Here is a 132970-nt window from a genome sequence, read left to right on the forward strand (position 1 = left end):
ATTTGAACCCAGAGCCCAAATTTTAGCCATGACATCACCTCCCCAATAATGTGCTGTAACGTCATAATGTGATATATTACATGAAATAATTTTAGGCCCTGAAAAGTTTGTGAAGCAAATCAGGACGGGAAATGAGGTAGCGCTTTTGTGGGAGGGTGTCATTTAGAAGGGGCCATCAAGGAAGGCCTCCCGGAGGAAGCAGCCTTTGAGAAGAGACCAGACAAATGGTCAAATGTTTGAGAAGGTCCATGCTGGAGGCACAACCAAGGCAAAGGCCCAGCGGCTGAAACTGCAAGAAGGCCATGGGTCTGGGACCCAAAGTTTCCAAGTTCTTAAGGTTCTAGCTCGCGAGGCCCCCGTTTCCAGGCCTCGCGCACGCCGGACGTGCACGCCGGACTCACCCTCAGATGGACGGGCCCTGGAGCTCCGGGCCCCGCTCCCGACTCAACTTCCCCCGGGCGGGGGGCGGGGCCGGCCTCACCTGCGGGGGCGGAGCGCCCGGCTGCCCCGCCCCTCGGAGGACCCGCCCACGGCCCGAGCCGCGGGGCACAGCTGGGAGCCGCGGGGTGTGCGCGGCTTTCGGGACGCGGCCGGGTGCAGCGCGCAGAGTGGGTCCCGGAGCCGGCCGCGCTCAGGTGGGCGCCGGGAGTGCAGGGCGAGGGTCCCCGGGGCCGCGAGGATGGAGGCGGGGGCGGTGGGTGAGGGCTGGGCCTGGCGCACCCCTGGGCCCGCTGGCCTGGCCACGGGGACCGGCCTGCGGGCCCCTGGACGCCCCCTGCCCCGCCCTGGGGCTCCGCGAGCTCCGGAGGCCCAGCTGGGACCGCGCCCCCTCCCCCGTGCGCAGGTAAACAGGAGCGAGGGCGGGGCTTAGGAGGAGCGAGGGGGGGGCCTTAGTGACCGCTGCTGGGAAGCTGGGGTGCACGGGGCTGGGCTGGCTGGCCGGCCAGGGTTAAGTTGTGTGGCCACACGACAGGGACCTCTTGCCTGCGAGCATAGGGAGATAGCGTGTGCGTGTGTATGAGAGATGGTGTAGGAAGCTCAGGTGTGTGTGATGGTGTAGGAAGCTCAGGTGTGCGTGATGGTGTAGGAAGCTCAGGTGTGTGCAGAGATGGTGTCAGGCTGTAGCTGTGGGTGTAAAGGGGAGATGAGTTGTGCGTGTGGCCTTGCCAGGGCGTGGAAATCAATTCAGTGATGTGGAAATGTGGGCTACCTCTGATTGTGTGTTTGTAATGCCGTGCATGTGTGTTGCTGTGTGTATGGGAGGGAGTTGAACTGTTCATAGAATTAAGTGTGAGTGTGATCAAGAGGCTGCACGGCTGTAACACGGGGGAGTGGCAGGGAGGTGTGCAACAGGATGGCTTGTGCGGTGTGATTACCATTGTCAGCTGTGTGGTGACGCACACGGGCTGAGCACGTGAAGGGGAGTTTGCCGCTTGGGGGACTGTGTGAGTGTGGGAGCTGGTGTGCGTTGTGGGAACAGCCCCAGAGCTGTGTGGCTGTGCGCTCGCTGTGGCTGTTACTGTGGTCGTCAGTCGGATGGTGGGTGATGCAGGCGAGGCTGTGCGTGGAGCATCGGGCTTAGCTGCCCGAGATTGTGCGTGATGTTGTATAAATCAGCAAAATTTTGTGAGTACTGGTTGTGGTTGTCAAATGGCTCTCAAACTTGTGTGATTGTGTTTGACTCTGTATGGGGCTTGTGTGTGAGGTGTGAGGCTAAGGATGGTGTGACACACACACACACACACATATACATGTAGAAAGGGACTGACAAATGCACAGACGTATACGTTGAGGGTGATGAGAGTCTGTGGGCTATAAGACCCACAGGGCTACAAGCTGCCCTTACTGCGGGTCTCGGTGTATATGCAGGAACGGCCGGGCTGCTCGTGGTGGGTGGACAGCGGTTGAGTGAAGTGTGTTCGGAAACTGTGGCACCGCCTCTGATGGTCTCCACAGCCGTCCGTGGCCTGGGCACCCACTTGTGACAGCCTGAGTCTGAGTTCAGGGGCCATTTGCACACCCATGTTTGGAGCTCTGGATGTGCAGCTGTGTGTGCCACGTGCAGGAGCACAAATCCCTGGCCGGCCCGGCAAGGGGGTGGGGGTGTTGGAGGAAGTGGGGAAGATGGTGAAGGTCGGTCACCTGGGAGCGTGTGCGCAGGGAGGAGGCGCTGGGCATGCAGTGGAGACCGGCTGCTGGCGGGACTGAGTGTGGGCGAGGGCCTGTGTCATGAGCATGAGGGCAAGGAAACAGCCTGAATGTGAGACGTGGGATTTGGTTATATTTTTGCGGGTGAGAGAGTTCGTTTCTGTGTATGTTGTGTGTTGGCTTTTATATCTGAGGAAAATACACCAGTGCTTTGGGTTGTATTTCTGAGGGGAGTACGTGTGTGTGTTTGCCTGATTTAGTCTGTTGTATTTTGAAAGGAAAGAGTGGATGTGTGTGAGTGTGTTTATTGAGTTTTATTTTTCAGAGGAGGAAAGTGTGTCCAGAATGTGTTATATTTCTGAGAGGAGAATGTGTCGTACTTTGTATTTCTTTTTGTTTATTTATTTTTATTTGTATTGATTTCAGCGAGGAAGAGAGAGAGAGCGAGAGAGAGAAACATCAATGATGAGAGAGAATCATTGATCAGCTGCTTCCTGCACATTCCCCACCAGGGATCGAGCCTGCAACGTGGGCATGTGCCCTTGACCAGAATCGAACCGTGACCTCCTGGTTCATAGGTCGACGCTCAACCACTGAGCCACGCCGGCCGGGCTGTATTTCTAAGAATCCCTGCGGAGGGTGTGTGAGAGTTGTATTTCTCAGAGGAGCGTGTGTTTGTGTGTGAGTGTGTATGTGAGGGCTCCAGAGGCACCACCAGCTGTGCATTGGCTTCGTCACCCACATACAACCACACGAAGTCCCACGTGTTATGATCTGGGCCTCAGACACTCAGCTGTCACATGGCCAGTGACATCCATGGGCCACGCCTGTCACATGTGTGTCCCAACATGCCTTGGGCTGGCTGGGCCTGTCTGCAGTGGAGGGCGGACGCCTGTTCTCTCAGGGTCTGTCAGCTCCTCAGGGCCCGCGAGCCCACACATGGGGTCCCCCTCGCCGACCCCCATCTAGAGGCACCTTTGCTTCCAGCACCCCAGCCCCTCGGCCCTCGCCTCCTGCCCTACCTCCCAGCCCCAGCGGTCCGACTGGTTCGCAACAAAAACACCCTAAGAATGAGCTCACCGTGAGGCTGCCGCCTCCACACACCCCGCCCCACACGCCCAGCGGAGGAGGGCGCCTCCCGTTCCCGGTCACACAGCCAGGAGGTCGGGGCCAGGGGACCCGGGGCCCTTGGGGTGCTGAGGGCTGGCCAGGTGAGCCGGGGCAGGTGGGAGGCCACAAACGGGCATTGCCCTCTTTGGGTTAGTCAGACGTGGGGTTTTGGAGTTGTTCTCGGCCCTGAGAACAGGCAAAGGGAGACTAGAATGTTCCCAGTTGCGGGCTGGCCGGGATGGGTGTGGGCCAGGGTGCTGGCGGGAAGCAGGAGGGCACGGGCTGGCGCCCAGATGGCGTCGAGGCTGAGGGCCCGGCTGGCCTGGCCTTGGCTGTGACTCCCCAATCCTGGCTGCCCCCCCCCCCCAGGAGCAGCAATGTCCGTGCAGGTGGCGGCCCCCGGAGGCGTGGGGCTGGGCCCAGAGCGCCTGAGCCCCGAGGAGCTGGTGCGGCAGACGCGACACGTGGTGCAGGGGCTGGAGGCGCTCCGTGCGGAGCACCGGGGCCTGGCCGGCCACCTGGCAGAGGCGCTGGCCGGCCCGGGCCCGGGGGCGGGCCTGGAGCTGCTGGAAGAGAAGCAGCAGGTGGTCAGCCACTCGCTGGAAGCCATCGAGCTGGGGCTGGGCGAAGCCCAGGTACGAGGGGTCCAGCTCTGGGGGGAGACTCGGACCTGGGGGGAGGTCCGGGCAGGAGGGTCCACATTTGCAGGGGGTGAAGCCTGGGGTAGGTGAGACCTAGGGGAGCCAGGTTGGGGAAAGGGGGCTCTAGGCCAGAGATGGGGTACCTTGAGTGTGACAAGTACCCCTGAACCTGCCATAGCCCTGTGCTCCTGGGGGACATGGGGGGGACGTGCAGCCCTGGGCATCTTGTGTGCCTGGGTGAAATCAGAGGGGTCCCTGGCGGCCTCTGTGCCCCCTTGGAGTCACCTGGAGGGCTCTCTGCAGAATCTGGGGGATCCTGGTCTGGGGCAGGGGTGTCTGGCAGGGTAGGGACCGGGCCCCTGACTCTCGACCCCCCACCCCCTCAGGTGCTGTTGGCCCTGTCGGCCCATGTGGGCGCCCTGGAGGCCGAGAAGCAGCGGCTGCGAGCGCAGGCCCGGCGGCTGGCCCAGGAGAACACGTGGCTGCGGGAGGAGCTGGAGGAGACGCAGCGGCGGCTGCGGGCCAGCGAGGAGGCCGTGGCGCAGCTGGAGGAGGAGAAGGGCCACCTGGAGTTCCTGGGGCAGCTGCGCCAGTACGACCCGCCTGCGGAGAGCCAGGTGCGCGGCGGCCACGACGTGCTGGGGGCCCGGCCCTCCTTAGACACCCCATGGCTCCCCATTCTCCATGGAGCCCCGTGTTCTAGGCCCTCAAAGACCCCCCAACCCACTGGGCTTCCTCAGAAGCCCTCAGCTGTTCCTGCAGACCCTCACCAAGCCCTCAGGACACCCTGAGGCTCCTGACCACCACCTCCCTCACACCTGGGGTTCAGGACCCCCATCTCTAAAACTGAATCCCAGCGCTGTGACTCCCCACTTTCCTGTCCTCTCCACAGCAGCCTGAGTCCCCCCACCGCCGAGACAGCCTGGCCTCCCTGTTCCCCAGTGAGGAGGAGGAAAGGAAAGGTGGGTGTGGGGTCCGTGTGACTGGCTCAGCCATGGAGGACGAAAGGCTGAGCGGGAGGGACTGCTGGACCCCGAGGCCTCTGAGCAGGGCGGGGGTCAGGCAGGGTGTCGGGAGGACGGAGCAGGTGGCTATGGGGTGACTGCGTGGGTGAGGCTGGGTGCTGAGACCAGGCAGGCAGGTAGGTGCCTGTGTTCACATCCCAGCGGCCTGGGATCCCAACCTCAGAAGGCAGTGCGGGCCCCATGGTCCCGGGGTGAGGCTGTGAGGGGACAGGAGGCCTGCAGTGACGAGGTCCCTGCCACCCCCAGGTCCTGAGGCGGTGGGGGCCGCAGCGGCGCAACAGGGGGGTTACGAGATCCCAGCCCGCCTTCGGACCCTGCACAACCTCGTGATCCAGTACGCGGGGCAGGGCCGCTATGAGGTGGCCGTGCCGCTGTGCCGCCAGGCCTTGGAGGACCTGGAGCGGAGCTCCGGCCACTGCCACCCTGACGTGGCCACCATGCTCAACATCCTGGCGCTGGTGTACCGGTGAGCCCGCGCTGGCTGTGCCGGAGGGGCAGCCGGGTGGGAGAGGGGACCCTGGGGCCGGCGTGGGGCACTGGAGTGGGGGTGGGGAGGGGGGGCAGAGATCTGGGAGGCCACGTGGACCCAGGCAGAGAGGAGTCAGTGAGTGTGGGTGACAGAGACCCCAACAGAGTGGGGGCGATTCCTGGGGTGGCCAGAGGCTGGGCAGTGCTAGACTCAGTTGGTGTGGGGAGACCTGGAAGGGACCCCCAAAGGGTGCCACTGTGCCTGGTTCAGCCGGGCCCTGCGACCCCACCCTGGCTGACCCCCGCTCCTTGCGCTGCCCCACAGGGACCAGAACAAGTACAAGGAAGCCACAGACCTTCTCCACGACGCCCTGCAGATCCGGGAGCAGACACTGGGCCCCGAGCACCCCGCGGTGAGTGGGGCCCGGGAGGAAGGAAGGGCCGGGCTGTGCCTTCCGACTCCTGACCTGCCTCCCGGACCCCACAGGTGGCTGCCACCCTGAACAACCTGGCTGTCCTGTACGGGAAGCGCGGGCGGTACCGGGAGGCGGAGCCCCTGTGCCAGCGCGCCCTGGAGATCCGCGAGAAGGTCCTGCCCTGCCCAGTCCCGAGGCCCCTCCCATTTGACCCTGAAATGTTCAGTTCTGTGGCTCTGTGACCCCTGACCTTTTAGGCCCTTCTCCCTGACCTCCGTTTGACCTTGACTCCTGACTCTGACCTCTCCTAACTCACCTCATACGCCCCAACCTGGTACAACCCCCTCCTCGATATAGTCATTTGAACTTGCATCCCAAGGTCAAGGTGGTTTCTGGACCACCATGACCTCTGACCTGATGAAGCTCCAGTTTGGTGTAACTTCTGCCCAACCCCATGCAATTCTCCACTTTGATCCGGTAACCCCCAACTCGTGACCGGTTATGGCCGCTGGCGTCATGCGGCCTGCCAATCCCGGATGACCCCTAGGTCCTGGGCGCCGACCACCCGGACGTGGCCAAGCAGCTCAACAACCTGGCGCTGCTGTGCCAGAACCAGGGCAAGTTCGAGGAGGTGGAGCGGCACTACGCCCGAGCCCTGAGCATTTACGAGGCCCTGGGCGGGCCCCACGACCCTAACGTGGCCAAGACCAAGAACAACCTGGTGAGGCCACGTGCAGGGGAGGCACCCTGGCCTTGGGGGTGGGATGTGGAGGCCAGGAGCCCCCTCTGCCAGGCCCATGGAGAAGGGGCTCCCTGAGACTCCCAGCTGGGCCCTGACTGGAGACCGCGGAAGAGGCAGGAAACGCAGGTGCTGGTAGCCAGGGCACGGCCCCGGGGAAAGAAGCCGGAGACTGGCCGGGAGCGGATGGCAGCATCAGGCGTTTATTGAGCTCTAGATCCCCTTAGTGCCTTCCCTGTACCGTCCATTTGTTGCTTTTTGTTACTCCTCACCTGAGGATATTTTTTCCATTGATTTTTTATTTAGAGAGAGTGGAAAGGAGGGAGGGAGGGGGGAAGAGAGAAAGATCAGTGTGAGAGACACTTGGACTGGTTGCCTCCCGGGGCTAGGGATCAAATCTGCCGCACAAGCACGTGCCCTTCACCGGGAACTGAACCCGGGACCCTTTGGTGCACGGGCCGGCGTTCTAACCACTGAGCTCACCAGCCAGGGCCAGACCACCCATTTCTCAAAGGACCCTGGGAGGTAGGTGTTGTTGTGGCCCCCATTTTGCAGATGAGGAAGCAGAGGCACAAAGTAGAGCAGGGACCAGGCGGAGCCAGGAAGCCCCCTGCCCTGACCACCGAGGCAGGAAGTGGTGGGGCTGCGAGCTCTGCTGTAGGCGAGGCCTGGGTGGGAGCTCCCGGAGCCGAGCTCACCGGCCACGCCTCCCACAGGCCACAGCCTACCTGAAACAGAACAAGTACCAGCAGGCGGAAGAGCTGTACAAAGAAATCCTCAGCACGGAGGACCTGCCCGCCCCTCTCGGTGAGCCCCCGTCCCTCCTGCCCCCCTCAGGGGCTTCTTGGTGTCCCCACCACAATGCCCCCATCTGTCCCCCAGGAGCCCCCAGCACAGGCAGAGCGGGTGACGCAGAACAACAGGTGAGGCCGGGCTTTGCTTCGGCTCCCGGGTGGGAGTGGGACTGATGGGATGTGGGGACTGATGTCCCAACGCCCTCCCAGACCCTTCGCCGGAGCAGCTCCTTCTCCAAGCTCCGGGAGTCGATCCGGCGTGGAAGCGAGAAGCTGGTCTCCCGTCTCAGAGGCGAGGGGGCGGTGGGAGCAGCCGGGTGAGTGTTGGATCAGGTCAGTGAAGAGCCCCCTGTCCTGCTCAAGAACCTTCCATGGCTCCCATCTCCCCTGTGACAGTCAAACCCGGTGGGTGCTGGAGAGGTCTTCCCAGGGCGGGAGCCAGGCCCCCCGGACTCACTCGCTCCCTCTGCAGGATGAAGAGAGCTGTGTCCCTCAGCACGCTGCACGTGGGTGGTGCAAGGGCTACTGGGGCCCAGGTGAGGGGGAGACGGGCGCACCTGGTCAAGGATGGAATGGGGGGCCATGCTGACAGGCCAGGGGCCAAGGGAGGGGACAGGCTGGCACTGGGAGCCGGGGTGGTAGTTGGAATGGACCAGAGGACGGACAGAATGGATGGATGGCTTTACTTGGGGTCAGGGGTGGACATGAGGTGCAGCCGCTGCAGTGGACAGCTGGCAGGCAGGGTGGGGGCTCTAGTGCAGCTGGAGCAGGTGTCCGGCCCTCGCCCACCCTCAGCACCCCTTGTGCCTTCCCCAGTTCCCCCACCAGCACCTGAGCGAGGCCTCTCGGACCCTCAGCGCCAGCACCCAGGACCTGGGCCCCCGCTAAAGTCCACAGGACACGTGCCTGCAGCTTCCGCGAGAGGGGAGTCCTTTCATCCCCCTGCCGGGCGCCCCGCCCCCTGGGACACCCTGTGTATTGGGCTGCCCTCTCCTCTGCTATTAAAGGCTGTCGATCTGGCCGCCAGGAATGTCTGCTTGAGGTCTCCTTCCTGCACAGACCTTCCCGCGCCTCCCAGAGGCCCCTCCAAGCCCCTGGGCCCAGGGCCAGGTAACACGCGCAGTCGCCAGGAACTCCTTTATGGCCCTGCCCCACCTCGCGCTACAGCTGCTGTGCAATCTGCTCGATCCTCCGCAGCGTCTCCTCGGACTCCAGCTGCTCCAGGCTAAGCAGGGACAGGCCCAGCTGATCCTCCTGGCGGGCAAGGACGGGAGGGTGAGGCCAGGGGCTGGGGGACAGTGCTGCACTTCCCCACACGCCCCCACGAGGAGACGGGAGGGCCCGCGGAGGCTACGGGACAGCATGCTTGAATTTGGAAACACCCGTGGGATGCAGAGCCTACTATCCCGGCAAACAACACAGACCGGGAGGAGGTGGCGGCCAGACAGCGGTGCCCAGGCTGGGGCTCAGGCTTCCCGGGGCTCCGCCTGCTGCTCACCCCAGCTCTCTCGCCCTTCCTCCTTGGGGCTCACGCACCTGCTCGTCTACCGTGGCGTCTGTAGCCCTTGACTCCCACCAGTTCCCAGGCCGGGCGTGTGGGTGCACACAAACCTCCCTTTGCCACGGGCAGGCTGGGTGAGGGCGTGGGGAGGAGCGAGACCTTCCCGAAGCAGCTTCGCGTGGGAGGCTAAAGGGAAGCAGGGCGGGCCCCTCCAGCTCACCCTGTGGAAAGGCTGTGCCATCTGCCTCAGGAAGTACTTGGCCACCTGGACCCCCTCGTCCACGGTCAGGTTGAGGTTGGCGTCCGTGAGGTGCTCCTGGATCCAGCGAGGCAGCTTCCCCCGCTTGTCCGCCCGGGCAAACCGCTTTGAGCAGGAGGCGGGAGAGAGGGGAGGTGTCAGGATTCTGGGGTGGGGGCTTGGGCTACCCGGCCCGCCCCCCCCACCCCCCATCAGGACGATGATGAGGGGAACAGCCAGGTTGGGCGGGCCCCTGACCCCCACCTTGTCAGCGAAGACCATGAGGCCGTAGTCCGTCTTGCCCCTGATGGCCCGACCCACACACTGGGCCGCGTGGCGCATGGCGTCGAAGGTGAGGAAGTCGTTCTCTCGGATCTGGAACTGGTCCCGCAGGTATTCTAGCCGCGCCTGTGGTGAGATGGGGCCGAGCCCTAATGCCTGTCCCTCTGCATCAGCCCCTTCCCCGTGCAAATCCTGGGGGAGCACCCGAGAGAGGCCCTAACGTCCTGTGACCCCAGCGCTGCTCACCTTGAGGATGCGGCTCTGCGTGTAGACGTAGGGGACGCCAAACATGATGACGGCCCGCCCGAAGTGGTGCACTGGGTGGGGCGGCAGCGAGAGAGGGGTTACCCCCAGACCAGCGGGAGAGAGCCACCCTCATGCAGCCCAGGAGTGGGAGGAGTGGGGGTGCTCTGAGGGCCCCACCGGCACCCGGGGACGGAGGGAAGGGAGGCCCGGGCGTGCCCAGGCTGTGGGCGTCCCCTGGGGAGCAGAAATGGCCAGAGCTCCAGGAAGGCTCGGGGAAGGGGAGAGCCCAGTCCACTCACCAAAGTCGATTCCCTCGGACACTTTGCCTCGAGCCACTGAGAGCAGGATGGCCCCACGGCCGTTCTCGCAGGCCTGCGCAGGGGAGGCCAAGACAGGTGCGGCCCTCAGAGCTGTCCCCCGGCTCCAGCCGCTTTCAGCTCCCCCTCCCCCAGTCCCATCCCCACCTCCTGGTACTTCTCCAGGGCCACGCTGGTCTCAGCCCCGTCTTGGGTCTCAATGAAGAGCAGCTTGTTCCTCTGGATGTTCTCGAGGATGCCCTGGAGGACACGGCGGGTCAGTGTGGCGGCAGGAGGGTTCCGCTCTCGGGTGTCCTTGCTAAGCTCAGCTCTGCCCGGCTTTCCGGGCTACAGACCACTTCTCTCCCCCGCGGAGACCCCCAGGGAGGGCGGCGGCACCGCAGCCTCCTTCTCGCAGGAAACCTGTGATCCCGGCAGGGAACCGGTCCCCACACCCACCTCTGAACCAGTGGGGCAGGCACGTGGCCCAAGACGGCCAGTCGGGACCCTCCCCGCCCAGCCACTGACTGGAGACAAGATTTCCTATGTGACGCTGTAATAGAGACGTGTGGCCAGGACAGACACAGAGACAATGGGACAGGACAGCGGGTATAGAAACATCCCCCTCACAGATGGTCACCTGTAACCCTCAGCGGGGAGGAGCAGGAGCAGCCGGATTTCCATATGGGAAAAACGGAACCTTGACCTGGCCTCACACCACACACCCAGAGGAACCTGAGGTGCTCACAGACTAGATGTGAAAGCTAAAGCTACAGGGCTTTCTTAGGGAACACAGGATACCTGCTCCTGGGCAGGCAAAGATTTCTCCAATAGGACACAGCGGGCACTCGGGATGTGGGGCATGGGGGCCAGTAGCCCCTCCCCCTGGGTGGAAAGAGCCCGAGGACAAAACCAAGGTCTTGGCCATGAGTGGGTGAGCTCCCCACCCCAACTCCCTGGTGTTCGGATTAAAGTTCACTATCTCACCTCCCGCTGAGAGCTGGGCCAGGGGCGCTCGGAAGCAGAGGACAGAGCAGCCCCTGCCCTCCTGCGTCCTGCCGCCCCAGTCCCGGCTCCCCATTCCAGAATGCCCGTGACCTCGCCCACACACGCCCAGTGCACTCCCTGCCCGAGTTTCTGTCCAGTCTTAGTTCTCCAGAACCTTCCTCTTACAGCACAGCACCCAGCGAGAGTCTTGCCTGCTACCCAGGTCAAGCCATATGCGCTGGGGGGCACAGGCATGGTGGTCACCCCAAAAAGAACAGCAAGGAAATCAGGAACAGGGAGGCAGGGGTGGTTCCTTCTCCTGAGGGGCAGGCCTTTGAGGGCCCAGAGGCTGTGATGCTGGTTCTTAGCTGGAGGTGGGGGAAGGGCCTAGGGCACACACTATCTGTTCTTTAAACCGTTCCTGTGCGTCCTATACTCTCCCTGCACCTGTGACACAGCCGGGCAGAGCCAAGACTGAGAAGCCGGGGCGGCGGGCGTACCTGCTCGTACCAGGAGGCCACGGTGCTCTCCATGTACTGGTAGCTGGTGAAGAAGGCCACGATGCCGTCGGGGACCACGGCCGACATCTCCAGCAGGAGGTTCCCATAGTTCCGGATCACCGCTGTGAGGGGTCAGAGGTTGCCCCCTCCGCTGGCCTGGGTCCTCTTTCCCACTCCCTACCAGCATTCCTGTCTAAAGCCTGGTCTTGAACTTGGGGCTCACAGAAGCCCCAGTGAGCCATCTGTAGGGCTGTTCACACACACACTCCACTTCTCCTTGCAGGCCAGTGGGAGCAAAGCACCCCTGTCCCCCGAAGTTAGGCCTGGCCTGTGACTGGCCATGGCCAATGAAAGGAGGGAAGAGGCTGTGTGCCACTCCCAGGTGGGCACCTCTGTAGCCATTCACCACGATCACCACGATCCCTCCTGTCACGTCTCACCACAGCCGTGACGTGCCCAGAGGTGGAGGTTCCCAGAGGCGACAATGGGCAGGCCCCCCGCAATCCCCAATGCACGGGCCAGGGGCAAGAAGCAACCTCTATGTGACGCCACTTGGACTTGGGAGTGTTTGTTACCACAGCAAGACAGGCCATACTGACTGCTAAACCTCCCCTCGGAACGAAACCAACCCCCGCCACGAGCTCCACGGCAGCATACCAATATCTTCCCGGGTCTCGAATTTGGAGCTGATGGCCACCTGGTCGTTGCCACGGCCGATGATCTGAGGGGAGCGGGAGACGTCATAATAAGCGAAGCAGCAGCAACCACCCTGACGTGTGGTTCTGGTTGCCAGCTAGTGCTGTGCTAAGCTTTTTATAGACACGGTGTCATTGAAGGAGCGCTCGGCTACCCCGTTATCAGTGCTGCACAGAAAAGTCGCCGAAGGCGCAGGAAAGGTGAGTCGCCTGCCCAAGGCCACACGGCAAACAAACAGCAGAGACGGAGCTGAACCCACGTCTGCCCGTGTTCCCAGCCAGCACGCACGCGCCAGCCAGCCCAGCCTCCAGCCAGGCGGTTCCAGGAGAACGCTTCTCACCGTGACCTTGACAGCCACTGGTGCACCCCCACCGGCCCCTCACAGAACCATGCTGCCGTGCATGGCCGGCACGGGAAAAACAATCCCCACCGCCGCAGCACTCTGGGAAGTCCAGACACTTAAGTCCGCACAAACTAATGGAGGACGAAACCTGCCCAGCCCTGAGTCCAAAGTCCTGACTGATCTCCCTTTTTGACTCTTTAAAATGTTTCACTGCTGCCCAGCTGGTATGGCTCAGTAGATTAAGCATCATCCCATGCACCAAGAGGTCACAGGTTCGATTCCCGATCAGGGCACATGCACCGGTTGTGGGCTTTGTCCCCAGTAGGGGGCATTTGGGAGGCAGCTGATAGATGTTTCTCTCTCATCAATGTTTCTCTCTCTCTCCTCCTCTCTCTCTAAAAAAATAAAATAAAATAAAAATCAATAAAAACATTTAAAAAAATAAAATAAAATATTTCATTGCTGAAATAATCACATGACTTTGACCAGAGGATGCTACTCAGACCCTGTGGGTCTGACACGGCACACAGCACACGCCTTGTTTCTGAAGTCGGGGAAATTCTCAAACACCCCTGGCCCAAGAGCTTCAGACGAAGGACCCAGGGTTCGTGTTGTGATGCCCAGTTTACAGAGGGGACGACTCAAAGCAGAGGGTCACTTGCCAAGGTCACAGCCAGACAACGAACCAGCAAAACCATGTTAACCAAGAGCCTGGCCCTGGGCCACATTTTACACCCACAGCTCACTCTCCCCTCCACCGCCTGGGAGATCACAGAGGAGGCATTCCCATTTTACAGATGAGAAAGCTGAGACTGGGAGAGCATGCCGCAGGGAGTGCCCAGGTCTGTCTGAACCCAGAATCTGTGCCCTGAGCTGCAAAGTCCTCCTCCTGCCTGATCAGTGGAGGGAGCAGACCGAGGAAAGACAGCCACTCGCTTCCATCTTCCCACCCGTCACCCACCCCTCGCCCACGTACCATGGGGCACAGGCAGACGCGGGCCAGTGTCATGGTGAAGGTTGCCATGGTGACAGGGTGGAAGTCCAGGATCTTGGGGTAGATGTCCAGTGGGGACAGCGTCTGCAGTGGGGACGACAGGAGGGATGTTAGCAGGACTGGGCAGAACCAGGAGCCCCCGAGGGGAGGGCGGGGACAGAGAAGGTCCTCACCCCAGATGTGATGATGACAGACTGGAAGCGCTCGAAGACGGGTTTGATGGCCAGCGAGGCGTCCATGCAGCTGTGGGAAGCAGACGAGGGTGGTGAAGGCCAGGCCAGGGGGGCGGAGGCCCCACAGTCCATCCATACCCCCGGGGCTGAGGGCTCACCTGAAGTGCAGGATGGGGTTGGCAATGGTTGGGGTCCTGTCGTCAAAGGGCTCGATGATGATGGTGAAACCTACAGGAGGCCGGTGAGAATGCTGGGGTGTCAGTGATGGCCATGCCCACTCACCAGTCCCCAATAGTGAACGGGACCAGCCACCTGTAGCCCAAGCCTAAGCCCAGGCTCCTGAGTCCAAAATACACCCCAGCCTGCCCGCTTGTGCTCAGAACCAACACCCGCACACAGTCAGGGAGGTCCATCCCCTCGGGCTCTTCCAGGCCACGAGGGCCCGCCCTGCCACTCAAGCCTTCCCCTCGCCTCCGTCTAACCAGCAGGAGGCCGTCGGCTCGGCTCTGCTCCGAAGCCGATCTGCAATCTGCCCCCGCCCACCCCCAGTCCTCCCTGAACCACAGTGGTCGCCTCCCTCACTGGGCTCACAGCTCCCACCCGTTGTGCTGGGGACACAGCAGAGACCAAGACAGCTCTGGCCCTGCCCTCTCAGGGCTCACAGTTCAGTGATGGGGACACAGACCTGTCCCCAGACAATGACCACCCGAGTGGCAGGGCTGGGACGGGAGAGACCAGAAGAGGAGGCCAGGCCGAGCCTGGAAGTCAGAGAGGGCTTCATGGAGAAAGGACATTCTACTAAGCCGGAATCGAAAGGAGGAGGAGGTGGTTGGGGGCTGAGGAGGATGGGGAGGGTATTCCAGGTAAAAGTAAGTGAGGTGGTGCCTGGTCGGTGTGGCTCAGTGGTTGAGCATTGACCCACGAACCAGAAGGACATGGTTCAATTCCCAGTCAGGGTTTTGCCCCAGTAGGGGGTGTGCAGAGGCAGCTAATAAATGACTCTCTCTCATCATTGATGTTTCCATCCCTTTCTCCCTCTTCCTTCCTCTCTCTGAAATCAGTAAAGAACAAACAAAAGTAGCACATACTAAGAAAGTGAGGTGTTGGCAGATGGGGAAGTGGGGAGGAGAGGAGGAAGGCAGCGGAGGGAAGACAGCATGGGACAGAGAAATGGACGCAGAAGGAATCTTCCAGGGGGACTTGCTTCCGATGGGCCCTGGGGTGGGGGAACGGGTTTCTGTCCTCCCCGAGGCCGGGCGCAGCCGCAGGCCACTCGGCAGGCCTGACCTGGTTTCCTGGATAGAGGAGTAATCCCCGGGGATCGGACTGAGCTCTGGGCCAGTTTAACGCTGAGGAAGGGAAGGGGATGCTGACCGATAAAGGCGAGAGCCTCCGGAGCGCTTCCCCTCTCGCGGCAAGCTGGAAATCTGAGCATCACCCTCAGCTCCTCCCCCCATGCTGCCCACACCAGACACCAAGTCAGTCCTGGCCTCCTTACCTCCCACCTCCCCCAACCCTTCCCCTCCCTTCCCTTCCCCTCGTCCAGCCCTGGCCAGGCCCCATCTATCCTGCCCCCAGTCTCTCGGGAAGAACATTTCTAAAGTGCAAATCTGCCCCTGCCCCTCCCTTGCTCAGAACCTGCCATGGCCCCCAGTGCCAACAGGAACAGAACAAGCAGGTCCTGCCCTGGCTGGTGTGGCTCAGTGGATAGAGCATCAGTCTGTGGACTGACGGGTCCCGGGTTCAATTCCAGTCAGGGGCACATGCCCAGATTGTGGGCTCGATCCCCAGTAGGGGGCGTGCAGGAGGCAGCCAATCAATGATTCTCATACCATCGTCACTCTCCCTCCCCCTCCCCCCTTCTCCAGTCTGCAGCCGGAGGGAGCCTCTGAAAGCACAGATCTGAGCATGAGGCTCGCTCACTCAGAACTGTCGGTGCCTCCCCAGTGCCCTCAAAGCCAAACTCCTGAGCCCAGATCTACAAGGTCCCAAGGGTCCAAGTCCCACAGACAACCCTCCAGACTCCACTGGGATCCTGATTCCAGCTGCCAGGGGGCCGGCCGAGGCAGGAAGAGGCGCACTTACCCTTGGCGTAGGTGCTGACTAGGGTGGCAAAGTTAGCCAGGAGCGTGAGCGGGGAGAAGTCCGCGAGGTCTGCGATCTCCAAGGTGTGCAGGAGGGAGCGGAGGCGTTCAGCGCAGAACCTGGCGGGGCGGCCAGACAGGGTGAGGGGGAGGAGAAGGACGGACAGGACCAGCAGCCCCTCCTCCGCTGTCAGAGCTCCCATGTCCACAGCGAGGGCAGGGACTGGGCTGTGCGGGTCGCCTCTGTGCCCGCACATTTACCGTGCACATCGGCACAGAGAAATAAGCACACACCCGAGTCATGTGGTCCCACGTCACACGTGGTCACAAAATCTCCCCACTAAGACTGGGAGCCCGGAGGGCAGGGGCAGGGCCAACGCTGTCTCGGTCACCACGGTGTCCCCAGCACAAAGCAGGTCCTCGGGAACATGTAGGAGATCCACAGCCACACCCAGAATCCCAGCCACGTGAGTCCTGCTCGGCCACATGTCACACACTTATACCCAGAACCTCACGCCATCTCAGTCACACTCGGCCACCCTGCTGACACACACAGCATCAGAGTCCCAATGCTCACACACGCTCGCAGTCTCACACACGCCGTCACACTCATGCACACAAACACTGACGACCGGGCCTCAGGCTCTCACCCTTGGGGACAGGCAGGTCACGGAGCAGGACCGCCTGGCTCCAGAGTTTGAAACCTGCTCCTGAATGTCATTTCTTCAAGTCTGCCGTCTGCATCCCCTCCCACCCCAACTCCCGGCTGGATCGGGGGTGCCCCTGGGCTCTCCATCCCAGCCCCAGCTGCTCAGGTTGGTCTCTGTCTGGAGATGGGTCTATCTCCCCACTAAGACTGGGAGCCCGGAGGGCAGGGGCAGGGCCAGCGCTGTCTCGGTCACCACGGTGTCCCCAGCACAAAGCAGGTCCTCGGGAACATGTGGTGGGTGCTAGGACCCCATCTCTGCCCTCACAAGCCTCCCCTCTGGGGGGAGGCAGGCAAGGCCACACCGAGGGCTGCCCCACCCCTCAGAGGCAGAGCAGCCCGGGGCCCCGGCGCCCCCAGGCCTGGCTTTGCACAATACCCCACGCAGTGCGGGGTGACGGGCATGGCTTCCCCCGGGCCACAGTGTCCTCATCGGCAGTAGGGACACCACAGGGCCGCCATGAGGCAGGAGCACTAAGTGCTTAGCTCATCATCAGCCTAAGACAGGGCCGGCACTGCCATCGCTGCTTTCTCATGAGCCACCAGCCGCCGGCGTGAAAGGGGACCCCCTCCCCATTTTACAGAGGAGGAGCCTGAAGTCCAGAGAGGACTGGTGACTTATCCAGAACAGCGAGCCCCGCCCTCCCGCCAGATCCGTTCTCCGGTCCTCAGGCTGGGGGTGGGGGGAGCAGTGAGAGGCCCTGGAGGGGCCCAAGCGCCCACCCGCTGGGTCGTGTCAGGAGCCCCTCCTCAGGGCCTGGGGTGGAACTGCCTCCGAGCTCTCCCAGGTGCCCTGCTGGCTCTCCGCCCTGCCCACCCCTCTGCAAACAGTGTCTCCATCCAACGCTCCAGGTAAATCCTCTGATCAGGCCACGTGCAGCCTGCCAGGCCCCTGCCCAACACAGGATCCCGGGACCAGCTCCGACCCGGCCCTGGGACCCACCTGCTCTGGCCGACAGGTGCCAGGCATGCTCTCGCCCCCACTCCTCACTTACACGCCTGACATGGGCTACAGGGAGACCCCAGGCCACAGGTGCAGAGGACAAGGCTGTCGGCAGGGACCCGACCCCCCCGCCGGCGGGTGGGCGCACCTGAGGGGCTTGCGCTGGATGCACACGCGCTGGGCCAGGCCGCTCAGGAAGGCGGGGGGGCTCTCCTGCACCACGTGCTGCACGCGCAGCCGCCACTTGACGTACTCCAGCAGCCGCCGCAGGAAGCCCAGGAAGTGCTCGGCCGTGCGGATGGAGCCCGGCACCGCCTCTGCGGGGACAAGGGGTCAGCCGCCACCCCACGGGGAGGGGACAGGGAGCGGCCAGGCGGGCGGCAGCTCACCCTGCAGCACCTCGTCGGGCAGCACGGGGTTGGCCAGGTGGGCGTCGGTTTCCCGGGCGACACTGGCCTCCCGCAGCCCCTCCACGAGGCGCCGGTACTCCTCACGCAGGCGCTGCTCATCCGTCTCCTTGATCCTGCAGGGAGACGGGGTGTAGGAAGAGGGGTGACACCTGAGGGGACATCGGGACAGGCCTGGTGTTCTGGAGGCCGGTCAGGCAGGGGCCGGATGGCAGGGGCAAGGCGGGCACAGGGTCTCCTGCTGCCCGCACCCCCACCTGAGCACTGTCTTCTGCAGGGTCTCCAGGTTGCCCTGGCATCTGTCCAGGGTCCGGCGGGTGAGGTTGACGCTCATGGAGTCGATGCAGACATTGTCTGGAGAGGGGGAGAGGGGAAGGCCCGGCTCAGGCAGGCAGAGACTGGGCAGCACTGAGGGGCTGGCATCACCTCCCTGGCGCCCTCCTCACCGATGTTGTGGGCCTCGTCGAAGACCACAACGGCCTTGCGGGCCAGCTCCTTGGACACCAGGTCTGCAATCTTGGGGTCCAGGAGGTAGTGGTAGCTGTAAACCACCACGTTGGCGTGTAGGATCTGGCGGCAGGGGCGGGGGGGGGGGGGGGGATAGGGTTACACCAAGCCTGCCTGCCACCCCTAATCCCTGAACCATGCTACCTCCCACCCACCCACACTACCACGTCACTTCCTCACAGGCCCACAGAGGCGAGGCGAGGACAGACAAACACAGGCCAGGCACAAAAATAAGCAAGTTGACAAGAGACAGACAGAGGCACAGACCCATAGGGAGATGCAGGCAGGCAGGCAGACACAGGCAGTCAAATGGGCAGGCAGCCTGCGATCCTCACACATGCCCTCTGCCCACCCGCTGCCAGTCTCCTCACCGAGTACCGGGCAAGGAAGTACGGGCACCAGCCCTGGCGCCGCCCCACGGCCTTCAGGTCATCCAGGTTGTAGATGCCAGCAGGGAGGGGCACCTGGCGCCCATGAATGTCAAATTCCTGGGGCAGGGCGAGAGGGAGCCTGGGGGTCAGAGAGGTGGGCCGTCACAGGCTGCTGCCCGCCCTCCCTTCGCCCCGTCCCGGCGGGCACCTCGTAAAAGCGGCAGTGGGGCAGGCTGGCGTCCCGCTGGTACTGCGCCCGCACGTAGGAGGCTGTGAGGCTGTGGCATTTCCCATCCACATCCTTCCCAAAGCGCAGGGGTGTGACCTGGGGAGCAGGGCGGGGTGTGCGGCTCAGCACCGACACAGGCTGAAAAGCCCGGCCGCTCCTGGACCCCGGGGCTCTCCGCCCCAGCCCTGGGTGGGATGGGAAGCTGCTCTCTCGGGGTGGAGCTGGGGGATTTTTGGAAAACTCAAACCTCAACCTGTTTCAATAATAAACAGTTAAGACACTTGGGAACTTACGGCGGGGGTGAAAGCATGGCAAAACTGTTACCCTTAAGTTATTCCTTTTGAAACATTAAGCCCTATATATACAATGGACAAGGAAACATTGTGACAATGTGGGTGGACCTTCAGGGCATTATGCTAAGTGAAATAAGTCACTCAGAGAAAGACAAGTTACATATGACCTCACTTATGCAGAGAATCTAAAAAAAAAGAGAGAGAGAGAGAGAGAGAGAGAAGAAACAACCAAGCTCATAGACAGAGAAGAGATTGGTGGTTGCCAGAGGTGGGGTTGGGATGGGTGACATGGGTGGAAGTGGTCAAAAGGTACAAACTCCCAGTTAAATAAAAAAAGTCCTGAGGGCGCACAGCATGTGACTATAGTTAATACTATATTGCATACTTGAAGGTTGCTAAGAGAATAGATCTTAAAAGTTCACATCACACACACAAAAAAAATTATAAATATGTAAGGTGACAGATATTAACTGGACTTATTGCAGTAATCATTTCGAGATGTATACAAATATCAAATCATTATGTTGTACACCCAAAACGAGTATGTCAATTAAACCTAAAAAACAAACACACACACCACTAAGCCTTGAAGATTCTTTACTGCAGGGGTCCTCAAACTTTTTAAACAGGGGGCCAGTTCACTGTCCCTCAGACCGTTGGAGGGCCGGACTATAGTTTAAAAAAAACTATGAACAAATTTCTATGCACACTGCACATACCTTATTTTGAAGTAAAAAAACAACGGCAAAAACACCCGCCTGTGGCCCGCGGGCCGTAGTTTGAGGACGCCTGCAGTGTGTAGATTAAGGGTAACTGCTCCATACCCTAACCCTAACCCTAACCCTAACCCTAACCCTAACCCTAACATGAGAAGAGGGTCTGGTCACACAGCCTGACAAACTGCCTTGCCCCTGCCCGGTGTGCCCTCCGAGGCTCTGCTGGTGGCAGCGTCACAGCCCAGGGCTGCCTTTGCCCCACACAAAGCCTTTTCCTTCACCAACAGGAAGGCTCTGCGGCTGCCGACCCTTCCCTCCCGCTTTCCCATTTCGTCAGCCGCCAAGGCCTGTGCTGCTATCTCATTAGCCTCCATCATCTATGTTATTTCTGACATATTCTTACAAATAATTTTACAGAATATCTATTCCACGAGTTACACGTAAAGTGCTGAGAACAATTTCTGGTGCAGTGAGCCCTGTGCCTTTATAACATAATTAAATAAAAACGAATATTCTATGTGTCATATATCTATTAATATCATGAAAATTTCTCATATTCTTCTAGCTCTTTGTACATGCTAAGGACTATACATACATCATCTCACCTAATCTTATCAACTGTATGAAGCAGGTACTTAGTTATACTTATTTAACAGAAAGGAAAACTGAGGCCCAGACTCCAGAAATCACCTACGCAAAAGTACACAACTGCCCAGCCAGTGTGGCTCAGTGGTTGCACATCAACCCATGAACCAGGAGGTCACGGTTCAATTCCCTGTTAGGGCATATGCCCAGGTTGTGGGCTCAATCCCCAGTGTGGGCATGCAGGAGGCAGCTGATCAATGATTCTCATCTTGATGTATCTCTCTCTCTTTCCCTTCCTCTCTGAAATCAATAAAAATATATTTTTAAAAAACTTACACAACTAATGCTTCAGAGCCAGGAACCCAGGCCTGCTGGACTCTAGGAAGTGCCTTTGTAACCTCTCCTAGCCTGGGGGGAAAGTGGGAAGGCTCCCCGAAAGAAGTGTGCTTGCCTTGGCCACGAGCAATGAGTCGACTTTGAAAAGTGAGAAGAGAATTCTGTGTGTGGCCCCTGCTGATCTCCCCGAGAAAACACCTGGTGGATGAAGGGTTTCCTCACCCCAGGGCTTAGGGCGAGGGGAGGCGTGGGCACTCACCTCCGGATGAATGCACAGGTTCTTCCGAGAGCTCAGCGCCAGCCCCAAGAACGGCAGCTTCTCACCCTCCTGCTTCTCGTAGAAGTTGAGCAACTTCCGAAGCTCTTCAATCACCTGTGCCAGCCCAGGAGGCAGGGGACTTGGCCTCCCTGAAAGCACAAGCCCCCTCCCTGCCAGGCCCCAGCCCCTTCCCCAACTTCCCAAACACCCCCCCCAGCAGTGATGGCAACCACCGGGGAGGGGGGGGGGAACCAATGAGGCCCAGGAAACCTGGGGGAGCTCGAAGATTGGCCCCAGCTCACCTTCTCAATCTCGGGCACTGTCCTTGAGCAATAGATGAGTTTAGTCACCTCCAGCGGATACGCCTGCCAACGACAGTGAGCTCAGCCCTGGCCCCTTCCCCCTTTCCCCCTCCACAGGCCCAAAGGGTCACTTACCCGCTGATATGCCATGATCAGGGCCAGCAGGGACACTGTCTTCCCAGTTCCCGAGGGCATCTCCAGAACGCCATGACCCTGCGTGTTGGGAGTGAGAGGAACAAGACAGAGATGCTCAGAACTTCAGGGGCACAAACTCTGGGAACACCCCCTCCCCACTAATACCACCATCTTGGAACAGCAGGACGACACAGCAATGGAAAGTCTGGGCCCCAGGAGCAGTGGATTTGAACCCCACTTCTGCCACCTCTTTGTTGAGGGGTCTTTGGCAAGTGCCTTCACCTCTCTGGCCTCAGTAGCCTCATCTCTAAAATGGGCCTAATGAGCTCTAATGAGAAACTGTGGGTTAAACATTTAGCATAGTATCTGAATATAGTGAGCCCCTTTTTCTTTTATTTTTTTAAATACGTTTTTATTGATTTTAGAGAGAGAGGAAAGTACAGGGAGAAACATCAGTGAGAGAAACATGGATGGGCTGCTTCCTGCACGCCCCCTACTGGGGACCCAGCCACAACCAGGATGTGCCCTGACCGGGAATCGAACCAGGGCAGGAGAGGGGGCTCGTCCAGCTGGGCCACAGGGCTAGGAGGGCCCTTTTTCTTTTAAGTTAGCAAACCCTCCCAGCACTTACTCTGCGCCTGGCAGTTTCTTTTCTTTTCTTTCTTTCTTTTTTTTTTTTTTTTTCTGGCAGTATGTCTAAGTGTCTTACATCAGGGTTTGCCATCTTGGGCTCTATTGACATTTGGGGACGGGATAATACGTGGTGGTGGAGGGCTGCCCTGCGCACTGTAAGATGTTTATCAGCATCGATGGGCTCTACCTACCATAGATGCCAGCAGCACCCCCACTCCACCCATCTGCCACCCAGAAATGTCTCCAGACATGGCCGCATGTCCTCTGGGGGGTCAAAACCCTCCCCAGTTGAGAACCGCTCCCTGACTTAGCGAATGCACCCATGTAACCCTCCCACGGGCCTCTGAGGCGGGCGGTGTTGCTACGCCCATTTCGCGGAGGTGAAAACGACGGAACAGGGAGGTTAAGTGATTGACCCCAAGGCACACAGCTGTGCGTCCAGGATCCCAACTCAGGGAGCCGACCCCAACGTCTACATGTTCCTAACCACGGAGCAGCTCCTGCGGCTGCTGCTGTAACTAGTGTTGCTTTAGGTGAGGGTTTGGCTCTCTATCGAGGACCTCGGGTTTCCGTCTAGACCTCCTGCGTCCCCGGGGGCAGCCCCTCCGTCGGGCGGGCGGCGGCGGGCCCCACGCACCTTGGCGTCGAGCGTGCGCTTGAGCTCCAGCATGTAGGAGAACTGCTCCGGGTAGATGTAATCGTACGGGAAGTAGACCAGCAGCCCGTCCACGTTGAGCCTGGCGGCGGGGCTGTCCGGTCAGTTCCGCGTCCCCTCAGCCCCCCTCCGGCCCCTCTACTCCCCAGTCGTCGGGCCGTGAGAGGTTACCTGCCGGGCGCGGCCCGTCGGGCCCCCCCGGACGTACCCCAGTCCCCAGGAGCCTCCGGGTCTCCCCCTCGGCATCGCCTCGCTGCCCATCCCCGTTACCGCACCGCAGGTCCCCGAGTCTATCCCCACCTCACCCCCTCCGTCACCCCTCGCCCCGCAGCGGCCCCGAGAGCGCCCACCAGTCCCCCCATCTTCCAGGGCCCCGCTCCCGCAAGGGAGCCGCAAACCCCGGCCCCCTCTCACTTCATGGCGCCGGTCGCGGCTGGAAGCGGCGTCAACCCGCCTCCCTCATGAATATTCAGTGAGGCAGGACCCGTGGGGCGTCCTCGAGGCGCCGCTCCACCTTCCTCACAACGCCATTGGTAGATCCCGCCCGTCACTCCGCTGGGGTGGAGCCAATCGGGATAATGCGCGTGCGCACGGCAATGCGAGGGCGGGCTCCCGAGAGAGGCCCGCGTCGCTGAGGATCGCCGAGGACCGAGAACAAAACAGGAAAGGAAGAGAACCGAGAGAATCGATCCCATTCATTAGGATTTGGTCTTCCCGCTTCTGCCCAGATTATCTGAGGAGCGAAGAGAGTCTAGGGGGAATTGGGGACGCCTTCGGGGTCCACGAGTTAGGAATGGCTTCACCGTACCAGACAAACATGCACTTATAAAATACCTGCTGTGTCCTAAACTTCTCTGGGATAAATAACTCCCTTCATTTATTGAGCTCCTACTATTTGCCACATACTGTCTTAATCAGGCAGTAATACAAAGGCACTGTGGTTTGGTGGTTAAGTTGTGGACTTTGGAACCAGAATGCTTGGGTCCAAACCCTGACTCCACTCTACTACCTGCGTGACCCTGACCTAATTACTTAACTTCTCTGGTGTTGCATTTTCTTATATTCGAAGCATGTAAAATTAGGTTATCTACAGTGTAGGTGACACTTTAACCCACATAAAGCTGCTAAAACTGGGTTTAGCACATATTAAGATTTCAATAAATGCTCGCTTTTATGTGTTTGCTTCAGAAATAGCTGTGGGGCGCCCTAGCCGGTTTGGCTCAGTGGATAGAGTGTGGGCCGGTGGACTGATTCCGGTCAAGGGCACGTTCTCCAGCCATGGTCCGGGTGCGTGCTGGAGGCAACCAATTGATGTGTCTTTCTCACATTGATGTTTCTCTCTGTCTCTTCCTCTCCTTTCCACTTTCTCTAAAAATCAATGGGAAAATATCCTCAAATGAGGATTAATAAAAAACAAGACCAGCCAAAACCGATTTGGCTCAGTGGATAGAGCGTCGGCCTGTGGACTGAAGGGTCCCAGGTTCGATTCCGGTCAAGGGCATGTACCTTGGTTGCGGGCACATCCCCGGTGGGGGGTGTGCAGGAGGCAGCTGATCGATGTTTCTCTCTCATTGATGTTTCTGGCTCTCTGTCCCTCTCCCTTCCTCTCTGTAAAAAATCAACAAAATATATTTAAAAAAACAAGACCAAAAAAACAAACAAACAAAAAAAAACAGCCTGGCCGAATGGCTCAGCGATTGAGCATCAACCTATGAACCAGGAAGTCATGGTTCGATTCCTGGTCAGGGCACATGCCAGGTTTGCAGGCTTGATCCTCAGTAGGGGTGGGCAGGAGGCAGTCGGTCAATGATTCTCTCTTATCATTGATGTTTCTATGTCTCCCTCTCCCTTCCTCTCTGAAATCAATAAAAATACCCTATATAATAAAAGCCTAATATGCAAATAGATCAAATGGTGGAACAACTAGTCACTATGACGTGTACTGACCACCAGGGGGCAGACGCTCAATGCAAGAGCTTCCCCCAGCCTGCAGGCCCCAGGTCAGCCAGGGCAGGCCTTCAGCTCAACTTAGAAACAATCTACCACTAAGCCCACAGGTTGCTGGCAGGATTCATTTCCTTGCTGGATGTCAGCAGGGAACTCCCTGAGGTCCCTGGCACGTAGGCATCTCTGAGGCCAGCTGGCTTTATCAAAGCAAGAAAGCAAGCAGAGCCAGAGAGAGGGGCACAGATGGAAGTCACTGTCTTTCATAACCTAATGTCAGAAGGGACAGTCCATCGCTTTTGCTGTATTCCATTCCTTAGGATACGTCCCTACCTCCAGCCCGTGCGCAGGGCAGGGTTACTCCAGGGCGTGAACGCCAGGAGGCCGGAGGGTTGGGAGCCATCTTAGAATGACTGCCTCCTGCCTCCTCCTGGCCTTTGTAGTTGCTCCTCCGTCTGTCTGGAAGCTTCTTTCCCAGATCTCTGCATGGCTTCCTCCCTCAAAAGTCCTTTCCTCTCTGAGGCCTTTCCTGACCACCTTATTTGAATTGTCATATTCTCCGGGTAGGCTGAATAATGGTCCCCAGAGACCTGCAGGCACTGATCCCTGGACCCCATGAATGTCCCCTTACATGGCAAAAGGGACTTTGCAGGTGTGATGAAGCTAAGGATCTGGAGATATCCAGGTGCTCCGTAACTGTACAGTGTGACCCTGAAGCAAGACGCTACCCTGCAGGCTTTGAAGATGGAGGAGGCGGGGGGGGGGGGGGGGGCAGAGGCAATGAATGCAAGGAATGTAGCTCTAGAAGCTGGAAAAGGCCAGGGCACAAACGGATTCTTCCCAGAGACCTGGAGGGCTCGCGCCCCGCCAACACCTTGATGTCAGCCCAGTGCGACTGAGTTCAGATTCCTGACCTTCAGAAGTGAAAATAAAAATGAGTGCTTTCTTATTATTGTTGATTTTTAGAGAGGAAGGAAGAGGGACAGAGAGAAACATCAATGTGAGAACCAAAGATCAGCCACCTCCTGCACGCCCCCGACTGGGGATCGAGGCTGGCAACCTGGGTATGTGCCCCGACCGGGAATCCAACCGGTTATCTCTCACTGCAAAGCTGAAACATTTCTATGGCCTAGTGACATCATAGCCACCTTAGCATTGTAGCTCATGCATTACTCACGTGTTTGTGGTGATGCTGGTGTCAACACACCTGCTGTGCTGCCAGTCATATAAAAGTATAGCACAGTACATAATACTTGATAATGACAGTAAATGACTCTGGTACTGGTTTGTGTATTTATTAGGCCATATATATATTTTTTATTTTATTGATTTTTTACAGAGAAGAAGAGAGAGGGATAGAGAGTTAGAAACATCGATGAGAGAGAAACATCGATCAGCTGCCTCCTGCACACTCCCTACTAGGTACGTGCCCGCAACCAAGGTACATACCCTTGACCAGAATCGAACCTGGGACCCTTCAGTCCTCAGGCTGACGCTCTATCCACTGAGCCAAACCGATTAGGGCATATTATGCCATATTTTTTTATTTTAGAGTGTACTCTTTCTACTTATAAAAAAAAAAGGTTTGCTGTAATACAGTATGCTGTGTTACACCAACAGCAGCCTCACACATCTCCTTTACCTTGCCTCTCTTTCAAAAAAAATATGTTTTTATTGATTTTGAGAGAGAGAGATGGGAAGGGAGAGGGACAGAAAGAAAGAAACATTGATGAGAGAGAAACACCATTCATCAAATGGCTGCCTCCCCAAGCGACCCTGGGTCTGGGAGAGGCCACGAGCCCCTGGGTCCGGGTGAAGCTGGATCCCGGGTCCGGGTGAGGCCGTGTGCCCCTGGTTCCGGGTGAGGCTGGGTCCCGGGTCCGGGTGAAGCCACGCGCACCTGGGTCCAGGTGAGGCCACGCACCCCCTGGGTCCGGGTGAGGCCACGTGCCCCTGGGTCCGGGTGAGGCTGGGTCCCAGGTCCGGGAGAGGCCGCGCGCACCTGAGTCCAGGTGAAGCCGTGCCCCTGGGTCCGGCCAAGACCAAACCAGAGGGAGTCGGACCTGCATTACCACCATTTGTCCACCATCCAGAGCTGAGGGGTCAGTGCCGACATGTACACATAAGGAACTGGTGGACATTGAAATTGGGTCTCAAAAGAACTGTTGGTCCAGAAAGAAACTCACTACAGACTGATTCATTTGCCTGTCAGCATAACTACTATTGCTCGTCTCACATTCGGTTCTTATAAGTATATCTCTAGTGACACATGATCTCGCTCATCTAGGGGAAATGATGAATAACATAGACTGATGAACAAGAACAGAACCAGAAACAAGGAGGCATCGATCGGACTATCGGGCCTCAGAGGGAGGATAGGGGAGGGTGGGGGGAGGGGGGAGAGATCAACCAAAGGACTTGTGTGCATGCATATGAGCCTAACCAATGGTTAAGTTCAACAGGGGGTTGGGGCATCCGTGGGGAGGGGTGTGGGATGGGAATGGGGGGATGAGGACAAATATGTGACACCTTAATCAATAAAGAAATTAAAAAAAAAAGGCTGCCTCCTGCATGCCCTACCCTGGGAATCAAATCTGCAACCTGGGCATGTGCCCTGACCGGGAATTGAACCAGTGACCTCTTGATTCATGGGTCAACACTCAACCACTGAGCCACACTGGCCGGTATACCTTGTCTCTTGATAGCATCATTTTCTTTTGTGCTTGATTTAATCTCATGTTGTTTTGTACAGTCACAAGCTGTAGAGGCTTGTAGCATAGCTGCATTAGGCTAGATCAAATAGCCTAGGTATGTAGTAGGCTAGACCATCTAGGTTTGTGCTGTGATGTTTGCACAACAATGACATTGCCTAATGTTGCATTTCTCAGAAGGCATCCCAGTCCTTAACTGGTACAGAGAAAATGATGGGCTCTCAGGAATCCACTGCAAGTCCATTCAGTTGGAATAGAAACCAAATCATTTATAGGTTGATAATTTTTTTAATGTAAGATGATGGATACATGGGTGATATTTTTTCATTAGTCTCTGCTTTCGTAGAATTTTGAAAAATTCCAGAAATGTTTAATATAAACAGTACACTAGTTCACTGTTCACATCTCAATGCTTAAAAAATTAAAGACCATACATACACATAACTCCCTCTGAGCAAGTTTTTCTGATCTCTTTCACTCTCAATGCCTGTAGAGAGGACCTCTATCCAGAATTTAGCGATTTTTATTCTCTTCTTTAAGCTGGCTCCTACTATTAAAATAATCACCTCATTCCACATTCTTTGTGATTTTTAAAAATTCAATTAATTTAAACTAAAATAAAACCAATTTACTCATTTCTGTTTATTAAGGACAATTTCACGCAGACACCCAAGTGGAGAGAATAATATAAGAATGCTCCACATACACTAAGCGTCATCCGTTTTTAACACTGGGCCAATCTCATTTGTCTACATCCCAGCCACTTCCCCTTCCACTGTAACCAGAACCCAAGTTTGGCAGCCTGCCACCACAAAAACCAGACTCCTGAGACAAATGCTGGTGAAAAAGGAGAGGTTTATTCAAGTGCCGGTCACCTCAGGTGATGGGGGACCCTCATCATAAAGCCCATCTCCCTATCTCAGTGCAGGCAGAGGTTTTTATAAGGAGGGAGAGGCAAAGGAGAACAAAGGAACCAAGGGGAGGCCATTGAAAACTCTCTGCGTACAGGCCAGCACCATCCATTCCTATAAGGAACCTCAAAACCAGTCAAGTGACGGTCTGGTATGTGTTATCCTGCTCTCTGTCATCCTGGTTCTATGGTTGAAGGTCAGCAAATTTCCCAGAACTGGGATGACTAAAGGTCAGAGTCCGTATCTTCTGTAATTAATTCCTAAGATTCCTATACAAACATGCTGTATTTCTACAAGCTACATATTAAGAGTCATCATTTACAGAAACAATGTCAAAAGAATGGTGGTGTGGGTTACAATCCCCACTGTTACACCACCAGTCAATTATTATTATTTTTAAATGTCTTTATTGAAGAGAGAAGGGAGAGGGAGAAGAAGTTGGTGGAGATCATATTGCACAGCAAATACAATGACAAGGATGTAGATTTATGATTTACCAAAAACTATTCAGAAGAGATAGAAGCTCATGCTTTGTCAAAAGTTTTTAAAATTTTTATTGATTTCAGACAGAGGAAGAGAGAGGGAGAGAGAGATAGAAAGATCAATGATGAGAATCATTGACTGGCTGCCTTCTGCCTGCCTCCCAATGGCGATAGCGCCTACAACCTGGGCATGTGCCCTGACTGGGAATCGAACCGTAACCTCCTGGTTCATAGGTCGATGCTCAACCACTGAGCCACGCCAGTTGGGTCAAAAAGTCTTTAAGGAAAAAAATAATCTTTCAGGAGCACCTTATGAAATAAAGAAGTGGGACAGGTCTTGGCCTGATAACTTAGTTAGAACGTCATCTGAAATGTGAAGGTTTCAGGTTCGATCCCTGGTCAGGGCACATACAAGAATCAACCAATGAATACATAAGTAAGTGAAACAACAAACCAAACCCCCCCCCCCCCCTTCCTCTTTCTCCAAAATCAATAATACACTCAAAAAGTGAGGCAGAGCCCTAACCGGTTTGGCTCAGTGGATAGAGCGTCGGCCTGCGGACTGAAAGGTCCCAGGTTCGATTCCGGTCAAGGGCATGTACCTTGGTTGCGGGCACATCCCCAGTAGGGGGTGTGCAGAAGGTAGCTAATCGGTGTTTCTCTCTCATCGATGTTTCTAACTCTCTATTCCTCTCCCTTCCCCTCTGTAAAAAAAAACACAATAAAAATTTAAAAAAAGTGAGGCAGAAGCAAAGGAAAATTCACTCTTCAAGGTCGTACTCTCAACAAGGCCACACGGATTTCTGGTAGATGAAGCCTGTTGGAAAGGATCTCACAATTCATGCCAACACACAGGAGGAAAACAACCCGGAGGCAGAACCAGCAGACACAACAAGTGACAGGAGCGATGGCCCCAACACCAGATGACTGGATTACCAGACCTACTACTACACTGTGCCTAAAATGCTTACAGATGTTCAAGAAGAACCAAAAGCATGAAAAAAGATCAAGGCACTACCAAAAATAAAAAAAGCAGAGGTATCTGATAGAGGAAGAATTGGATCCACACGAGGGACATCCCTTCGGAGGAGGCGACTTTAAGACTGCTTTGCCAAAAACAGTAACAGTGACAATCGTTTATTAAGTCGGAATGGAATCCAAAGAGAAGGAAGCCAATTTCTGTGCAAACTACCTTTATTTATAAAGAAGAACGTCCCCATTTTGTTACAAAACCAGCACTGTGTGAAGGCACTTGGTCGGTTGGAGGGGGCGGGGGGCGGGGGGGGGGGGAGGAGGGTGCAGAGATCCCGGTAGAGAGACCAGTGTGCCTCACCTGGTCCCCCCCCAAGGCTGCTGGGAGAAATGGGGGCAGAGGTGACTCCCAGGTAAAGCCACTGGAGGTGACCCATCCCACTGGGATGATGGGTTGGCTTGCTTTGAGGGGCTTGGGGAGGGGCTGACAGTGAGGGGTGGAGGGCACTTTGGACAGAATCTGATTTGGCAAATGGGGGGCTCTCTTGTGCCCCACAATGACCCCCCACAGTTAAGGCAGGTTTCTGAACTTAAGGCTGAGGTTCTCCTTCTCCCCTGGGCTTCCAGGAAAGCAGAGCGCTGGTGGCGAGGAGCCCACCCCGGCCCGGCTTGGGGTGCAGGGAGGTGCAGCGGTAATGGATCGGGAGGTCTGGAGCCAAGGCCAAGCTGCTTCCTCCTGTCTCCCCTGAAAACGTCCTTCTCTCCGGCTAGACCTTATTCCTCTGAGCCTTCACCCTGGGGAAGAGCTAAGGGAAGACAAGAGTTTCAGAGGCCAGGAGCGCCCACCGCTCTTTCCTCCCCCAAACTGATTGGAGTCTCCTATCCACCCCAAACACGAGACAGTCTCCATCATCCCATTTCTTTCTAAGGATTGTCTCAGCATCTCCCAGACCGCTCTGGAACCCTCAGAGCCCCTGTCACCTTCAGGCACCACATGGAGCCTGCCCGTCAGCAGCCTGCTTGATGAGCTGGAAGGTTCTGAGTCCCCCACATCGCCTCTCCCCACCCCCTGGCTGTCTGGCTGGGACCCACCTCCACCCATCCCCAAATCAAAAGAATCTCCTCTCCTAGACATCATGGGATCTTCCTGGTCTCCTTCACGAACCTTATAGAATCTCTCCCTCAATTCTTCCATCATTTTGTTAATGGATTCTTTCTCATCCCGCCCAATTCAGTGCAATAAAAGTTTCCTCATCTGTAATAGAACTCGTTACCTCTGCCCCCGGCATTACAATGTCATTGTTCATCTCTTCCCTTGGCTAAAACACACTCTTTACCTCCCATGAGTAGAATAAGGGGCGATAATAAAACTGTCTGAGCACGAACCAATCACATAGCCGGTAAGGCAGTACTGGTGCACACCCCGCACAGCACCAGCAGGAGGAGGCTGTTCCTCATCCCGTTACTGACTGGACTTCCTCACCTTCCCGGGCCCAGATGGACTTTTCGGAACCTCTCCCCTCCCCTGTAATGGCCTATCCCTCTCGCCCCCCTTTTTCCTGTGGGGTCTCCCCGTTCCCCCAACAGCCATCAGGAGGCCCCACAACATCTCCCCCGGGCTCACCCCGAAGTAGTTGCGGGGCACGTAGCCCTCCTGGCCGTGCAGCGAGGCCCACCACCAGTCCGTCTCCTCCGGCCCGTCCCTGCGCAGCACGGTGACCGACTCGCCCTCGCGGAACGACAGCTCGTCCCCGAACTCGGCGCTGTAGTCCCAGAGGGCGTACACCATCCCGTTGTGCATCAGCCCCATGCTCTGCTCCACGTCTGAAACCCGGAAGGGCAGGGCGCGTGAGGGCCGGGGACACTCAGGGACACGAGGCGGGCTGGGGACCCGGGACAGGCCTGGGGGCTGGTCCTGCCCCCGCTGGGGGCGGGGGAGCCACCTGAGCTGCAGTCAGCTGCCAGGACTGGCAGTCTCTAAAACTGGAGGACGTTGGGGTGCATCAAGCTGGGCCAACCCCCAAGACAGGGCCAGAGGTCTCCATGCCCTCTTGTACATTGAGTCCCCATTCCATGTTACATTCCCTCGTGTACAGTAAGAGATATAGTCGTCTGCACCCCCCACGTAAGGGGTACAGTCCCCACAGAGGACTCGCTGCTCCTTCACATGGTACAGCCCGACTCCGCCTTCCCCTCCGTGGTCCCCTCTCCCCCTCTCCACATGGTGCAGTCCACACTGCTCCACCTCCCTAAGTGATGAAGGTTCCAAAAAGGATGTAGTAAGTTCTCTGGATGGCACAGCCCACTCACACCTTCGCCCTGTAGCCCACCACCACCCGCCTCTTTCGTGCTGCAGCCCACGGTGTTCCAATTTCTCCTCCCCTCCCTGCCCGGGTGCTGTCCAATCTCCGCCCTCACAGAACTCTCCATGCTCGGGACAGGCAGGACAGGACACTGCCTGTGACAAAGGCTTAATGGCCCAACCCCCTCCCCAGAGGCTACAGCCCTTCCTCTCTCTGGTGAACAGTCTACTCCCCCACAACTGGTCAAATCCCAGTCTGCCCCTGGTCACCTGTAGGGCCGATGTCACAGCCCATGGCTCCCACCCACCTTCTGCCATAGCAGGCACAGCAGGCTTGCCTCGCCCCTCTAGGGTCCTCTCCTAAAGCCCCAGTCCCAGCCCCGTCCTCCAGCCTGCCTTACCCCATCTGTTAAGTTCCTAACCCTGCCCTATGCCCCGCTCCCCCCCAGGTGCGCAGTACAGAGCCCATGCACACCCCGTGGTGCAGCCTGCCCAGTTCCTCCCGTTACCTGGTGAGGTGATGTGGCCCCCCTCCTGGAGGGATAGGGTACAGTCTCATAGCTCCCTACAAGTGGAGGAGTCCCCAAGCCCCTCTGCAGAAGCCCTGGCCTGCTCGCCTGCCAGCTGTGTGTACTGAATCTCCCACAGGTAGTACAGTCCACCTGCCCAGCCCCATCTATGCCAGGTAGATGGTAGAGTTGGAAAGTCCAGCGCCCCCCGCCCCCCCAGGTGAGAAAGCAGATGAACTGCGCAATTTCTACGACCACTTTTCTCCCCACTGCAGTCCAACTTGCAAGGCACAGCCCCCAAGGTACCCCTCTCCCTCTAAGGTAGCACCCTCTGCTCTCCCACCCCCTGCTTGCACCTGTGTGTGGGGGGGTCCATCCTGCGGCCCCCTCTTAAGCTACCTGAGCTACATGGTTGGAACAGACCCCAAGTCCTCTCTCTGACGGGTGCGTGGCATCTGCGGCCCTCCCGCCCCCACCGCCTCCGAGGTGGCCCCGCCCATCAGCCCGCCGGCAGGCCCCAGCCCCGCCTCGCACCTGCCAGGTAAGTGGCGCAGTCGGCGTAACCCTCCCGGTAGGGGTCGCACTTCTCGATGGCGGTGGCGCCGTCGCTGAGCGTGGTGGCGAAGATGGCCGCGCCGTGCTGCACCAGCGCCGTGCAGATGGCCGTGTCGTTGCACGAGGCCGCGCAGTGCAGCGGTGTCCTAGGCGCGGAGGCAGGCGTGAGCGGCCGCCCGCTGGGGGCCCGGTCCGCAGCCGTCCCCGCCCCACACCCGCCCCGCGCGGGTCGCGGCTCACCAGCCGTGGCTGTCGGGGGAGTTGACGTTGGCGCCGGCCGCAATGAGGAAGTCCACGATGGGGTAGTTGGCGCCGCAGATGGCGTTGTGCAGGGCGGTGATGCCCTCCTCGTTGGGCTGACTCGGGTCGTTCATCTGGGCGGCCCAGAGACCCGAGGCTCAGTACGCGCCCTCCGGTGTGCCCGCCCGCCCCGCCCGCCCCGCCCGCCCCGCGGTCCCGCCCGCTCACCTCCTTCACCGCCTGCTGCACCACGTCCAGCTCCCCGGTCAGCGCCGCGTCCAGCAGCAGCACCAGTGGGTTGAGACGCGCGCGGCGGGCCTTGCGCGGGGAGCCTGCCTTCCGCAGCACCGAGCGCATCTCCTGGGCGACAGGGTGGGGGGCGTCAGTGACTCCAAAAGATTGGGAAGGAAATGCTCAAAATGTTAAGTCAGAGTTCTCTCTGAGTGCTGTGATTTTGGCCTCTTTTTTTAAAAAAATATATATTTTTTATTGATTTCAGAGAGGAAAGGAGAGGGAGAGAGAGAGATAGAAACACCAATGATGAGAATCATCGATCAGCTGCCTCCTGCACGGCCCCATTGAGGATTGAGCCCACAATGTAGGCATGTGCCCTGACCGGAATCGAACGGTTCATAAGTTGATGCTCAACTACTGAGCCACGCGGGCCTGATTTTGGCCTCTTTAGTCTTACCTATTTCCTTAAGTTTCAGTGGTGTTTGGGTATTCCTTTCTAGTGGAAATATTAATTTAAAATATAAATCTGTATAACAACATATAGTGCCCTAATCTGTGACTTTATGATTCAAATGACAAGTCTTTAATTTTCAGTTCTAGGGACTTTAAGAATCAGAAATTAGCCCTGGCCCAAATGGCTCAGTTGGTTGGAGCAGCCATTCAATACACCTCAGGTTTGATTCTGGGTCAGGGCACATATCCAGGTTGTAGGTTTGATCCCCCATGGGGGCGCCTTACAGGAGGCAACCTACCAATGTTCCTCTTTCACGTTAATGTTTTCTCTCTTTCTCTCTCCCTCTCTTTCTCTTTCCTTTCCTCCCTCCCTTTCTCCCTCTGAAATCAATTTTTAAAAAAATCAGTAACTGTGCACCTGAAAACTGTGTAATTTTGTTAACCTGTGTCACCCCAATACATTTAATAAAAGGGGAAAAATCAGTAATGAACGGGGTCTGTGTTACTTTTTAATTCTAAAATCCTATTCTTCAAACTTTCCGTGCTCTAGGATTCTGGAATTATGATTGTGATTCCAGGATTGAATTACTGAATTCTGTGAATCTTCAAGTTTCTCTGTGGCCAGGATTTTGTGATTCTACAACGAGGCAACTGGGCCATCTTCCATTCATGATGTCAAGATCCTAAGCCTCAACAGTTCTTAGCTCCACCCTCAGGAGGGCCTGGGGGTAGGCATTTTGAGGTGCCCCCACTTCTCTGGGAATTGTTCCCCTCCATCTCCCCACACTGAGCGATCAGGACTGTTTTACGTGACCACACCCCCCAACCCCAGCCAAGATGCAAAGACTAGACAAGATCAGCAGGAGGTCATCCCCTGGCCAAATAATAGCAGTAATAGCAGTTAACAGGCAAGTGCCAGGCACTGTTCTAAGCAATATGTTAATATAGTTCATCTTCATAGCAGCCCTACCATTATTCTCATCCCCATTTTACAGAAGAGGAGACAAGCCCAGAGAGGCTAAGTGTCTTCCCTAAGGTTGCACAGCGGGTTAGTGCTGTGGAGCTGGTATTTGAACCAGGCAAGCCTAGCTTGACACTTAACCACAACAGCCACAGCCTCAGAAACCAGTAGAGTTAGGGGACTCCATGGGCTTGAACTAAGAAGTCATTTTGAGTCAGGGCTGGCTGGGCCATTTCCAGCCATGGGCTTGTTGAGATTTGAGAGGAGAGAAGGCAGACACAAGAGCCTGGGTGGCAACCAGGGAGTTAATAAAGTGCCTTGCTTCAGACAGGCTTTTCAAGTCCCAGAATAAAACCTCTGTCTGCCAAGACACGGTCATTTCCAGGGGAGAAGACTCCACAATGGTTAGCCCTGGCCAGGTAGAGGAGTGTCATCCTGATATGCCAAGGTTTCAGGTTCAATCGATGATCAGGGAACATATAAGAATCAACCAAGGGCCATAGCCGGTTTGGCTCAGTGGGTAGATCATCAGCCTGTGGACTGAAGGGTCCCTGGTTCGATTCCATTCAAGGGGCATATGCCTGGGTTGTGGGCTCAATCCCCAGTATGGGGCATGCAGGAGACAGCCTATCAATGATCCTCTCTCATCATTGATGTTTCTATTTCTCTCTCCCTCTCCCTTCCTCTCTGAAATTAATAAAAATATCTTAAAGGTAAATAAACAAACAAACTTGACAAGCTTCTTAAAAAAAAAAAAAAAGAATCAACCAAGGAATGCATAAATAGGTGGAACAACAAATCAATGTTTCTCTCTAAAATCAATAAAAAAATAAAAAACACACAAACAAAACTCCAGGATTCCTGAAAGGATGCTCTGGCGTGGGTGGGGATGTATTGGAGAGGAACAGGGAAAGTCTGGGTGGCCAAGACATTTGGTTGTCGCTCCATGTGTTCTTCCTTTCTTTTGAACATGGGCACACTAGATTAAAAACTACATTTCCCAGCCTCCCTTGCACCTGGGTTCCTAGCCAATGGGATGCGGCAGACGTGATGGGCGCAATTCCCAAGTTCTGTTCTAAAAGGGAAGGGGCACCTCCCAGGTGCAAATATACCTCACTTTCCTCCTATATTACTTACCATGCTCTGCAGCTGCTCTGGTGGGCTGCTCTGGGGCGGGGCCGGAGGTGGTATGGGAGCTGGTGGGGCAGGAGCAGGGGGTCCTGCCCTGGCCTCAGATCCCTCGGAGATGGAGGACAGCTCAGGCTCAGGCCCCCCAGGCCCCCCATGACGATGGAAGAGGCGGCTGATGATCTGCTGGTACTGCTTCTTGTGGGTGGGGGGCAGGGCTACAGCAGGGCTCTGTTCCATGGAACCCCTTCGTTTGAGGGGACGAGGAATCTCCGCCAGCACCCGTGCCACCTCCTCCAGCTCGGGCACCGACTGTGCCTCGGGTGGCAGTGCGGGCTGCAGCCGCGTGGGGCTGAGGGGCCGAGTTACAGTGCCTTCATCTGCATCGCCAGCCTCCAGCACTGGGGCCAGCAGCCCCTCCAGCTCTGGTTCAGGCTCCAGCTCAGCAGGGGCTTTGGGGGTGCCTAGAAGGAACAGAGGCAAATCAGAGGGGTTCTCAGGAGACCCCCAAGACTCCCGCCCCACAACCTCCAAAACCTGCAAGCAGCACCCGATTTGCTGTGTGGCCTCAGGGCAGTTCCTCGCTCTCTGGACGACTTTCCCTGGGCTGTGGTGCCATTTTCCCTCCGTCAAGCACTTAGCATGTAGCTGGTGCTGCACATGCCTGTCTTGTTGAACTCTCACCTCACTATCCTGTGAGGTAGGTATGCCTATCACCTCCTTATTACAGAAAGGGAAACTCAGCCTCAGAGACAGCAAACCAGTTGCCCAGTGACAAAAAACTGGGTTGCGACCTCAGTTCTGACTCTGTACTCCTACCATCATGATAGACTTGAAGTTCCAAGAATCTGAGTGTTTCTTCTCCCAGCATGTCAGGAGAAAACTCCTGCTGGGACTAGAATCCTGGCCTTGCCGGTCTCTTCTGACTGCCTTATTCCTCTCTATCAGAGCGTTAAAAGCAGGTAGAAATAATAATGATCACTTTAGACACATTATTATTATACACTGAATTCCCAACAGAACGTGGGCAACAGATATTATTCATCTCTCTTCACAGATGAGAAAAGAGAAGCTCAGATAGGTTAACTAATTTATCCTGCATCTCACAGCATCAGTGGTGGAGAGAGGCTCAAAACCCAATCTACCCAACCCCAGGCCCTGCACTGGTCTCACACCAGAAAACATTCATAATTATTATAACGAATATGATAGCTGTGAGATTACTACACATCAGGCCCTATTTTAAGGACTTTATATAAGGTAGGTTCTATCATCACCTTTTACGCTCAAGGACATCGAGGTTCAGAGAGGTGGAGTGATTGCCCAGGTCACTCAGCATGGAGCCAGGCAGTCTGACTCCAGAGTCCATGCTTAACCATCCTGCTGTCTGTCCCTAGCTCCCGGGCAAATCCCCAGCTTATCTGGCCTTGCTCTCTGCAGGGACGGGGTCTGAACACAGGTGTTGGGCCGTGATGGCTCCCTCTGCTGGTCTGGTCCCCAGCCATTTCACCAAGCCCTCTGGAACCCCCATCGCTGACTCACCTTCACTCCAAGTCTGTGGGGGGAACTGGGGCATGGGGGCAGGGTGTTGAAGCTGGTGCGGAGGCTGGGACTGTGGTTGTGACTGGGGCTGTGGGGGCACCTGGGACTGTGGTTGGGTCTGGGGCTGGGGTAGTAGCTGGGGCTGGGGAGGTGCTTGGGGCTGGGGAGGCAGCTTGGGCGGCGGAGCTCGGGAGAAGATGGGGGAGCCAGGGAACATGGCTCTGCTGGCCCCGTGCTCCCAGAAGGCGTTCTGCAGCTTAAATATCATGCTGAGGGGGATGGGGCGCTGGCGGGGGGCGCCCCGGGGCTGGGGGTTGGAAGGAGGCATGGGGATGCGGCTGACGGGCTGCCAGCTTCGCGGCAAAGTGCCTGATGGCCCCGTGGAGCCCAGCGATCGGCGGTAGCTGCCCACGTCAGAACGCCTGTCATTGGCCAGAGGGGAGACCTTGTAATTGCGGGGCAAGGTGGCGCTGGTGAGGTTGTCCTGGGGAGAAAGGGGGAAGGAGGGAAGGAAGAGGGGCTCAGGTGGGAGGAAGATGAGGTAAGGGAAGGGTTGGGGGGGGGGGCAGCAAAGGATGAGAAGGGAGAGAAGGAGGTGAGGGAAGCCGGAGAACGCGAGGGACAGAGGACAGGGAAGGACTGGAAATGCAGGATAAAGAAGGAAGAGCTTGAGGGGAGGGCACAGGAAAGTGGGGCACAGCCTGGAGGGGAGCCTAGCCCTGACCCCGCTCCCGGCCCTTGCCCGACAGCCCCCTCCCCAAGCTTCTCCGGCCCCTCACCTTGCCGGTGGCCCCCAGCCCGTCCAGGCTGCTCTCTCTCCAGGGTAACAGCTGCAGGCCCGGGGAGGAGGGCCTCCCGAAGGCGTCCAGGCCTGCGAGGGGGGGGAGTCGTTAGGATCTGGGGACCGCCCCTCCGGCTCCCCCACGCCCCCGGCTTCCCATCACTGACGTTCGTAGCTAACTGCGTGCGAAGACTTCTTCTCGTACGCCACGTCCAGATCCGACTCGTTCCAGGCTTTGGGGGGCCGCCGGCGCAGCATTAGGTCGTCTGAGGGGAGGCGGCGAATGAGGATGCGAGAGGAGGTTAGTCCCAGCTCCCGCACCCCTCCCACCCTCCACGTCCGGCCCGCGTTCACCTTGAGCTCGCAGAGGCGGGGCGAAGGCGCTGCTGCCCGCGCCCAGCAGGGGGACACCGAAGGCGGCCGGTGTATCGTAGGCGGCGGCGGGGCGCGGCGAGGGCCCGCGCTCCGGGAAGAAAACCTGGGGCCCCTCGGCCAGGGGGCTGCCCCGCGGGGAGCTGGCGCGGGCCAGCAGGTCGAAGGGCGTCGGGGTACCCTGCTGGCGGTGGGGGCCCGAGCCGGGCCGTGGGGAAGGCGCACGACCCAGGGAGCCGCCAGCGCCATCGTAGGCACGGGGCCGGGGCGAGGGCGCGCGGTCCAGGCTGCTGTAGGCGTCCGGCTGCAGGTAGATGGAGGTGCGCGGGGACGACGGCCGGCCCTTCGGGGACAGCGAGCTGTAGGGGAGCAGAGCCGGGGCGCTCTCAGAGCGGCCAAACGGGGCGTCCGCGCCGTCGCCGGGCGCCTTCCGGGAGGCCCCGCGGCTGCCGAAGGGCTCTGGGACCGGGCTGGAGCTGTACCGGGGCAGCTGGGGAGAGACCGGGACATCGAGGGGTCAAAGGAGACATTACTAGAGGGCTGGGAGGAGGGCAAAGGAGAGCATCGAAAATCAACCCACGGAGGTTGGGCCAGGGCCGGAGATTCAGGCACAGAGCCCAGGAGAGCGCGTGGGGAGAGGGCTGGAAACCAGGGCGAAGGCTGGTCCACGCAGCGCTTCTGAGCCCCTGAGAAAGGCCCCTTTCCTTCCGCGGGTCCTGGCGGGGTCCGCTCCCACTGGCCCCCCTAAAGCGGCCTTTAGGAGCCCACCACCCCCACAGCCGTGCCAGGCAGCCTTGCCTGAACTCCCGGCGGAAAGAAGCTGGCTTGGGGGGGGGGTGCTAAGGTGGGGACCAGGCGAGCGGGCTCACCCTAGAAGGGGCTCCAGCCTGAGAGCCAGGTGGCGTCGGCGAGTCTGACCACAGCGACTCCAGCTGCTTGGTCAGTTCGTCCACCTTGGCCGCCGCCGTGTCCAGCTCCATCTGCTTCAGGTCCATGTGCTTCATGGCCAGAGCTGGGCGGGCGGGAGTGGCGGTGAGGACCTGGACCCCCGAGCAGGGGCCCGGCCCCGCCCCCAGGCCCCGCCCCCTGCCCCAGCTCACACTGGAAGTTCAGGTCCAGAAGGTCCCCCGAGCTCTGGAAGGCCTCGCTGTCCATGGTGCCGGCCGGAGCGGGGCGCCTGCGTCGGGGGAGCGGGGAGGTTCTCAGACGCCGCCCGTCGGAAGGAACCCCGCCCGCGGGGAAGCCGGGGCCTTGAGAAGCAGAGCGCTTTGGCTCTGCTAGCTCCTTCCCCGGGAAGCACTGCGCCCCTCCGCTCCCCCGGCTGGGAAATGCCAACTCCTTCAAAACCTCCTGGGAGGCGCAGGACAAGGAACTCTATGTGACTCTGTCCATCTCTCTATTTCAGCCCTAATAAGATTTGAATACCCTAGTTTGGCTCAGTGGATAGAGCGTCGGCCTGCGGACTCAAGGGTCCCGGGTTCCATTCCCGTCAAGGGCATGTACCTTGGTTGCGGGCACATCCCCAGTAGGGGGTGTGCAGGAGGCAGCTGATCGATGTTTCTAACTCTATCCCTCTCCCTTCCTCTCTGTAAAAAAATCAATAAAATATATTTTTAAAAAAGATTTGAATAATTCCTTCAACAACTGATCCGTCCATCACCTGCTATGTGCCAGGCATTATAGTGAACAGAGGATGCAATAACATAGCTAGCAAGCCCTGGCTGCGTGTCTGAGTTAGAGCATCGTCCTGACCTGCCCAGGTTGTGAGTTCCATCCCTGGTCAGGGCACAATACGAGAGTCAGCTGCTGAACACATGAATGAGTGAAACAACAAACGGATGTTTCTCTCTCTCTCTCTAAAAGTCAATATAATAATAATAAAGAACAACAACAAAAGAATAACGATTAATTACTGAATGCCTACTAGGGACCAGGAGACAGTATGCTAGATGCTGAGGACATTTTTAAAATTTTTAATGTATTGATTTTGAGGGAGGGAGAGAAACATCTACCCGTTGCTCCACCCATCCACTGGTTGATTCTTGTATGTGCCCTGTCTGGGGAGCAAACCCTCAACCTTGGGGTACGCTGGCCCCCGACCAGGTAGCTCAGTTGGTTAGGGCATTGTTCCCATATGCCAAGGTTGAGGGTTCGCTCCTCAGTCAGGGCACATACAAGAATCAACCAGTGAGCCCTGGCTGGTTTGGCTCAGTGGATAGAGCGTTGGCCTGGGGACTGAAGGGTCCCGGGTTCGATTCCGGTCGGGGGCACATGCCTGGGTTGCGGGCTCGGTGCAGCCGATCAGCGATTCTCTCTCACCGTTGATGTTTCTATCTCTCTCTCTCCCCCCCTTCCTCTCTGAAATCAATAAAAATATATTTAAAAAAAGAATCAACCAGTGAATGATTAAATAAGTGGAACAACAAATCAGTGCTTCTCTCTCTCTCTTCCTCTCTCAGTTTAAAACCAAACAATCATGATAATTGTGCTGCCTACTGTGTGCCAGGACTTGTGCTAGTTGCGTGGTATAATAAAACGAAACCATCATGTATTGATGAGCTGCTGCCTCCTAGAATTTTGCCAAATGCTCTGCACCCAATAGCTCATGTGATTGTCAAATCAGCACAGCAGGCAAGAAAGAGGGGCTCAGCAACATTTGTTCAAGGTCACCCTGCAAGAAGCCCAAAGTACGAGGTTTCACACCTGATCTACCTCGTTATCTTGGGTCCCAGAGGGCAGAGACCACTCACCTTCACCTCCTCAAGAGTCCCCACCCAGAGGAAACCTAGTTCACAGGGACCCAGTGTCAACAGGAAGACCAGGGAAGTGGCGGGGGGGTGGGGGGGGTGGCTGGGCTGCTGTGGTCATTAGCCCAGTGGATGGGAGCCAGGCCACCAGGAACCGGTCAGGCCAGCACTATCTCCATCCCACAGCGGCTGCCACGCCCACCAGCTCTGCCACTTCCTCAGGCTTCACCAACAGCTTAGCTCAGCGTGGGCAGCAGGCGGGCTGGGGCATGCCATCCCGGGCCTCCGTCTGAAAAGCCTCAGGACAGAACCTGCTGGAGCTGGTGGCTCGTTTGGGTGTGTTGGGAGCGCATAACCTTGGGCAACGAGTCCCCTCCACTGTTTGGGCCTCAGTTTCCCCAATAATGAAGGGAGGAGGTAAGTCAGCTGGGCTGAGGGGCCTCTTCAGTCTCTCAGAGGCCTAGATTCTGAACCTGTAAGGACCTGGAGGTTGTCCGCAGAGCCCCAAACCCTCAGCTTGAGAGTCTATTGTTCCAAAGTTCTAAGTCCAAGATGCTATCTTTAGAACATCCCAGAATTCTCCAATATGGCTATCCCAGGACCCCCCGTCCTGAAAGCCTACGTGACTGTGTGGTACAGTGCAGTGGGTAAAGGAACAAGGAAGGAGCCAGACTTCCAGGGTCCGAATCTGGTGGCTCCCCTGTGCCACCCTGACAAGTGCCTGGGTTTCCTTGTCTGTAAAATGAGGAGGAACAGCAGTCGCCCTCAGAGGACTGTTGTGGGGATGCGACTGGCCAGAAGGTGCAAGAGGAGCTAAGGCTCTGCGAATTGAGGCCTCAGGCAGTAGAGACTACAGGGGTCAAAACTGGTCTTTTCGAATCTTAGATACACAGGAAACACCCTGTGTCTGTTAAAAGATAAAAAATTGAACAATTCTATGCAGCCTCCTGTGCCAGCATTTTGGCAGCGAGCGGTTCTTTTAGGGATTTCATGATTTCCAAATTTCTAAGACGCTCAGATCCCAGGCTGACATCCTCTGGCTCAGAGGAAATGCCGACGCTGGGCGTGGGGGGCCCGACCCGGGGCTGGTGCGGGCGGAGGGAGCGTCGGGACCGCCAGGGGGCGCTCCGAGTCACGCCCGACCCCAGCCCAGCAGGCGGACAGCACCTGAGCTCAGACCCGGGGAATGCGCCGCGCGCGGGTCTGGGCAGGTGCAGAACCTCCCCGGGCAGAGGAGCGGGGCCGGGCGGGGCGTGAGGGCGGCGCCTCTGCTCCCAGGCCCTAGCCCTTCACCCCCAGGTACTCTCCAACCCAAGCTCCCGCTTCTCACCCTAGCTCTCTTTTCTAGGCCTCCTCTGCACTCCAACCAACTTCTCTGGGTTAAGAATCCAGGCAGGAGGTGGGGGTGGGGTCTTCCAGAGGAATCATCCTCAGTAGGAACCATGTCAGAGCGTCAGAGCGCTAGGCTGGCCTGGGAAAACCCAGGTTGTAATCCTACAGTTCTGGGTGGACAGACTGACGCTAGGAGAAGTCCCATCCTCTCTGGGACGGGGTACCCCCCTCCAGGGACAGCTGTGGTATGGGCTAGGACCTTCCCCTCTCTAAGCCTCTTCCTTGGACTAGTTATTTAGCTTCTCTGTGTCTCAGTTTTCTCGTGTGTATAATGGGGCGATGAAAACCTCCACATTACAGGGGTGTGAGGTTTGAATGACATAATTTATGTGTTTAGAACAGTGCAGGGCACCAAATAAAGTTCACACATACAGGATTCTTAATTACGGTCTTCCTTTGCTTATCATTAAGATATCACAGGGTCAAAAAAAAAAAAAAAAGATATCACAGGGTCTGGCACCGAGTGAGGGCTCAAAACCCAAAGTCATTTCCCCCAAAAAAGAGCCCTTTCAGCTCTTTCTGAGATTCTAAAAGCCCGGCATTTGGGCCTCTGGCGTCTTCACTTCCTGAGCCCTGAACTCTCCATGTACATTCCTGAGTTCTGGCCAGGGGTCATCCACAATAATTTAAGCCCAGGGGCCTGAGGAGCCCTGGAAGGTTCCAGAAGCCCAGGGTGCAGGCTGTGCCTGCTCTCAGGCCTGTTTCCCCACGGGAGCCAGGGAGAAGTCCTTCCCTGGGGTGGGGTCAGCAAACCTCATTGGAAGTGACACCTCGGAACAGTTGCCGGAGACAATGGGAGCCGTCTGGTCTACCTGCCAACCCCGAGCCTGGCATGCTGTGAGCTCTGTCTTGGCAGCCACGCTTATTATTTTTAATGTCATCGCAGGCTATTACCAAATGCCCTTCAAGCCGAAACTTTTAGGCAGTTCTTCCCTCTCTCCCCAGAGCCCCTTGCCTCCCCACCCCCTTGTTTAATCCTTTCCCATGACACTTGTGGGTGAAGAGAAGGGGGAGACAGACAGAGGGACGTGCGGGGGCCCTGCCCGCCCCCCTTTCAAGGACAGACACACACCTCCAGAATTAGCCTCTATCCCTCCCTTATCTCCCACGCTACCTCAGGTCAGGCAGATGGGGGTGGAGTGACATTTCTCACCTCAGGGTCAGGGCCAGTAGCCCTAGGAGGGGAAAGGTTAGTCAGAAAATCCGGTGGGAGTGCAAGGAATTCTGTACCCCAGAGAGCTGCAGAGGGAGGGGGGGGATGCCAAATCTTGGTTTCCCCTCCCACTCTGACCTCTGAGCTTGGTTTCCCCCCATCCTCTCTGTGTAACGACTGAGCTCTGCAAGCTTCCCAGAATCCAACCGCACCTTCTGGAATTCTGCCCTGGGTTCTCCCTAGAACGCCCGCCCTCTGCAAACCCCAGTTGTTTCCCACCTCCATGGGGCAATCGGAGGCACCACACCCGCGCCAGGGGGCGCCCTTGGGCGGAGGTCCCGCTCTGGTTAGGCAGGTCTGACGCCTCGGTTAATGACATGTTGGGGATCGCGCAGCGGCACAGGGGAGTTTGGAGAGCTGCCCCAGTCCTCCCGCCCCAGCCCCCACCCCAGAGCCGGAAAGTTTGGGGAGCGCCACACAGCCTCCAGAGGGACCCCCGGGTATTTGTCTCGCTCCATTTCAGGAACCCGGGTTCCACTATCCCCTCCCCACCCTCATTCTTCTCGGAGACCTACAGGCTCGGCGGAGAAGGCAGCAGGAGAGTGGTAGGATGGCCTCCCATTCCAGAGCCCCAGCCGTACGAGCCTCCCATTTCTGCCCCAGATTCAGGCATCCCTTTCCCCAATTCTACTCAAGGACTCAGGGTTCCGAGAGCCCCCCAATTCGAGGGACTCAGGAGTCCCAGCTCCAACGTATCCCCCGGACCAAGGCGTCCGAGTCCTCCATTCCAAGAACTCAGGCACCTCGGCCCCCTTCCCTTCTGCCCAGTAAACCAAGTATCCAAGTTCTCTCCTTCCAAGGACCCTGCGTCAGCGCACCCCCAATTCCGCGCTGGGACCCGGCGTCCGGTTCCCCTCCCAGTCCTCCCAGGGACGCGGTGTCGGCTCCTCCAGAGCCGCTGGACCCGGGGGAGGCGGAACTCACGGATCAGGGGCCGATCCCGGCACCAGGGGTCTTCCTCCGGCTTCGGCTCCGGCAGCGGGGAGCGGAGGACGGGGCGGGGCAGACTGCGGGAACAGGTTGGACAACGTGACTTCGGCCGGAGGGAGGCGGGTCCCTGAGGGGAGGGGGAGCCGGGGTCGCCTCGAGCACCTTGGGACTTGTAGTCCCGGAGGAGCAGGGCGCAGACGGAGCCCTTCCCATTCGGAGTCATCCGAAGTCCATTTCACAGACAGGAAGGGCGAGGCCCAGAAGCCCAGAGAGACCTGGCCACGGAAATGGAGTCCAGACTTCTACGTCCCCGTGGCTGCGGAAGACGGACTCCCAAACCCCTGCCCCACCCCTCCAGGCTCAGTTTCCCCCTTCTTGAATGATTAGGACACTGCCAAAGGGGGAGAAGGTTACAGACTGGGGGAGACTCATGCCCTAGCCCTAGAGCGAGAGGAGGTCTCCCTAAATAGTATCCCCTCGAGTTTCTGAGCCTCAGTCTCCCCGTCGGTAAAAAGGGCGGATTGGATCTTACAAGATGTGTCCCAGCAACGGCGCCCAGGCTGGGACTACGGTCCCTAGCGGCGTCCACAGCCTAGCTGGGCGCTTCCCCGCCTGGGGTCCTCTGGGAATTGTAGTCCCGGAGCCCGCAGGGGCGACGCCCCGGTGTCTCGCCCCCGCGCGGGAACTGTCTGGGGATCCCCGGCGGAGGGAACGCGTCCGCTGACCCTCCCTCCGCTCAGGGAAGCCGCTCGCTCCCTGAAAAGAGGGGCACCCCAATTCGGGAGTAGGATCCGAAATCGCGGCGGAGGGGGCGGGAAGCGGCGCTGACACACCGGCCAGGAATGCAGTTGGGTCACCCTGTCTGGCCGCTGTCTCGCTGCTCTGCCCGCCGCCCCACGGGAAGCCGTCGCTGTCAGGGGGGCGTGGACGCGTCCCCCAAATGTGGGCCCACGTGTTGCTGTTTACAAGCGCCCCGGGTCTGGGAAGGAGCTCTGGTCTTCTCCCTCTCCCTTCTCCAACGCCTTCGGGAATGTGCTCCACACGAGATTAAATCCTCCAGGACAGCTACCTGTCTCGTTGGACCCACAGGCCCTATCCCTCAGCTCACACGGCCCCACGCGAGTCTGGAGGCTCCGCCCCCCATGTTTCCCGCTCCCCTGAAGTCCAGAAGCTCCGCCCCTGGCTGCAACTTCACGCCCTCGAGAGGAATTACCCCCTTTCCTTCACTTCCCCACCCCTCCCACTCAAGTTCTGAACTCCCGAGACATCTGGGCCTCCCTAGAGGGGATTGTAACACTGAAAGCACAGCCATGCCAACCAAGACTCTTACCTATCTCTTTAAGGATTTCAGACCAATCGATCTTCCTGTCTCTTTAAGAGTTAGGTCCCATCAATGTGGCTGCCCCTTTAAGGCGACGTTGGAGCAAATAATGTCTGAGAGACTAAGGGGGATGCCCGCCGGGGCCTGGTGGGGCTCTACCTCCCGCCAGACATCGAATCAGCTGCATCTGGGAGCAGATTTACAGGAAAAGAGATCTTCCTTGTTGTCTGCTCCGCACAAGTGGAAATTTCCCGCAGTTCTGCTCAGAAAGCCAGCGGGCTCCCAGCGATACCTCCGCGCCCCTGCACCCTTTGGGCGCTCCCGAGCCAGGCTCCGCCCCTTCGGTTCCACGTGGTCGGCGGCGGGGCTGGGGCGGCTTAGCTGCCGATCTGCGTGAGCGGTGGGTACCGGGATGGCGGGAGGCCCGTCCGGAGGTGAGTTGCTTCAGGGCGGGCCGACGGGGTGCAGAAGGCTGGCTGGCGGGAGGAGAAAGGGGCGCCGGGAGCGTCTGGACGGGAAAAGGGACATCCCCGGGAACAGGACCTGCGAAAAGCATGCCCCGTGGAAGGCGGGGGTGGGGGCACTGGAGGGAGTTCGGCCGGAGAGAAGATATCTTGGGAGGGCTACCAGTGTAGAAAAGAGCTCCCCAGAATTTGGATCAGTGGAGATAAGGGGTTTCCGTGGAACCGACCGTTGGAGAGACCGGGTGAGGGCCTTTGGGGTGCTCAAGAGGTTGGGACCAGTGCGATAGACGCCCTGGAGGATTGGACTGGCAGGAAAGTGTCAACAGACCCCTGTTTTCCCTTCTGCAGGTGCTGCTCGGTTCTCTTGTCCCCCCAACTTTACCGCGACGTCCCCATCCTCAGAGTCCACTCGTTTCTCCTTGGAGGCGCTGACGGGCCCAGATACGGAACTGTGGTTTATCCAGGCCCCTGTAGACTTCGCCCCAGACTGGTGAGTGGTCCCAACCACCTCCCTGGAATACTTGCCACCCTAGTGGGTGGACTTGGGGGGAATTTAGAGGGCCTTGTCCTAAGGAACCTAGAAATGCAGCTTCTCAGCTCCTTTCCCCTGTGCCACCAGAAGAATCTGACCAGGCTTCTGCCCTCCCCTTTCTCCTTTCAGCCTCAATGGGCGGCTGGTGCCTCTCTCTGGCTCCCAGATGGTGAAGGGCAAGGTGGCAGGCAAGCGGCACCGCTACCAGGTCCTCAGCAGCGGCAGCCCCCAAGCTGGAGAAGCAACCCTGCTGGCCCCCTCAGCAGAGGCAGAAGGCGGACTCACCTGTGCCCCAGCCCCCAAGGGCAGCCTAAGGATCTTAGAAGGTCCCCAAGAATCCTTATCGGGAATCCCGCTGCATCCCATTCCCACAAGCCCCCCACCACAGATCCCCCCCGGCCTGAGGCCTCGGTTCTGTGCCTTTGGAGGCAGCCCACCAGTCACAGGGCCTGGGTCAGCCTTGGCACTGAGGTCGCCGGCGTCAGGGAAGAGGAAAAAGAAGAGGCATGTGCCCGAGGCCTCCATTCCTCAGGAGGCAGTGAATGGGCACGGGACCCTGGAGGTGGACACAGCTTTGGGGTCCTCAGAGGTGGATGTGGAGACGAAGAAGAAAAAGCAGCATCCCAATGATCTGGAGGCGATGAAGCCGGAGCCCATGGCTGAGGTGTTGGAACCCCTGGGAGTGCTGTTCCCATCCACCAGCAAGAAGAAGAAGAAAAGGAAGCTTAAAGAGACAGAAATGGGGGTGCTGGAGCCAGAAGAAAAGACTGTGGAGCTGGAACTCATGGTTAAAACTGAGCCTCTGCAAGAGCCAGTCCTGTCCCCCAGTAAGAAGAGGAAGAGACACCAGGGGACAGAGGGGATGGAGGCTGTGGAGGGGATGAGAGTGGAGCCCCAGCTACAGGTGAAGGAGGAGCCACAGGAGGAAGCCATCCCACTGCCATCCTCGAAGAAGAAGAAGAAAGGAAAGGGGTGCAGAGTGCTGGTGGAGCCGGGGACTGAGGCTGTGGAGCCAGAGAGGAGAACTCTGGAGCTCTCAGGGGAGACGATGGAGCCTGAGCTGCCATGCAGTGAGGTTGAGCCACAGGCCGAGGCAGCTCTGGCATCCACCAAAAAGAGGAAGAAAAAGGAAAACTGGCAAAACCTGATGATGGAGCCAAAGACAGAGGTGGTGGAGCCCCAGGAAGAGGTGATGCCAGGCGACCTTGAGCCTCAGGCAGCTCTAGCATCCCCTAAGAAGAAGAAGAAAGAAAGAGGGCACAGAGTGACAGAGCCAGGGACTGAGGCAGCTGACCCACAAGGTGAGATGACGGAGCCTGAGGCCAGGGCGGATCCAGCGTCCGCCAAGAAGAGGAAGAAGTGGGGCCAGGAAAGTGGGGTGCCAGAGACGGCATCCCAGGAGGAGTTGCCAGAGCCGCCACTGAATCCAGAGTCTGGGGAGGTGGCTCCCACGAGACGGGAGAAGAAGAGAAAGAAGAAGCTGCAGCAGGATCCTGCATAGTCTCCTCCAGGGAAACAGACAACTGCTAAGAAAAGCTGAGGGGGCCGCCTGGGCCGGCAGAGCCGAGAGCAGAGAAGAACCCCTCCCGGTGGTTGCAGCAGCACACAGCGGAGCCTGGCCGGGAAGATGCTTTATTGTTACACAGAGGGCCTCCTTGGCAGCTGAGGTCACCGGGGCACTTTCAAGAAGGGCTCATGGAGGACATCAAACAGCCTGCGGGCCTGGGGAGGGGGTGGGGGGAGAAAGAAAGGAGCCAGTCATTAAATGAGCCATTTGTTCGGTGCATCCAGAGTGGGCTGTGGTTCTTCTTCTCCCAGGCTGGCTGTGTGAGGTTGGGCTGGTCCCCGCCCTCTCTGGGCCTCAGTTTTCCCCATCTATAGGAGAGGCACTGTGGGACTTCTGAAACCTTAGAACTTTAGGATCTGGGTCCTGTCTGTTTGGGGCCCCCTCCTGCCCCTGACCCGTGAGCCCATTCCCAGATCTCTTACCTTCTGGGGCCCCAGGCCCGGGCACAAGGCCAGATCTTCCCTCGATGCGGCTATGAGCTGTTCCAGAGACTGAGGAAGGTGGAAGAGAAGGGTCAGGGGAGGTGAGCGTAAAACTCTGCCCTGCCCCAGCTGATCAGGGATCTAAGATATTCCTGGAAGGAGGTGAGGGCCTGTGGGAGGGCAGGGAAGGCGGGGTGGGGGTGGGGGCTTAGGGGGGGTCAGGGAAACAGTAGGGGGCTTCCTCGAAAAGGCACAGGTAGAAATGCCTGAACGGACACAGGAATCCTTCCTTACCCCAAAAGTGGTCAGGAGGGTCTGGCTGTCCGTCTTGTTGACTGACTTCACCGTGGTCAGACATTCAGTCACCTGGAAGGGAGGAGGAGGCAGAAGTGTGTCAGGAGAAGAAAGAGCAGGACTGAGCCCATGAGGGCAGTGCTGTTACTACTGTGTCCACAGACTGCCTTGCATGCAGGAGGTGCTCAATAAATGCCTTTTTTTTTTTTACTGATAAAGAGGTCATCTTAGAGTGATCCCCAAATAGCTGAAAGGGTGTCGGTCATGCGATGAGAAGATAAATGTCACTTGTTTATCTCGAGTTGGTTCTGCCCAGGGGAAGACTAGCTCTGAAATAGAGCTAGTGGTGGTGAACTAGCTGTGTTCAAACCAGGCCCCACTGCTTACTCCCTGTGAGGTCCTGGCACAGGAATTCATCTCTAGGCCTCCATTTCCAGGCAAAAGGGAGTCCTAGCAGTACCTACCTCAGGGGTGGCTGCAGGCATCCACCATTACTCTATCACTAGAGGCCCAGTGCACGACATTCGTGCACTGGGCGGGGGGGGGGGGGGGCCTCAGCCCATCCTGTGCCCTTTTGCAGCCCGGAGCCCTCCTGGAGGCGGCCACCCCCCAGCTTCTGGCTGAGCGGCACTCCCCCGTGGGGGCGCACCGACCACCAGGGGGCAGCTCCTGCATTGAGCGTCTGCCCCCTGGTGGTCAGTGCGCATCTTAGCGACCGGTAGTTCCACTGTTCAATTGATTTGCATATTACCCTTTTATTATATAGGATTGGAGCCCAGATTCAATCATTCGTTCAGTGGATAGTCCCTGAGTACCCACTGAAGGCTGGGTGGTGCTGGGGACACAGCAGGGACCATGACAGCCCTGCTCTGCCCTCCTGGGGCTCCCAGTACGGTGTGGGAGACAAATTAGTTCCAGACAGTGGTGACTCGGATGGGCTGGGATGGGGGGTCCAGTGGAGGCACCTGGCCTGGCCTGGGGATCAGGGAGGGCTTCCTGGAGAAGGGAGCAACAGAGCTCATATGTGAAAGATGGGATGCTTAGAGAAGCTGGTAGGCGTGGGAGAAGGGACAGGAAATGCCAGGGACTGGTAGAGCATGGCAAGAAAGCCAGGCTTTCCTGAGGGCACTGGGGAGCCACAGGACGGTGTTGAGCTGCGGAGGGTAGGGTCAGGTTTGTGCTTAGAAAGACCCCGTTAGCTGCTGTTCGGGTGGGAGCGGGGAGGAGAGGCATGACTGGCGATCGGAAATGAAGCTCAAACGCCCGGCAAGGTGCTGGGGGAGGGTGGGGGAGGGCCGGGCAGGGGGGTGACGCGGCCTCACCCGGGAGACGAAGTCCTGCTCCAGCTTCTCCATCAGGAGGTCTGCTGGCTTCTGCTCGTAGGCCTTGTAGGTCTCCAGGTACCGGCCGGCCTCCTCGGGGCTAGGGGGAGAGGACATTCGGGTCAGCCAGGGTGAGGAGGGGTCATGTTTTAGATTCATTTCGTTACGGTAGTAGTAACTGCTGATGCTAAAAATTTCAAACTCTAATATATAGAAAAATTGAACAGCTCTAGCCAGTTTGGCTCAGTGGATAGAGTGTTGGCCTGCGGACTGAAGGGTCCAGGTTCCATTCTGGTCAAGGGCACATGCCTGGGTTGCGGGCTCCATCACCAGTAGGGGGCGTGCAGGAGGCAGCCAATCAATGATTCTCATCACTGATGTTTCCCTCCCCCTTCCTCTCTGAAACCAATAACAGTAAAGAAAAAAAAAAAAAAAAAGACAAATGAACATTCTCAGCCTCCTCGAAATGCCCCTGGGTATTTCACACACGTTTTCTGGCTAAAGACCAGAGCTTGGTACACTGACCAGTTGGGTTCAGGGCTCATTTCCCACATGAGTGACCCTGAGCAGTGATTTTAACCTCTCTGGGCCTCAGTTTCCTCATCTGTCAAGTGGGCTGCTGGCAGAACGGTGACAGTTAAATGAGTCACCGCTCTGTCAGGGCCTGGCATGGAAGCCTGTTTAGGAACTGTCGGCTACTCTGGAAGGGACGCCAGCCCGGACCCTCTGCTCCGGGTTTGAGAGCAGAACCAGAACTACTGTTTATTTTCCCAGCCACAGGGAGACAACCTCATGAGCATTCAGCTTTCCACCACCAAGGAAAGCAGCTTCTGAAAGTTCCTATGAAGCCCACTTTCTCCTCGGCTGGGCAGTTAGTTGGTTAGAGTATCTTCCTGATGCCAAGGTTGTGGGTTCGATCCCCAATCAGGGCACATATAAGAAGTAACCAATGCATGCATAAGTAAGTGAAACAACAAATCTATGTTTCTTTCTCCCCCGCCCTTCCTCTTTCTCTCTAAAATCAATCAATCAATCAATACATTAAAAAAAAAAAAAAGCCCACCTTCAAAAGAAAAGCTCAGCCCGGCTGGCATGGCTCAGTGGTTGAGTCGTCTATCTACGAACCAGGAGGTCACGGTTCAATTCCCGGTCAGGGCACATGCCCAGGCTGCGGGCTCCATCCCCGGTGCAGGAGGCAGCTGATCAATGAATGATTCTCTCATCATTGATGCTTCTCTTTCTCTCTCTCCCTTCCTCTCTCATCTCAATATATATATATATATATATATATATATATATATATATATATATATATATATATATAAAAGCTCAGAGTGCTGACTGCTGAATCCTTTATAGCAATAAACATGATTTAAAAATCACCATTAATTTTGACATTAGGCCCAGTTTTTTTGTTGTTTTTTTTAAATATATATTTTATTGATTTTTTTACTGAGAGAGAAACATTGATCAGCTGCCTCCTGCACACCCCCTACTAAGGATGTGTCCGCAACCAAGGTACATGCCCTTGACCAGAATAGAACCTGGGACCATTCAGTCCGCAGGCTGACTCTCTATCCACTGAGCCAAACCAGTTAGGGCTAGGCCCAGTTTTTTTGACATGTAATTAACTGTTTCAAACAGAGGAAACAGCTAAATCATAAAAAGGGTCTATATGTGCTGGCCTTTTTCCTCTGGAAATGGAGACTAATGAACTGAGTCGAAGTAAATAAAGTATTTGTCTTGCATTTTCTTAGCCTTCAAAATCCAGCTAGCAAAAAATGTTTGTTGATTGTATTTTTTATTACATTCTTTAAAGAAACATTCGTTTTTCTAACTCTATTGTTTTCCATAAAACGGGCTTGCAGCTTTTCTCTCTATGCAGCAGGTACTATTATTATTGTAATGACATTTGTTCAGGACACACAGGCTAGCACACTGGATCCAGCTGTATAACTTGCTTTCATTTTTGCATTCTACAATATAACCAGGACATCCTTCCACGTCAGAAGACAGAGCTCAATCTCATTTATTAAATGGCTGCAAAATATCCCATGAGGGGCCTAGCTGTGTGCCAGTCACTGGCCTCAGCCCATTACAGTGAGAAGCTTCTGGACTGCCCTGAGAGATCCTGTCGGCGCTGAGTCCCTTGCCCAGGTTACACGGCTGGCGAGGAGGAGACGGCTCCCTCAGTGGGCGGGTCTCACCCGCCAGGCTCTACACTCTGCTACTTCCCAATAGAGTGATTTTTATACTTGCTTTTGTTTTAATATACAACTAATACATAAATACATTTTTTTCCAAATACTCAAACAGTATAGAGGTACATACCCGGAGGGAAGGCACAGAGTTACAAATATCCTTTGGCCTAAAAAACCCATTCCCGGGATTCAGGACAGAAGTAGGAGTGTTGGTGGTAACAGCGAAAGACAGAGACCACCCCAGTGTCTACCAATAGGGGGTTGACCTGTTCCATCTACACCAGGGAGTAGTTTAACAGCTGGAAAAGAATGTGGATCCAGACTAGGAGCTATTATTCAGTGATTAAAAACAAGTTACCGCCCTAACCGGTTGCTCAGTGGTTAGAGTGTCAACCTGCAGACTGAAGGATCCCGGGTCAATTCCAGTCAAAGGCACGTACCTCGGCTGCAGGCTTGGTCCCTGGCACCAATCAGGGAGCGTGCGGGAGGCAACCAATCATTGTGTCTCTTTCACACTGATGTTTCTCTCACTGTGCTTCTCCCCCTCCCTTCCATTCTCTCTAAAAAAATCAATGGAAAAAATATCCTCGGGTGAGGATTAGCAACAAAAACAAAGAAAAGACATGGAGGAACCTTCCAAGCTCAGGGGAAGGGGCCAACCTGAAGAGGCGCTGTGAGATAATACAAAACCTAGGCAGGTGGCTGCCCTGGGTCCCTGGCACAGCTGCCGAGACCCTGTAAGTTCGTAAGTGCTAAGAGCACCGGGGCATCTTCTGTTCTGATGAGGGGGCTCTCGGTGGGCTCCTGGATGGGGCCGGTCACCGGAAAGTGCAAGCCGTGATTAGAAACTTGGAAGTGTCTGCCCCACCCCAACCCCACCCTCCAGGGACCAGAGGGGCTGGAAGGGAGTTAATCATTGATGGTGCCGATGGGAGGGAGCTGCCGTCCTCTCTCGGAAGTACGGGGTTCACAGAGCGTCCAGGCTGGTGAACACAGCCACCGCAGCATGACTCACTCCCTCTCCACGGGGACAGACCGTCCTGCACGGGGATCCTCCCAGACCTCGCCCTCAGTGTCTCCTCCCCTGGCGGTTCAGCTATACCCTTTAGTCACTGGTAAACAGCCCCGGCTGGTGTCTCAGCTGCTGGAGCGTCACCCTGTGCACCATAGGCTGCGGGCTCCATTCCTAGTCAGGCCTTGTGTTTTATAGAAACATTGAAAGGGAACCAAGAAACCAACAACAGTGGGAGGGGAAGTGGAATAGGAGGGAAGGGGTAGAGGAGACACTTCTCTGTATATATTGCTGATTGTGTGTGTGTGTGTGTGTGTGTGTGTGTGTACACATACACTGAGTGGCCAGATTATTATGATCTCTGAACACATAATAATCTGGCCACTCAGTGTATATCCTATATAATAAAAGGCTAATATGCAAATTGTCTCCTCGACCAGGAGTTCGACCAGCAGGCAGGCCGGCCAACCACCCATGTCCCCTCCCCCTGGCCAGGCTGGCTGGACCCCACCCATGCACAAATTCATGCACCGGGCCTCTAACACACACACACACACATACACACACTGAATGGCCAGATTATTATGTGTTCAGAGATCATAATAATCTGGCCACTCAGTGTGTGTATATATATATATAGTACTAGAGGCCCAGTGCATGATTGAATCATGCACGTGTAGGGTCCCCTACATGAATCGCGGTGGAGCTGGGTGCCTGTCCGCTGGTGCACCAGGCCTTTCAGAAGCCTCCGGCTACGCGGAGGCTTCTGAAAGGCCTAGTGCCGGAGCAGACAGGCACCCAGCTCCCACGCTTTTGATGGTCCGCGGCCGCTGAGGGTGACTACCCTGCTGTTGAGAGGCGCAGGGGGCGGCCCCTGCGGGGGGCTGTTGCGGACACCTGGCTACCCTGCCGTTGAGAGGCGCAGCTGGGTGTCCGCGGCAGGCCCCCTCAGCGGCCGCGGATCTGGCCGTTGAGAGGCACAGGGGGTGGGAGTCCCGCCCCCTGCGCCTCTCAACAGCAGGGTAGCCCCCCTCAGTGGCAGCAGATCCGTGCCTCTCAATGGCCGGATAGGCCACCCCGAGTCCCGCCCCCCAGCCTCCCGCCGCCCAATTGTGGGCGTAGCGGAGTGATGGTAATTTACATGTTACTCTATTATTAGATAGGATATGCAATCTATACATATACCCTTTTTATATCACTTCTGAATTTTGAACTACATGTTACAGCCTGTGTCATTGTGGATTTGCACACACAAGCAGGGATCATCAGCAAGTAGAAATTCCAAGTGCAGAAATTTGTGTGTCTATTTTCTGGTTTTTAAAAATTATTATTACTATTAAATTTACTGGGGTGACATTGGTTAATAAAATTATATAGGTTTCAAGTGCACAATTATGTCATACATCATCTGTATATTGCATTGTATATTCACCACCCAAAGTCTAATCTCCTTCTGTCACCATATTTGACCTCCTTTACCCATTACTACTTCCATGTTTTGATAGCCAATCACGTCTCCTGTCAACCGAACATGCAGATGCCCATTTCATACTATCCGTCTTGATGTTTTCACCAAATTAATGGGTGAAAAATGGCACCTCATTTTTCATATTTTACTTTTTTCCTGATAAACTATAATATGGTTGATTAATTTTCTAGGTGTTTTTGGCTACCTGTATTAGACTTTTTAAACATTGGGCCACCTTTTTCTTATTGACTTGTAGGAGGTACTTTATAAAAATATAATGAATATGTTTAAATATATTAATATGATATAAACATTTAGCCCTGGCTGGTGTGGCTCAGTTGATTGTAGTTTCATCCCATACACCAGAAGGTGGCAGGTTGAATTCCAGGTCAGGGCACATACCCAAGTTTTGGGTTTGATCCCCAATTGGGGAATGTGCAGGAGGCAACCGATCGATGTTTCTCTCTCACATCAATATTTCTCTCTCTCTCCCTCCCTTCCTCTCTCTAAGATTAATTTATTATTCTTTTTTAAATCCTCACCCAATGATTTTTTTTTTTTTAAAGACAGTGGAAAGGAGAGGGAGAGACAGAGAGAAACACTAATGTGAGAGAAATACATCAATTGGTTGCTTCCCACATGCCCCCTAACCAAGGTCGGGAGCCTGCAACCGAGAAACATGCCCTTGACCGGAATCGAATCCAGGGCCCTTCAGTCCACAGGCTGATGCTCTATCCACTGAGCCAAACTGGCTAGGGCTCTAAGATTAATTTTTAAAATAATGAAAATATAAAGTGGGCTGTGGCTTTGAAGTATTAAAACAACATTTAGGATTTAAAAAAAACAACAACATAAAAATCAATGGAAGAAATGTCCTCAGATAAGGATTAACAACAACAAAAATTTAAATATATTTTACCATCCTATCCTATATTATAAAAGGGTAATAGGCAAATTGACCCTAACGGTGGAATGACCAGAACGACCGCTCGACCAGTCACTATGAGACGCACTGACCACCTCTCGGTCCCCTCCCCTGGCCAGCAGGCTCCCATTGCCCGACGGCGAATGGGGAACCGGGGTGGTTGGCAGCAGGGGATGGAGCTGGCTGCCGGCAGCCAAGGAAGATGGCCCTCATCACAGGCCAGGCCTAGGGACCGTACCCGTGCACGAATTTCGTGCACAGGGCCTCTAGTATAAATGTAATTTGCATGACCATGTATAAATTAGGGTTCTTAAATCTGTTATAGACACAACAAGTCTTTTTTCTTAGTTTGTCATTTGTCTTTTGTTGTTGTTGTTAATCTTCACCCGAGGGTATTTCTTCCACTGGTTTTTTTAGAAAGAGTGGAAGGAAGGGAGAGAGAGAAACATCAATGTGAGAGAGACACATTGATTGGTTGCCTTCTGCACGCCCCTGACTGGGGCCAGGAATCAAGCATGTAACCGAGGTATATGCCTTTGACCATAATTGAACCTAAGACCCTTCAGTCCTCTGGCAGACGCTCTAACCACTGAGCAAACAGGCTATGGTTGTCATTTGCCTTTTAACTTTGTTTACAGTATCTCTTAACATTCGAAAGTTTCAAATTATAATTTTCTCAAATCAGCCAATCTTTTCCTTTATGGATTTAGGGGTTTATGTCTTGCTTTGGAAGACTTTTCATACCCCAAGATTATAAAAAATATTCTCCCATTAAATTTCTTGTAACACTTTTATTTTATTTATTTATTTTTTCTTGTAACACTTTTATTGTAAAAATATTATTTTTGGTTAATCCTCACCCAAGGATATTTTTTCCATTGACTTTACTCCCATTGAGTTTTAGAGAGAGTAGAAGGGAGGGAGGGAAAGGGGCAGAGAGGGAGAGGGAGAGGGAGAGAGAGAGAAACATGGATCAGTTGCCTTCCTTATGTGCCCCAACCGAGGATTAAAACCACAACCCAGGTATGTGCCCTGACCAGGAATGGAACCAGCAGTCTTTTGGTGCACAGGACAATGTTCAACCAACTGACCACTCTAGCCGGGCTATTGTACTTTCCTTTTTTTCCGAAATATATTTTTATTGATTTCAGAGAGCCCTCAACTTGGGCATGTGCCCTTGACCGGAATTGAACCCGGGACCCTTCAGTCTGCAGGCCAACGCTCTAGCCACTAACTAAACCAACTAGGGCTATTGTACTTTTTAAAAAATCACTTGTCACTGCCCTGGCCAGTTTGGCTCAGTGAATAGAGTGTCAGCCTTTGGACTGAAGTGTCCTGGGTTCGATTCTGGTCAAGGGCACATGCCCAAGTTGAGGGCTCGATCCTCAGTGTGGGGCGTGCAGGAGGCAGCCAATCCATGATTCTCTCTATTTTTCTCTCTCTCCCTTCCTCTCTGAAATCAATAAAAACATATTTTTAAAAAAATCCTATATAATAAAGAGGTGATATGCAAATTAACCCTCACACCCTTACAAGATGGCTGCCTACGACCAGGCCAGCAGGGGGGTTAGTGAGGGACGACCAAACGACTGAACAGCAGGCTGAGTGGGGCGACCAGGCTGGTGGGGGGGCTGTGAGGGGCGACCAGGCCAGCGGGGGGGGGGGGGAATTAGGGGCGACCAGGCCGGCGGGGGTGGGGGGCAGTTAGGAGCGACCAGGCCAGCAGGGAGGGGGCAGTTAGGGGCGACCAGGCAGGCAGGCAGGTGAGCAATTAGGAGCCAGAGGTCCAGGATTGTGAGAGGGATGTCTGACTGCTGGTTTAGGCCTGATCCCTGGGATTGGGCCTAAACCAGCAGTCGGACATCCTCCGAGGGGTCCCAGATTGGAGAGGATGCAGGCTGGGCTGAGGGGACCCCCTGCCCATGCACGAATTTCATACACTGGGCCTCTAGTAATAAAATAAAAATAAAAATCACTTGTCAGGCCCTAACCCATTTGGCTCAGTGGATAGAGCGTCAGCCTGCGGACTCAAGGGTCCCAGGTTCGATTCCAGTCAAGGGCATGTACCTTGGTTGCGGGCACATACCCAGTAGGGAGTGTGCAGAAGGCAGCTGATTGATGTTTCTCTCTCATCGATGTTTCTAACCCTCTATCCCTCTCTTCCTCTCTGTAAAAAAATCAATAAAATATATTTTTTTAAAAAATCACTTGTCAGGATTTACATTTTGTTTATGGTGTGAGAGAGGGGTTCTTTTTTTTTTTTCCCAGTTGGAGAACCAATCTATGGTCTTTAGAGTGCCAGAGTGCAATTAATTGTTCAGCTAGATTTTATGTCTAATTCCTAAGTGACTAGTATGGTCCTGGGAATTTGATCCATGTTACCTGCCTTTGTGCCTACATCCCTACAAGGAAGACATTAGGACCCTATTTTACAGATGAAGACATTGAGGCTAGAGAGAGGCAGTGCCTGGACCAGGCTCACAGAGAGTTCATGGAGGAGAAGGGAAGGGCTGAGGAGGTTGGGGAAGAGGAATGACTCTCGGGATAGAGCCTGACCTGGGCGGGAGCCTCGATCTCACCTCCAGGCAAGGACCAGGGTGCAGTCTGCCAGGATGCACATCTTAGCCAGCTCCTTGAGGGCCTGCTGAGGATCTTTCTGGGTAGAGAAGAACATCAGAATGAGAGATCTGGGAGAAAGCAAGGCATTATCGTCTTGAAAACACAGTGGCTTAGGATGCCAGGAACCTTCCATTCAATTGACACTCCCTAAGCTCCTACTGGGTGCCTGGCCTGTGCTGGGCAGTGCCAGGACCCAGCAGTGACCGAGACGGCCTGGTTCTATCATCCTGGAGCTCACAGTCTGAAGAAGGGACACACCCATCCTCAGACAGTGAGGACCCAGAGTGGCCAGAGCTGAAGGGGCTGGGGGCGGAGAATCCAGAGGAGCCTATGACCTGGTGAGTGTTCAGGGAGAGCTTCCGAGAGGAGAAGACATCGGAGCTGAGACCTTACGGAGGATGAAGAGGAGTAAAGGCAGCTCAGAAGAGCAGAAAAGGGAATCTTAAACATAGGGAAGAGCATGTGCAAGGATGGGAGAAAAGAGAGGGCTTGAGCAATGGCAATCACTCAATATGGGATGGAGGATGGGAAAGAAAGGTGTGTTTTTTTTAAATTGATTTTAGAGAGAGAGAGGAAGGAGGAAAGACTGATGTGAGAGAGACACATTGATTGGTTGCCTGACTGGGGCCACAGATCGAACCTTCAACCCAGGTACGTACCCTTGACCAGAAATCAAACCTGAGACCCTTCAGTGCTTGGGCTGACGATCCAACCACTGAGCAACAATGGCCAGGGCCCATTTAGGGGTTTTAACCTGTGCATTAGGAAGACCCCTCTGGCAGCTTTAAGGAGGAGAGGGGTCAAGGCTGGAGGCCATGAGACAAAGGGAGAGGCTGGGGCAGGGACCCAGGCATGAGGGGGGCCTACATTGGGCCAGGCTGTGAGGACAGAGAAGATAAAACAGATTTAGGTAAGATTTAGGGGGCAGAGTGCTGGGACTAGTTAAAGCCGGTTGGGGAAGGAGGAGATGGGTCATTTTACCCTCCCACCTCCTTGCCAACACAGGTGTCACTGTCAGATGTGAAAGACGGGTCCTCCCTGAGGCTTCACCTGGCATTTCTCCCGGAAGGGGTTCAACAGTCCCCTTGGCGACCAGGAGGCCCGAGGCTCCCCGCTGCACAGGCGGGGACGGAGGCTGGAGGGGAGGACCCTGCTTACCACATCCACCTGCAGGAGCAGCACCCGCAGGGCGAAGCTCTTCCCCAGGCTCTGCAGCCGCTCGTGGATGTAGTCTGGGTGGAGGTTGTGGTAGCGGAGGCTGGGAAGGAGAGAGGAAGGAGTGAGAGGTCTCGTGGCCCCGAGTTCCAAGGAGCCCTCTTCATTCTAACACGCAGGGAGCGTGGGCAGCCTGGCCAGGCGCTGAGGCTCGGGGGGTCAGTGGCCCCCCCTGGCAGGAGGGGCACAGAGGGGTTGGCAGCAGGGGCTGCCTGGCTCGGGCTCCCTGCAAGGTCGGCCCTGGGTCTTCACTGAGGCGGGGAGACCGGCTTCAGGCAGCGGAGACCAGTGCCCCAAAGAGCAAGACCGGGACACCGCGCAGCTGGTCTCGGGAAGCAGGGGCCAGCCCAGGACTCTGGCTGGTAGGGGTGGGGGGGTTTCTCCACCTGGGAGCCAGGGAACATCTCTGCCCAGGAGCCGCCCGCTCTCACGCCTGCAGGGAGCCGGGAACTTAGACATTTCACGTCCCCTCTGCCTCTGACTGGAGAGGGGCTCCGGGTGTAACGGGTGGAGGTCAGGGAAATCCTGGCTCTGGTCAACTTCAGTCCTGGATGCTGGAGCCACTCGGTCTGGGGCGTGAGTGACCCGGCCCCCAAGCTGCTCAGGCACAGGAGTCTGGGCCCACAGCTCTTGTCACTCCGGGCACCCCCAGGCCCGGCCTCTTCCTCGCACCCTAGGCCCAGAGCCCACAGGGCCATGCCTGGCGGTCTCCTGGGGAAGAGCCTAGAACACCAGCGCACACCCTCCCGTGCCCTCCTGGGGTGGGACAGCCCCAAGAGCTCACCTGAGGAAGAGGGCGCAGGTGCTCTGACCCAGCACGTAGTCAGGAACCACATCGCCAAATTCCCAGGGCACGTTGCGCACAAACTTCAGCACGGGGTTGCCCCTCTGCGGGGGGAGGAAGAGCAGAAGCCATTAACAGGGATGACCATGGAGCCACGGCCACCCCAGGGCCCCTACCCCCCACCTCTCTCAGCACCTCTCCACCCTTCTCCTGCCCTGTGCCTGGGTCTTGCAACTTCTCTCTCCTCCTCTGCCCGGCCAGTTCTGCTCAGTGGTTAAGCACTGAACCATGAACCAGGAGGCCACGGTTAGATTCCCTGATGCCCATGAGGAAGGGAGAGGGAGAGGGAGATAGAAACATCAATGATGAGAGAGAACCACTGATCAACTGCCTCCTGCACGCCCCACACTGGGGATCCTGGGCAGGTGCCCTGACCGGAACTGAACTGTGACCTCCTGGTTCATAGGTCGATGCTCAACCACTGAGCCATGCTGGCCATGCAGGCTCTCCTCCCCCTGAGCCCAACATGTCCTTGGCATTCTAGCTCTGACCTAGGCCCCTCTCCCCGAGCCCCAGACTTGAATTGAAGGGTCCCTGGGTCTGTCTCTAACTCCCCCAGCCCAATCTGGGTGTCCTGTGGCCCAACAGACACTTCCCCTGGACGCCCACCTCCCTGTGTCCAAACGGCCCTCAGCATCTGCCCTCACACCTCCTCCTCCTCCCTGCTCTAAAGCCCACTGTGGCTCCCCAGGGCCTCCAGGAGGAGTCTCATGTGGCTCCACACAGCAGGTTCCTCTCACGTTCTAGCCTGAACTTACCCTGTAGCCTAACACTGCAATTCTCTGAGGAAGTCAAGCTCTAATCCATCCAGTAAGTATTTAATGAGCACCAACCATGTGCCTAAGTGCTGGGGATATAGCAGTGACCCAGATACACAAAATCCCTCCTCTCCTGCGGGACACAGACATTAAACAAAATGATCTCGGGGATGAACGTGTAATTGCCAATGAGGTGGGATTGGGTTCTAAGAGGGTGGGACCTGCTCTCGTAGTGGGTGTGGGTTGACCAGAGCAGCTGGGGTGGGAAGGGTCTGCAGGGGTCCACAGTCACGCAGGCCCTGGGCCCTCTGACTGGAGGCACCTGGGAGCCATGGAAAGGTTCGGAGCAAGGGAGGGGCGGGATCGTATTTTAATTTTTAAAGGATACTAGAGGCCCGGTGCAAGAATTCATGCACCAGTGGGGCCCCTCGGCCTGGCCCGTGGGATCAGGCCAAAACCAGCTCTCTGGCATCCCTCGAGGGGTCCCAGATTCTGAGAGGGTGCAGGTCAGACCGAGAGACCTCACCTGTGCACTATCGGGGCCGGGAAGAGATGCAGAAGGTTGGCCAGCCGGGGAGGGACTGCGGGAGGGCTCCAGGGTATGTCTGGCCTGTCTTGCTCAGTCCGGATCAGCGGACCCCAGCAGTAAGCTAACCTACCTGTCAGAGCATCTGCCCCCTGGTGATCAGTGCATATCATAGCAACTGGTTGACTGTCTGCCCCCTGGTGATCAGTGCTCATCATAGCAGCAGTTGAGCAGCCTTAGCGTATCATTAGCATATTATGCTTTGATTGGTTGAACAGCCGACCAGTCGACTGGACACTTAGCATATTAGGCTTTTAGTATATAGGATGACCAAAAGCAAAAGGACAGACAATGACAGGTGGGGAGAAAATGGTGAAATTGGGACATTCACACATTACTGGTGGGAATGTAAAACAATGCAACTTTTTAGAAAATAGTCTGGGAGTTCCTGAAAAAGTTAACCATGGAGTGGCCATGTGACCCAGCAAATCCACTCCAAGATAAATACCCAAGAGAACGGAAAACATTCATCTGCACAAAACTTCACAGCATTTTTATAATAACAAAAACGTACACATAACCCAGTGGATTGTCCACCAATGGATGAATGGAGAAACAAGATGTGGCAAATCCACAGAATGGAATACTACTCAGCAATGAAAAGGGATGGATGAACCTTCAACAAGCTCAGGGAAAGAAGCCAGTCATCAGTTGATGGGCGTCTGAGTTCTACCCACTTTTTGGCTATTGTGAATAATGCCGCTATGAACATTTGTGTACAAGATTTTGTGTGGACGTACATTTTCATTACCCTCGGATATGTACCTAGAAGTGGACTTGCTGGGTCATATGCTAACTCTATTATTAAATATTTAAGGAACTGCCAGACCATTCTCCATGGCTGCACCATTTTACATTCCTACCAGCAGCGTCTGAGCGTTCCAGTTCCTTCGCAGCCTCACAGCACTTGTTACTGTCTGTGCTTTTCAGTCTAGCCATTCTAGTAGGTGTGGGTGAAATCTCATTGTGTTTATTTTTTAAAAATATATGTTTATTGATTTCAAAGAGGAAGGGAGGAGAGAGAGATAGAAACATCAATAATGAGAGAGAATCATGGATTGGCTGCCTCCTGCACACCTGGGCATATGCCCTGACCAGGAATCAAACCACTGAGCCACGCCAGCCGGGCACTCATTGTAGTTTTGATATGCACTTCCCTGATGGCTAATGATATTGAGCATCTTTTCACATCTTTTTTTTTTTTAATTGTTGACAGTTTTACAGATGTCCCCCAATTCCTCCCAGCCCCTGCCCCCACCCCATCTTTTCACATCTGGAGTCCTATTATTGTCTTTGTATAAAGAACACCAACTCCATCAATTGTAGAGACTGTATGTTTCCTTTCTATCACTCTATCCCCAGAGCCTAGAACAGCATATGGCAACCTCTGTATGTATTTGTGGACTATAAGTGGATGAACCCCCATTTTATTTTATTTATTTATTTTTAAATATATTTTATTTATTTTACAGAGAGGAAGGAAGAGGGATAGAGAGAAACATCCATCGGCTGCCTCCTGCACGCCCTCTACTGGGGATCGAGCCCGCCACCAAGGTACATGCCCTTGACCAGAATCGAACCCAGGACCTTTCAGTCCACGGGCCGATGCTCTATCCACTGAGCCATACCAGTGGTTAGGGTGTGAACCCCCATTTTAAAGGCACAGATGGGATAAGCCACTTGCCCAAGATCACACAACTACTATGTAGCACAGCAGGATTTGAATTTGGGTCTGTGTTCAATAAATAGTTTTTGAATAAAGGAGCAAAACTGGAGTTAGGAAATGTAGCTGCACTAACACAATCACACTCCCAACAGGAATAGTCAGCCTGTTGTGGATGGAATATGTGTGTCCCACCAAAACTGAAACCCTAACCCTCAATGTAAAGAGATTAGGAGGTGAGGGGAGGTGATTAGGTCATGTGGGTGGAGTCCTCAGGAAGGGGATTAGTGCCCTTATAAAAGAGACCCCAGAGCTCCCTCACCCCTTCCTTCACCAAGAGGACACAGTGGGAAGACAGCCCTCTATGAACCTCACTAGACACCAATTCTGCACGTGCCTTGATCTTGAACTTCCCAGCCTCCAAAACTGTGAGAAATAATTCCAAAACGTTTGTCTAAGCCACCCAGTCTATGGTATTTTTGTTTTAGCAAAATAAGACATATGGTGCAGCATCAACCTACACACAGTAGTTGAATGAATGAATGAACTGTGCTGCTGAGAGGACAATGGTCAGAACTTAGACCTCCTTCCACTGCATACCAGAAAGTCATCCTTATTAATATTTTTCCCACCAAAACTTAAAGCCCCACTTCTCCATCCTCCTCCTCACCTGCCGGGGGCTCACAATGATGCTGTTGGATTTTGCCCCTGGTTTGGGAGCCTGGTTGGGGGTCTCTCCTGCCTGGGGTTCTGGCCCGGTGGGGGGTGCGGCTCCAGCCCCTCCTGCAGGTCCCGAGACAGCATACTCAGCGTAGGTCTGAGGGGCTGCCTGGGCTGAGGTCTCCGTGGTGGGATGGCTCCGAGTGGATCTGAATAAGGGCTTAACCTGTGGGGAGAGATGGTGGGAGGGATCAAAATCAGAATCTCTCTTTTTTTTTTTTTTTAATATATTTTATTGATTTTTTACAGAGAGGAAGAGAGAGGGATAGAGAGTTAGAAACATCGATCAGCTGCCTCCTGCACACCCCCCACTGGGAATGTGCCCGCAACCAAGGCACATGCCCTTGACCGGAATCGAACCTGGGACCCTTGAGTCCGCAGGCCGACGCTCTATCCACTGAGCCAAACCGGTTTCGGCAAAATCAGAATCTCTCTATTCTCCCAACTTCTCAGCCTCTACCTTGGTCCCAGTCACCACCTTCTTTCTCTCCCTTGGACCACAGTCATCACCTCCTCACCAGTTCCCTGCCCAACCCTCACCGCCCCCCACACTGTCCTATCATGTCCCTCCTCTGCCCAGAGCCTGCCTCAGAGTAAAAGCCAAAGCTGTCGCCACAGCCCACTCTACTCGCTTTCCCATTGGCCTTCTTGCTGCCCTCAAACTTATCAGGCTCTCTCTGACCTCAGAGCCTTTGCACCCCCAGATGTCACATAGCTCACTCTATCGCTTGTTCACATCTCTGCCAAGACGTCACCTCCTCCGAGGGGCACTCCTTTGACTGTCCTACCTAAGTCCGCACCTCTCCTCCATCACATCCTATATCCTTAGTCTATTTTCTTTCTTTTTTTAAAATATGTTTTTATTGATTTCAGAGAGGAAGGGAGAGGGAAAAGGGGGAATAGAAACATAATGATGACAGAGAATCATTGATCGGCTACCTCCTGCAACCCCCCCTACTGGGGATCAAGCCCACAACCTGGGCATGTGCCCTGACCTAAATAGAGCTGTGATGTCCTGGCTCATAAGTCGAAGCTCAACCACTGAGCCACACTGGCTGAGCGCACTTTCTTTTCTTCATAGCACATTAGCAGCAGCCAGTACTCAGCACCAGCCAGCTGCTTTCCTGTGAGGAGATCTCCATGTTGCCAGTCCTTCGATTTACCAAGGAGCAGACCAAGAGATGTCAAAAGGGCCAGATTTTTTTTAAAATTGCAATTCTTAAATGTCAGCAAGAAATCCAGGCCTTGCAGGGTGCTGGCCACATAAACACATCCCGCGGCCACTCGTTTGCTGCCCGTTTGCGGCCTCTGCCTTAGGCCTCTCTTAGAGCCACCATGACATTTTACAGATGGAGAAACTGAGATGGAAAGCAAAGGGCCCCAACATTTCCTAACCCACACTGTAGGCACCCCCAACCCCCCCCCACCCCCCGCCACTGGCCCTTCCCGTCCCCCTCCCTCCACAGCCCTCCCAGCCTCCCAGCGGGGGCCCCGCCCCCATCTCTCGGTCCTACCCCAGCAGGAGGGACCGCATCCTCGTCTAGGGGTATGAGGAATTTCTTCCTTGTGGGCGGCTCAGCGGGCTGCCGCACGCCCCCTTCGTCCATCCCGAGGCTCTTCTGGGGCCTGTAAACGAAGACAGGGCGGCGGGAGCGAGTGAGACATCAGCGTCTGCATTCCCATCCCCCCAGCAGGAACCCCCACTCACAGCCATCTCCCCCTCCCTCCCCCGCCAAAAATAAAAATAAAAAAATAAAATAAAAATCCCAGGCCTCCATTGCAAACACCCAGAGCCCCAGGTTCTCCAAAGCCCCGTCCGGAGGGAGCCTCCACCTGCGGCTCGCCCCGCCCCACAAGGCCCCTAGGTTCCATTCGTCCCTCCCTCACCGTACCCCGCCTTTCCAGTGCCCGCTCGGCCGCGGTCCCCGCCTTCCGCCCGCCCCGCCCCAGGGAGCGCACCTGGATGCCCGCCCCTCCCTCCCTCTTGTCCATCTCGGACACCGCAACGACGGATTGGCTTCAGCGGCTGCCAATCGCCACCAGCAGCCTCCAGCCCTCTTCCCCTCCACCTGTCTCCCCACTGCCCCCCTCGCCCCAGCCCCGCAGTCTCCGTGCCGGGAGGACTCACCTCCTGGCCCCGAGCCGCTGGGAAAAGACCGGCGCGGCCAGAGCGTCCCCAGGCTCGCCGCACTTCCGGCCTCTCTAGCCCTCGAGCCCAGAGCGCGGTCCCACGCAGCTCTCTATGGTCGTGGAGGACTGTGGAGGTTAGGGCTGGAGAGAGCAGTCTGTCCTCGGGCCTGAGCGTCTCTGGTTGCCAATCAGTTCCATTTCAAAGCCCTGATGGAGCGCCTCTTGAGTGCTGGGGCTCCGGACAGGGTTCACTGAGCGGGAGGTGGTGGGAGATCAAACTAGGTCCCTTCTCTCTTCACAGCCCTGGGTTTGAATCCCAGCTCTGCCATTGACTTGGCCTCAGTTTCCCCATCCATTCTTTCATTCCACACACATTCCCCAAGCGCCTACTCGGTTCTGGCCCAGAGCCGGGCAGCGCTAGTGACACACCGATGACTAACGGTAGCCCCCCGCGCCTGGAGCTCGTGGTCCCGTGGGAAAGACAGACCTGGGGTTCCAAACCGTGCAAGACTCAGAGAGGGCAGGGCTGGGGCCGGAGAGCCCAGCGGGCCGAGGCAGGGGGTGCGGGGGGGTGCGTGGCTGGGTGTGTGACGGAGGAACCTAACCCAGCCTGAGGGTCAGATAAAGGCTTCCTGGAGGAAAGGACAAGGGAGCAGACCTGGCTGATGAGTTACAGATTAGTCATTTCCTGAAAGGAGAGTACCACGCTGTTCCAACTTGCAACTCTCTGATTACTAAGGAGAGAGAACACGTTTTCGTGAGTTTATTGGCTTTATGTATTTTGTCTGTTGTGAATTGCTTGCTCATATCCTTTGCCCACTTTTTAAATGGGGTTTTACGCCTTTTTTATTACTATTAATTTGTAGGAGTACTTTATGGTTTCCGATTCTCTTAGTCAGTTACATATCTTCCAAATATTTCCTTCTAGTTTGTACTTTGTATTTTAATTTTGTTTATTTTTGTCACTCATAAGTTCTTAGTGTTTATTCATAGCTGGTTACCAATCTATTCCATCCTAACTTTTGCTTTTGGTGTGTTGTTTAAGAGGCCTGCCATACCCCCAGGTCATGAATATATTCTATCATTTCTTTTAAGACTTTTTCTAGTTTTGCTTTTGTCTTTAACCTACACGAGACTTATTAGAAAATGCGCTAAGGAAGAATTTATAATGGATGTAGCCAATTGTCCTAATACCATTTATTTTAAAAGTCAATCCTGCCCTAGCCAGTTTGGCTCCGTGGAAAGAGCGTTGGCCTGCAGACTGAGGGTCCCAAGTTTGATTCTGGTCAAGGGCACATGCCTGGGTTGCAGGCTCAATCCCATGTGGGGCATGAGGGAGGCACTGATCAATGATAATCATTAATGTTTCTATCTTTCTCCCTTCCTCTCTGAAATAAATTAAAAATATATATGTATAAAAGTCAATCCTTGCCCCAGTTTTAATATTCCATCTTTATCATGTACCAAGTTTTCATATATATACACAGGTATATTTCTATTATGTTTCATTGATCTCCATATCTGTTTCTTGCCTCCACACCATACTGTTTAATTATTTTAGTTTGATAGGTTTTGCTGTTTACATGAGGCAAGTTCCCCCTCTATTCAGTTTCAAATTTGTCTTTACCATTCTTGTACGTTTTCTCTTCTGGCTGAATTTTAGCAGCTGCTTTTCTAGTTCCATGAAAAATCCTATCCTGTTGGGATTGAGATTGGAATTGCCTTGAGTTGATGGCTTAATTATAAGAGAATTGACATCTTTTTCATATCCATGGACATGTCTCTATCCACGGGTTCCAGCTTTTGTTAGGAGCCTACTTTTCTAATTAATTTTCTAATTAATGTTTATTTAGACAACTGATTCATGAATACATTTTTGTATTAGTTTCCTAGGACAGGACTGCTGTAGCAAGGTACCAAAGACTGGGGGCTTAAATAGCGGAACTGTATGTCTCACAGTTCTGGAGGCTAGAAGTCCAAAATCAAGGTGTTGGCAGGGCCACGCCTCTCTCCCAGCTTCGGGTAGCCTTCCGTGTTTCTTGGCTTGTAGATGCCAATCTTTTTCCTGTGTCTCTTCACTTTGTCTTCCCTGTGTGTGTGTGTGTGTGTGTGTGTGTGTGTGTGTGTGTGTCTACATTTCCGTTTTATAAGGGTATCAGTCAGATGGGATTAGAGCCCAACCTGGTGACCACAATTTAACTTCATTATCTCTGTAAAGACCTTATTTCCAAATAAGGTTACATTGTGAGGTTAGGACTTCAATATATATTTTTGAAGGGACACAATTCAACCCATAACAATTCTGTTCCTTTTTATTCACGCGAGGGTACCTGCTCTCCTATTCATTCACAGACCATTATGGAGAGTACCTCCTCTGAAAATATCTTTATTTCACCCTCACAATTGGAATCTCAAATTCTGGATTCCTGGTAGTTTTCATTGCAAAATTAGAACATACTGGTCCTCCATCTCCCCGACGTCTCGGTTGCTGATGAGAAGTCTACCATCCCCCGATTCTCCTTCCTTCATAAGCAGTGTCATCACTGGTGTCATTTTCCGCAGGGTCACTTACTAGCAGTGTGACCTTGCGCCAGCAACTCAGGTCCTGTGTGTGTGTGTGTGAGTTTGCTCATCTCTAAAATGGGGATAATGGCCCTAGCCGGTTTGGCTCAGTGGATAGAGTGTCGGCCTGTGGACTGAAGGGTCCCAGGTTCGATTCCAGTAAAGGGCACACGCCAGGGTTGCAGGCTCAATTCCCAGTAGGGGACATGCAGAAGGCAGCCGATCAATGATTCTCTCTCATCATTGATGTTTCTATCTCTCCCTCTCCCTTCCTCTCTGAAATTAATGAAAATATATTTTAAATGGGGATAATAGTATAATTATTATGAGGATGGAATGAGCTACGTGTAAGGTAGCTAAAATAGTAGTTGGCATGTGCTGTATTCAGGTTTGTCATAGAAATAAAACAGCCTTGACCAAGTCCTGGGCAGGCAGGAGCTATTGTAGCTGTTGCTGTATCACAGGCCTGGCACCCAGACGCTACCAACCTGGATGTTGTGTGAAGGAATAAAAGATAGAAGCCAAGCCCTAGCCAGTTTGGCTCAGTGGATAGTGTCGGCCTGCAGACTGAAGTGTCCTGGGTTTGATTCCAGTGAAGGGCAAATGCTCAGGTTGTGGACTTGATCCCCAGTAGGGAGTATACAGGAAGCAGCCAATCACTGATCCTCTCTCATCATTGATGTTTCTATCTCTCCCTCTCCCTTCCTCTCTGAAATCAATAAAAATATATATATTTTTAAAAATATAAGCCAGGCCCTAAGACAAGTGACTTCAGTGCTGGGAGCCTCAGTTTCCGCATCTGTAGTTGCTAAGGTTGTGAGGGTTCAGTAAGACCACGGAGCCTGTCTTGAGATGGACTGGTTCACTCGTTCCTTGAATGCTTATGTATCGGGCACTTACTATGTGCCAGGCACTTTGTGAGCAAATCAGACCAGGCCCCTGCCCTGTGGCGCTGACATTCTCACAGGGGTCATAAAGCAGAAGAAGGAAACATACAAAGAGGTTCGGGCAGCCATACATGCCAGGAAGAAAATAAAACACAGTGCTGTGAGGCAGGCGGCCAGGGAGGGGGGCACACCGACACGGGAAGGAAGGCTCTATAAGTAATAAAATTGCCACCAACTAGATTACCATCAAAACACAGTAGTCCCGCCCTAACCGGTTTGGCTCAGTGGATAGAGCATCGGCCTGATCCCAGGTTCGATTCTGGTCAAGGGCATGTACCTTGGTTGCAGGCTCCTCCCAGCCCAGGCCCTGGTTGGGGTTCCTCCTGCAAGAGGCAACCAATCAATGTGTTTCTCTCACATCCATGTTTCTCTCTGCCTTTCCCTCTCTCTTCCACTCTCTCTAAAAATCAATGGAGAAATATCCTTGGGTGAGGATTAACAAAAATAAAACACACACACAAAAAACACAGTAGTTCTCCCCCACCCCCCACCCCCCCACCCCTTATCTGCGCTTTTGCTTTCTACAATTTCAGTTACCTTCGTTCCACTTTGGTCCAAAACATTAAATGGAAAATTCCAGAAATGAACAGTTGGTAAGTTTTCAATTGCACAGCGTTCTGAGTAGCGTAATGAAATGCTGCACTGCCCTGCTCCCGCCCCGCCCGCCCGGACAGGAATCACGCCTTTGTCCATCGCGTCCACATTGCGAGTGCTCCCCGTAGTCGCTGGCTCCGTTATCAGATCGACATTGAGTGATCACAGTGCTGGTGTTCCAGTCACCCAGGTTTTAGTTACTAATTGCCCCCATATGTCACAGAGAAGCCATAAAGTGCTTCCTTTAAGTGAAAAGGTGAATACAGCACAACAATCTTGAGAGACAGAGGGACTACGTTCACATAACTTTTACTACGCTATATTGTTATAGTTCTGTTTGATTAGTTGTTATTGTTAATCTCTTACTATGCCCAACTTATATATTAAACTTGATCATGGGTATGCATAGGAAAAAAAGTATTTATAGAGTTGGGTACTATCCCCCTTTTAGCCATTCACTGGGGGTCTCGGACTGCCCCCCCCGCCCCCCCATGTCGAGGACTGCTGTAGACTGCGCCTTCCTCTGAGCTAAGGCCTCACCCTCCTCTCCTTAGGGTCATTAGTTCATTTGAGGAATGAAGGAACACCGAGGGACCACACCAATGTGTCTTTGGGGGAATGGCCGCCCAACAAATCTGCAACTCGGGCCTTCCCCGCCAGGGGGCCGATGGCGTCCCAGCAGAGGATGTGTGCTGTGGGGACGGGAGAGCTGCTGTGCGGGACCCACGCGGGAGTAGCTCCCCGGGAAGCGGCGTGCTCCGCTTCTGACTCGCTTTTATTTCGCAGACATGCTGCTGCAAAGACCGCGCCGCGTGCGGCTCTCGTAACTCCGAGCCTGTTAGATGAGCGGGGTGCGGGGAGAGTTGCCTTTGGTTCTCCATTCTTTGCAAGTTTGATTTCTACGCTCGATTCGCAAATTGGGCTTTCGGGTCCTGGATTCGAGTCTTCCCCGCGCCCAGCGTTGAGAGCTCGGGTCTCCCGGAGGCCCGCGTCCTTCTCCCACAGGCTCCAAGCGCAGGCTTCGCGGCAGCCCCCGCTCCACTCCCAAACCTTCCCCTGATCCCACCTTCACGTTTTCTCTGCGCCAGGCAGGGGTGCGGAGGGGATGGGGAATGCGGGGACCTCCGCCGCCAACTCCATCCCAGCGGCTCTGGGCGGGTGGGGTGCGGAGAGAGGCTGGACCGAAAGCTCTGGAACGCGGGGCGCGGCGGAGAGGCGCAGTGACCGGGCCGGTGTCCCATCCCGCCTCTAAACTTAGCCGCGGTGACGCGTGGCCGGGCGGTCGCTGCGGGGCCGCGGACGCAGAGGGGGGCCCGCGCGGAGGGCGGCCGCGCGGCTCCGCGAGCCTCTATTAATAGCGCCCGGAGCCCGAAATAGCGCCGAGTGGAGCGGCCTGGATGACGCGAGAGCCGCGGGGGCTGACTCACCCGGCCCGAGCGGCGGCTCCCGGATCGGATCGGGGCCAGTGGAGGCGTCCGGCCCCGACCCCGCGCCGGCTTCCCGGGCACCGCTTCTGCCCAAACGTCCCAGGTGTCTACGGGTCACCACTGTGGACGGATAGAGAGCAAACCAGGATCTGCAGCGTGAGAGACTGAGGTTAGATCAGAGGTGGGACTTCCCTCAGAGAGCCCAGCACCTAGGAACGGATTTCTACAAAGAGAGAGGTTGAGGAGGGGGAGATTAACCAGAGGGCACACCTGTCTCTCACCAGCATCGGGACAGAGGTGTGTTGGGGGCAGAGGAATGGGCACAATAACCTGGACAGTTGCCAGGTCAGCGCGCATGCTGTTCCCACTCTCTAGAATGCCCTTCCCTACTAAAAACGCATGCTCTTGCCCCAGCCAGTTTGGCTCAGTCCGGGTTTGATTCCAGCAAGGGGCACGTACCTCCATCCACGGTCCTGGTCCGGGTGCATGTGAGAGGCAACTAATTGATGTGTCCCTCTCACATCCATGTTTCTCTTTTTCTGTCTCTCCCCCTCCTTTCCACTCTCTCTAAAAGTCAAGGGGGAAATAACCTCAGGTGAGGTTTCACAAAACAAACACAAAAACGCACACACACAAAATACAACAACAACAAAAATAACTCATAGTCTCCAGGGACCTGGCACTAAGGGAAACCCCTCTCAAATGAACTCTATGACCCACTGGACTGGGAACCCCAGGAGGGCAGGGCCAGGCCCTTCTCAGTCATCACCGTGTCCCCAGCGCTGCCCAGCACAAGACAGGTCTCTGGAGAAATTAATTGCATGAATAAGAAGTGTTGGTAATAAAAGAAAATGATGTTTCCCAAATTATAATGGCGATGTGTATGGTGTGCAAAATGCCAGGCGTGACTCTGAGACGTGCCTCCTACGGGTCTCCCTACAGCCCTAGGAGGGAGGTGCTTTTCTTATTTTCCAATCCTCATCCCCAGGTTAGAGATACAGACACTGAGAGTCAGAGTCACCTCGCGAGTAGTCGGAGCTGTCCCTCGAACCAGGCCTGCCTGGCCCAAATGGCGTTTAGCTCCCACCATACTGTCCACAGGCTGGCGCTCTATCCACTGAGCCAAACTGGCTAGGGCCAGGGCTATAGTTTTATATAGGCTCTAGAGAACCCGAAGCTAAGAAGGGTTTTCAAAGTGCAGCCCACAGACCCCTGGCTGGAGGCTGGCTGGTCCCCCGCACTGCTTCAGGAGGCCCCGGAGGTCAACATGATCATCATCATCGTATTAAGCCACTTACCTGCCTTTTTCACTCTCACTTTTTTTTTAATTGATTTCAGCGAGGAAGGGAGAGAGAGAGAGAGAAACATCAATGATGAGAGAGAATCATTCATCAGCTGCCTCCTGCACATCCCCTACTGGGGATCAAGCCCACAACCCAGGCTTGTGCCCTTGACTGGAATTGAACCCGGAATCTTTCAGTCCGCAGGCTGACGCTCTATCCACTGAGCAAAACCGGCTAGAGCTCACTCTCACTATTTCCTGAGTGAACAGTGCAGGCTGCACAGCATCACAACAGACCAAACACGAAAGCGAGGCGAGGACCCAGTTTGTCTTCTGTTGAGCCAGACATTAAAGTAATGTGCAAAAATTACTAAACTTTTAAATTTAGTAATTAAATTACTAATTTTAGTTCTGGAAAATTTGGTTTTTAATTAAAACTATAGCCCTGGCCCTAGCCAGTTTGGCTCAGTGGATAGAGCGCCAGCCTGTGGACTGCAGGATCCCGGGTTCAATTCCGGTCAAGGGCACTTACCTCAGTGGCAGGCTCCTTCCCCGGCCCCAGTCGGGCATGTGCAGGAGGCAACCAATCCATGTGTCTCTCTCACATCGATGTTTCTCTCTCTATATATATATCTCCCCCTCCCTTCTACTCTCTCTAAAAATAATGGAAAGATATCCTCGGGGAAGGATTAAAACAACAAACTATAGTCCTGGCCAGTGTTGCTCAGTAGTTAGGTCGTGGCCCCATACACCAAAGGGTCTTGGGTTTGATTCCAATCAAGGGCACATACCTGGGTTGCTGGTTTTATCCCAGCAGGTGGCAATCAACCAATCAATGCGTCTCTCTCACAGCGATGTTTCTCTCTCTCTCCCCCTCTCTCCCTTCCTTCCAGTCTCTCTAAAAGGCAATGGAAAAAATATCCTCCAGTGAGGATTAACAACAACAACAAACTATGTGGCTTATGGTAACAGGAAGTTGGTTTTATATTCTTTTTAAATGAAGTGAATATTTCTGAACTACATTAGTTTTCATTTCCAATACAGTGACTATTGATAGAGATAATCCACATCTACAAATCTCTTTGGGGTCCTCAATCATTTTTAAGAGCACAAGAGACCCTGTGACCAAAATGTTTAAGAACGAGTGAACTAATAATCCCATAAACCTGACAAGTGCCATGGAGGACAAGAATGTGGGGACATTACGACAGCATGGATGGACCTGGAGAGCATCATGCTAAGTGAAATAAGCCAGAGAAAGACAAGTACCATATGATTGCACTCATATGTGGAATTTAATGAACAAACTGAACTACCAAGCAAAACAGAGACAGACTCACAGAAGCAGGCAGAGAGCTCTGGTGGGGGTGGTGGGGGTAGGTGTGAGGTTGAGGGATTAAGCAAAAAGGGAAAAAAAGAGAGAGAAGTCATGGACATGGACAACAGGGCGGTGATTGTGGAGGGGTGGGGGTGGAGGTGGAAGAGGGCAGAGAGGGGGAGAAATATTGATGGAAAGTTTACATTCAATTAAATTTAAAATAAGTAAATAAAAGAATGTGGCGACATCATTTTAACTGGGGGGTGGGCAATGGGAGGGCAGAAACGCTTTTCCTGTCAAAGGAGCATTTAAGAAGAGATGTATTTAATCTCCAAAATATATAGGGCACTCGTACAACTTAACAAAAAGACCAACAATCCAATTAAAACATGGGCAAAAGACGTAAATAGACAATTCTCCAAAGTGGACATACAGATGTCTAAGAGACATGAAAAAATGCTCAAAGTCACTGATCATCAGAGAGATGCAAATTAAAACAGCAATGAGGTATCACCTCACACCTGTCAGAATGGCGACCATCAACACATCAACAAATGACAAGTGCTGGCCAGGATGTGGAGAAAAGGGAACCCTAGTACTGTACACTGCTGGTGGGAATGCAGACTGGTGCAGCCACTGTGGCAAACAGTGTGGCGTGTCCTCAAAAATTAAATATGGAACTGCCATTTGACCCAGTGATCCCACTTCTAGGAGTATATCATAGGAAACCCAAAATACCAATCAGAAAGAATGTATGCACCCCTATGTTCATAGCAGCACAATTTACAATAGCTAAGATCTGGACACGGCTCAAGTGCCCATCAGTAGATGAGTGGATAAAAATATCTGTGGTACATTTATACCATGGAATACTATGCAGCAGTAAAAAAGAAAGAAAGAGAGAGAGAGAGAGAGAGAGAGAGAGAGAGAGAGAGAGAGAGAGAAAGAAGAAAGAAAGAAAGAAAGAAAGAAAGAAAGAAAGAAAGAAAGAAAGAAAGAAAGAAAGAAAGATCTCTTACCCTTTGAGACAACATGGAGGGACCTGGAGTGAAATCAGTCAGTCAGAGAAAGACAAGTATCACATGATCTCACTCATATGTGGAATCTAAGTAACAAAATAAACCAATAAATGGAGTGGATCCAGAGGTATGGAACAGAGGGAAGGCGGGGGAGGGAATCAACCAGAGACCTTGTGGGCATATATGCATAACCCACGGACACAGACAATAGGGTGGGGAAGGCCTGGGTGGGGAGCGGGGGGGAGCTGGAGGGGGTCAGTGGGGGGGAGAAAGGGGGACATATGTAATACTTTCAACAGTAAAGAATTATTTTATAAAACAAAATAAAATAAATAACATCATATTCCTTGATAAGATTTATTAAAGTTGAAGAATATATTCTCAAGGAAGCTCTATAACTAGGTCATCCCTAATGACACTATTTATCCAATGTCACATTTTTGATAAAACATTTTTCTCACTTTGAGTCTAGAATGCTCCTAGTTTTCTGGTAGAATTACTATTTGGGTCTTTATATGTGATGAGAGGCTCGGTGCACGAAATTTCATGCACTTGGGGGGTGGGGGGGGGGCTCCCTCAGCCCAGCCTGCGCCCTCTCCCAGCCCAGGACCCCTTGCTCCTTACCTACCGCCCGCCTGCATTGGAGGCGGGAGAGGCTCTCACCACCGTCCCACCGCTGCTGCGCTCACCAGCCGTGAGCCCGGCTTCTGGCTGAGTGGTGTTCCCCCTGTGGGAGCGCACTGACCACAAAGGGGCAGCTCCTACGTTGAGCATCTGCCCCCTGGTGGTCAGTGCATGTCATAGCAACCGGTCACTCTGCCATTCGGTCGATTTGCATATTAGGGTTTTATTATATAGGATTATATAGGATGCCTCTGTTCTGTATAGGACCTTCAGCATCTCTAGTGATCCTATGTTGGAGGAAACTGGCTGGTTTTAGCCTAGTTTGAAATGGACATAACTCAATAACCGTCACATTCAATTGTGCATCTTAAAATAAGATAGCTGAAAACATTTTCCGATGGAAATCTCTTCTTTCTTAAAGATGTCTCTAAAATCTGGCAGTCAGGTAGATTATAGAAATCCCAGGCTTAGGTGGGAAAAGTTCCTTTTAATATTTCGAGGACACTGCGACCGTGTTGTCAATGTTTGCACAACACATGTGCCGCTCTGTTGGGTTTCCGGTACAGACTGGTGTCCAGTGGGGACTTGTGGGTACACCTCCAAAGCCCGTGCTCCCGGACAGAATTGCCCTTTGCCCCCAGACATTCAAAAGCACGTCAGAAATGCTTATTTCAGTCATGCGTAACCTTGTAGTGAAGAGGCACATGGCCCTGGAAGGCAGTGGTACCCAACTTTCTCTCACCCCAACATGGCGGAGGCGCTAGGATACTCTCCTGTATTCATTACTGGCTCCCCAAGAGCAGTGATTCCCATGATTGGATCAAGGAAGGTTATCAGGTCTAGACTAGAGGAAGGACCATTTCCGGGAGGGTGGGGTCCTTTGCACACGTAGCACAAACTGAGCATCGCGGGAATACAGAGGAAAGGACACCAGTTAAGTAGCTTACACTGGGCGGTTTCAGGAAATCACCTGGACACTTTGGGCCTCAGTTTCTTCACCTGTGCAATGAGGGGATTTGAACCACATGGTCTCGATGTCTCTTCACTCTAACGCTAAAGAACAAAGAAGAGCTGTAGCCCTGGGTAGCTCAATTGGTTAGAATCTAACCAATTAGATCTAACCGTTAGATCATCCGCCCAATATGCCAAGGTTTCAGGGCCAATCCCCAGTAGGAGCACACACACGAGTCAACCAATGAATGCATAAATAAGAGGAATAACAAACCCATGTCTTCCTCTCTCTAAATTTAACTTTTGAAGAAGAAGAAGAGATGTACAAGATAACTGGAGGGAGAGCTTTCAAGGCAGTGGGAACAGCTTGTGCAAAGGCCCTGTGGTAGGAAATTGCCAGGTGAGTTTGAGAAACATAAGGAAGGCCTGTGTAGATGAGCACAGGGAGTGAGGGAAAAGTGGCAAGAAATGAGGCCTGGAAATAAATAAGTAAATAAATAAATAAATAAATAAATAAATAAATAAATAAAAAACAGAATGTGGGGACATATTTTTAACTGGGGGTGAGGAACGGGAGGGCAGAAGAGTCTTCTCTGTCTGGCCTTACCAGATCACATAAGGCCTTGAAGGCTGTGGTAATTTTTATTTATTTTATTTTTTAAAAAAATATAATTTTTTCTTTTTTAAAAAAAATGTTTTTACTGATTTTTAGAGAGAGAGGAAGGGAGAGGGATAGAGAGATAGAAACATCAATCAGCTTCCTCCTGCATGCCCCCCTACTGGGGGTCAAGCCTGCAACCCAGGCATCTGCCCTGACTGGGAATTGAACCAGTGCCTCCTGGTTCATAGGTGGATGTTCAACCACTGAGCTACCCGGCCCAGGCTATTGTTTAAAAATTGATTGTAGGGAGAGTGGGAGAAAGGAGAGAGAGAGAGAGAGAGAGAGAGAGAGAGAGAGAGATTAACTTATTGTTCCACTTATTTATGCATTCATTGGTTGATTCTTTTTTAAAAATATATTTTTATTGATTTCAGAGAGGAAGATAGAAACATCAATGATGAGAGAGAATCATTAATCAGCTGCTTCCTGCACACCCCATACTGGGGACGGAGCCTGCAACCTAGGCATGTGCCTTGACCAGAATTGAACCTGGGACCCTTCAGTCCGAGGGCCGATGCTCTACCCACTGGGCCAAAGTGGCTAGGGCAATCGCTTGATTCATGTATGTGCCCTTACCTGGGATCAAACTCAAAACCTTAGTATATCAGGATGATGCTTTAACCAACTGAGCTATCCAGCCAGGGCTGGTGTTGGTAAGTATTTTAGACTTATTCTGCGTGAAGAATGGACTGTAGGTGGTCAAGGATGGAAGCAGAAAGCCCAGGGAGAAAGAGACTGAAATTGTCCAGGGAAAATCAGATGGCAACCTGTACTTGAGTGATGGGGAGTCAAGAAGAATGCTTAGCCCTAGCCAGTTTGGCTCAGTGGATATAGCATCGGCCTGTGGACTGAAGGGTCCCGGGTTCGATTCTGGTCAAGGGCACATGCCTGGGTTGCAGGCTCGGTTCCCAGTAGGGGGCGTGCAGGAGGCAGCCAATCAATGATTCCCTCTCATCATTGATTTTTCTATCTCTTTCTCCCTCTCCACTTCCTCTCTGAAATTAATTTAAAAATATTTTTTAAAAGAAGAAGAATGCTTAGGTTTGAGGGACTGGCAATAACTGGAACCAGAAGATCAGACTGGGGAAGAAGGCTGAGAATTCTGACAGAGCGCCTTAGGGTTGGAGACACCTTTGAGAAATCCCAGTGGGAATGTCAAGTAGGCAGGAGGGAGCTGTGGGTCCAAGATTGAAATTTGAGAGTCACCAATGTACATGCAGAAGGTACTTTTCTAGTTTATGAACTCATTTTCTTTCTGCTATAACTTCTAATTGATTAATGCCATTAAATATTGTTGGTTGACCTTCTAATAGCCAATATGGTCAAATTCTCATATTAAAATAGTTTATTGACTTTCTTAGGTTTTCCTTGAAAATGATATAAGTGGAAGTTTTATCTCTTGCCTTCTGATGCTTACATGCCATTTCTTTTTCTTGTCTTATAGCATTAGCAAAGACTTCCAGAACTATGTCTAATGGTAAAGTTGATCAGTTCTCATATACTCCACATCACCACCTTCTGAGATAACTTATCTCCTTATCGCCATTTTATTTATTTCATTATTTTTTTAAAGTTTATAATTTTAAAATAAATTTTATTTATTGATTTTAGAGAGAGAGGAAGCAAGAGAGAGAAACATCGATTTATTGTTCCACTTACTTATACATTCACTGGTTGATTCTTGTATCAGGACAACACTCTAACCAACCAAGCTATCCAGCCAGGCCTTATCCCCATTTTATAGAAGGAGAAACTGAGGCACAGAGAGGTTTGTTTCCTGCTCAGTCACACACCAAGTAAGCAACCAAGACACCAAACAAACCTTGTGTTCTCCACCACTGCCTTAAAATAAAACTCAATAAGCATTCTATATGTTTTTTTAATTTTTATTGATTTTAGAGAGAAAGGGAGGGAAAGAGAGAGAGAGACATCAATTTGTTTTTCCACTTTCTTGTATGTGCCCTGCCCTGATCAGTGATTAAACCTGAAACCTTGGTGTATCAGGATGATGCTCTCACTAACTGAGCTACCCGGCCAGGGCTGCATTCTGTCCTCCTGTATAATAAAGAGGTAATATGCAAACTGACCATCACTCCAACACACAAGATGGCCTCCCTCATGTGGTCAAAGAGGGCTGCCCCCATGTGGACACAAGATGGCCGCCACAAGATGGCCTGCAGGGGAGGACAGTTGGGGGTGACCAGGCCTGCAGGGGAGGGCAGTTGGGGGCAACCAGGCCTGCAGGGGAGGGCAGTTAGGGGTGATCAGGCCGGCAGGGGAGAAGTTAGGCGTTGATCAGGCTGGCAGGGAGTGGTTGGGGGGTGATCAGGCTGGCAGGCAGAAACAGTTAGGGATAATCAGGCAGTCAGGCAGGCAGGTGAGCGGTTGGGAGCCAGCAGTCCTGGATTGTGAGAGGGATGTCCGACTGCCCAAACTCGGTGGGATCGGGCCTAAACGGGCAATTAGACATCCCTCAAAGGGTCCCAGATTGGAGAGGGTGCAGGCTGGGCTGAGGGACCCCCCCCCCCTCCAGTGCATGAATTTCATGCACCGGGCCTCTAGTATTATTTTAATAGGCAAAATACCTGCAAGTTTCCACAATGACCCCTGGATCTCGGATGAGTCTCTGGGGGTCCGAGGTCCGGTTTTGACTCCAGCCTCTTTCCAAGCCCCAGTTTCCTCCTGTGACATGGTATCTGAAAGCCAGAGAAACTATGCCTTCAGGGTGGAGAAGATAGGCCCCTAGATCATATTAGTTTCCTCATCACCACAAACTTGGTGGCGTAAAACAACAGAAATTTATTCTCTCACAGTTCTGGAGGCTGGAAATCCGAAATCGAGGTGTCAGCAGGACCACACTCCCGCCGAGGTTCTAGGGAAGGGTCATTCCTCGCCTCTTCCAGCTTCTGGTGGCTCCAAGTGTTCCTGGCTTGTGGCTGCATCAGCCCAGTCTCCGTGTGTCTGTGTCCAATCACCCTCTGTCTTTCTCTCATAAGGACACTTACCATTCATTGGACTTAGGGCCCACTCAGATAACCCAGATTTCATCTTGAGATCCTTACCTTAATCACATCTGCAAAGACCCTTTTCCCAAATGAGCTCACAGTCACAGGTCTCAGGTGGACATCTCTTGGGAGGGGAGGGGAGGGGAGGGGAGGGGAGGGGAGGGGAGGGGAGGGGAGGGGAGGGGAGGGGAGGGGCATGCCCTTCACGCCACTACACAGATAAAAACAGGGAAATGAAAAAGGAAAACACGTGGCAGAGTGTAGACTGGGAGGTGTCCAAAGCTTTTTGCCCACACAGGTCCGTCCAGCATAGAATGTTGGAGCACTCGCCCTGGAGAGCCCTCTGTACGCCCGCACGTGGCTGTTAGAGGCTGAGCGTGCTTCCACGTTTTCCTGGACGTTTCCACGTTGAGGATGGGAAGTCTTGGGGGGAGTTTTTCATTCTTCAACTGTTAGTGTGAATTTAAGAGATTTTCTTTCACAAAATTCCAAATAATAATAAAAGCCAACATTCATACAGCACTTACCATGTACTAGATCCTGTTCTAAGTGTTTGATAGCTATGACTTCATTTGCTCATCAAAAAATACCCGCCTACCCTGGCTGAGTATCTCAGTTGGTTAGACCATCATCGCAACAAGCCAAGGTTGCAGGTTTGATCCCTGGTCAGGGCACATACAAGAATCAACCAATGATGCATAAATAAATGGAGCGACAAATTGATCTCGATCTCTCTCTCAAAATCAATCAATAAATAAAAAATACCCCCCAAATACCCTCTGAGATCTTGTTGGCAACTCCTTCTACCTATCTATATCTATATCTATATCTATATCTATATCTATATCTATATCTATCTATATGCATGCAGGAGGCAGCCGATCAATGTTTCTATCTCTCTCTCCCTCTCTCTTTCTCTCTCTGAAATCAATAAAAAGCATATTGGGGGAGGGGGGAGAAGAGAAGCACCTAAAAAAAAAAAAAGGTCAAGGAGTAAACCGGCCGACATCAGTCACAGCTTGATCCAGGAGCTCAAAGATGATAAGAAGTCACTGCTCAGTCTCTGGGTTCCATATCTCCCCGATTTTTCCCCTCAGGAAGATTTTCCTTGAGAGAGCAAAGATGACAGGACGCCAGCAGCTCTGCACTCACACTTTACCCCCTTAATGACTCCAGAGGGAGCAAAGGTCATGCCCACGGTTCCATCACGCAGGGACCCGAATGAGTCAGATGTCTGCCCCTAGCCAATCACTGTCAGCAGAGGACAGAGAAGCTGGAACGCCCTAATGGGCTGGACCCAGGTCATGCTCCCCTCCCTTCCGCGTGCCAAGAGGGAGGGGAGGTGGCCAGATTTCCCGCCCCCGAAATAAACAGGGAGACAGTGGGGCACGGGACCAGAACAGGTTTATGGCGAGGATTCAGGACAACAAGGCAGGTGAGGCGTTTAGCGGACTGCTCCGCACAGGGTGGGTGCTAGATAAATGGTAGCTATTATTTTAAAAGTAGTCACCAATGTTACCACTACTGCTGATGGACAGGATCTATATGCTGGACAAGAAGGACCCTGGGAACAGGACGGGACCCACCCACAGCTGGACAATCACAAAGTGGACGCTCATGCAACCCACATTCTGCAAGTTCAGCCCCAACCGGGTCCTCTCGGGGTTCTGCCTCCAGACCTGTGAAATGGGATGACGGGACTGACTTAACCCAAACTTGTTAACTGTACTTTTTATTGATTTCAGAGAGGGAGAGAGAGAAATATCAATGATGAGAGAGAATCTTCCATGCCCCACACTGGGGACGGAGCTACAACCTGGGCATGCGCCCTGACTGGACTCGAGGGGTGACCTCCTGTTCATAGGTCGACGCTCAACCACTGAGCCACGCCGGCCGGGCTAAACCAAGTCCTTTTAGAGCCTGATCTTATCATCCAGTTTACAGTTACGTGTCACCTCCTCAAAAAAGACCCTCCCTGACCACTCTTGTCAAAACACCCGTTAATATGCCATCTACTCTTACTTTACCCTCAGCGCCATCACCATCTGAAGTCATCTCATGCACTTACTGTGTCTCCCCCATCGGAGCTTCAGCACCCCGGGGGCAGACCCCTCCGTCTAGCTCCCTGCTGCGTCCCCAGCACCCAGCACAGTGCCTGGCACACAGTCGACCCTTGGCAACGATTTGTTGAACGAGGAGATAAATACCACCAATGAAAAGAAATTGTGCTGAAATCGGTTTGGCTCAGTGGATAGAGCTTCGGCCTGTGGGCTCAAGGGTCCCAGGTTTGATTCCGGTCAAGGGCATGTACCTTGGTTGCGTGCACATCCCCAGTGGGGAGTGTGCAGGAGGCAGCTGATTGATGTTTCTAACTCTCTATCCCTCTCTCTTCCTCTCTGTAAAAAATCGATACAATATATTAAAAAAAAAAAAAAGAAAAAGAAAAGAAATCGTGCCTAGCTCTGGCCGATGTGGCTCCGTTGGATGAGCATCCACCATGAACCATGCCCCACACTGGTTTGGTTCGATTCCCACTCAGTGTTGTGGGTTTGATCCCCAGTCAGGGTGCCTACGGGAGGCAACCAATCGATGTTTCTCTCACACATTGATGTTTCTCTCTCTCTCCCTTTCCTTTCCTCTCTCTCTAAACAAAAATATCAATAAAAACATATTTAAAAAAGAAATAGCCCTGGCCAGGTAGTTCAGCTGGTTAGAGCATCATTCCAATACATCAAGGTTGTGGGCACATACAAGAAGCAACCAATGAATGTATAAATAAGTGGGAGAACAAATCAGTGTTTCTCCCCCCCCCCCCTTCTCTCTCTCTAAAATCAAATAAAAAATTAAAAAACAAAAGAAAAAAAGAAATAGTGGGTGCCTAGTTTTCTGATAGGAAGTAGTGAGTTCTCCACTAAGGGAAGTGTCCAAGCTGAAGCTGAACGATTGTACCTTGCAATTCAGGCTGCAAGGCCGCAACCAGTTCCTCCCCCAGCCTCAGTTTCCTCATTTGGAAAACAGGTATGTGGGGGGTTGTGGGGCGGGCACCGCACTGGTGGTCCAGCTCCTGCCTGCGATCCCCGCGGGGGCCACCAGGGGTCGCCTCTGCCCCGAAGTGCGCCGGCAGCCTCTGGAGCCCGGCGGACGCGTCCCGAGGTTCCTGGAATATTCTGCGCGCCGCTGGCTCCCAGGCGCCCGGGCACCCCGGAGGCTGGAGCGGATGCGGGGTGTCCGGAGCCGGCGCTGCGTCTCCTCGCCGTGCAGGGGGCGGCGGGAGGCTGTGAGTCAGGCGCGCGCCCCGGCCCCCAGTTCCCGCGGGGGGCGCGCACGGCTTCGGGTACCCGCGCGGCGCCGGCTCCATTTTTACCCGCGCGCTGCTAAAAATAGGCGCCGCGCTCCTAGCCGAGCCCGAAATAGCGGCTCCCAGATAAGGCAGGACGACTCAGCGCTTCCGGGGAGCGGAAGGGGAGGCAGCGTGGGGCGGGGGGGGGGGGGGGGGGAGGGGGGGCGGTGATGGTGCTGGGCTCAGCCGGGCCCCATCCCGTCTGGGCTTTCGCACTGCCCCCAACTGCGACCCCAACCCGCTTCCCACAGCTTGTCACCGGCCTGGCCTCATCCCTCCCCTGTCCCCGCCCCCCCACCCCACACACACACCGTTTCCCATCCCCTGGCCCTCACCCTCTATGCCTAATCCCGAATAGTATCCACTTTCCTATCCTAATCTTCATTCCCAGCCCTGCCCCCACCCCAACTGTGTCCCCAGCCTACTTACCTTGAACCCCGGGTCCTATTCTCCCTCCCCACCAGTCTCGCATCCCACCGCACCCCAGCCTTCAGCCCACCCTCTAGGAGGGGAGGAGGGAAGGTCTCAAAACCCGCAAGCAGAGGGCTGGGGTGAGGCTCTGACTTCTTGGTTTGCTTCTGCAGTGGACGGGGTGGGGGGTGGGCTTAGGTCTGGGTCTGGGCCAGTTTGCTCATCCTGTCACCAGCCTCGGGATTCAGCCTGGGGTTCAGGGTTGGGGCTCAGGCTACGGACAGACAGATGCAGGTCTGCCCTCACCAAGGTGGGGTCTTGGGGTCACCAGAGCCAGGGCCCAGCCTGTTTACCCCTGTTTGGTTCACCAATCTCAATTCCATTGTGATTCTTGACTACCTTACAAGTCAGTGATGGACACAACAGCTCCAGGCCGCGGCAAGGGCCAGAACCCTGCTCCCTCTGGGCCCAGGTCTCCCCTTAGCACTTGGGTCCCCTAAGGTTCCAGCTGTACCTCCTGTGACTGTCAGTGCCGACTCCGAGAATCAGCCTCACGATCTTATTCTGCATTTTTCTGAGGCCACAGCAACACTGTCGCCCTGGCTGGGTGGCTCAGTTGGTTAGAGCATTGACCTAATACCCCAACGTTGTGGGTTCTATCCCTGGTCAGGGCACATACAAGAAACAACCAATGAATGCATAAATAAGTGGAACAACAAATGGATGTTTTTTCTCTCTCTCAAAGCAATAAAATAATGATTTTTAAAATATTTTTTATTTATTTCAGAGAGGAAGGGAGAGGGAAAGAGAGATACATACATCAATGATGAGAGGGAATCACCTATAGGCTGCCTCCTGGACGCCCCCCACTGGGGATCGAGCCCACAATCCGGGCATGTGCCCTTAACCGGAATTGAACCTAGCACCCTTCAGTCCGCAGGTGGACGCTCTATCCACTGAGCCAAACCAGCTAGGGCAATAATTTTTTTAAAAGGCAACACTGTCAACATCTTCTAGTCTCTGGTATGTCAGAGGACAGAGGAACGGCCCTGTCCTGTGTGGCTCCAGGGAGCAGGGTGTCGTAGACAGATGTGGGCTCAGGCAAAAGTGCTTGGCTGTGGGTGGAAGGCCTTCGGGTGGTAAGGTCTGCGTCCATAGAGGACACCTCATTGCAGCCAGAAGCACAATTGTTTTGTTGTCTGGATGGCCGAGGGACTCAACCACCAGGCCAGGAGATTGAACTGGAGGATCCTTTAAAGGCAAGAAGAATCATGTACTTGGGGTCAAGGAATCAGGAGGCTGTAAAAGTCAGCAAGGACCAGACCAGACTGGGGGCAGGGGGCGGGGGCTGGGCTGTGGTGAGAAGCCTGGACCATTCTCCCAAGGGCACTGGGGAGCCATGGCAGGTTCTGAGCAGGAAAGGGACGGGGTCTATGCTTTATAAGACCTTCCTGGCTGCCTCCTGGAGGTAGACTGAGAGGGAGAGCAGGGACCGGGACCTAGGGAGGAGGGGAAGGAGGAGGAGAGAGCAGATTTGAGAGATAGTCAGGAGGCAGGAAGGACCAGTGTTGGCTGACTTTGTGGCTGAGGGGCTGTGAGGGGAAGGAGGTACCCAGAATTAGGTACAGGTCTCTGCCCAGGTGGCAGTGTAAATGTGGGGTCACTCCGGAGAGGAGACCCAGAAGGAAGGAGCAGATGTGGGGGGGAGGATGCCTAGATAAGTTTCAAAGTCTACCCAGAGATGGTCATTTTTAAATTAAAAAAAAATTTTTGGGGAAATATATATATATATATATATATATATATATATATATATATATATATATATATATATTTCCTTTTGTAAATCCACCCCTCCCCGTTCTGCCTTCTCACTGTTAACCATTTCTTATGCCCCTTGGCTAATAGGACTCAGTGAGCTCTCTGTGCTAAACTGTCACACCCTGTGCTAATCTGTCACAGAAGTGACCTGGCTCAAATTAACTCTACCCAATGTGCACCCATTCTAAAGAAGTGAAAACTGAGTCTTGGAGACGTACAGCTGTGTGTTCTTTCCAGGGCTTGGCTTTGAAGGCCTTTCAAAATTAAAGGTATGGGACTGGGTAAGATCAGAGAGGGAGAGTCCAGAATACAGAGCCCAGGGAACTGGAAGTGGGCATTGGGGGGTTGAAGGAAGGCTGCCTGGAGGAGGAGTGAGGGTAGCCAGGAAGGCGCCTTCCAAAGCCTTCTGATGAAGGGTTTACACCAGTCCCTTGGGGGCTGAGGTACAGTTGACAGGAGGGCAGGGGTGTGTTTCCTAGGGCCCCGGGGGTGTTTCCTGGAGGGGACTGAGGCTGCCTGCTGACATATCAGGGGCACGAGGACAGCACAGCAGGCTCCTATGACGTCTGAGTGATTCGCCAACTGCCTCTTACGAGTACAACCAGCACCTCTAGTCATGCCCTGGCGGGGGTGGGGCTGAGGGGAGGAGGAAGGAACAGGCCTTGGAGTGGTGGGGGCCACAGGTATGCCGTCATGCAGAGCCCAGGGACTCAGGAGGTGAGAGCTGTGTTCTGCCCCCTGCATCAGAGTCTCCCAAGGTGGGGTGTGGAACCCACGTTTGGGGACTGTGCCTAGGGAAGGAGGCCTGGGTTCAGGGAGGTGTGGCTGGGATGCAGTCTGCCAGGGGTCAGTCCAGGGGCTGCTGCACTTGGGACTCCTGTTTATCTGCTGCTGTGTCCCCATCGCCTAGGATGGTAACTGGCACACAGGGAGGCCCCGATACATCTTAACTGAATGAATGAATGAATGAATGAATGAATGAATCAAATGACAGGGGTCAGCCCTCTTTGGGACTCAGCTTATCCTCTCGCCGAGACCATCTGGCTGCTTCAGCCAACCCCTCCTACCTAGGGTTGCGTCCCAGCCCCCCTTCTCCAGGGACTGGGGGTGAGCTAGAAAATGACTTCACACATCAGGATCTGAAATCCCGACCCTTGTCCTTCCCTCGGGACAGGGCGTGGAGAGGAACCGGGGAGTCCTGGCTCCACCCCTCCCGGGAGCCTGTTGGTGTTACATAACCCGACGTCGCGTCCCCAGGGCTGTGGCCGGACGTCCTGGCCGGCCGGGACAATGGGCAGTGAGCGCCGATCCCGCCAGGAGCCTGGAAGTGGCAAGGGCACCCCCTCCTGTGATTCACCCTTGTTTCCGGCCAGTTTCGGCCTCCTCCTCCCCAGGGATCCTTATCTCCCCAAAACCCTTTTGTACCCCCTACCATTCAGCTCTTTCCCCGACCCTGCAAGTATCTGTCCTCTGCCCCTCCTTAGCCCGTCACTTGGGATTCCCAAAGGCCCTAAAACTTCCAGTTTCGCCCCTGCCATCCCGGGCCCCTCTCCCGGCTCCCTAAAACTACCCCCCTTCCTATCCAATCTCCCCCGGGGCTCCCCAGCCTTCCCCCCCCCGCGACCTCTGTCTTCCCTAATCCCGCCCCGCCGTCCTCGAATACTCTTTCTCGTCCCTAATCCCAGCCGCCAGTTCTCCCCGAAACTGCTCCAATATCCCGATTGCGCCCCCCATTTCCCCCCCCCCACGCACCCCCCCGTCGGCTGCGGGTCCAGGCCCCTCCCAGCCCCAGGCCCGGGCCAGCCTGAGCCCCGCCCCGTCGGCTCCCACGCCCGGCGCCGGTTCCCAGGCCGCCCGCTCCGGCTGTGGCCCAAAGACCCAGTTTGCGGCGGCAAAACATTGGTCTCCGGGCAACAGGCCCCGCCCACCCCGGGCGCCGGGTGAGAGTCCCGGGGAGGCTGTGCAGGCACCGCGGAGCAGGGCGGGCTCCCGGAATGCAGAGCCCTGCCCGGGAGGCCAGCGGGGCGCCGGAGACCCCCGAGATCCAGAGACCCAGAGACGCAGAGAGAGCAACAAGGAAGTAGAGAAGCAGGGACCCCCGGGAGCCAGAAACTCGAAGACATTCCTGTAGGCTGAAGCCACCTGGGAGCTGTCTGGGACGCAGTGATTAGGAGAGACCACGAGACCTAGTGAGCAAGGGACCTGGCCCGCAATAAACACGGAGATCGGGAGATAAAACACAGACAACCTCAGGCCCGCAGGGGACGCTCCTACAGGCGGGGTAATCTACCTCCGGACGTCAGGGCCTTTCGCTTCTGCCTCCCTTCTGTCTCCGGGAGTTCCCCTGACCGTTTCCCTATCTGAAAAGCGCATAGCGCTTAGCATGTGGGGCTGTTGTGACAATAGAGTTATGACTATTCAATTCCTGGCACATGCCACTCGTCATTCATTCTTTCACAGATATTTATTGAGCACCCACATGTTCCAGGCACTGTGGTTAAGTGCTGGGTATACAACAGCGAACATGACAGAGCTCTCTGTCCGCCTGGGACACGTTGGAAATGGGGGGGAGGGTGCTGAACAATACATCAACATAGGTAAGCCAGTTATACAGCACTTTGGAAAGTAGTAAGTGCTGGGGAAGCAGAGAGGGAGGGGAAGGTGGGGTTGGCATTTTACATATATTTTTTATTATATATCTTTGCCATTATATATTTTTTATTTTAATCCTTACCCTAGGATATTTTTCCATTGATTTTTAGGGAGAGGGAAAGGCAGAGAGAAACATCTATGTGAGAGAAACTCATCGATGGGTTGCCTCCTGCAGGAGCCCCAACCAGGGCCCAGGCCAGGGAGGAGCCTGCAACCAAGGTACATGCCCTTGACCGGAATCGAACCCAGGACCCTTTGGTTCCCAGGACGATGCTCTATCCACTGAGCCAAACCGGCTAGGGCTACATATTTTTATTTGAAGATATTATTGTACAGCCTATGTTCATTATATGTGGCATAAGAGAAACAACTGGACTTTTGCCCTGGCCAGGTGGCTCAGTTAGCTGGAGCACTGTCCAACGCACCAAAACGTTGAGGTTCACCCTGGCTGGTCTGGCTCAGTGGATGGAGCGTAGGCTTGTGGACTGAGGGGTCCCGGGTTCGATTCTACTCAAGGGCACATGCCTGGTTTTCGGGCTCAATCCCCAGTAGGGGGCGTGCAGAAGGCAGCCGATCAGTGATTCTCTCTCATGATTGATGTTTCTGTCTCTCTCTCCCTTCTGCCTTCCTCTCTGAAATCAATAAAAATATATTTTTAAAAAATACAAAGGTTGGGGTTCAATCTCTGGTGAGGGCACATACCCACGTTATGGGTGCAATCCCCAGTCAGGGCATATATGTTGATGTTTCTCTCTCTCTCTCTAAAAAAAGATTTAAAAAATCAATAAAAACATACCCTCAGGTGAGGATTAAAAAAACACACACTGGATTTTCAAGTTGGAAAAATATATAGATGTTAAGTAATCTGGCAGCATGATTAGGCCCTGAGAAAATACATGCAAATTTGAATGACATGAGCTGACATGCTGCATGTAAAAGTGATGTGATATAAGTATGAAAATAACAATCATTTGGAACACAACTTGAAAAGAAGCCCATTCCGGGGTTGCCCTTTTAAACAGGGTGGTCCGGGGAGGCCCACATGAGAGTGGGGTCAGAGAGAGACAAACATAGCAAGGCCGGAAGTTGGTAAGGGAGAAGCCATGTAGGTATGTGGACCACAAGCATCCCAGCCAGAGGGAGCAAGCAGCAAGTACAAAGGCCTTAAGGTGGGAACATGCCTGGCATGTTGGAGGAACAGGGAGGAGGCTGCTGTGGCTGGAGCAGAGAGATCAAAGGGAGGGGAACGACAGAGCTGAGGTCAGCGAATAAGGACAGACTGTGCAGGACCCTAAGGGAGTCACGGTGAGGCCTTCGACTTTTTTTAAAATATGTTTTTATTGATTTTAAAGAGAGAGAAAAGGGGCAGGAGAGAAAGAGAAACAGCGATTGGCTGCCTCCCACACAGCCCCTGCAGGGAACTGAGCCCGAAACCAGGGCATGGGCAATGCCCTAACTGGGAATCCAACCCATGACCATTTGGTCCATGGGACGACACTCAACCAACTCAGCCACTCCCGCTGGGCAGGCCTTTGACTTTTGCTCTGAGTGCATCGGAAGCCGTAGGAATGTTCTGAGCAAAAGAGGGACAGGAACTGACTTCGATTTTAACAGCATCCGTCTGGCTATAAGTGGGAGTCAAGGATGGAGGCCCAGAGACCAGCCAGGAGCCCTAGGCAATGATCCCGCAAGAGAGGATGGTGGCTTGGACTCGAGGTAACCAAGACCTGATTCTGGAGGTGTTTGAACTTCGAGCTGCAGAATTTGCTGACAAACACATTCCTGGCAAGCCCTCAGTAGATGGCAACAGCTACCATTATGTTAGGTGGTGCTCACAGACTTCCCGTAGAAGTCGATATCATCCCCATTTGACAGATGCAGAAACCGTAGCCCAAAGAGGTCACTCAGCTTGCCCAAGGACTCACAGCTCCGTTTGGCTCCAAAGATGGCACCTCTCTATTTGGGTGGCTATTCCCAAGTCAACACACCGGGCACAACACTGTTACCACCTGGAGCTACATCAAACGCACTCGTGTGGGCCCCAGGACCCCTGGATCAGTTTCCTCATCAGCCACACCCAGTGGGTGTAGAACGCAGTGGCTCAGCAGAAGAATGTTGCCTGACTGGTGCTAAGGTTGTCAGGCAGTCACCCATGCTGCCCGGGGCCCTTGCTTAGAGGCAGGCAGGTACACGTAGAGACGGTTCACCCAGAACCTCCCAGCCCAGCATCTGCCTTCCACACTTAATACCAGCACTGGACCGGGCACACCCTAGTGTTGCCTGCGGTGACCTGTTAAACACAGTCACACATTCGCACGCAGAGGGGTACGTGGCCCTCCATGGTGAAGGTGCATTTCAGGTGTGCAGAAAACACACAATTTCTCTATCTCTTTAGGTCTCTGTATCTCTTTGTCTCTGTATCTTTTTGCTTCTATCTCCCCCTGTCTCTGTCTTGCTATCTTTGTCTCTCTCTCTGATTCCACCCTCACCCAAATGTCTGTCTCTCCCCACACTCAGCATCCTATACCTGCAGTAGAAATCACTCTATCCCTGGCTGTGTGTCTCCATGGAACCTCACCTATTTATGTGGCATTAAAACAACTGTGTAAAAAAAAACAACTGTGTAGGGGCCCCAGGCCAGCAGTTCTGGATGGCTGCTCAGAATCACCCAGGGAGGCTCTCACATGTCATAATCCCTGCCGCCTCTTCTCTGACATGCTGACTGACAGCCTGGGGGTTCAGGCTAGAGAAATCCACATTTAAAAGCTCCCCCGCCCAGCCTGCGTAACTGAGTAGTTGAGCATCGACCTATAAACCGGGAGGAGGTCACAGTTCGATTCCCAGTCAGGGCACATGCCTGGATTGTAGGCTCGATCAATCAATGATTCTCTCTCATTATTGATCTTTCTATCTCTCTCTCCCTCTCCCTTCGTCTCTGAAATGAATAAAAATATATATTTTTTAAAAAAACCTTCCCAGAGCCCTGGCCATTTTTTCTCAGTGGTTAGAGCGTTGGTCAGTCAAGGGCACATACCTCAGTTGCAGGTTGGGTTGCAGGTTAGATCGTGGGCTGGCCCTGGTGCGATGTGTCTCTATTGATATCTCTCTCTCTCTCTCTCTCTCTCTCTCTCTCTCTCTCTCTCTCTCTCTCTCCCCCTCCTCCCTCCCTTCCACTCTCTCTAAAAATCAATAATGGAAAAAAATATCCTTGGGTGAGGATTCAAAAACAATAATTAAAAATTATAATAATTAAAAGCTCACCAAATGGGGCGGGGGTCTGGGCTGGGTAGAAGGGGTCAATGTGGGGGGGCATATATAATACTTTTAACAATAAAGATTTAATGCCCTAACTGGTTTGGCTCGATGGATAGAGCGTCAGCCTGCGGACTGAAGGGTCCCGGGTTCGATTCCGGTCAGGGGCATGCACCTTGGTTGTGGGCACATCCCCAGTCGGGGGTGTGCAGGAGGCAGCTGATCGATGTTTCTCTCTCATCGATGTTTCTAGCTCTCTATCCCTCTCCCTTCCTCTCTGTAAAAAATCAATAAAATATATATTTTTTAAAAAGATTTTTAAAAAATTTTAAAGTTCCCCAGTGATTGGGACCCTCGTGGACTTATATTAGTTACTCCACCTAATTTTGCAGACAGGGAAGAGCAGAGGCCCAGAAAACAGAGAGCGCACCCCAACATCACATAGCAGTCAGCTGCACAGGACTCCATGTTTTCAGATCCTCCTTGGAATCCCTTCAGGAACAAGTTTGGGAGTTAAATAATAACAGAGAATCACAAAATATGTATAGAGACTTAAGATCTAGAAATTCAGAGAAATAAAGGAGGTGGGGGAGGAAGAAACCTCGAAAGGGACTCAGGGAAACCGAGACAGAGAGTGACAGAGATGGTGCGACGGAGACAGACAGATGGGGGTCAGAAAGATGCAGAGTGAAACTGAGACCTACTAAGAGACAGAGATGGAGAGAGACAGCCATTTAGATGGACAGAGCCTCAGGCAGGCACGTTTTCTTTTCAATGAGAAAGTACACACATGGCCCATGTTTTATAGGCCCTACTTCCTAAAAGCAGCCGGTGCCATAGTTTGGCAGTTGCAGGCTTACCAAGCCAGGTCCCCTCCCCATGTCCGAAATGTAGCATGCACATTAAACACGTTTATATAACCTGCCCTCTGTACAGAGCCTAGGAGCTTGCCATAGCCCCATGAGTCATACTGTAGACACAGGCACTGACTGGGCATGCCCAACAAGAGGGAACCCCTGTCCCAGGACTGTTAGTCACCTGGAAGTGACTTTGTGAGATGTGAGGGATCACTGGTTTCACTGAGGAGGAAACAGAGGGTCAGAGAGGGCAAGGCAGGTCACACAGCCAAGATCCAGGAGGACAAGGATTCCAACCATTTCTGCCTGATTCCATAGCCTTTGCACCCCAAGTCTCCAAGAAAGAATGACTGCCAATGTGCTCCTTTACAGAGTGGAGGTGATAATAAAAACACCACTAATAATACAACAGCTGTGTTGCAGTAAGTACTTTACAAGCATCATCTCATTCATTCCAAAATCCAGTGAGGTGAAGACAGAACTCAGTTATTAAATAACAATTATACCAGTTATGTACAGAGCACTTACTATGTAGTAAGTGCTTAACAGGATTTTGTACAGTCACCCCCATTTCAGGAAGGAAAGAGGCTCAGAGAAAGGAAGTCACGAGTCAATGTAACAGCGGATATTTGAACCCAGGTCTCTTTAGCCGTATTTCTCTGCCACCCATTGCCCTGCGGACATGCCCACAAGGACGCGTGCAATCTAATATCTAACACCAGCCTCTCAAATACTTTAGTAAAAATACCAACCACTCCTGCCTTATATTCTTTCTCTGCTGAGGGGGAGGGGACGCTAACCCAGCCTCCAATCCGCTACACCTCCCTGACACCTAGGGAGCGACCCTGTACTCTCCCCTAAGCGCCTCAGTCGCGCCGCGGAGCGGGAGCCAGATCCAAAAATGTTCCTGCCCCCTTAAGAAAACGAACAGTCGGCCGGCGTTGCCCAGCAGCGCCACCACGGTTGCCAGGCAACGTCAACAAACGACGCGGCCGCCGTCTCCGTGCGCCCCCCCCCCCCCACGCCCGCGCAGACGTGGTGACGCGACAGGCTGTGGAACGCCGTCGCCTGGCAACAACAAGGCTGTTTGTCCCTGACCCGGCCGCGCGGCCGCACAGGACGCAACTTGAACCCGCTCCGGCCGACAAAAGGGCCGACCGGGAGCCTGGGGGGGTGGGGGGTGGGGGGCTGCGGTGAGGAGCGCGGGGGTCGAGGGGGGAAAACCGGGTCCCCAAATTGCCGGTTTCCCTTTAGACAGCCGCCGTCTGTTTGTCACCCGCTCCTCCTGTCTGACCCCGGACCGCCTCCGCCTGGGGATCTGTCCGTCTGCGCCCCCTCCTCCACGGCATGTCTGTCCCGCATCTCCCGCGCCGCGTCGTGGCTGTCTCATATTCCCCCAAAGAATAACAACCTAAGAACAGTTCTCTGGCCTGCCGCTTTTGCCTCAGACTCCCGGATGCGATTGGGGTCCCAACCAGTGCAGACAGACGCACGGTGAACAACCTGTACCCCCACGCACACTGGGAGCCACAGCCCGAGAGTTGCTCCTGTTCCTTTCCTCGCTGCCCTCGGGTTCTCTCGTCTGTCTTTCTGGAGCCTCTTTCATCAGTCAAGGCAGCCCGCAGTCCTTCCATCCTGTGTCCGGGAGGCTGTCCACAGCTGGGAGGTTTAATAACTCATCCCCAATACACACCCCCACCACCTCCATCCAGTAGCTTCATGTGATCAGGGCTCGGGCGAATCTCCAAGCAGAGAGAAGAAATTGGGAGTGTGACAGTGCGAATGGATGTGGCCATAGGGGAGTGACTCGGCTGGTGACAGTGTGTACATCTGGTATTTCCTGTGAGAGCATGATCATGAGGGCTTCCTTTGTGTGCGAGAGCAACTGCCGGACTGAACAGGTGGTTTCCCAAGTTTGCATTTGTGTGTCTGGATGTATGGGTATTTGAAGACCTGCTGACCATGTGCGTATGTGTAGTTGTGAGTCTCTGTGTGCAACTTTTCAGGTATCTGTGTTTGTGAGCACAATATCTCTGAGTTTTCTTTTTATCACAATTACAGCATTTATCACACTTTCTAATTTTATATTTGTTTGTTTACTGTCTGTCTCTCCCCACTGGACTTTATGCCCCTTGAGGACAGGGCCCAGGGCTGTTGTGGTTCCCAGCACCACCCTGCACACAGTAGGTACTCAGTAATTATTTGTTGAGTAAATGAATCAATGGCTCATGTGTGTCCAGGTCAAGTGCACACATCTGTGTAACGGTGTGAATGGTTCTATGTTTCTGGGTAGTGGTCTCCTGTGTGTGTGTGTCTTTGTGGGACTAAAACAGGAGGGTCGTGACAGCTGTGTCCATCTGTGTAGCTCTCATTTCAGCTCCTGCCTCACTGTGACACCTTGCAGGGCTTCAGTCAGTATCTGTGGACTTAAACTGTGTGGTTATCTCTGTATTAGCATCTGTACCTCAGTTTTCTCACCTGTCAAATGGGAATAATAATTGTATCCACTCATGGGACTGTTATGGGGACTGAATGAGTTCATATAGGGGGGATTTAGAAGTACCTGGCACAAAATAAACAGTTACAAAATCATACTTATGATTGTTAGAAGTATTCTTACTTCCTCATTGTATGCCCCTGTATGCATTTGTCCAGAACTCAAGTTATGGATTCAGGTGTCAGCTGTGTGGTCCTGAGCTAATAAGTACCCAAATACTTCTGGGTCTCAGTTTCCTTTCTATAAAATGAGCATGAAAACAGACCGCCTCCAGGGGTGGCTGTGACCAAATGAAGGCATGTCTGGAAGTCTAGACCCTGGTGTAAGTACGCAGTGAGCATTCAGTGTCTACAAGGCCCAGTCATTACAGTCAGGGTACTGCTCAGGTTTTGGGGAAGGCAGACTAGGGGTGCAGTTTGGGGATGGAGGGAGGTTCAATTCATTGGATGGGACTGGAGGTTCTGAAGGTCAAAAAGAGAAGAAAAGGCACCTGCTGAGAAAAAAAAGAAAGAAAGAAAGAAAAAGAAAGAAGAAAAAATAAAAAAAAAAGCACCTGCTGAAGCAGGCTGGTTGAAGGTCAAATTCCAGGAAGGACTACCTCAAAGGACTGTCCTGGGGCTAAGGATGAAAAGATGCTGGGCCTGTTTGGAGAGCTGGCTGGAGGAACAGAAACCAGTCTGAGTCTTACAGGCTGGTAGAATTTGAGGCACAGGTAACAATAGCAATAATAATAACGCAGTGTACAGACTCTGATGGGTCCTCCTGAGGGATTTCTGCCTGTTCCCAGCTCTGTCCCCACTATCTACAGTGCCTGACACAGAGGAGGTGCTGAGTAAATAAATGTGTTTGAATAGCTGATTAAATGAGTAAATGAGTGAATTTCATTCCACAACAACCTGTGAGTCCTGATTTTCGGGGAGGGGGGGAGGGACTGGTGGGCTGTCTTGGCAGACACGGGACCCAAGCCTCTGGGACCCACCTCCAGTCTGTCCCCCAGCCCTCTGTTCCCACTGTTTAGGGCTGTGAAGGGTGTGGAGGGGGCTGGGAAGGGAGGAAGGGAGCATCAGGTGGCCAGGCCGCCGCCTGCCCTGGACCTACGCCCAGCCCGTGTCTGCAGGATAGAGAGGGTAGCTCAGGCGTCTGAGTCACCTCGGAGAAACCCCGGCCGCATACCTGGCCGCTGACATCATCCGGTCAGGGCACCCCGGCGGCCCAGACAAGCGAACTGAATCACAGGCAGAATTCGGCCACAGCAGTACGGCCCGGCACGTGGCCGGCTGTGACCCTCCCTCCCCCCACGACACCCCCGCGCGGCCGTCTGGCTGCCGGGCTGGGCTGGGCAGGCCGCACCAGGGTCAGCGAGAGGGCAGGGGGCCTGAGTCAGGAACCGGGTGGCTACAGCTGAGACCACCCCGCCACAGGCGCCTTCGAGGTGCAGGAAGGAGAGTGTGGGAAGGAGAGCCGTTAGGGAGGCCCCTGGCGGAGGGGAGGAAGCCCTTGTGGGTGTGAACGGGAGGCTGCGGGTTGTGGGCAGTGGCTGGATGACCCGCTGGGGGTGGGATGGGGTCTGGCTGATTGCGCAGAGAACCACGGGGTGGGGGAACAATGGAATCACCATACAGAGTGCGCACGCAGGCACACACGCACAGTTAGAGCCCCAGAGTGGGGAGGCCCTGCCTCCATCCACCCCAGGACTCTGTTGCCTCACGGCCTGGGTTGGCACCAGGGCCTCAGTCCTTAGCAGCCTACAGGTTCGACAAATTCCCTAAGGGCTCTGGCCTCGGTTTCCTTATCTGTTGAGTGGCCGGCATAGTTTCTGCCAAGCACCATTCCAGGCATTTTACACATAAATCCATGTATTCCTCAAAACAATGCTAGGAGGAAGATGCTGTTATTAGTCCCACCGTATAGATGAGGAAATCGAGGCTCAGAGAAGTTAACTTGCCCAGGGTTACACAGCTAGTACCCTCCTTATAGGCAGTGTTATTGGGAAGGCTAAACAAGAAATATAGATTTCTACACCTGGCACATGGTTAGTTTTCCCAAATGACTGTTCAGCTATATTGTTAATACAACACATATTATTTTCATCCTAAATCCAGCTGGAAAGATCTCCAAAACAGTTATCCTCGCCACCTTGGTCTGGTCCTTCCACTTAGCTTCCCACAGTCTCTCCTGCTTCTACTTCTTTGGTCTTGCATGTCCACGTTAGGGAAAGAGTGCTCTCGGGGATTCCCTGCTTATCTAAACATTTTCAGGACTCTACTACAATGGTTGGCCAGACCCACCTCCACCAGGAAGCCCTCCAGGCTTGCTCCAGCTGCACTGAGATGAGCAAGTTTGTGAAGGCTCTTCGTGCCCATTCGACTGTGGGTGGACCTCTGCACAAATGTAGATACTTAAGAAATTCTAGGAGTCCACAGCTCTGGGGTTCTCCGTGTGGCAGTGGGGGTGCCTAGCTCTTCCAGTTGTGTGCGGAGTTGTGTGTCTGTGCAAAGATGTGTGCCTGTTGGTATATGTGTGGGTTTGGTATGCGTACACCTCTGTGATGTGTATGCACAACAATGTGTGCAATTGAGTGTTCACTTAGTTATCTGTGTGTAGGTGCAGACAAAGGTGAAGGGCAGGTATGTGGGTGTACATCTGTGTTTGCATCTGACTTTCTCCTTCCCTCGTTTGGATTCCATAAACAAGCCTTTTTCTTCCCACCCCTGACAATGTCCATCCCACCCTATTCCACCTCTGGGAAGACCCTCGGTCTCCAACTCAGCTCATTTCCTCCTTGGGAACAGGCAGAAAGCACAGGCAGGCAGGCGAACTGCTCATCAACACCTGAGGCCAGGCCCCAACACCCATGTACAGCCTCCCTGCCTGGTCCATAGCATCTTTCCCCTTTCAATCAACGTGACAGCGAGCGACCAGAGAGGTCCAGATATGTTTCTGTCTGAGACAGTCTATCAGAACTTATGAAAGAATAAATTGAGCCCTAATTGATTTGGCTCAGTGGATAGAGCATCAGCCTGCGGAACAAAGGGTCCCAGGTTCAATTCCCATCAAGGGCACATACCTCGGTTGCAGGCTCCTTCCCAGCCTGGGCCTTGGCGGGGGTTTGTGCAGGAGGCAATCAATCAATGTCTTTCTCTCTTCCATTCTCTCTAAAAATCAATGGAAAAATATTCTTGGGTGAGGATTTAATAAATAAATAGATAAATAAGTAAATAAATCCTTGGGCGAAGATGAACAAAAAAATAAATAAATAAATGAGTGAATGGAGATTTATTTAACCAACAAATGTTTATTGAGCACCTACTGGGTGCCCGGCACTTTGCTAGGGACGTGGCAGTGACCAGGACAGCCTCAGCCCAGTGGGGGAGACAGACCTGTCCCCACACAGTGATGAACCCAGACAGGCAGAGCTGGGGGCGGGGGGCGGGACCTGGGAAGAGGGATGGGGAACTGACCCAGCCTGGGGACCAAGGGGCTTTTGGAGGAAGGGCTAATGGAGCTAAGAACTGGAGGAGGAGCGTATGAGGCAGAGGAAGCAAAAGGAAGAGTGTTCCAGGCGGAGGGAAGGGCACACACTCAGACCCGGAGACAAAGGAGAGACCCCACGGCATCTGGAGCACTGAGGAGGAGTTGGGAGAGGCGGGACTGGGTGGCCAGCCCTGGCCAGGATGTGCCAGGCCTGTGGGCCTTGGTGAGTGAGGAGTTTCAATGCAGAATGCCAGGGTATTGGCAAGGTCAAGCTAAGAGTCCCCAATATGGACCATTCTGCTTTCCTGACACTCCACAGACACCCCCTCCAGGAGGCTTCCAGGATTGCTCGCTGGGAGCTGGCCCAGCCAGCCAGTAACACTATTCAATGCTGGGCAGTGAGGAGCCAGGAGTTAATCAGACTGGTTCTACCCTCACTGAGGTCACAGTGATGACAGCAGGACACAAATTCGCAAACCTCCCGCCTCTCGTGCCCTAGAAATTCTCACAGACCTTTCTCTTGGGGCCGAAGCCTTGGCCTCACCCAGGGGCTTGCTGGAAACAACAGACCACACCAGACCTGCAGTTTAACCAGATCCCCAGGTGAGCCATGGCCACAGTCACAGCTGAGCAGCACTGCTCTGGAGCTTAACCTCCTTGTGCCTCAGTTTCCTTCTCGGTACAATGGGGATAGTAACCTATTTATGAGACTAGTGTGGTGAGAATTCACTGACAAAGTGTGTGTGAAAGCGCTGGGCACAGCTTACTAAGTGTTTGCTGTCAGAGGTCCCTCCCTCCTCATTTTCATTATTAAACTTCAGAGCCCACTGTCCTCTAAGTGTCTTGCTCTCTGGATGGGGAAGCTGGAAAACGGTGTAGCAGCGATTTTGCCAAAGGGTGGAAGGACAGACTGAGGCCTGCCTTTGGCAAAGTTGGCCCAGGGCTCTCTACAGGATGCAGTGAGCCAGCCAAGCTGGCAGTGCCACCCCCCCTCTCACCTGTGGGGGCAGAAGCCTCGGGGTTCTCCTTGCCTGGTCCACAGGGAGGGCCAGGGATTCTGCCCTCTCTCCTTTACTCGAGTTCTCCTCCTGCCGAAGCCCCAAAATTGAGCCCCAGAGAGAAAGACTTGCTTTGCCCACCCCATGCTCTGTGGGTGGGTGTGCATGTCCGTGTGTGTGTTTGAGAGAGGGAGGGAAGGAGAGAGAGAGAGAGGGAGGGAGAGAGACAGAGAGAGAGAGAGAGAGTCCAATGCCAACTTTTCCCTTGCACACAGTAGGCACTATGCTAGGTCTCATGACAATCTTAGGGGGCCCATGAAAATATTTGATTTCTTTTACAATCTGAAGGAAAAACTAAACGTCTAGGTAAAAGAAAGTGTTTTAATATATAATGTTATTTGTCTTTATATCAATGCAGTTGTGAAATATAATTTTAAAAAAATTTTTTGGAAGAGGCCCACCAAGGTGAAAGTGCCAGGGGCCTGTGGAAGTTATCAAGCGATTTGAGTTTCTCTGCTTCCCCTGACGTCTCTAGGAGGCTCTCTGTCTGAAAAGGTTAGGGTGGATTTGTTTTCAACGTTTCCTTTTGAATCCTCGCCTACGGACATGCTCAGAGAGAGGAAGGGAGAGAGAGAGAAAGATCAATGTGAGAGAGAAAATGTGTGACAGAGAAACATGGATTGGCTGCCCACCGTAAGTGCCTTAACCTGGGATTGGACCCACAGCCCAGGTTGTGCCCTGATGGGGGATTGAACCAGCTACCTTTCGGTGCACAGGATGACACTCTGACAACTGAGCCACTCGGGCCGGGCAGAGTGGCTTTGTCTTGATAATAAAGCAAGCCCCTACAATGTGCCAGGTGTGTTCCGGGAGCTTTATTGATATTCACATAATCTTCCCACCAGCCCCATGATCTGGGCACTATTTTGTTCTCATTGCCAGGTGAGGAGACAGTCTCCAGACATCACTAGCTCAAGTTCATCCAGCCACTAACTGATAGGGCCAGAACGTAAGCTCAGGCTGCCTAGATTCTGGGTCTGCCTCGTGGGGGCAAATGCCAAGTGTCTACATTCGTGTGACCCTCTGCATGCACCTATAATGACATACATAACTCATTCAACAATCATTAAAATTACAGACTCGGAAGCCCACATGCTTCCTTTTTATCCCAGCTCCGCCACTCATTCGCTGTGTGACTCCAGGCAAGAGACTTCAGCTCTCTGAGCCTCCCACTTCTTTGCCTGTAAAATGAGCATTCCCACCTCAGAGGAGTGTGGTGAGAATTAAATAAGAACTAGCCCTTGTTATTGCTGAGTGAAGAACATCCACGAGCACCTGTAGGGAAGGTGTACCTGTCATGTGTGTGTGTCACGTGTGCTGGTAACCATGTGCTGGTGTGTGTTTCTATGTACAGGTGTGTGTACGAAGCTGTTTTTCCACGTGGCCGTGTGTGTTGCTGGTTGTGGGTGAATGCCTGAATGCCCCAGTGTGACCCTGGGAGTAGACTCCAGTGGCTGTGTGGACGTGTGGGCCACCGGTGTTGGGCGACGGTCTTTGGGCAGCCAGGCTAGGTATTTGTGTGTGTCCTTTATTCCGGGGGAGAGGAGATGAGGGGCTTTGATGGGACAGGGGATTGAGGGGTCACTCCCTGTCTGATGCTGGGGCCGAGTCACTGCCTGCTGGTGGTTGCTGTGTCATTTCCTAGTCCCCATCCCTACTTCCAGACTGGCAGCAGACAGAGGAGGCGTGGGGGGACGAGGCAGAGGTCAGTCTTGAGGCTGGGCTTTTGTCTGGAAGCATCCACCTTCCCATATTGCCCCCAAGGTCTGCCCAGCCTTCCACGTCTCCCTCCCCCTCCCCACTGCTGAGGCAGAGAATCAAAACTCTCCTGGGAATCAGGAACCACCCCCTGCTGCTCTGCCTGAGGTGTGCTGTGTGACCCAGAGCCAGACCCTCCCCTCTCTGGGCCTGTGGGATTCAACAATTTTAACATGATTCTCCCTCTCAGCCCAGGGCTGGGCCAGGCCCAGGCTCTGCACTTGGAGGGAAGTGCCAAGACCTCAGAATTGTGAAGCCGCTGGTGGGACCCTTTCCAGTGGGTGCTTATGAGTTGGGCCTGTGGCATCCACATTATCCGGATTAGACTATGGAATCCCAGTCCCTAGCTGGGTGGCCTCGGGTGAGCAGCTTTACCCCTCTGAGCCTGGGTTACCGTAGTGCACACTGTGAGCAGACAGGGGTGGTTGTGCAAGGCTTTCCGCTCTGGACGACTGGAGGCTACTATTACCGCAGTTGTCACTTAAACAACCCCAACACCTAGGGTTTTTCAGGGAATTTCACTGAACCAAGCAGCTCTGAGAAATCAGGAAGAGAGCAGGAGCTCTGGAGTTTGACAATTTTGAGTTTAACTGTCTTTCGATGGAACCCTGGGAAAGTTACTTAACCCCTCCAAGTATCATTTTCCTCTTTTACCAAATGAAGATTTTCCTCCCTAAGCCCTCAAAAGTTGTTTTAAGGATTACAAATCTTGTATTGAAAGTCTTAGTATAGAAGCTGGCACTTGGTTATTGTTAAATACAGAGCATCAATTATTATTATTATTATTATTATTATTATTATTATTAATTACACACACACATTCTTACTGTCTACGGATAATAAATGGAGAATTAGAGGTTACCAACACCATCAGCAGAGAGTGTCACCCTAAGTTTCATTACCCATCCCCTCCAAACCTGCATACCTCCCAAACTGTGGACCTGGGGGGCCAGTGGTGTCCAAGACCCACATCCTTCGTCCAAGCTGAAAAAACTGAAGCTGAAGCTCCAAGAGGGAAAACATTTCCCAAGCTCACAGAGCAGGGCAGAAGCTGCGCAGAACTTCGGGACTCCACCCCACCTCCACTTTCACCTGGAGAATCCCAGCCCCTCCCACCCGGCTCGGGACTCCAGCACTCTAGCCAGGGTCTACTTTTGGAGATCTGACCTTCCTCTCGAGTGGGGGCGCTGCACCAGCGGGAAAACTGGGAGGAGCTGCCAGAGAGGAGGGGTCTCCCCCGCCAGGGTCTTCCCCGGGACCTTCCCCAAATAGTTTAAGAGCCTATTAATACCAGCCCCCGGGGCGACGCGGCACTGCGCAGGCGCGAATGGGTTCCGCAAGCGCGCGGGGAGAGCGCGCCAGCGAGCGAGGGATTCCCTCTGACGTAATTGCTAGGTTACCAAACAAACACTCTGCCTAGCCGGCCGAGCTCCTTATATGGTTAATTGCGTCACAGGAACTCGGGGAGGCGGGGCCGGGATCCCCTCCTGCCGAGTGCTCCGGAGCGCAGCCCCCGAGACCCCCGGGGCCGCGAAGGTGTTGCAGGTGGACCAGATGGAAGACAGGGCACCCTCCCGCCGAGCGGCACGGGGTTCGGTACCGCAGGGCCAGAAATCTGGAGAAGTTTTCAGAGAGAGGGGCGGGTGACGTAAGCAGGGAGGCGGGTCCAGGCATATAAATACGGCTGGCGGCTTTGGGGTTCATTCATAAGACTGAAGCTACAGCCACCACTGGGACACGCGGAGCTGGGACTTGGGGACTTTATTGTTGTGGTTCTTGGGGCTGCGGAATCCTGTTTATTATTTTTTTCCGGAGAGAAAGTTTTTAGAAGGATTCTTCTGGATAATTCTACATTTTATTTCGGAGGACCCACTTACTTTTTTTCGTCCTCTTTATTACTCCCTTTCCCTTTGGGGGACCCGCCGGACGTGTGGAGGAGACAGCACCTGAAGCAGATTCTATAAAGCCGGACAGCGCTTTCCGCTTCTGGGGGAGCGATCCCCCCGACCCCGCGCCACTGGGTCCTACGGAGCCTGGACTTTCAGGCGGCACAGCGGCATCTGGTGGGGGCCTGGGCACCGCAGAGGAATTGCACAGAAACTTTGCCATTGTTGGAACGGGACGCTGCCCCCCACCCCGAGTTTCCCCGGACAGCGCGCTTTGGGGACGCGCTCGGCTCACCCCGGACTCGCACCTTTCTTCCCCCACCCGGCCATAGCCTTGGCTTCCCGGCGACCTCAGCGTGGTCACAGGGCCCCCCCTGTGCCCAGGGAAATGTTTCAGGCTTTCCCCGGAGACTACGACTCCGGCTCCAGGTGCAGCTCCTCACCCTCCGCCGAGTCTCAGTACCTGTCTTCAGTGGACTCCTTTGGCAGTCCACCCACCGCCACCGCCTCCCAGGTAAGTTCTACTGAGTTGGGGTACTGCTTTGTGGGGTTTCATGTGGGTTTTTTTTTAGGCAAGGGTGGGACGAGCAATCTCCCCACCCCAAATAAAGACGCGTCAAAACCCGGGATCCGCTAGGGCATAGACTCCCAGCGCACTTTGCAAACTGCAGAGTCGGGACTTGTTGGTAAGAGAAGCGCAGGGAGGGAACGCAGAGGGGTTAGCTTTGAGGGTGAGAAGAATGTGCCGTTTAGCGAGTGTAGTCTGCGGCAGCAGGACTGAGGACTTTTAGGGGGCTCCGGGACTGTCCCCGACCCAGGTCCCCACTCTGGCGCGGTTAGGCAGGTGGGGGAAATCCCGGGGAGGCGTCCAGCAGCCCCCTCCCTTTACCTCCTCCATTGGAGCGCCCACTCGAGCGCTGTAGCTCTCGATGCAGCGGGAAGGTGGGCCGAAATCTCGGCTGCACTGCCTCCGCCTCCTGCGTAGAGACGTAACGGGGGACCCGTGCGTAACGGCTGACGTGCTGGAACCCTCCGTCTGACGCGAGGCACGCACGGCGCACGGCGCCCCCTTTCGTCCGCCCCGCCCCTGACGTCCCGGGCGCGTTCTATTTTGGAACGACAGGGCCACGTTGCTAGGGAGGGCCACGTTCCGATTGGTCGCCGCGCCGCGAGCTTTAGCCAATCAACTTTCCCTTCCTATTTGTATGGTGCCGTTCCCTTCCCACTCTGTCCTTGGAACCCTGGGTTTCTCGGCGCCACGGTCTCTTTTACGGGCTTCTGGAAGCCGAGCGAGGGGATCGGGACAGGAGCAACCCTCTGCGACACAATGGGTCTGCGAGGACCGGCCGGGGATCCGGTCCCTCCGCTCTCAGGGGCAGGGAATGTCTGTTTGTAGGCAGGGGCTTCTTCGGGAGATATGGTGACCGTCCTATCTTCTCCAGGCACAGGCACACGCTCACTCCCTCTGCTCCGGACTCCCGGTCCCTCCGAGGGGTCCAAAGACAGGACTAGAACCGCTAACTCTGGGGGGAGCAGCCAGGTGGTCTCCAGGAACCCCGCCCCCTCCGGGTTTCCAGAACGCTGATTGGCCAGCGGACCAGCCCATCCCTCACCACGCCCCCTGGGAGAGTAGTTAGCGTTGGGAGCAGTTCTAGGATACCGTTTGGGGATTGGGGAGATGAGCGCTGCTTGGGCGTGGGGGCTCAGGACCCATCCCATTCCCCCTCCGCGACAGTCTGAGGGAGCCCGGGTTGTCATTTCCCCCTACCTGGGCGTCCATCGCAACCTGTCACTGTCAGCCTCACTCTGGGGAGAGACAATTACTTGAAACGTTGTTCTAAACTCCTAGGCCCATCTCCCAACACCCTTTTAACTGGGACCCCCGCCCCTGCGCAACGGGAGGTCTCACGGACCCCCCAACAGCTCATCCTCTCATGCAGAGGGGTGTGTGTATGTGCACGAGTGTAGAGGAAGGCTTGGCCTAAGGCCTCTCCCTCTCCCTCCCCTTGCCTCTGGGGTGGGGGTGGGGTGTAGTGGCTGTGTGTGTGGCTGTGACTCTCTCCGGGGCTTCTGTCACCCGGCTGTGTCCAGCCTTCTCCCCACCCCCCACACCTAAGAGTCACCAACTCGGGGTGTGATTCACCACCCGCTGGAACCGTGCAACCTTTCCCCGAGGAAGAAGGAGGAGGCAGAAGCCAGTTGAGCAGAGATCCTCTCATTAACCACTGCGTCACGGTGTAGTGGAAGGGTGGGTGTTGTGGCTTTTTGCCTGTGACACACACATCCACACCCGCTCACCCTGTGCTCACTCACGGGGTCGGTGTGTATATGTGTGCTGGGCGTGTGTGTGTCGGTGTCTCTGTTTGTGTGTCTACGCCTGTGTGTGTATGTGTCACCCCGTAGGAGTGCGCCGGTCTTGGGGAAATGCCCAGTTCCTTCGTGCCCACGGTCACCGCGATCACAACCAGCCAGGACCTCCAGTGGCTCGTGCAACCCACCCTCATCTCTTCCATGGCTCAGTCCCAGGGGCAGCCACTGGGCTCCCAGCCCCCAGCCGTCGACCCCTATGACATGCCTGGAACCAGTTACTCCACCCCAGGCATAAGTGGCTACAGCAGTGGCGGAGCTAGTGGCAGTGGTGGGCCTGCCACCAGCGGAACCACCAGTGGACCTGGGCCCGCCCGCCCATCCCGAGCCCGGCCCCGGAGACCCCGAGAGGAGACGGTGAGTAAGAGGCATCAGAACTTCATCTGGGGAGAGGAACCAGCAGAGGCAGGAACTTTCTCATGTTGGGGTGAGGGGCCGCTGAGGCCTCAGTGCTGCAGGAACCCTATGGTCCTTGCCACAGCTGGTGAGGACCAGAGGGTCCTTGGCTGGCTCCCGGGGGGGGGGGGGTCTGGAAGAAGAGGAGGTTCAGGGTGGGCGGAGGAGGTGCACCATGTTCCCAAACCTCATGACCTTTATCTCCCCTGCTCAGCTTACCCCGGAGGAGGAGGAGAAGCGAAGGGTTCGCCGGGAAAGAAACAAGCTGGCAGCAGCTAAATGCAGGAACCGTCGGAGGGAGCTGACGGACCGACTCCAGGCGGTGAGGATGGCCCCTGAGGGGGGGGAGGGTATGCTGAAGGGGGGCTCTTTCCCCACCCTCTGTCCCTTATCCTGGGCTGAGAACCAGAGCTTCCACATATGAAACTAGGTACAGGCGAGGCCAGACAGGATCCCCCTGTGCACACACCCAGACCCTCACATACTCACATCAACCCTGGCTGCTCGCCCAGGTTTATGACCCCTCACCCCCCCCCGCACACACACACACACACACCACTCTCCTGGCCTTCACTTCTTGCTGAGGTGACATATGATGAAACTTGACTAGAAGGGAGCTGCAGGCATCTCTCCCCTTTGGTCTTGGGCAAGCAATAACCCATTTTGCCTCAGTTTCTCCATCTCTTCCGCCCCTCGTCCAACCTCCCAGGTCCCTTCCAGCTTTAACATTCCAGAGAGTCTATGAATTGAACTCCTCCTAGCCGATGTCCGTTCCCCTCTACCCACCCAGCCACCCCTAGTTCTTAGACTGCGGGCTGGTGGCACCCAGCAGTCCCCCTCCCCTTTAAGGAATGTCCTCCCTGGACCGGAGGGTGGCCTGCTGCTCCTAGGGAACGGGGAAAGTCTGTAGTTTCCCGGGCCACCTGTTCCCTTCCTGGGGACTCAGAGGAGGCTGGCCGACAGAGGTAGCATGGCAAACATAACAACCTTCATTCACTCAACAAACCAGAGCCTTCCATGTGCGCCTGGCCGCTTCTCCACCACTCCCCGGGCAGATGGGGGAAACTGAGGCTCCTAAAAGGCATAAGCCCCGAGCCCTGGATCCCCTGCACCAGGACCCCCCACCTCAGGGGGCCCGTCCTCTCAGGCAGAGCTGCCTTCCGGCCCTGGGCCTTCGCAGCCAGGCCCAGGGATGTGCCACCTTCTCTAGTGGCTCATGGTCTCTCTCTCCTTCCTCCCTCTCCTGCATGGCCTGGCCGCCGGGGGCTCAGGAGACGGATCAGCTGGAGGAAGAAAAGGCGGAGCTGGAGTCAGAGATCGCCGAACTGCAAAAGGAGAAGGAGCGCCTGGAGTTTGTGCTGGTGGCCCACAAACCGGGCTGCAAGATCCCCTACGAAGAGGGGCCGGGCCCCGGCCCGCTGGCGGAGGTGAGAGAGGTGCCGGGGCCAGCGCCCGCTAAGGAAGATGGTTTCAGCTGGCTGCTGCCGCCCCCGCCACCACCGCCCCTGCCCTTCCAGACCGGCCAGGACGCACCCCCCAACCTGACAGCTTCTCTCTTTACACACAGTGAAGTCCAAGTCCTCGGCGACCCCTTCCCCGTTGTTAACCCTTCGTACACTTCTTCGTTTGTCCTCACCTGCCCGGAGGTCTCCGCGTTCGCCGGCGCCCATCGCCCCAGCGGCAGCGACCAGCCTTCCGACCCCCTGAACTCGCCCTCCCTTCTCGCTCTGTGAACTCTTAGACTCAAAACTGACAAACACACGGGGGAGATCTGGACGAGGAGGAGGACGAGGAGGAGGAGGAGGAGGAGGAGGAGGAGGGGAGAGAGGGGAAGAGGCTGGGCGGGCGCGTGGCCTCCCCGCCTCTCCGGCCTGACTCCGCAGCCTCCGCCCCGGACAGGACAGGGGGGCCTCCTGGGTTCTGTGCCGCCTCTTGTGTCTGTGGCCCCGCGAGGCCCGAAGGCTGGTGACTTTGGGGGCGGGGGGGTGAGGTGGGGAGGGGATGGGCACCCCAGCTGCCTGTGTGTGGGTCGTCTCACTTCCACCCGATCTCTGGGGGCCGAGGGGGCGGGGGCGATGCCCACCTGTGGGCTGGAGGGGGAGGGGTGCTGGGGTGGGCCGAGGGGCGGGCTGGAGAGGCCCAGCCAGGACGTGCCGCTTAGAACCCTCCCCGGGGTCCCCCAGACCCGCCCTCAGGGGGTGAGCCGCTGGTTCTCCCCGCTGCCCCGGCCTGAGCTTATTTATCCGGCACTTTCACGTGTCCGATCCTCCTCTGAATTGAGCCCCCTTTGGAGGGAAGTCGGTGTCCCCCAACGGTGGCCGCCTCCCCTCCACCCAGACTCAGTCTGAAATGTGAACCTCCCTCCCTGACTGTCCCCCCCCCCCCCGGCTCCCTCCCGGCAAAACCACCTTTGATTGGATTGCTCAGCCCCGAGGGTGCCCGCGCCGCGCCCCGGCCCGGGGTCTGATGACAGTGTTACTCCCAGTCGGCCGCCCCTCCGGGCCTTCCTGGTTGGGCCTCTCTGGTTCGGGCAGCAGGGGGCGCTGTGATGCCTGTCCTGCTGGAGTGTTTATACTGTGAAATGAGTTGGCCTGTTGTGGGGGGAGGGTGGAGAGGGGAGTCGGGTGGGACGGAGCCCTTGCCGAGGGATTGTGCGCCCCACTCCCCGAAGCCTCCTCTTGGTTTCTCTCCCCCCCCCGTCTGCCTCCTTCCTCCCCCCCCCCCACAGTGAGTTAGACTCAAGGGGGTGACAGATTCGAGAGGGGCTGTGGTGACAGGGGTGCACCCGCTAGGCCTCTCTCCTCAGGACCCCCAGCCCCCCGATGTGTGGCCTTTTTCTTGAAGGCCTAGCACCCTCCCCGGCCTAGGACGCCCAGTTCTCCCTCCCCCTGGCACCCCCACATCTTACCTAGAAAGGGAGGCTGCCAGCGGGGCCCCATTATTTTTCCGGAGAAGATTTAAAGGCTGAGGCTTTGGCTCCCCAACCCCCCCATATTTTTGGACTGGTGACCTGGAAGGGGGCTGGGCTCCCGTGATCCCAGCTTCCTCTCCCCATCCCCTCCCAGTCCCAAATCTTGGTTTTGGCTCCCCCCACCCCACCTTTCCTTGTGCTTCACCTCATGAGGATTTTATTGTGAAGCAAACTGATTATCTTTGAAAATCGGGCGGGCCAGGCCCCCCAATGTGCTGCATGGAGAACATTCCACGTGCCCCGCCCCGCGCCTCCCAGACCCTCCCCCAGAGCTATTTATCCCTTTCCTGGTTTCCGAAAGGCACTTATATCTATTATGTATAAATAAATATATTATATATGGGTGTGTGTGTGCGCGCGCGTGAGTGTGTGAGCGCTTCTGCAACCTCAGCCTTGGTCACGTTGGCCCCCAAAGCCATGCCCCTGAATTGGAAACGCTGCTTCTGGGAATTTGGAGGCAGCCTGTCCCTCTCCCGCTGTCCCTGCCGGCCTGTCTCAGCCCCTCTGGTTGTTCCTGGCCGCCTCTGGCGGTCTCTTTCCCGTGTCTCTGACCATTTCCACCTGTCTCCTTTCTGACCGTCCCTGATCGGCCAGCTGCCTTCTGACTTGTGGGTTCGCTGGGGACACGAGATTTTATTTTTTGTGAGTAAGCCTGAGGGATCATAGACTTTTACAGTCTGTATCTTGGAGAATTCTGGGTGCAAGTGTGAGATTGTGAGCAGGGCCTGCCCCTGCCGACCGTGACTTATTGAATCCCCCCCATCCCATTCTGTATTTGTGATTCTCTTTTTGTATTTTGCACCTGACCCCAGGGGGCTGGGACTGGTTGGCACTGGGCCACTACCCTCCCCCCCATGGTTCTGCACTGTCGCCAATAAAAAGCTCTTCAAGATGCATCCACCAAGCCTCGGGGTCTATTTTCTCCTGACACCCATCACCTGCCTTCCTTTCAACACGAGGGAGTGAAGGTTGGATTGCTGCGGGGACATTACACACACTCACACAGAACTCCTGCTAGTGAATCAGCCTACAGCAGGATGGAGGGAGGGCAGATAGTCAGGAGGACTTCCCACACACAGGTTGTGCCTCCTGCTAGAAAAAATAAGCAGAATATTAGCTGTGAAGTGTGTGGTACTGAAATATTCAAGAGCCGGGGAAGGTTTCCTTATGAGGAAGGAATATGTGGGACCCTGTCTGCTCTGGGGATGAGCAAAAACTACACAAGTAGAGCAGCTTGAGGAATGCCTCCTGATTCTTGAAGAACATTTAAGTTGGGCTTGGCGAGTCATAGGCACTACAAAAATATAGATGATGAAAAATATGAAGATGAGTTAGTTTCCTTTTGCTTTTCGCATGACTACTTCTGGCTTAGGAACATATCAGGGTCAACCCACGATTGACTAAAGTAGAAATATTGTCACTTTGCCAAAAGACACAGCTGAGCCATCCCCATCACAAAACCCAAGCCCGCACTTACCGGCATAGCAGCGAGCACCCTGGGAGTGAAAGTGATGTTCCAGAGGCCATTCGGATGCCTAGTAACTTAAAGGAACAAGCGGAGAAAGTTGTCACGGATTTTATTAGTTACTTTTTAAATTTTTGCTGTGCACCTGCTATGCACCCAGCCCTATGCTGTGCAGCGTTGGAGACATTGCAGGGACTGAGACTGGCCAGGCTACCCCCTCCTAGGGTTCACGGTCCAGTGGGGTACACAGTCAGGGATGATCCAAAGGGAACGGGATTGGGAGAGTCCACGGGCCGGGGGGGGGGGAGCCCAGTGGGGGCTTCTAATCTGGTCTGGGAGTCAGAAAGACTTCCTCAAGAAGGGGACAGCTGAAAAAAAAAAAAAAAAGAAGGGGACAGCTGAGCTGAGTCCTAGAGGATAAGTAGGGAGTGAAGAAGGGAATAAGTAGGAAAAGACTGGGGCAGAGTACAGAGAGCTGTTGGTGGGGAGAGGGCTTGATACTCTGAGGAAGCTAGAGTAGCTGGGACAGAAGGTACAGAGGGAAAAGTTGGCAGGGACCACATCCCGCAGACATCAATTCCAGACGAAGAGTTTAGATCTTCTTTTGAGGGCACTGGGGAGCCAGGGCAGGTTTTGGGCACAAGAAGGGCGGGGACAGTTTTATGCTTTAGGAAGACTCCCCTTAGCCTTTCAGGATAACGGTAGCTGGGAGAGAAAGGGGCAAGAGCCGGGCACGAGACCAGGGAGGATGCTAGGGTGGGGACACTGGAGTGTGAGGGGGTCTTGGAACAGGGCCGAGGCTGTGGGAGAGAGAAGGGAGGCGAAGGATCTAAAAGTAACTGAAGAGGTAGAGCAGACAGGACTTGGTGAGTAGCTGGCTTGCAAAAGAAGGTACAGAGAAGTGGTCAATAGCACGCTCCAGGGGTCTGAGAACCTGGGGCTGGAAGCCTGCCAAAGCTGGGTGACCTTGGACAAGAAACTTCATCTCTCCGACCTCAGTTTCTTCCGCTGCATAATGGGCCGGTAGTGAGGAGTCAGTGAGCTCCTGTGACAGCAATTATCATCGTCCCCACTGTCGTTATTGGGGCCACCTTGATTCCCACCAGGAATATCTTAACCCCCACCCCCACCCCCGCTGCTGGCTAATCCCCTCTCATCCTCAGGAATCTGCTCAAATATTACCCTGAGACCCCCACCTAAACTCAACTCTCCTTATTAGATAGTCTCATATACTTTGTACTTTCCTTCTCAGTAGTCATCACCTTTCTCATTAATGATTGTTTAATGTTTACCTTCTCCACTGGACTGGGAGTACCATGAGACCAGGGCAGCACCGCCCAGTACAGGGCCAGGCATGGAATAAATCCTTATTGAATAAGTGAATGAATGAATTAATAAAAATGAATACATATTTCACTGGTTAATAAAGTGCACGCGTGAGCACAAATGACTGAGTGGGTAAGTGAAAGGGAGAAATCCAATATAATTCTGAAACCACACATCCTAGCACTGAGAGGGTAGATGAGTTTTTCTTCGTCTTTTGACATTCGCGGGAAAGATTTAACCACCGGAAGAGACCCGCGAGGTTTCGGATACATGGTGATGCAGAGGACTGCAGCGACCTCTCCAGGTGCTGGCGTCAATCTGCACTCTTAAGCTCATTTTGGGGAGAGAAAAAAAGCCGCCCGAAAGGTGGAATTGAACCACTCTGTCGCTAGACAGCTACAGGTTTGAAGCCTGCACCCCAGACCACTGAGGATCATCCGGGCGAGACACTCCTTCCCTCGCCCAGCTATATAAAGCACAATAATTCCTACCATTTTTCAGTTATGGTTGTGTAGTTTGGAAGGTTATGGGATTGTTTACTTCAATAACCAAAAATTCCTACCAGTTATTTATTATGACTGATAAACTTTCAAAATTTTATCTTTGTCTCACATGGTACGAATCATCTTCGCTTTGGAAACCGTTATTTGCATAACGCCGCGCATTCTGGGAAACGGTTCCCGAGAACCTGGCCCACTCTCCAGTAGTTGTTAAAGGGCCAGAGCCCCCTTTTTTTCAAGTGAGAAATCCGTTTTTCAAGAGAAGAGACTCATAATTTGGCCTTCGGAAGTCCCTTTCCTGAAAAACCCGATATTCGAGTGAGTGGATTTCTGCTAGGGTCTGATTTCACCAAACCCGGGAGGCTCCGGCAGGCGGCTATGGGGCTGGGGCGACACCTGCTGTTCTTTCATGGAACTTCAGCGACTTACGAACACCTATGATAATTCAAATATTTGAGCGCCTACTGAGTCCCAGGCACTGTCCTAGGTGCTGGGGGTGACAGAAATTCTGTCCCCATTCCGCTTAGCCACTAGAAACCATCAATTTCTGTACCTGCATTTTATGGCCGGGGAAACGGAGGCTTAGAAACGAACAGTACCCGTAATTCAACGCAGCCCACCCCGTACCTGGGGGAGCCAAAGCTGTGCCATCATAATTATTATTACTAAAAAGGTCATACTTTTATAACCGAAGTCAGTAATCCCCCTCTTTTTTTTTTTAGTCAGTGATCCTTTATCAACAATATCCTTCCCCGACATGAAACCTTTCCATGGCTCCCATCTCAGAGTAAAAGTCAAAGTTCTTACCACGGCCTTACAAATAAATCCCTATAGTCCAGCCCCTTCCACCCCTCTGACCCCATCTAATTCCTCTCTCCTCATTTACTTGAATTTTGGCATAAAGAGTTTCTGCTACACATACCAGGCAAGCTACCTTCTCAGGGACATTGCGTTTGCCAATCCCCCTGCCTGAATCTGCTTTCCTCCACATGCTCACATGACTCCCTGCCTCCCTTCACCCCGGCCTCTGCTCCAATATCACCACTTAATGAGACCTTCCCTGACCAGCCAGTTTAAAATAGCAAGTCCTGTCACTCTATCCCCTTACTCCGCTGGCCTCTTCTCCATCACCCTGCTATAGTCTGTCTATTTGCTTACCATCTGTCTGTTCTGCTAGAATATTAGCTCCATGAAACTATACTAGTACACTTAGTTTTGGTTCATTTCTGTGTCTCTAGTGCCTAAAGAGTGCTTGAGCAGGTAGCAGATGCTGCTCAGTAAATACTTGTAGGATGAATGAGAGACTATTACTAAAGGTCCTCGGCCTGGCCTGCTGGGATCTGGCAGAAACCGGCTCTCCGACATTCCCTGAGAGGTCCCGGATTGTGAGAGGGTGCAGGCCAGGTAGAGGGACCCCACTGATGCATGACTCTGTGCACCGGGCCTCTAGTATGCATATAAGATCTTTGGTTAATCTCTTTCCGCCCTCCCCTCTTCCCCCTTCCCTTTGAGATTCACCCATCTGTTCCATGTTTCCATGCCTCTGGTTTCCCCTCCTGCATTGAGCATCTGCCCCCTGGTGGTCAGTGCGCATCATAGCTACCGGCCGGTCAGCTGGTGGCTTAGGCTTTTATATAAACTGAGTGGCCAGATTATTATGGGTTCAGAGATCATAATAATCTGGCCACTCAGTGTATAATAAAAGGGTAATATGCAAATTGACCAAACGGGCGGAAAGACTGGTCGCTATTATGTGCATTGACCACTAGGGGGCAGACGCCCAACACAGGAGCTGCCTCCTGGTGGTCAGTGCACTCCCACAGGGAGAGCACAACTCAGCCAGAAGCCGCCAGGTTCACGGCCGCTAAGCGCAGCTGGGGTGGCAGGAGCCTCTCCCACCTCTGCGGTAGTGCTAAGCTGGCAGTCAGACATCCCCCAAGAGCTCCCAGACTGCGAGAGGGCACAGACCGGGCTGAGGACACCCCCACCCCACTGCACGAATTTCATGCACTGGGCCTCTAGTATGCATATATGTTCTTTGGTTAATCTCTTCCTGCGCCGCCCCCCCCCCCCCCCAAGATCTGTTATTCTGTTACTAACAAACATTTTAAATGTTAATAATTTTGTGTTTATTGTTACTGTTATCATCTATTTCTGGCAAGTGATACTGACTTCCTTAGGGGCTAAGTAACATTTCCTTTAAAAGGACATTTGTCTTTTTTTTTTTTTTTAACCCTCACCCAAGCCCAGCCTGTGTTGCTCAGTGGTTGAGCATGGATCTAGGAACCAAGAAGTCACGGTTGGATTCCCAGTAGGGTTGCCGGCTTGATCCCTGGTCGAGGGGGGTCAATTGATGTTTCTCTCTCATCGATGTTTCTATCTCTCTATCCCTCTCCCTCCTTCCATAAAGCAATAAAAACATATTTTTAAAATACATATTAAAAAAATTAAAATAATTCCTCACCCAAGGATCTGTTCACTGATGACATATATATATATATATGTGGAGAGAGAGAGAGAGAGAGATCCTTTGCTTTCCATACATGCTCCACTGGGGATTGAACTGGTAATCCAGGTATGTGTCCTGACTGGGAATCAACCCACAATTTTCCATGTAGGGAGGACACTCCAATCAACCCATCCAGGGCTTTTTTTTTTTTTTAATAAACCAATTTGAAGAAAAATATCAGGAAAGTAGCAGAACAGGTGACAGAATGATCATGAAGGTTCTGAAGGAAGGACTGAGGTTTGGGAAATCCTGTCACAGATAATAGCAGCTTCTGCTGAATGGACATCTGTTATGTGCCAGGCCCTGCGACAAGGGCTTCACACGTGGAAATGGTGATGGGGACACGTGTTCGTTTGAGGAAACCAAGGCTTCAGGAGGTGAAGTCCCTTGCTCAAGGTCACACAGCGAGGGGCAGTGAAGCTGGAGTTCAAGGTCAGGTCTGTGACTCTTCAGACTTCAGTGTCGTTTCTCTTCCTCCCTCAGGTTACCGTTTTGGAACCTGAGGGCCATCGAGGCCATGCGGCCTGGTATTTGGTCCCAGGCAATTGGGACATAGTGAAGTGGGTGGGTGAGAGAAGTTTGGGACATAGGATAGACAGGGCTTTGTGGGTGATCAGATGTGAGGGGTGAGGGAGTAGAAGTCCCGGGCCAGCTCCGGGCCTCAGGCCCGGTGACCATGTGGGCAGAGAGGGCATCCCTCTATGGAAATCGGGGAGGGCGAGTTATGAGTTTGGGTATGTTTGCGGGGCAGTGGCCGTGTGTCCGGATCTCAGATGAGATGGCTGTGGAGCAGGTAAGTGTGGGGAATGACTAGGGGTGCTGCCTTGAGCACAGGTATTGGAGGTGGCTGCCAAGGGTTGGGCAATCTGTCAGCCTCCACCCCTCAATCATCCCATAATCTAAACGGATGGTCCAGGGGGCTTCTTCTGCAGAGATGGGCAAGGTTCCTCCTTGAGTGTCGCTTACGGACTTTTTAGTGACGGACGGTGAAAGCTGGAGGGGGCTTGAAGAACAAGAAGCCTTGGGTTTTCCACAGGAGTCTTTATTACAGTGTAAATCCAAGCTCAGGCCTCCCCTGGGCCCCATGCAAAGCCCTGGCTTGGGCCCAGTAGCGTCCAGAAGACACCACAACCCCTCCCGGCGCCTCCAGCGGCGGGGTGAAGTGCAGGGCGGGTGCCCTAGCTAGACAACTACAAGTACCAGCAGGACCTCGGCCAAGGTGCCTCGCTTTTCCTGGACTCTTAGAGCAGAGCCTCTTGGGAAATGTAGTCCTGGCCGCTCAGGCAATTGGTGCCTGGTGGGAGTGACCCAGACACCCACCCGGATCCGGCTGGGGCTGAGAAGGGAAGAGGGTGGGGAGGAAAGGGAGACCGAGGGGAACGGAGGGCTGCAGGTGGTGGGGGCAGGCGTCCCGCAGACGGAGACGCCCTTTTCATTCGGCTTTGGCTTTGGATCCGGAGACTGAGGCTGCTGCTGAGGCAAGGGCTCCGGTCCCTGGGATCTTAGCTCGGATCCTGCGGGAGAAACGGGTCGAGTCACGTGGGGCAAGACGCTGGGAATTCAGAATGAACAATTCCGAGAACTTAGGAGAAAGCTGAAGGGAAAGCTGGGTTGGGGGGATGAGCTGAGTCCCCCAAGCGAGCCCTGCCCTCCACTTCATGGCTTGCGTTGGAATTGTCTGGCACCCTACTTTGAGAAGGGGGCACTCAGCCCCAGGAGACTTAGGGACAGGGAATGGGGAGTTCTCACACCCCCCGCTTCCCCATCTCACCCATCTCCATCCCATGCCCTTACTTAGCTTTGATGTGGCTCAACTGATTGGTCACCAGTCCCACATACTGGTCGATCTGGGCCTGGGGAGACCAAGAAAGGATCGAAGGAGAGATTAAAGGGGGGTTCCTCTTCTAGTTTATGCAGGCGGCTGCTTTCTCCCCCACTTCCAAGTCAGGATTTGGGGGGATGACCCACCACTCCACTTTCAACTTTAAACCTGATAAAATACCCTGAGAGACACAAGTTCAAGTTGAAGTGTCAGTCAGTCAGGCCACACTCTGTGTGGGGGAGTGGTGTCAGGTAGACTGGAGAATTTGACCGTGAGTCTGCTTCCTGGGCACGGCTGTTAATCTTTGAGTGAGGGGTGTGTGTGTGTGTGTGTGTGTGTGTGTGTGTGTGTGTGTGTGTTTAGGGATAGAGTGAAAGTAGAGGCATTAGTGTTAGCTGTCATTGATTTAAATACTAGTTTAATCCATGGTGCTGGTTGACTTTGAGGTCTGGATGATTCCAGCATGTGTTAGGGACATGTGTTATTTGACTCGCAGCTGCGCTGGAGAAGGGAATGTCAGTCCATCTGTCTGTCTCTGGAGAGGATGTATGTCCGTTGGCCTTGGTTCTGTCAGCATTCTGGGCAAAAGCCATCCACCGATTCTGACGGAGACGGCAGTCCCTGGCCGTTTTAGGGCGTGAGAGCGTCCGTCGGTCCGACCTGTGTTGCCTGGGATGGTGCCCATCAGACCCAGACTACGGTGTAAGGATAGATGGCGTCCGTTTGTCTGTCTGTCTGCAGCTGGAATGTGTGTTTGTCAGTCTCTGGTGGTGCCAGGGGGAGAAGGCCTGAATCTGTCTGCCTGTTTCTGGCTTGGATGCGTGTTGTTCCGTCTGCGGCTGTGCCAGGGAAAGAAGACATCAGTCAGGCTGACTCTCTGCAGCAAGGACTTGCCAGTCAGACCTCGGGTGCATTGTCAGGGAGGAGCATCAGTTAGTCCACCTGCCTTGGGTTGGGGCATGCCAGTCAAGTCCTGGCTCTGTTAGGGGACACCAATCAAAATGCCTGTCTCTGGCCGTTTAAATGTATTTGTTAGACTCTAGCTCTATTGAGGGGCAGCAGCGAGAGCACCTGGGCCTGGCTGGGACCTAAGTCAGTCAGACCCGGGTCCTTTCAGGGGCAGAAACACCAGTCGGTCCTCTTGTCTCTGGTTGGGACATCTGTCAATGGAACCCTAACTGTAGGGGCGGGGGGGCAGCCAGACCACTGTCACACTCACCTGATGCTGTCGGTACAGCAGGGGGACGGTGAATAAACCAATCACTCCTGTGGGCACAGAGATGGGGGGGGGGGTCAGTGTTCTCATAAGAGATTAACAATTCCATCTAGGTCCCTGTTCCCCTCAATGACCCACCTCCTCACCCAGCCCCCCACAGCCTTCCCAGCTCACCCAGAATGAGAAGAGTCAAACCATTGAAGACGGCACCCACGAAGGTCAAGATGTAGAAGAGAAGGGCCAGCTGGGGGTGAGGGTCAGGGTCAGCAGAGCTTACAAGGCGCTCCCCAGGCTGTGAACTTACCCAGAAATGGCCCTCTTACCCCCCAGGGGCAGGAAGGTGAGTGTTGGGAACCCAGGGGAGAGGGGGGGCTTTAGGGCACCTTGAGGGAGTCCACGAGGTCTTCTACCAGGAAGAAATGCCGCAGCTGGGTGGCCGCAGAGACCACTTGGGAGGCAATCTGCTGGGACAAACGTTCTGTCTGCTCCCGAGTCAGGGTCAGGTCCACGTCCAGATAGGCCCTGAGAGGACAAAGGGGTGTGAGGTGACTCAATGGGTGGGTGGGGCCCAGGCTGAGAGGTGTGGCTGGGACAAGGGCAAGAAATGGAGTTTGGGGGAAGGCCAGGTGTAGAGGTGTAAGGTCAAGGTCAGGGTCAGGAGATGGGATCCAGGATTAAGGCTAAGAGGTTAGGATTACAGGTTAGGGCTGCAAGTGAAGGGTCAGAGCATGGTTTAGTCAGGGGCAGGGGCAGGTTGGAGTCAGAAAGAGGAGAATAGGATGGGTCAGGACCAGGGTGAGAAGTCGGTGCCTGAACTGAGGTCATAGGTCATGACTTAGGGTCAGCACTGGGGTGTGGACAGTCAGGGTTAGGGCTGGGGGTTCTCACTGGAAGGGGTTGGCACCGTCCCCCCGGTGCACGGCCTGCAGCACTTTTCGGTAAACCCTGAGAGAGATGGTGCCACAGAGCAGCAACAGGGCCACGTGGGCGGCCACGGACACAATGCTGAAGTGCAGGAGGCACAGCAGGGAGACCATGAGGCCCGTGAAGACCACTCCGGACGTCCTCGTGTCCTTCCAGTACAGCAAGTCCGCCACTGTGGAGGAGGGGAGCAATCAGGCTGGGGTTCGGACCCGGCCTGGCTGACCTCTTGACCTCCCATCTCCTGTCTCAGGGCCGAACCATGACCCCTTGACACAGCCGCGTCAGCCTGAACCCAGTTTCCAACGTTTTAGTGTCTTCTTTTATTCCATATTGCCCCTCCCCCCTTCTCCTCTTGGAAAACCCAAGTTAACCATCTGGTAAGTCTCTTTATCTTACTCCAAGCATAGATGATGTGTGGACCCAATTTTTGGTCATTATTTATGAGAAATGGAATCACATATACACTTCTCTGCATCACACATATCTCGCTCTATCTTCCCTCCTAGAATTCCCTGCTAGTCAACTGGAATAGCTCTTAATTCATTCTTTTTAATTCAGAGCACCACAATTCTCTGAACTGTCATTCATTGTATCCAATCATGTATCTATTGCTGGACCATTCCCTGTTTCCTACCCTCCCTTCCACAGCAGTACTGCAAGCGCCAGCCTTCTACAGATATTCTCCTCTCTTTGAGAGAGAATCCCGGGGTGGAACGGCTGGCTGGGTGGATGTCATGCATACTGTCAGGTGGCTTACTAGCAGGACTGTAACAATTCTCATTTCCATGAGCAAAGTGATGGTGATCTTTCCCCAGCATCCTGCCCAGCCGTGGGTGTTACTGCTCTTTATATTTTGGGGCAACCTGATAGTGTAAAGTGATATCCCTACCAGCGCATGTTTCCAAGACCTAAATGTATTAATAACACCACCCTCCTTCCTCAGCCCTCACCCAAATTTCCGACCTCTTTCTGAGACCCACCTCCCAGGTCCTATCAGTAACCTCCAGACCCAGTGTTTCACCTCACCCATATACACGGTATCCGCCTCCCCATAATCCGCTCCCATTTGAGCCCCGAACCAGGAGCTCAGAGTCTGACTCCCCTTCCTATCCTCCCGGTACACATCCTGGTACACATGCTCCCATCTACCTTTAACTAGGGCAGGCCACCCCCCACCCCCCCCCCCCCAGGCGCAGGGACCTCCCCTGCGGGCTCCCCAAGGCCCGCGCCAGCAGGTGGGGGAGGGGCCGGGTCGCCTGAGGCGGGGGCTAAGTTTAGGCACGCTGGGGGGAGGGGGCCCGGCCTGCAGCTGTGTTGGCCCATCCAGCTCCTGAGTGACAGCGCCGCCTGGGCCTGAGGCTGGGGGAGGGTGCCTTCCTGCTCGTAGACTCCAAAGCCCTGTCTTGGGGGAGAGGGTACCCCAGGCTCCCTCCACGCTCTCCCTCGACACCCCCAAAACCCCCCAGCCTCAGCCTGCAGCCTGGGGAATCTGGGACCAATAGGAAACATCCTCCCAGATTAGAGGGCGGTAGCGAATCTGGATCCCTTTCCGCCGTCCCCCAGCCCCCATCCCAGCCCGCCCCGCAGGCCCACCTTTACTCCCCATCTCTGCTCCAAGTGAAAGGCTGCGGACGCCACTGCTTCTCGGGGCTTTTGCCCACTTCAGTGGAACCCAGAGGGAGGGAGCAGGGGGGGCGGGGCCCCTGTGTACCCAGCCAATGGCTCTCCGCAGAGGTGGGGACAATTCCAAAAAGGGGTGGTTCTCTTTGTAAACAGCCCAAAGCCGTGGTGTCTGAGCAGCCCTGGGCGGTTCGTGGAGGCTGAGCGTATTTTAAAGTAAGGCAGCGTCTGTTTGCCCCTGGCTAACGGATGTGGTCAGGGGAGAGGAAAGTTTTTAAAAGGCACAGGGTTTACTTATAAATGTCCCACGGCCACATCCAGAAGAGAGCTTTATTTTTTTCTGGGATCTGGCCTGTCCAAAATCAGCCTCTAGGGGGAGCACTCCAAAAGAGGGATTTTTTTTTTTTTTTTTTTTTTAAGCAATCAGCCCATCCTAATGCTCGCAGAAGGGCTTACTTCCCAGTGGAAATCTGTATAAAAAAAGCCCATGGCAATCTTAAATAATGAGCATTTAAAGGGCGGAATCAATATGTCCAGCCAATAGTAATGCCTTCTCCCTTCTCCACTTTCCATTCCTTCGCGAAGTTGGTCCCTTCCAATTGCAACCCTCCCACCCTCGCTGTAATTCGAAGGAGCGCCTTCACTCCAGCAGTTTACCTAGAAGGTGTGGTTCCAGTGTGAATTCTGATTGGTCCGTGCTAACAAGGCACTGCCCCGTGATTGGTTGCCGATCCAGCTGCCCCCTAGGCTCTTCCTCTTTCTCGTCCAGCGAGGGCTCAGCAGGCCATGAGTTCGAATCCCCAGATCCGGGTGGGGACGGGGTCCGGGCCTGGGGGGTCCCAGAGCCAGGGCTGGATTGCGGAGTCAAGGCTCCGGGCGGCGAGGACTGAGCGAATTCGAGTGGTAGGTCCAGTTCTGGCGCGTTAGAGAGAGAAGGCCGTGAGCTCTCACCTTGGAGGTGCCCTGAGAAGAGACTAACTACCCACCCCTCGTGACTGGTCTCAGCACGTGGGGACAGCTCACCTTTCCCAGTCTCTCTAGCCTCTGACCCGTCGGGCTCCTCGTCTTCCAGTGGCGTGGAGCTACTGGTGGCAGAGTCCTCCCCGGACCCCGCTCCCCGGGCCACCCAGTCCAGCTGGTCCAGCTGGAGCCCCAGGTCCTCTGGGGTGCGCAAGGCCTGAGGGGCAGCGTCAGGGTCTCCCCGGCGCACAGGCTCTGGGGATTGGCTCAGGCTGGGGATGCTCTCCAAGCTGTCACCCAGGCCGGGCTGAGGGGGTGGGTCTCTGGTTTCCGAGACTGAGCGGCCCTGGGGCCGGGGCCGGCGGGCAGCGGAATCCCGGCGCGCTCCGGAGCCCACCACGCCGTCGAAGGCAATGTAGGAGAAGGTCAGCTCCCGGGGGGTGCCCCAGTCCTGCGACGTGGTCTCTTCCTCATCGTCCTCCGAGAACTCCCGGGCTGTGTGCAGCTCCCGAAAATCCGAGTCGTCGTTCCCTCCTGCAGGAAGCAAAGGAGGCGTGAGCTCCTCCTGGGAGGACCCTGACCCTGACCCTGACCGCTCTCCTCAGCCCTCCTACCCAGCCGTGAGCCTCTTTCTGATCACATTGTCACGTCCTCCCCCTCCACTTACCTTCCGTGGAGTCAGGGGTAGAGGAGGCTGTAGACGGAGCTTCTTCTGGGAGAGGGGAGGAAAAATAAAAGATTCTTAGACGTTTAGACTAAATCACTGGAGTGTGCCAGTCCTGGAAACTTGGATGGTTGGAGTTAAGGAATCTTAGGATATTTGAATCCCAGGGCCTTTTCATTTGCACACAGACTGTAAAGCCTAACTCATTTCTTTTTTAAAAAAATATATTTTATTGATTTTTTTTACAGAGAGGAAGAGAGAGGGATAGTTAGAAACATTGATGAGAGAGAAACATCGATCAGCTGCCTCTTGCACACCCCCTACTGGGGATGTGCCCGCAACCAAGGTACATGCCCTTGACCGGAATCGAACCTGGGACCCTTGAGTCCGCAGGCCGATGCTCTATCCACTGAGCCAAACCGGCTTCGGCACTCATTTCTTTTTTAAATATATTTTTTATTGATTTCAGAAAGGAAGGAAGAGGGAGAGAGACATAGAAACATTAATGGTAAGAGAGAACCATTAATTGGCTGCCTCCTACACACCCCACACTGGGGATCAAGCCCGCAGTCCAGGCATGTGCCCCGACCAGGAATGGAACCGTGACCTCCAGGTTCATAGATTGACACTCAACCACTGAGCCACACCGGCTGGGCAAAGCCTAACTCATTTCTATCAGAAGCTCAGTCTTAGAAGTTCAAGTTCAGGAACCCTAATTTCAGACTCTTCAAATTAGGAATTTTAGGAGGTATCAATCCACTCATTCTTTCAACAACCATTTGGTGAAAGCCCGCTATGTGCTGGGCACTGTTTTCACCCCAAGGATACAACTGCGAACAATACAGACAAAATCCCTGCCCTCACAAGCTTATAGAGGAGACAGACAATAAACAATACATGACGTTGGTGCTTTAAGTGTGCGGAGAAAAAAGCTTGATAAGGGAAGAGACCGTGAGAGGGTGCTCCTTCGGACAGGGTGGTGAGAAGGCTTCTCTGATACGGTGACATTTGAGCCGAGGTCTGAATGAAGGGAAGGATCCATGCAGGTATTTAGGGAAGGATCTTCCAGGCAGATGGAAAAGCTCAGTGCAAAGGCCCTGATGCATGGCATGTTTGAGGAAGAGAGGTGCAACGTGGGCTTGGAGCAGGATAACTGAGGGGACGAAGGGTGAGAGATGAGGGTCCTAAATAAGGGGGGGGGGGGGAGATCATGTAGGGCCACCCTTTATAAGCCCAGTAAAGATCTAAGAATTTGGGGATGATATTCTGAAATGTTGAAATAACAAATTCTTAGAATTTTGGCATCTGGACTTCCCAGACATGCAATTGGCTAGATCTGAGAGTGTGGAAATCCCCAGCTGTCAGAACCACGGGAGTGTGGGACAGAATGCGAGACGAGGACTACCAGAGCCCTGGGCTCAGAGACCGCGAGGGTCAGACAAGGCTTCTTCAGTTGTGGAATCCAGCCCCTCACAGCTACCGAGCTTGGGGCTCTGCCTGCAGGAGATGTTCAATACCCTTTGGAGACTGGAATCGGACTCCTTCCGCTCCCATCTTGTCTCCTTAGCTGGGGAATGGGATGCCAGGAGTCAGAGGGTCGGAGCAGAGTGAGTCTCTCCCAGGGTTACTACTAACCAGTGGTAAAGCCTGGAAGGACCCAGGAGTCCTCGCCCCAACCCAGGAATGGCTGCTTCCCAGGGACAGGAGGCTGAACACTTTGGGCGAGGTCGGGGCTGCCTGTGAGTCAGGGCAGAAAACAGAGGTGGGATGCGAAGGTGGGTGATGGGGGGGGGGGGGTGTCAGACCTCTCTTTTCCATCCTGGTTCTACCCCTCCATTCAACCGCCCTCCGCGCCCGCTGCGGCCAGCACCAGGCACGGGGACAGCTCCCGGCAAACGTCCGCATCCCCGGGGCGAGGCCTGGCCACGCATCCCAGCGCCCAGCGCGCCCCCACGCCAGTTATCTCAGTGCCCCCCAACTCCGCCCTGTGCCACTCAAGTCCTCCGGGTCAGGTCGCCCCCGTTGCCGCTAGATCGCGGGGGGAGGGGAGAGCATCCTTTGTCTCCGTCACCCCCTCCCCCATCCCTGCTCTCCCGCGGCCGGGTGCGGACAGGATACCAGGGAGGAGCCCACCCGGGCCTCTGGGCCCCGCACCAGGCCGGAGCCTGCCCCTACTCACTGCAGTGGGCGAAGACCGGCAGGACCTGCCCCATGGCCCCCCTCGGGCCTGCATCGGGACCCCCGCCCACTCCGGCCACGCCGCCCTGGGCCTGGGGCCGCGGGCACTCATCTCCCCCGAGCCCACGCCGCCGCCGCCGCCGCCGCCATCCTTGCCGCCTCCTCCTCCCGGGCTGCTCCCGCAGCCGCCACCACCGCCGCCGCCCTTTGCTCGGCTCGGCGGGGCGGGCGGGGCCGCGGCGGGGAAGGCACTGCAGCGCGGACTGGGGGCGGGGCCGCAGGGCAGGCGGGGCGGAGCCTGAGGGAGGGCAGGGGCGGGGCAACACCGGGAGGAGGGCGTGGCTTTCGTCCTAGAGGAGTGGGGCTAGGAGGATCAGGTGTGGGGCCGGCAAGTTGGTAAAAGAAAGGGCGGAGTCTAGATGGAAGGGGGCGCGGCCTGTAGGGAAGAGGTGCGGAGCCTAGGGTTGGGTGAGGGGCTGGGGAAAGAATGGTGGGGGCTTGGATCGCCGAGGAGCGGAGTTAGGGGTGGCATTGAGGAGAAGCAGGATTTGAGTCTGGATTTTCAGAGGGATTGGGAAAGGGAGGGAATAGAAACTACCCAGAAAGTTTTGAGACCGGGAGAGGAGCTCAGACAAGGGTGGGGCTTAAGCCGATTTATAATTACGTATTCCGATAGTTGGGCGGGGTCAAAGACAGAGGAGCTAGAGGCCTGATATAAAGGGGGAGGGGACTAGGAGACCAGGCAGGGAGGGGCGTGGCCTAGGAGGTGGGCGTAACCTGCAGAGAGGAGGCGTGCTTTGAGGCCGAATGTCGGGGCTGGCCTGGAGTGAAAAGGCGGGGCTAGAGGTGGGGCCAGGACTGAGAATATTAAGGGTTTGAGGCTGTGGGATTGCCTGAGTCGCGGGACCAGGAAAAGAAGCATCCGAAGTCCGGGGTTGACACCCAGAAGTGGAGAGGTCGAACTAAAAAAAATAAAGGATTTAAAGATTTAAAAACGGGGGCGAGGCCACTGAGATGGTTGGAGCTTGGACGGAGCAGGGCTGGTGGGGACTGAAGCCAAGAACGTAGTGTTGAGAACACGGATTCTAGAGTTCGTGTCCCAGCTGGTTCTGCGACTCAGTTTCCTCTTCTGTAAATCGGAAATGATGATGTACTGGTAAAATAGTGTGTAACACATGGTGAATGCTAGTTTGCTATTTTTTTTCCCCTGACCCTGATCCCAAACCTCCCTTTGAAGTGCGAGAGAAAGGAAGACTCAGTAGTCCAATCTCTTTCAGTGACTCGACTTGAGCGCAGATCAAGGGCAGAGCAAGGAGATTTCGGTGGTTTAAAATCTCACAGTGGAGGGGATTAATGCAGTGGGAGCGGGGGCAGGTGACCCCAAGACTGAAGGATGGCGGCCCTTGCCCGCCTGCTGGAGCGTCTGCTCTGGCCAGCGCAAAAGGAAGAGGGGGCAGAGGAGGAGGAGGAGGGGCGCAGGGCTCCCAACCGGCCTTGCCTCGGTTCCTCCTGGACGCCCCGCGATGCGCTCAGCGGCCGCACGGGGGTGAGCGCAGCGCAGGTCGGCGCGCGCACAAGGAGGACGCGCATTGCGCTTGGCTCGCATTACCGGGGCTGCCCCAGGGCTGGGCTTTCTTTGCTGTTCTCGACGGCCACGGCGGGGCGCGAGCAGCCCTCTTCGGGGCGCGCCACCTGCCCGGCCAGGTGCTTGAGGCGTTGGGCCCTGCGCCTGGCGAGCCAGAGGGCGTGTGCGGGGTGCTTCGCCTGGCTTTCTGGGGCGCAGACGCACGCCTGCACTCGCTCTAGCCCCGCGGCGAACCAGGCGGCTCTACCGGGGTGTTGTTACTCGTCTCCCCGCGCTTTCTGTACCTGGCACACTGCGGTGACTCCCGCGCGGGGCGGAGCCGCGCTGGAGCTGTGGCCTTCAGCACCGAAGACCATCGACCCCTCCGGCTCCGGGAACGCGAGCGTATCCATGACGCGGGCGGCACCGTCTCCCGCCGGCGCCTCGAGGGCTCTCTGGCAGTGTCGCGAGCACTGGGCAACTTTGCCTACAAAGAGGCTCCGGGAAGGCCCCCTGAGCTGCCCCCTGTTTCCGCGGAGCCTGAGGTGACCGCCCTGGCACGGCGGGCCGAGGACGAGTTCATGCTCCTGGCCTCCGACGGTGTGTGGGACGCGATGTCTGGCGCTGCCCTGGTGGGACTGGTGGCACCCCGCCTCCGCTTGGGCCTGGCCCCAGAGCTTCTCTGCGCGCAGCTGTTGCACACGTGCCTGTGCAAGGTCCTGGGGTGGGGCTTGGGGCGAAGAACCTAATGGTTTTAGGGCGGAAGGGCTCTAATGGAGAGGCCAGAGTAAAACTGAACTGGGGTGGAGTTCCACTAAAAGGCTTCTGCTGGAATGCGGCAGGGCCAAAATGTGGCGAGGGCGGAGCCGGAGGGATGCCTTGAAGCCAGATGGGAAAGTGGTACCTGAAGTGCTAAATAAATAAGTGGGAGGGGTTTAAGAGAAAGGGCGTGGTCTTTTGGGTGGGAGAGCCCTGGGTCATAGGAGTGGGTCTTTTTTATTAAATTTTTATTGATTGTAGAAAGAGAAGAAAAGAGAAAGACATTAATTTATTATTCCACTTAGTTATGCATTCATTGGTTGACTCTTGTATGTGCCCTAACTGGGGATCGAACCCGCAACCTTGGTGTATCAGCACAATGCTCTAATGAGCTACCCAGTCAGGGCTCCGAGTGGGTCTTTTTTTTTTTTTTTAAGAGAGGGAGAGATAGAAACATCAATGATGAGAAAGAATCATTGATCGGCAGCCTCCTGCACACCCCCTACGAGGGATCGAGCCCGAAACCAGGGCATGTGCCCTGACCGGGAATTGAACCGTGACCTCCTGGTTCATAGATCAATGTTCAACCACTGAGCCACACAGGCCGGGCCGGAGTGGGTCTTGAGGTCTGATGAGGACCGGGAGGAGCAGCTAGAGTGGGAGGAGCTTTGGGGGAGGGGCGTGGTTCTCTTAGGGCGGGCGGGGCTAGACCAGTAAGGGGCGTGGACTAAGGGATCTGTCCCTGTGAGATGGCTTGATTTAGATTGGCAGGTGGGCGGGGCTAGAGAGAAATGCGCTGAACCTGATTGGGGAGACCCACATAAGAACTCAGGGATTGTTGGGGAGCTCTGCTTCCTAGAATGTAGAGCCCCCTGCTGGGGCATTCAATCCTGTCCCACTACACTCTCTTTTCTCCACCTTCTTCAGGGCAGCCTGGGCCACATGACCTGCATCCTGGTCCGCTTTCCCGGGGCCCCCAGGCCTTGTGAGGAGGAAGGCGCTAGAACCGGATGCCACCCAGGGCTGCAGGGTCGCCGGTGGGTAAGCTCTAGAAGCTCAGCGGGAAGGGTGGTCGGCAGGGGCACTCCCATAGTCCTGGACTTCTTCTCAGAGCTGTGTTCCTCTGCCCAGGAGCCCCCCAGCCTGAACAAGGTGGTCAGGACTCTGGCCTCAGAGGACATCCCGGATTTACCTCCTGGGGGAGGGCTCTACTGCAAGTGAGTCAGTCGGGTGGGAGGGGGTAGAATGGGGAGGGAGGTGGCCAGAGGAGGGTCTCGTCCTGCGGGCCTCCCCCACTCTGCTCTCCAGGGCCGCTGTCATCGCTGAAGCGTATTCTCAGCTCTTCCAGGCCTCAGGGCAGCGCTGGGAGGTGAAGACCCTCTGTTCTAGAATGTTTCTCTGGGAAGCATGTAATTCAGCCCCCTCCCCCCACCACACACACCTCCTTTAGTGATAGGGAAACACCTAGCATAGTGTTTGAGGTCAGAGGGGACAAGGGACTTGCCTGATATATTAATACCTTCTCACTCCTGGCTTGAAACATTGTGCTGGGTGTAACGGTGGGGAAGCAGAGCAGAAGAGACTGCTTCCCCTCCAAGAAATGTGCCCCCTGCAACGCTCTGTAAAGCCCCATCATTCCAAGCACCACCCCCTCCATCCAGGAATAAGGCAGAAACATTCAAGGAATGCTGTGGACCAGGCCTGGATGCACTGCAGGCCAACATATCCCTGAGGATGGTCTGGGTCTTGGAGAGAGCTTGTGAATTGGGCCTAGACAGCCTCAGAGAATTGGAGATGTCCACAGAGGCGGGGGCACATAAAGGCAGGGGTGAGGTGGGGCTCAGAGTGGAAGTGGGAAGGAGGAAGCTGGGGCCAGAGGCTTTTGCATAGCAGCAAAGGGAGTTTGGTTATTCCCACTTAGAGGAGGGCGGTTGTTGCTAGTTCCTGAGCGGCAGAAGGAGGTATTTGTCAGAACTGTTTGAGGTGTGAGTGACAAACCCAATTCAATCCGGGAAAGCAAAACAGGGAATTTACTGGGCCATGTAATTGAAGAGTTCAGGGACTTAAGGCATGACTGCGTCCAGTTGTCAGATGATGTCATCAGGAACTGTCTCTTAGTTTTATTTCCTCTGAATTGGCTTCATTCCCAGGCAGGGTCTGAGCTGGAGGTAGCAGAGACTTGCAGCTCCAGCCTCACATCCCGTGAGCTTAACCTCCTCAGTGGAAAGGAGGCACCAGTTTCCCAGGAGTTGCAGCAATGGTTCCAGAGCTGGTTTTCATCGGCCGCCCGGGGTCACATGCCTGCCAGTCACTGTGTCTCTAACTGTGGTCACAAGCCCACCCCTGGTGCTTAGGGTTGGGGGTCCAGTGCATCCAAACCTGATGGATTGAGAGATGGGGGATGCTGGTCCCCCCAAAGGGAAATAGGAGTGGTGTTTCCAGAATATAGGGGGGTAGATACTGAGAGACTGGAAGAGGTGTCTATTCACCATCTCTTATATTTTGTTACAGAAGGTGTAGAACGGGGCTGGGAGGGTCACTGGCACCCATTCAAGCTCTGCCTTGGACTTCAGGCCTGACAGCTGTCGTCCTTTGGGGTCCCTCTGTTGTCCTTTGGTGCCCTAAGGGAACTTAGAAACCTCCCCTTCCTCAGCTACAAAGAACAGCGGAAGGAAGACGAGCCGATGGAGGAACCCCAGAATGTTTATTTCCCCTTCTCCTACTTCCCTCTCACAAAAAAAGTCTTATGAGAGGGGAAATTCCACTCACCATCTAAATGGAAAAAACACACCCCAAAACCAAATGTTTAGAGGTCAATGGATCCTGAAAGATCACCCGGTTCAATAACCTTCTCTCCCCTTTCCATTTCTCATCTGTTATGGAGGAGCTAGGGGAGATTTTGTTATTATTAAATTAAAATTACATAATTCAAGATACATTTTTTCTTACAGAAAAGAACATACACACACCCCAAACATCATTTGCCCAGTCATTTGGCAAACATATTGGGCACCTGCTCACAGCCATCAACCAGGGGCCTCACTGAGATTCCTGTCTATTCTAGGGCCCACCTCCTGGTGTGTGTGGGGGGAAACAGCAAACAAGGGAGGGAACCGATAAATAAGGTCATCTCAGACACTGACAAGTGTCCCAAGGAAAATATAACAGGGGGATGTGATAAGAAAAGCTACTTTGGTTTTTAAAAATTGTTATTCATTGTTTTTGTTTTTTTTGAATGGTAATAAGTTTCCATGGTTCAAATTCAGGGGTACAAAAAGGCATAAAATGGGAAGTCTTGCCCTAGGTGGTTTGGCTCAGTGGATAGAGTGTCGGCCTGCGGACTGAAGGGTCCCAGGTTTGATTCCCGCAAAGTTCACATGTCCGGGTTTGGGGGGGGGGGGGCGTGCAGGAGGCAGCTGATCAATGATTCTCTCTCTCATCATGTTTCTTAACTCTCTCCCTCTCTGAAATAAATAAAAATATATTTAAAATAAATAAATAAATTGAGAAGTCTTTCTCCGTCCCCACCCCTCAGCCCCTGGGGATGGATGCTGTATACAGGGGGATCAGTCTGAGGAGGGGACAATGAGCAGAGATCTGACAGAGAAGCAGCCAGCCATATAACTACCCCAGGGAAGTGTCCCAAGGCAGACCAGTGCGAAAGCCTAGAGACAGGATCAAACTTGGTATTTTCTTTAAAAAAAAAAAAAAGTATTGATTTGAGAGAGAGAGAAACATCGATTTTTTTGTTCCACTTATTTATGCATTCATTGGTTGTTGCTTGGGCTCTGACAGGGGATCAAACCCGCAACCTTGGTGTATTGGGACAACACTCAGACCAACTGAGCCTGGCTAGGGCTCGAACTTGGCATTCTCAGGATGAGGCTTGAGATTTCTATGACCACCGAATACTCCACAATCCCATTCCCCATCCTGTTGGTAACCACGGCCATGAGTTGGAGTGGATTTTCCCAGACCTTTGATTCTGCATATATACCCATGTATATGGTACCTTAGGTGTTTCCTTGATAGTTTTCATATCCTATGTAGCATTTGGCAGTTTGTTTTTCCACTCAGGGATATGGTGGGGACTACTTTCATGCCATTTGCACCCCTCATTCCTTTTAGCTGCTGCCCAGCGCTTCAGATAAGGGATGTGCAGTGCTTACAGCCGGAGGAGACACGCAGAGAAACAATTCTAACCCGGGTGGGCCGGGGTTCAAGGGCGCCCAGGGCGAGATGGAGAGAAGAATGAATGTCAGCACAAGTCCGAGAAGCATGAGGCGAGGTCGGGGCAGCACCCAGGCAGAGGATATGGCGTGGACAAAGGCTGGGAAGGTTGATTTGCTCACCTGGTCATCTGGACCCTGAGTATTGTTTGTTTTACACTTCGCACCAAGCACCACTAGCTCTGGGGGTTCAGGCAAGGGGGCTTATCGCCCGGTTATATTCCCTGCCTCCAGGCCTCCGTCCCCCCATTTGTAAACGGCAAACTGATGGTTTCCCAGGCTTCTGCCCCGGACTGGGGCACCTTACCCAGGCCAGGTGGCGCTGTACGGGAGAGGTGGGACCTCGTGAGTGACGTCACGTGGGGCGGGGCCGGCGGGACCCGCTGCGGAAGCTTCGGCGGGTGTTGGGGCTCAGCCCGCTGCCGGCGCGTGGGGGGAAGGGGCTCGCGGGAGCGGGTACCAGGGAGGGTCGCCCCGCCTTCGTGCCCTCCAATTGCGGGATGATCTTGCCGTTCTCCGCGGGCGGCACTGAGTAACGGCGGGGCGTGCGTGGGGAGGAGGCCTGGGGCTTCATCCCCCTGGAACCCGGCGTCTCTCCCCCACCCAGGTCCCGCCGCACCCCACCCCCCGCGGCTGTGAGTCAGCGGCGGCCGCGCCCCCTCGGCCCACTTCCTCCTCACCTTCCCGGGCCGGGCGGGGGGCGGTGAGGGGTGGAGTCCTTCCCACCTTCCTCCCTCCGGTGCGGGGAAGAGGGTTCACCTTTAGTAACCCCCCAAATGGGCAGAGAAGAGACACGTTGGGGGGTCAGGAGGGAGGATTTAAGGGAGAAAACTTGAGGGTCCGCCTTGCCCCCTCCCCAGAGTGAGCAGAGTGCAAAGAAATGGAGAAGTGGAGGGGAAGGGTG

General features: G+C 54.6%; 8 protein-coding genes across 20 annotated transcripts; 4 read left to right on the plus strand and 4 right to left on the minus strand.

The window, feature by feature from the left end:
• The first annotated feature begins 518 nt into the window (after positions 1–518).
• On the plus strand, positions 519–8370 carry KLC3 (kinesin light chain 3). Of its 3 annotated transcripts, XM_079800756.1 has the most exons (13): positions 519–635; positions 3628–3893; positions 4286–4516; positions 4792–4861; positions 5171–5390; positions 5718–5805; positions 5880–5981; positions 6356–6529; positions 7264–7354; positions 7430–7470; positions 7552–7658; positions 7814–7877; positions 8158–8370. In XM_079800756.1, exons 2-13 carry the CDS (start codon positions 3636–3638, stop codon positions 8227–8229), a joined length of 1518 nt encoding a protein of 505 aa, XP_079656882.1. In that variant the 5' UTR covers positions 519–635; positions 3628–3635; the 3' UTR covers positions 8230–8370. The 3 variants fall into 3 exon arrangements, 2 of the variants coding, with proteins under 2 accessions (XP_079656882.1, XP_079656881.1); XR_013815233.1 differs by having other exon boundaries at positions 7264–7470; positions 7552–7674; positions 8158–8225; XM_079800755.1 differs by having other exon boundaries at positions 7264–7470.
• On the minus strand, positions 7512–23221 carry ERCC2 (ERCC excision repair 2, TFIIH core complex helicase subunit). 3 transcript variants are annotated; one of them, XM_079800754.1, is made up of 24 exons: positions 23173–23221; positions 22741–22840; positions 21471–21548; positions 21336–21398; positions 21034–21147; positions 18824–18940; positions 18616–18732; positions 18184–18307; positions 17995–18091; positions 17720–17853; positions 17479–17647; positions 15683–15801; positions 13756–13825; positions 13598–13667; positions 13407–13508; positions 12049–12112; positions 11392–11513; positions 10073–10165; positions 9908–9980; positions 9609–9679; positions 9345–9488; positions 9063–9206; positions 8497–8595; positions 7512–7728 (listed from the first exon to the last, which is right to left on the minus strand). In XM_079800754.1, the coding sequence occupies exons 1-23, from the start codon at positions 23175–23177 to the stop codon at positions 8503–8505; spliced, it is 2283 nt and encodes a 760-aa protein (XP_079656880.1). In that variant the 5' UTR covers positions 23178–23221; the 3' UTR covers positions 7512–7728; positions 8497–8502. The 3 variants fall into 3 exon arrangements, with proteins under 3 accessions (XP_079656880.1, XP_079656878.1, XP_079656879.1); XM_079800752.1 differs by having other exon boundaries at positions 7512–7807; XM_079800753.1 differs by lacking the exon at positions 7512–7728 and having other exon boundaries at positions 8465–8595.
• Positions 23222–29990: 6769 nt separating this feature from the next.
• Positions 29991–46584, minus strand: PPP1R13L (protein phosphatase 1 regulatory subunit 13 like). 3 transcript variants are annotated; one of them, XM_079800289.1, is made up of 15 exons: positions 46468–46563; positions 45132–45264; positions 44109–44169; positions 39956–40032; positions 39725–39867; positions 38838–39345; positions 38651–38749; positions 38482–38573; positions 37703–38186; positions 36170–36624; positions 33613–33744; positions 33385–33518; positions 33124–33290; positions 31403–31602; positions 29991–30584 (listed from the first exon to the last, which is right to left on the minus strand). In XM_079800289.1, the coding sequence occupies exons 3-15, from the start codon at positions 44138–44140 to the stop codon at positions 30546–30548; spliced, it is 2562 nt and encodes an 853-aa protein (XP_079656415.1). In that variant the 5' UTR covers positions 44141–44169; positions 45132–45264; positions 46468–46563; the 3' UTR covers positions 29991–30545. The 3 variants fall into 3 exon arrangements, with proteins under 3 accessions (XP_079656415.1, XP_079656416.1, XP_079656417.1); XM_079800290.1 differs by lacking the exon at positions 44109–44169; XM_079800291.1 differs by lacking the exons at positions 44109–44169; positions 45132–45264 and having other exon boundaries at positions 46468–46584.
• A 153-nt stretch (positions 46585–46737) lies between these two features.
• POLR1G (RNA polymerase I subunit G) lies at positions 46738–49109 on the plus strand. 3 transcript variants are annotated; one of them, XM_079800294.1, is made up of 3 exons: positions 46738–46858; positions 47271–47412; positions 47584–49109. In XM_079800294.1, the coding sequence occupies exon 3, from the start codon at positions 47621–47623 to the stop codon at positions 48953–48955; it is 1335 nt and encodes a 444-aa protein (XP_079656420.1). In that variant the 5' UTR covers positions 46738–46858; positions 47271–47412; positions 47584–47620; the 3' UTR covers positions 48956–49109. The 3 variants fall into 3 exon arrangements, with proteins under 3 accessions (XP_079656420.1, XP_079656419.1, XP_079656421.1); XM_079800293.1 differs by having other exon boundaries at positions 46806–46892; XM_079800295.1 differs by lacking the exon at positions 46738–46858 and adding an exon at positions 47103–47190.
• On the minus strand, positions 49071–67643 carry ERCC1 (ERCC excision repair 1, endonuclease non-catalytic subunit). Of its 2 annotated transcripts, none has more exons than XM_079800296.1 (10): positions 67199–67643; positions 66585–66696; positions 65021–65236; positions 61284–61387; positions 60443–60542; positions 59245–59321; positions 51060–51159; positions 49738–49809; positions 49444–49512; positions 49071–49176 (listed from the first exon to the last, which is right to left on the minus strand). In XM_079800296.1, the coding sequence occupies exons 2-10, from the start codon at positions 66675–66677 to the stop codon at positions 49123–49125; spliced, it is 885 nt and encodes a 294-aa protein (XP_079656422.1). In that variant the 5' UTR covers positions 66678–66696; positions 67199–67643; the 3' UTR covers positions 49071–49122. The 2 variants fall into 2 exon arrangements, with proteins under 2 accessions (XP_079656422.1, XP_079656423.1); XM_079800297.1 differs by lacking the exon at positions 67199–67643 and adding an exon at positions 66963–66985.
• Positions 67644–104428: 36785 nt separating this feature from the next.
• FOSB (FosB proto-oncogene, AP-1 transcription factor subunit) lies at positions 104429–111228 on the plus strand. Of its 2 annotated transcripts, XM_079799455.1 has the most exons (5): positions 104429–105110; positions 107000–107320; positions 107574–107681; positions 108631–108786; positions 108927–109066. In XM_079799455.1, exons 1-5 carry the CDS (start codon positions 104985–104987, stop codon positions 108927–108929), a joined length of 714 nt encoding a protein of 237 aa, XP_079655581.1. In that variant the 5' UTR covers positions 104429–104984; the 3' UTR covers positions 108930–109066. The 2 variants fall into 2 exon arrangements, with proteins under 2 accessions (XP_079655581.1, XP_079655580.1); XM_079799454.1 differs by having other exon boundaries at positions 108631–111228.
• A 5933-nt stretch (positions 111229–117161) lies between these two features.
• On the minus strand, positions 117162–125753 carry RTN2 (reticulon 2). 3 transcript variants are annotated; one of them, XM_079760041.1, is made up of 10 exons: positions 125516–125753; positions 123340–123384; positions 122736–123206; positions 122370–122627; positions 120057–120264; positions 119552–119690; positions 119343–119412; positions 119172–119218; positions 117925–117983; positions 117162–117644 (listed from the first exon to the last, which is right to left on the minus strand). In XM_079760041.1, the coding sequence occupies exons 1-10, from the start codon at positions 125547–125549 to the stop codon at positions 117563–117565; spliced, it is 1413 nt and encodes a 470-aa protein (XP_079616167.1). In that variant the 5' UTR covers positions 125550–125753; the 3' UTR covers positions 117162–117562. The 3 variants fall into 3 exon arrangements, with proteins under 3 accessions (XP_079616167.1, XP_079616169.1, XP_079616168.1); XM_079760043.1 differs by lacking the exon at positions 125516–125753 and adding an exon at positions 124351–124508; XM_079760042.1 differs by lacking the exons at positions 122370–122627; positions 122736–123206; positions 123340–123384; positions 125516–125753 and adding an exon at positions 121686–121767.
• Positions 125754–126907: 1154 nt separating this feature from the next.
• PPM1N (protein phosphatase, Mg2+/Mn2+ dependent 1N (putative)) lies at positions 126908–129504 on the plus strand (the record flags this gene model as incomplete). The annotated part of the gene is given in 8 exon segments (XM_079759802.1): positions 126908–127003; positions 127006–127317; positions 127321–127794; positions 128765–128826; positions 128828–128874; positions 128949–129054; positions 129146–129206; positions 129499–129504. Coding segments are annotated over 8 exon segments (1164 nt in total).
• Between the last annotated feature and the right edge of the window lie 3466 nt (positions 129505–132970).

The sequence above is a fragment of the Cnephaeus nilssonii genome (genome assembly GCF_951640355.1).
Source record: "Cnephaeus nilssonii genome assembly, chromosome: 20".
In the NCBI taxonomy this organism is placed as follows: Eukaryota; Metazoa; Chordata; class Mammalia; order Chiroptera; family Vespertilionidae; genus Cnephaeus; species Cnephaeus nilssonii.

What these genes read in the sequence shown, in the direction of transcription:
- KLC3 (XM_079800755.1), top strand. Translation starts at nt 3,636, where the DNA reads ATGTCCGTGCAGGTGGCGGCCCCCGGAGGCGTGGGGCTGGGCCCAGAG. An exon ending in CCCTGGAGATCCGCGAGAAG is followed by an intron (nt 5,982 to 6,355) that starts GTCCTGCCCTGC and finishes GATGACCCCTAG; the next exon opens with GTCCTGGGCGCCGACCACCC. An exon ending in CAAGGGCTACTGGGGCCCAG is followed by an intron (nt 7,878 to 8,157) that starts GTGAGGGGGAGA and finishes TGCCTTCCCCAG; the next exon opens with TTCCCCCACCAGCACCTGAG.
- ERCC2 (XM_079800754.1), bottom strand. An exon ending in CTGCAGAAGACAGTGCTCAG is followed by an intron (nt 17,854 to 17,994) that starts GTGGGGGTGCGG and finishes GTCTCCCTGCAG; the next exon opens with GATCAAGGAGACGGATGAGC. An exon ending in AGTCAGCACCTACGCCAAGG is followed by an intron (nt 13,826 to 15,682) that starts GTAAGTGCGCCT and finishes GGCCTCCTGTAG; the next exon opens with GTTTCACCATCATCATCGAG.
- FOSB (XM_079799454.1), top strand. Translation starts at nt 104,985, where the DNA reads ATGTTTCAGGCTTTCCCCGGAGACTACGACTCCGGCTCCAGGTGCAGC. An exon ending in CCACCGCCACCGCCTCCCAG is followed by an intron (nt 105,111 to 106,999) that starts GTAAGTTCTACT and finishes GTCACCCCGTAG; the next exon opens with GAGTGCGCCGGTCTTGGGGA. An exon ending in GGAGACCCCGAGAGGAGACG is followed by an intron (nt 107,321 to 107,573) that starts GTGAGTAAGAGG and finishes TCCCCTGCTCAG; the next exon opens with CTTACCCCGGAGGAGGAGGA.
- POLR1G (XM_079800293.1), top strand. Translation starts at nt 46,871, where the DNA reads ATGGCGGGAGGCCCGTCCGGAG. An exon ending in GGCGGGAGGCCCGTCCGGAG is followed by an intron (nt 46,893 to 47,270) that starts GTGAGTTGCTTC and finishes TCCCTTCTGCAG; the next exon opens with GTGCTGCTCGGTTCTCTTGT. An exon ending in GTAGACTTCGCCCCAGACTG is followed by an intron (nt 47,413 to 47,583) that starts GTGAGTGGTCCC and finishes TTCTCCTTTCAG; the next exon opens with CCTCAATGGGCGGCTGGTGC.
- ERCC1 (XM_079800296.1), bottom strand. Translation starts at nt 66,677, where the DNA reads ATGGACGAAGGGGGCGTGCGGCAGCCCGCTGAGCCGCCCACAAGGAAG. An exon ending in TCATTGTGAGCCCCCGGCAG is followed by an intron (nt 61,388 to 65,020) that starts GTGAGGAGGAGG and finishes CTCCCCCCGCAG; the next exon opens with AGGGGCAACCCCGTGCTGAA. An exon ending in CCCTCCTGACCACTTTTGGG is followed by an intron (nt 49,513 to 49,737) that starts GTAAGGAAGGAT and finishes CACCTTCCTCAG; the next exon opens with TCTCTGGAACAGCTCATAGC.
- RTN2 (XM_079760043.1), bottom strand. Translation starts at nt 124,447, where the DNA reads ATGCCATGCATCAGGGCCTTTGCACTGAGCTTTTCCATCTGCCTGGAA. An exon ending in ACTGGAACCACACCTTCTAG is followed by an intron (nt 120,265 to 122,369) that starts GTAAACTGCTGG and finishes CCTCCTCCACAG; the next exon opens with TGGCGGACTTGCTGTACTGG. An exon ending in TTGAGCCACATCAAAGCTAA is followed by an intron (nt 117,645 to 117,924) that starts GTAAGGGCATGG and finishes TTTCTCCCGCAG; the next exon opens with GATCCGAGCTAAGATCCCAG.
- PPP1R13L (XM_079800289.1), bottom strand. Translation starts at nt 44,140, where the DNA reads ATGTCACTCCACCCCCATCTGCCTGACCTGAG. An exon ending in GGCTGGGGGCCACCGGCAAG is followed by an intron (nt 38,187 to 38,481) that starts GTGAGGGGCCGG and finishes CTTTCTCCCCAG; the next exon opens with GACAACCTCACCAGCGCCAC. An exon ending in CTGCGCCACTTACCTGGCAG is followed by an intron (nt 31,603 to 33,123) that starts GTGCGAGGCGGG and finishes TCCGGGTTTCAG; the next exon opens with ACGTGGAGCAGAGCATGGGG.